This window comes from Mobula hypostoma, chromosome 1, assembly GCF_963921235.1.
Source record: "Mobula hypostoma chromosome 1, sMobHyp1.1, whole genome shotgun sequence".
In the NCBI taxonomy this organism is placed as follows: Eukaryota; Metazoa; Chordata; class Chondrichthyes; order Myliobatiformes; family Myliobatidae; genus Mobula; species Mobula hypostoma.
In genome coordinates, this window is record NC_086097.1 from 228,345,787 (window position 1) to 228,489,965 (window position 144,179).

The 144,179-nt window shown below is 42.0% G+C and overlaps 1 protein-coding gene across 8 annotated transcripts; it reads right to left on the minus strand.

Moving 5' to 3' along the window:
* Window positions 1–13,763: 13,763 nt before the first annotated feature.
* Window positions 13,764–79,701, minus strand: LOC134355504 (uncharacterized). 8 transcript variants are annotated; one of them, XR_010020113.1, is made up of 6 exons: window positions 79,487–79,701; window positions 79,012–79,115; window positions 35,981–36,126; window positions 35,812–35,895; window positions 27,598–27,735; window positions 13,764–18,482 (listed from the first exon to the last, which is right to left on the minus strand). XR_010020113.1 is itself a non-coding variant. In XM_063065498.1 (6 exons), exons 2-6 carry the CDS (start codon window positions 79,041–79,043, stop codon window positions 18,330–18,332), a joined length of 543 nt encoding a protein of 180 aa, XP_062921568.1. In that variant the 5' UTR covers window positions 79,044–79,115; window positions 79,487–79,701; the 3' UTR covers window positions 13,764–18,329. The 8 variants fall into 8 exon arrangements, 5 of the variants coding, with proteins under 5 accessions (XP_062921568.1, XP_062921551.1, XP_062921572.1 ...); XM_063065498.1 differs by having other exon boundaries at window positions 35,981–36,116; XM_063065481.1 differs by having other exon boundaries at window positions 78,990–79,115.
* Between the last annotated feature and the right edge of the window lie 64,478 nt (window positions 79,702–144,179).

Below are 144,179 nucleotides of genomic sequence, written 5' to 3' on the forward strand. Positions count from 1 at the left end.
AAGGTATAGAAAGAGTGTAGCCAATAAGACAAATTAAGAAAAATTCTGTTGCAGCCATTGGGTGGTATTTTTTATTTATTTAATCACCAGGTATCTATATCTTTATTTTTAAGGTTACACATACAATATTTCTGATACTGGAGACTTTTCAATAGTAATACAAGTCACAAATCAGGCATTATGTAATAAAATGCAATAGTTCCAATTACCATAGCTCCAGAAAAACATTTAATATTGCACTGAGGTGACATTTATGCTGAGCAAGATTTTAAGAAAAATCATTAAACTGGTTTTTGTATTGAACGGCGAGAGTGAATATGATTGGGGTTAGACAAGAATGTCACGCTGCAGCTATGGATAATTATTTTTCCCGGACAATTACAACCCTACTTTTGAAGAGCCTAAAGACATTACTATTGAATTTGAACAATTCTTTGAGATCAATGGTACTGATTTAAGATTATTTTACACTGAAGAAAAATGATAGGCTATCAAAATAAATGTCACCACACTGTAATTGTTTAAGTATAGGATGTTGAATTGTTTTGTCTTGGAAGCGCAGCTCAAACAGAGCTGGGAGTGATACCAAGGTGTCAGCTAGTTGAAGATTAACTGAACTACTGAAGAAATCTCTGGAGTGAAATTTTATGTTTAAGTACAGTGAACAGGTATGTACAAGTGAAAAATGTTATTTATGTGCAGCCAAAAGGAATCACTGCCCATGGATCCAAAGCATAATTTTTTTTAAAATTAAATCATGCAGGTGTATAGACAGTGAGCTTAAATAGTGTCTGAGCTGAACAGGGGTGGATAGAGGAAAGTACAGTGATTAAAGAAATCTAGGTTTTTAAAGAAGGAAAAAGAATACTGGTTTTAATAAACCAGAGACCCAATATATCAGCAGCTTTTAATTGTTCAAAATTTAGTGACTGATAGAAAATACAAGTTTAATCAGCAGAAAACAGATGTACAAATTGTGCTTGGATTTAAAATTCATGCCCCATTATGGCCTTAAAACTAAACTTGGTCCTCCTGCCACCTACTGGAACATAAAACAATCTGCGAGTAGACCTCAGTGGGTCAGGCAGCATCTGTTGAGGGGAATATTCAATCACTGTTTCAGGTTGAGATCATTACATCTGCAGGGATCGTTCGGTTAAACAAATGCAGTTTGCGGACGACACATAGACTAATCATCAGAGGCAACGAAGCTAAGAACCACCAGAATATAAACAAGCCAGTGTCCTAGTGCAATCCCAACAACAGTAAACATTTAGACTTCAGGAGAAATCTGTCTCTTCTCCCACGCATTCATCATAAATGCTTTACAGTTAGCACCACTTCAACATTCAGGTTCCCGGGCATCATTATTTCATAGGACCTCGTGAGAACTCTATCTCCTTCATAATAAAAAGGCTCAGCAGGGGATATACTTCTTGCAACAGCTGGTAAAATTCCATCTTCCCCAGAACATCCTGGTGCAATTCTGCACTGCTATCATAGACAGCGTCTTCACATCAGCCATTACTAGTCACATTTGGTGCAGCATCCTCTTGCAATATACAAAAACTACAGTGAACTGTCAGGTCAGCAGAAAAGTCACTGGCTGTAGTCTGTATTAACTGCAGGGCTTGCATGTGCCCAGGACAAAATAGCAGGTAGAAAAAATCATTGTGGATATTCCCAACCTGCAAACTGTATTATCCAAAAGCTCCCTTCTAAAAAGGGAAACTTAAACAAAAACGTCTTGACATCTTAAAAGTTTCTTTCCCAAGGCAGTTTGACTCTTCATGTTAGCTACCTTGCCCACCCCTCCACACTCCTCTCTATAATCTCAGTTATGCAATACATAGTAAATATTTTAAATCACTTGTTATAATGCTGTTTACATTGTAAATACATGCTAATATTTATGTACATTTTATTCCATATCCATCCTTTAACTTATTTTTATATAAATCTCTATATTTGTTGAATTTTTTTGTTGCACCAACACACCACAATAAATTCCTAATATATGTAACTGTATATGGCACCTGTCATGCTTGTTGGATGAGAATTGTCCCAGGTCATTTCTGGAGAGGGCAGTGCATACCTGGAGTTTGGCTTTATTTTGCTTGTTCTGCATTTCTGTTCCACTCAACCTATCACTCCCAATTTCACAAGATATACTTTATAATGTAGAGAAATATATTGGATTTCATAACAATATTTAGTTTTAGGAAGAGGCTGATTCCTGCATTTTTGCACCTCTGGTACCTTATATTGAGGTGTCACCTATTACATTCATTGTTCAATATTAGCCTGCATTTTGGCATTTGCCACTTTTGCTCAAAAGGAGATTTTTCAAACACGTGTTTGGGGAATTGTGTGCACACGTCATCTATTGATTAATAATGATTTACATTTGGTGTCAAACATCACTACAACTATCAACGGGTTAACCTTCTGAATAATTGTCCCATGTATCACTAGTGGTAATGTATGTGTCTGTGTTTCAGGTGATCACTTTTATTCTAATATTACATATTTTTGTTGAAAAGTAGAACTATTGTAATATGGTTTAATCTAAACTGGGAGTTTCATGACCTAGGATAATGTGCAAAATATAGTGAGAATTAGAAGACAGGAATCAGAAGCATTGTGAGTACTGCTTTAACAGCAAGCCTTATGTTAGTGGAAAAAAATATGCTGGAAATCTGTTTTTGTCTTTAAATGCATTTTTACTCTTCAACTGGTGTTATGACTTTACTTTTTTTATAGATAAAAGTCTTGATCATTGCTTCATTCTTGCAAGAATTCTGCTGAACTGTTATTTTTAATTAATAAACCTTAAATTTTGTTCAATTAACATAAAACTTTTTTTAAACAGCTGTACATTTTTCATTGAAATTTCATTTTAAAATGTGGTATTCCCAAATTAATTGTATAATATGCATTTTAATTTTTGTAAATGTTTCTATCCATTGAAATTTTATTCTGGTATCATGTGCATTTTTATATTTTAAGCAGTCAATAAATTGCATGCTTAACCGAATTTTGTGTTCTTTTGTATCTGTGGTAAACCATATATATGTTGTAACTGGGTTAACTGTCTGGACACGCCCCTCTGCTGACTGCCCCTGTGGCTCCTCCCACAGACCTGTATAAAGGTTTTTCACCTTGCCCCTCCCCCTCAGTCCGGGGGGCAGACACTCACCATGGAGGTCGTATTGTACAATGAATAAAAGCCTTTCAGTATTTTACCCAACCTCAGTCTTTTGGAGTTATTGAAGGTGCTTCAGTATCTGATTGTTTTATTAAGAAAGAAAACAGGATGTTCTTGGATAAGAATGTAATTGGCATCATTAGTTTGCAGGTGACACCAAAATAGGTGGTATATTGGACAGTGACAAAGGTTACGCAAGATTACAGTTAGATCTAGGTCAACTCGGGAAATTCACCAAAGAATGGCAAATAGAATTTAACTCAGATAAGTGCAAGGTGTTGCACTGTGTCTCTTCTGGTCATTAAACTGGAAAGATATGGAAAAGGATCATAAAGATGTTATCAGAACTGGAGAGCTTGAGTCTGGATAGATTGGGATATTTTTCTCTGGACGCTGAGGGATGACCTTACAGAGATGTAAAATCATGAGGGGCGTGGATAAGATGAGAGGACACAGTCTTTTTCCAGGGTAGGGGAGTCTAACACTATAGGCTATTGGCTTATGATGAGAGGAGAAAGATTTAAAAGGGACCTGTGGGGCAATCTTTTGACACAGAGGCAGATGGGTATATGGAGTGAGCTACTAGAGGAACATATTGAGGCAGGTACATGTAAAAGACATTTAGATTGGTACATAGATAGGAAAGGCTTAGAGCAGGGGTTCCCAACCTGAAGTCTATGAACCCCTTCCTTAATGGTATTGGTCCATGGCATAAAAAAGGTTGGGAACCTCTAGTTTGGAGGGATTTGTGGCGAGCACAAATAGGACCAGCTCGGGTAGACAACTGTTGGCACAGACAAATTGGACCAGATTAATGAGAACATTCTCTGAATGGGAGTGTTAAGCATTTCCTACCAATCTGCACTGACTTAAGTTTTCCCACAACAGTTGGATATTGATTTGAGATTGATGCAAAGGCAGAAGTAAGAAATTCAATGTATCGACATTAAGTCAATAGGCAAAATTGGATAATAAGTTTCAGTATGATTTAGGAGTTCTGCAGATGCTGGAAATCTTCAGCAACACACACGTGCTAAAGGAACACAGCAAGTCAGGCAGCATCTACAAAGGGAAACAAACAATATGGTTCAAAGCAAGACTTTTCAGCACTGGAAAGAAAGGGTCTTGGCCTGAACATTAGCTGTCCATTTCCCTCCATAAATGCTGAGTTGCTCCAGCATTTTGTGTGTTGCCCAAGTTTCATCATTTAAGTAAATTACATCAAACATCTGTAGAAGGGCTAAAGTGCGTGTACTTCAATGCAAGAAGCATCAGGAACAAAGGTGATGAACTGAGAGCTTGGATACATACATGGAATTATGGCCATTACAGAGACTTGGCTTGCACCAGGGCAGGAATGGATTCTCAATATTCCTGGATTTCAGTGCTTTAAAAGAGATGGTGGGGGGGGGGGAGGGAAGGAGGGGTGGTATTACTGGTCAGGGATACTATTACAGCTACAGAAAGGGTGGATAATGTAGCAGGATCCTCTTTTGAGTCAGTATGAGTGGAAGTCAGGAACAGGAAGGGAGCAGTTACTCTATTGGGAGTATTCTATAGGCCCCCTGGTAGCAGCAGACATACCAAGGAGCAGATTGGGAGGCAGATTTTGGAAAGGTGCAAAAATAACAGGGTTTTTATCATGGGTGACTTTAACTTCCCTAATATTGATTGGCACCTGATTAGTTCCAAGGGTTTCGACGGGGCAGAGTTTGTTAAGTGTGTCCAGGACGGACTCCTGTCATAGTATGTTGACAGGTCAACTGGGGGAATGCCATACTAGATCTAGTATTAGGTAATGAACCGGGTCAGGTCACAGATCTCTCAGTGGGTGAGCATCTGGGGGACAGTGACCGCCACTCCCTGGCCTTAAGCATTATCATGGAAAAGGACAGAACCAGAGAGGACAGGAAATTTTTTAATTAGGGAAGGGCAAATTATGAGGCTATAAGGCTAGAACTTGTGGGTGTGAATTGGGATGATGTTTTTGCAGGGAAATATACTATGGACATGTGGTCAATGTTCTGCGATCTCTTGCAGGATGTCAGGGATAAATTTGTCCTGGTGAGGAAGATAAAAAATGGTAGGGTGAAGGAACCATGGGTGACAAGTGAGGTGGAAAATCTAGTCAGGTGGAAGAAGGCAGCATACATGAGGTTAAGGAAGCAAGGATCGTATGGGTCTATTGAGGAATATAGGGTAGAAAGAAAGGAGCTTAAGAAGGGGCTGAGAAGAGCAAGAAGGGGGCATGAGAAGGCCTTGGCGAGTAGGGTAAAGGTAAACCCTAAGGCATTCTTCAATTATGTGAAGAACAAAAGGATGACAGGAGTGAAGGTAGGACCGATTAGAGATAAAGGTGGAAAGACGTGCCTGGAGGCTGTGGAAGTGAGCGAGGTATATTTGGATTTTCAAAAGGCTTTTGACAAGGTCCCACACAGGAGATCAGTGTGCAAACTTAAAGCACATGGTATTGGGGGTAAGGTATTGATGTGGATAGAGAATTGGTTAGCAGACAGGAAGCAAAGAGTGGGAATAAATGGGACCTTTTCAGAATGGCAGGCAGTGACTAGTGGGGTACCACAAGGCTCAGTGCTGGGACCCCAGTTGTTTACAATATATATTAATGACTTGGATGAGGGAATTAAATGCAGCATCTCCAAGTTTGCGGGTGACACGAAGCTGGGCGGCAGTGTTAGCTGTGAGGAGGATGCTAAGAGGATGCAGGGTGACTTGGATAGGTTGGGTGAATGGGCAAATTCATGGCAGATGCAATTTAATGTGGATAAATGTGAAGTTATCCACTTTGGTGGCAAAAATAGGAAAACAGATTATTATCTGAATGGTGGCCGATTAGGAAAAGGGGATGTGCAACGAGACCTGGGTGTCATTATACACCAGTCATTGAAAGTGGGCATGTAGGTACAGCAGGCGGTGAAAAAGGCGAATGGTATGCTGGCATTTATAGCGAGAGGATTCGAGTACAGGAGCAGGGAGGTACTACTGCAGTTGTACAAGGCCTTGGTGAGACCACACCTGGAGTATTGTGTGCAGTTTTGGTCCCTTAATCTGAGGAAAGACATCCTTGCCATAGAGGGAGTACAAAGAAGGTTCACCAGATTGATTCCTGGGATGGCAGGACTTTCATGTGAAGAAAGACTGGATGAACTGGGCTTGTACTCGTTGGAATTTAGAAGATTGAGGGGGGATCTGATTGAAACGTATAAGATTCTAAAGGGATTGGACAGGCTAGATGCAGGAAGGTTGTTCCCGATGTTGGAGAAGTCCAGAACGAGGGGCCACAGTTTGAGGATAGAGGGGAAGCCTTTTAGGACCGAGATTAGGAAAAACTTCTTCACACAGAGAGTGGTGAATCTGTGGAATTCTCTGCCACAGGAAACAGTTGAGGCCAGTTCATTGGCTATATTTAAGAGGGAGTTAGATATGGCCCTTGTGGCTACGGGGGTCAGGGGGTATGGAGGGAAGGCTGGGGCGGGGTTCTGAGTTGGATGATCAGCCATGATCATAATAAATGGCGGTGCAGGCTCAAAGGGCCGAATGGCCTACTCCTGCACCTATTTTCTATGTTTCTATGTTTCTATGAGTAGGAAGGTGCTGACGATGCCATTAAAGTGGCCCTCTGCAGTAACGCATTTGCTGCTGCTTGGCTGGTGTTCTGACATGTTTGCAGCCTTCATCTAAATCCAGAAAAAAAGGCTGAATTCTGCAGATCTGTCCTTGATGTGCAGATGGCATTTGACCAAATGTGGCAACAAGGAGCCCTGTAAAAATCAAGAATGAAAAGGGAAAACTCTCCATCTCGTAATCACTGTAAAGGACAATAATGATAATTGCACAACGTAATAAGTTCAGCTTCCAGAGAACCTTGGTCTGAAGCCAAAATATCCTTAAATGCTTCGTCACTTCAATCGCAAAGTCCAGAAGGGAGGCTGAATATAATCAGTGCTAGCTCCAAATTTACAATCTAGTAGTATATCATCAGTCTGAACATGTTGCTATTTTCTTCATTCATAAAGGGAGAGAATCTGACAATTCCTTTATAGCGCACATGAGTACTTTCACTATGCCAGCTGTATTTCAAAAAGGTGACTGACACATTCAAAATACAGCAAAAGATGACCAAGAAAGCTGGTCCTGCCCCTGAGGTGTCCACCATCTATGAATGAACAAAGAAAACTATGTTGGTTAAAATGAAAAAGTAATGGAGAGAATTTAAATACATAAGGTCCCTTACAGCAGACTTCTTCTTCTTCATGTGCCTTGCGCGTTACACGCTTGGGCGATCATGGCACTCCACATCAAACGATCCCTCGCAGTGTCGATGATATCTCGCACACTTAGATCTGTTAGTTCTTTCACAATGTCCACATACTTTCTTCTTTGCCTTCCCAGGCATACGGCCTTGTAATGTAAGGCATTCTATTTCTCCCTTTCTGATGACATGGCCCAGGAATTTAAGTTTCCTCTTTTAATGTTTTCATTAAAGATCTTTTCGTATGGGCATGTTGGAGTACCGTCTCATTAGGTACCCTATCTCTATATGATATTTTCAGCATTCTTCTAAGAAACCACATTTCTGTTGCTTCTAAGTTTCTTTGGAGTTCTGGTGTTGTCGTCCATGTTTTGGAAGCATACAACAAGATTGACCAGATGTAACATTTTAGTAGCCTAAGCCTCATTGTCATAGAAATGTGTCTGTTGGTAAAAATGGGTTTCATTTTTTGGAAGTTGGTTTTGGCAATGGCAATTCTTCTTTTTATTTCTACTTTACTTCTAGCATCTTGTGATATAAAGCTACCAAGGTAATTAAAGCTGGTCTTTTGTTCAATCTCTTGGTTACCGATGTACATTTGGCAGTTGGAGGTATCCTGCTGTTTTGATATTACTGTACATTTGTGTTTTTTTTACAGTTGATGGTTAGACCAAAATCTGCACTTGTCTGTACTACTTTGTCTAGGAGGATTTGTAGGCCTTCTCCAGCACTTGCTGTTAGGGTGGTATCGTATGTATATCTTATATTGTTCATGTTAACACATCCAATTTTTATCCCATCTAGGTCTTCTATTTCTCTGAGAATCATTTCACTATAGATATTAAATAATTCCAGTGAGGCAACGCATCCCTGTCTAACTCCTCTTTGAATTTGAGTCCAACTGCTTATACTATCATCAATTTCATCTCGACAGTAGAGGAGGCCATGGATTGACATATCAGAATAGGAATGGGACATGGATGAAGCCACACTCAGGTTGGAGGGGGCAACACCTTATATTCCGTGCCGTTAGCCTCCAAACTGATGGCATGAACATTGATTTCTCTAACTTCCATTAATGCCCCTCCTCCCCTTCTTACCCCATCCCTCCTATTTATTTATTTATTTATTTATTTATTCTTCTCTCTTTCCTTCTCATAATAACTCCTTGCCTGTTCTCCATCTTCCTCTGGTGCTCCCCTCCCCCTTTCTTTCTTCCAAGGCCTTTCATTCTATGATACTCCCCCTACTCCAGCCTTGTATCCCTTTTGCCAGTCAACTTCCTTGCTCTTAGCTTCATCCTTCCTCCTCCTGTCTTCTCCTATCATTTTGGGTCTCCCCCTCCCACTTTCAAATCTCTTACTATCTCTTTTTCCCGTTAGTCCTGACGAAGGGTCTCGACCCGAAACATCAACTGCACTTCTTCCTATAGATGCTGCCTGGCCTGCTGCGTTCCACCAGCATTTTGTGTGTGTTGCTTGAATTTCCAGCATCTGCAGATTTCCTTGTGTTTACGTCTATATACTGAATCCATCTCTCACATATTTTATCTGGATCTGTTAGTATGGATCTGTCTGCTGATCTTATGCATTCTGTAGAGGAGGTTTTCTCAATTCCAGTAATTTCCTTAATTTTCTTGTGCATTTCTTTGCTGTTGTTAATATGGCCTTCTACTTCATTGCATTTTTGATTCAGCCATTCTTCCTTTGCAATATTGCACAATTGTCTCATCTGTCTGTCTAGCTCTCTGTATTGCATTTCATTATTCTTCACTAACCTTCTTTGTTCCATCAGATCTAGAATTTCTTTGGTTATCCACCCCTTGTTGGTGTGTTGGATTTCTTGCACTGGGATTATCTCCTCTGCTGATGGCTGTATAGCATATTTAAATCTGTCCCAAATAGGTCTTGTTTCATTTTTGTTGAGGTGTTCTTCTACAGCTGTCTTGAATTGTTGCTTAAGTATGCTATCATTTTAAGCACTCCCAACATATACTTTTTTTTTCCACATTTCAGTTTCTTTAATTAAGTTTTGATGGTAGCTATTACTGAATGGTGATCTGAACCACAGCCTGCTCCTGGGTAGGCTTTAGAAGTTGTGATATTATTTCTAAAGCATTCACTGATGGTAATGAAATCTGTTTGATTCCTTGTTCCATCTCCAGGACTAATCCAAGTACACAATCTACATGGATGGTTTTTTACCATATTGGTGATCACTTGGTTGTCTCTGACACACCAATCAGTAAACCTTTCTCCATTTTCATTTTTCTCCCCCAATCCAAAAGGTCCTATGATGTATCAACCCTTTCCTGTCCAACGTTGGAGTTAAAATCTCCCATGACTAGTTTTATATCCTGAGACTTACATATAAGCACTGTCGAGATCTTCATAAAACTTGTTGATATCCTCTTCATTTGTTGGCGCATAGGCTTGGATTATGCTAATGTTAAAAGGGTTACCCCTTACTTTAACTAAAAGCAGCCGGTTGGATTTCGCCCAAAATCCCATAAGACATTTTGCTACTTGTTTGTTTAAAATAATTGCAACTCCATACATATGCTGATGACGTCCAGAATACATTATCAGAGAACTATTCTTAGTGAATTTACCACTGTCGGTACATCTAATTTCTGACAGGCCTAAGATATCAATTTCCAACCTTTTCATTTAATGTGTTGTCCAACTTTCCTTCCTGATAAAGTGTATAGATGTTCCATGTTGCTGTCCTTAGCCTTTCCCTATTGCTTACAGTCTCTGGATGACGGTCTGGTGTCACCTGCAGCCCATGACTACCCTTACCGAGCGAGGTGTTGTTCTGTTCATTAGAATCAACCCCATTCATGCTGTTGTCTGGCTTCCTTCTTTTGTTTCTTTCCATGATTGACTGGGCAGAAATTTCAACAGTGGTTTGCCGTTGCCTTCTGTTGCCGCAGTGCGCATCTAACTAGAGCATTTGACCCCTACGGGTGTTCCCAATTGGGAATCATACACTAGGCGTCGCCCAACCTTTGCCATTGTTGTACAAAGACAATCCTCCACCAAAGCTTGGAATCCATCTCCTTGCTGCTGAAGACCTCAGTGATTTTAGGTGACACCACCACCATTGGCCTGGTTATTTTTCTGGCGCCAAACACTCGCCGTAGACAGAGCTCCTTCAGCGAGACAGGGTGCACCCGGACCTAAGTATTACGTGAAGGCAGAGTTGTCTTGGGTGGGAGAAGCTATATAATCGCTATTGGCATTTCCTGATATTTATTTAGGACCAACCACCCCATACACCCATACATTAGTGTAGCAAACTAATGAGTTAATAAACAACACACAAAATGCTAGACAAACTCTGTGGTCCAGGGAGCATCCATGGTTGATGTTTGAGTGAACCACTTCTTCCGAAGCCACCGAGTTCCTTTAAGCACATTTGGTGTGTTGCTCCAGATTTTCAGCATCTGCAGTTTCTCACATCTCTCTAATCAGATAGTAAAGATTGTTGACTAAACTGACGCACATTAGATCAAGAGGTAACACTACATAATGGGTAACTGGGGATTGGTATAGTGATGAAATCAGTGTTTGGGTCAAAGGATTTGGAGGAGTGGTGGCAAGGGGAATGTACAAATAGGCTTCCCACCACCTTAGATTCAAATAAAATAGTCTAGAGAATATAGAGGAAATGCATGTGGCTTAACTTGTCAAAAAGTATTTACTCCTTCAACATGGAATTTACTCCTCCTTAGCTCACTGCCTTATAGCATGGATCCTTGCCATACACCAGATGAAGTGAATGGCAGCGATGCTGAGGATGTTCTATGAGTCTGTGGTGGCCAGTGCGATCATGTTTGCTGTTGTGTGCTGGGGCAGCAGGCTGAGGGTAGCAGACACCAACAGAATCAACAAACTCATTCGTAAGGCCAGTGATGTTCTGGGGATGGAACTGGACTCTCTCACGGTGGTGTCTGAAAAGAGGATGCCGACAAAGTTGCATGCCATCTTGGTCAATGTCTCCCATCCACTACATAATGTACTGGTTGGGCACAGGAGTACATTCAGCCAGAGACTCATTCCACCGAGATGCAACACTATGCGTCATAGGAAGTCATTCCAGCCTGTGGCCATCAAACTTTACAACTCCTCCCTTGGACGGTCAGACACCCTGAGCCAATAGGCTGGTCCTGGACTTATTTCATAATTTACTGGCATAATTTACACATTACTATTTAATTATTTATGGTTTATTACTATTTAATTATTTATGATGCAACTGTAATGAAAACCAGTTTCCCTCGGGATCAATAAAGTATGACTATGACTATGGTTGGAATAGAGGTGGATTAGCAGATCAGAGCCCAGCAGTTAGGGCATGACAGAGCGTGGATGACTAAAAATGATTGGAGGGAGAGGATGGTGCAGGTGACAGGACCTGCAAATAGTTGGTATTGAAGGGGATAATCAAAGGGTGATCAGCCATTGTGATGGTGGAGAAAGAAGAGACAGGGTTGCTCAACTCAGTATTGGAACACATGTGAGAAAGGGGCTCATAACAGTACAGGACTAAAATTGGGAGGGGGCAATGCATTTGAAAGGAAAAACCAAGAACGTTGTTAAGTAAACTTAGCTACTTTGCAGACTTCAAGGTACCCATACAATTTTCACACTTGTCTAGTGTTGCATTATTGAAAATAACTAAGCACACTAGCATTTCTGGGAAAATCTGAATACGGATTTTTTTTACTTCATTGTTTAATTGATTATACCTAAACTTTTCAAGTAACTTTTACCTTTTGTAGCTTTTCTTTGCTTATTGTTATTGTTCCTTTCTTGATTTTGTGGCACCGCAGGTAACAACCTTGCTCTTTCTTTAGCATTTGTCTGTTGTTGGTTTTTTGACGAGGCCGAGTTACTAGTTTGGCACTCAACACAGCACGGATGGAAAGCATGCAAGTATCCAGCCGGATTCCCACCCAGGGTCACTCGCCTCAAAGTCCAGTGCGGTTGCCACTACACCACCAGCCGTCTGTCCCTTTGCTTATAACAAGATACAAGATGCAAACCTGTACTTAAGACTATGACAGGAGCAGAATTAGGTCATTCAGCCCGATGAATCTGCTCCGCTATTCCATCATGGCCGATCCAAGATCCCATTCAACCTCATAGACCTGCTTTCTCACCATATCCTCTGATGCCCTCACTGATTAGGAAACAATCAGCTTCTACTTTAAATATAGTCATAGTCTGAGGCAGAGCATTCCACAGATTCACTACTTACTAAAAAAAATCACTCCTTACCTCTTTTAAAAGGTCGTCCTTCTATTTTGAGATGGTGCCCTCTAGTTCTGGATACCCCCACCATAAGAACCTCTCCACATCCACCCTTTCTAGTCAGTTCAACTTCAGTAGGTTTCAACATGATCCGCCCACATTCTTCTAAATTCCTGTGAGTTCAAGCCAAATGCCAAATGCTCATGTGTTAACCCCTTCATTCCTGGAATCACCCTCATGAATGTCCTCTGGACTCTCTCCATCCTTACTGAGATAAGGAGCCCAAACCTGTTGACAATACTCCATGTGGCCTGACTAGTGTCATCACAGCATTATAAGGAGATAACAACATTATCTCCTTGTTTTTATGATTTTATTCCCCTTGAAATAAATGTCGATATTGCATTTGCCTTCTTTACCACAGACTCAGCCTGTGAATTAACCTTCTGGGAGATTTGCATGAGGACTCCTAAGTCCCTCTGCACCTCTGATGTGTGAACCTTCTTCCCATTTAGATAATAGACTGCACTGTTGTTCCTTTTACCAAAATGTATTATCATATATTTCCCAGCACTGTATTCCATCTGTCACTTTTTTGTCCATTCTTCCAATTTGTCCAAGACCTGCTACAATTGCATTGCCTTCTCAGCACTACCCACCCCTCCACCTATCTTCGTATCATCCACAAACTTTGCCACAAAGCCATCAATTCCACTATCTGAATCAATGACAACGTGAAAAGCGGTGCTTCCAATACTGACCCCTGAGGAACAGTAGAACAATTAGTCACCAGAAAAGGCCCCTATTATTCCCACTTGCTTCCTCCTGCCTGACAGCCATTCTGCTATCCATGCCAGTATCTTTCCTGTAATGCCATAGGATTTTATCTTGTTAAGCAGATTTTATCTCTTTATTTTGTAACTTATCCATCGGGGTGTGTTGCCTATGCAAAATGATCAATCTAACAAAAGTCCAAACCTGTTGCTTTGTGAACTGTAGCTTCCACGTAATTAAATGAATCTTTGTTGTCAAAGGATTGTTTTATTCTCCAAAAAAAATCCATCAATTTCGTAATCTTACAAGAGACAGAAGATATATAAAATATTCATTTTAAATATAAAGCCATATTAAATGTAAAAATGTGGATTATTTATGTACAATTAAAAATCTCTTATTGCAAGCATATAAAATGAATCGTAGGGTATTCATGTTGCAAATAAAAATGGAATATTCTGATCAGTAAATAGATGTTTAAAGCATTGCTTAAAAAGTGCTAACACTTAAAAAGAATAAATGGCAATATTATACTTGCCCAACAATAATTTACACAAAAGGCAAAATATATTCCACATACGCAAAATATATACTTTATAATACTGTTCCTGTAATTGATACAGAAAACTCTCAGTAATCCACAACATGAATTAAATATAATTCTAAATTAACCAAATTACTTCAGACCTGTGTAAAAGCATTCTTGCTAATTTGAATACCATCACTGAATGAGCACTTTTATTAATTAATGTGATTCTGCACACAAAGAAACAAAATGTGTCCAGAGATTCACCACATATTGAGAAGAATTGTACAATAAGGCAGACCATTGCTCAAGGACTAGAAGTGAGATATTATTCTCTTTAGTGTAACTGGCAGTCCATGAAACCACTAAAGTTGTATGCTTAGATTACTGTAGGACAGCTAATAAGAAAACCAATGAGGAAATCAGGCTGCCAATACATAGCCTGTTTAGAGCATATTATATTACTTTATGTCTAAAGAATAAAGGATCAAATTCAATCATATCCTAAGCAATATAAATCAATAGAATTAAATTTCTGGAAATTGCACCTTCATAATGTGTAATGTATATACTCTTAATAATTTGTGAAATATCCAGTACTTTCAAAGAAAACTAAAGTGCCTGCAGGTTCTAATTTTATTGCAACAGTGGTACAATAGCAATGTCGCACTGCAAGACAGACCAAAGACAATCTTATAAAGGACCTTGCTTTAGATGTAGCCCCTTTAAACTGATGGCAATCTGGAAAATGGGTGTGTTTCCACTTTTTTCTGCTGTAGCTGTCCAGCATTAGTAATGTTATTAAGAATTCAGCTGATGGCCTGTACTCAACTACCTTACAAACCCAGAATATTAAATCTTTTGATCTAATCCAGCAATCTTGTGTCAATCTTCTGAGCTGCACTTCTTCTATATCAAAAGAATATCACTTTAAGGCAAAGTTAATCTAACACACAAAAATTTGTATTAAATTTCAAAGGAGATAATCAGAACATTGTATTCCTGCCTGCAGATTAGTACCCATTGGCATTATCCTATTGGCAAGTTGGTCTATTTGTGTCACTTGTACAAAGGTACAGTGAAAAACTTTGTTTTGATGTTCCGAAATGGTGTGCTTATAGTTCAATATTGTTCTCATGCCAATGCAGCAACTGAGCAGGAAGTGTAAGTGGAGAGATTAGCACAGGAAAAAAAAACTGAATTTCAGTTACAGATAAAGACTGAGATTAATATTTTTCAGATCTTTGATCTCAACACGCATGTCTGGAAGCCGTTGGTTCATTGAAAGCAAAACACAGAGGAACGAGAATAGCCTGCTATGCCAGTCCTGTCACTCAGCAAGACTGACTGGTCCTGAACTTGATTCCACTCACATGCCTCATCTCCAAATCAGTTTGTAGGAACAGAAAATAGCAGGAATGGGCCATTTACCCTTCAGATCTTCACAAACATTCAATACAATCTCTTCAGTGTTTTGTTCCCACCTTCTCCCCCTACCCATTTAACTAATATATATTAAATATATTATATATTCTTCTTGAATATACTGAATACCTTGACCTCCACTGGCTTCTTGAGAGAGAATTGCACAGGTTCACCACACTCTTGGTGAATAAATGACTCATGATGGTAATTAGAAATTGTCTAGCCAATTTCCCAAGGCAGTGAGAACTCAAGCTACCCAGAACATCCTCCTTGTATCAGGTCTGTTTATGCTGAATTTACATATATTTTTAAATGTGATCTCTTCTTATTCAGCTATTCTCAAACTTACACAATCTCTGGTTAAACATCAGTCCTGCCATCCATTAAACCTTTATTGCACTTTTTCTAAGGCAAGGACTTCAGATAAGGAGAACAGAACTACAAAACAAAGCTCCAGATGTTACCTTATCAAGACCCTCTGCAGCCGCAGCAAGACATCCTTAACCCATTCTTGCAGTAGTCTTATCGCCTCGTTTGAAAATTATTAACCATAGGAAAACAGATTATTATCTGAATGGTGGCCGATTAGGAAAAGGGGAGGTGCAACGAGACCTGGGTGTCATTATACACCAGTCATTGAAAGTGGGCATGCAGGTACAGCAGGCGGTGAAAAAGGCGAATGGTATGCTGGCATTTATAGCGAGAGGATTCGAGTACAGGAGCAGGGAGGTACTACTGCAGTTGTACAAGGCCTTGGTGAGACCACACCTGGAGTATTTTGTGCAGTTTTAGTCCCCTAATCTGAGGAAAGACATCCTTGCCATAGAGGGAGTACAAAGAAGGTTCACCAGATTGATTCCTGGGATGGCAGGACTTCCATATGAAGAAAGACTGGATGAACTGGGCTTGTACTCATTGGAATTTAGAAGATTGAGGGGGGATCTGATTGAAACGTATAAAATCCTAAAGGGATTGGATAGGCTAGATGCAGGAAGATTGTTCCCGATGTTGGGGAAGTCCAGAACAAGGGGTCACAGCTTGAGGATAAAGGGGAAGCCTTTTAGGACCGAGATTAGGAAAAACTTCTTCACACAGAGAGTGGTGAATCTGTAGTATTCTCTGCCACAGGAAACAGTTGAGGCCAGTTCATTGGTTATATTTAAGAGGGAGTTAGATATGGCCCTTGTGGCTACGGGGATCAGGGAGTATGGAGGGAAGGCTGGGGCGGGGTTCTGAGTTGGATGATCAGCCATGATCATAATAAATGGCGGTGCAGGCTCGAAGGGCCGAATGGCCTACTCCTGCACCTATTTTCTATGTTTCTAAAATGCTGGAGGAACTCAGCTGGCCAGGCAGCACCTATGGAAAGAGTAAATAGTTGACATTCAGGGCCTTGACCGTTCATCAGTCTGGATCAGTCCAGCCCAAAATAAGTCAACTGTTTACTCTTTGTCATCAAATCACATTTAAACTAGGTGTGGTAACAGAAATATGGAAAGTAATGGAACCTTTCCTCATTGGTAACAATTTGAGACCTGACAACATCTTTGCATTCTAAGACTAATACACCAGTTTTTAAAATGTGGTGCCCAGACCATATTGAACACCAGAGCTTTTCAAAACTGTGCAACGCTTTCACTTCTTTATATTTGAGCCCTTTAAACTCCCTCAGACTTGGCCTCAGCCGCATCAGACTGAATCACCTTCTGAACGTGAACATCTTCCCACCAAGAACATTCTCCTGCTTGCCCTGATCTGAAGCTGAATTCAGACTTAATCTTCTTAGCAAAGGTTATTACAGCAAAATCCTTGTTGTGGTTTCCTAAGGCAGTCAGAAATTCCCAGGAATTACATAGAATGATAAAGGTTGAAGCTGCACCAGGAAACTGTTCAAATACAAAATTTCCCCTCTGGACAAAGGAAATCAGGGACTGACAGGAAGATGAAGTGGTCTTTAAGAATGTAGTTTGACCTTGTTTTATTTCTGCATTCTGCAGAGCAGAAATCTCTCCCCAAGATGATCAGCTTTTTTAAAAAACAGACCTCTTCTTCAGTGCTAGTTTCAAAGATATAACTGGTTTGAAGTACTTGAGAATTGTCAAATGGACCCAATGTAATCTACCTGCACTGTGCAAAAATAAAAGGGGTTATAAGTGCAGTTCTTTTGTAACACAAAACAATCACAGTGAGAAATAGCCTAGAAAATTTTAACAAGTTGCTTCCCCCTTAAAATGTAAAAAAAAATGCACATTATGCATCATCATCCACTTCTATTGTTAAAGAATCTCACATTAATTCAGGTCAAAGGTGCAAGTTTTAAGATTCATTTTAAAAGAAAACAGAGGTTGTGAAAGTGTACTTTCAATAAGTAAATAAAAAAATATATTCTTTCTCCTCATAACACATACCTTATGCAAACTACCAAAATTAGCATTGCAAGGTAGGGAAGAACACATTCATATGGAATCTTTAATAACACAAAGATGTCCTAATGTGCTTCATCAATGAGTTAAATCATTGTCGGAATTTAGAGTAAATTGGCAGCCAATTTGTGACTGCTAATCTCCCCAAAGCTGCAACAAGGCAATAAAAGAACTTCCCCAATTGTCTTTGGATAAGAACCAGGAGATTTACACGCCCAGCTTTAAGAACAGATGAGGCCTTGATTTAATTCTTCCTCAGAAAGTCTGATGTGGTTGCAATTACCACAATGAATGACACAACATAGATTACACAAATGCATTCAATTCAAACCTGCAATGCTATCGTGCATCATGAACCCAAATTCAACAAAGCCATCAGAACAGATGCTTTAGTTGCAAAGGTATTTCCTCAATTAATACAAATATTAAAATTATAATGGATTAATCATCTTGTGAATTTATACATTTTCTTCCAGCATAAATATAAATCTGAAATTTTATTTTTAATTCTTAGGAACTTCTTTTGTGCTGATTTTGTCTTTCTCCGAGGGATGACGTTGGTTGGAGTCTTTGATTTTCTGATATTAGTTTTCTGATGCTGCCAAAGTGTAAGCAGAGAGATGAAACAGAGATAATCAAAATAACATTTTGTTTAAGACTAAACAAAACATACAAATGTAACCATATACGAGGAAATCTGCAGATGCTGGAATATCAAGCAACACACATAAAAGTTGCTGGTGAACGCAGCAGGTCAGGCAGCATCTCCAGAAAGAGGTACAGTCGACATTTCGGGCCGAGACCCTTCATCAGGATTAACTAAAAGAAGAGCTAGTAAGAAATTTGATAGTGGGAGGGGGAGGGGGAGATCCAAAATGGTAGGAGAAGACAGGAGGGAGAGGGATGGAGCCAAGAGCTGGACAGTTGATTGGCAAAAGGAATATGAGAGGATCATGGAACAGGAGACCCTATCTGTTATTTATTTATTTATATACACACATTCTTTTTCTCTCTCTCTCCTATTTCTCCCTCTGTCCCTCTCACTATACCCCTTGCCCATCCTCTGGGCTTCCCCCTTTCCCCTTTCTTTCTCCCTAGGCCTCCTGTCCCATGATCCTCTCATATCCCTTTTGCCAATCACCTGTCCAGCTCTTGGCTCCATCCCTCCCCCTCCTGTCTTCTCCTGTCATTTTGGATCTCCCCCTCCCCCTCCCACTTTCAAATCTCTTACTAGCCTTTCTTTCAGTTAGTCCTGACAAAGGGTCTCGGCCCAAAACGTTGACTGTACCTCTTCCTAGAGATGCTGCCTGACCCGCTGCGTTCACTAGCAACTTTTATGTGCATTAAGTGTAACCATATCCTCTGTTAATACTTAAATATGCTTATCTTCAAAATAAATTATAAAGAGCGAGTGGCATGATGTACAGTACCGAAAAGGAACATAGAATATTCCAGCACAGTAATAATGTGCTACGCACCTTTGGCCCACAATTTTGTGCCGACCTTTTAACCTACACTAAGATCAATCTAGCCTTTCCTTCCTACATCGCCCTCCATTTTCCTATCATTCATGTGCCTATGAGTTTCTTAATCGCCCCTAATCCATTTGGCTCTACCACCAATAAATCAAATCAAATCAAATCATTACTATCAATAAAATTAGATGCAATACAAGTATGTACCATGGGTTTAAGGACAGCTTCTATCCCATCATTTTGAGACTATTGAACAGTTCCCTTATACGATAAGATGGGTTCTTGGCCCTTGCAATCTTCCTTGTTGTGTCTTCGTCTTCGTCTTCTTGCCCTGTACTTTCTTTGTGATTGTAACATTTATTAAGCACTCAATTATGATTTTACCTTGTACTCCCCTCAATGTTGTATTGTAATGAATTGACCTGTATAAACATAGAACAGTGACACAGTACCCACGATGCTGCCGATCTATACAAACTTACTTCACAATCAACCTAACCCTTCCCTCCTACACAGCCGATAACCCTCCATATCTCTTATATCCATGTGCCTATCTAAGAGTCTTTCAAACGTCCATATCATATCAGCCTCTACAATAGCTCAAGCAGTACATTCCAGGCACTCATACTGAAGAATGACAATAAACAATCTTGAATCTTGGAACAGTAGCTGAGAGCTCTTGAAGTCAAAGCCACGGGGGGACTTCCAGTAGAGCTCATGGAGTGAAGTCGTGTTCTTGACTCGCTCCATTACCTCTGAGTTTTTCTTCTTATGATCAGCTATATTTTAATTAACCATTAAGGCATCGACTTTTACAATATTTTGAAATAAATTGGGCTCTTTGATAATCGGATGCTTTTAATGTCTGCTATGTCTAAGAATGGAAAAAACGGGAAGGACAGCAAACCTCCGGTTAGACCAAAAGGTATCGATTTTCCTCCGACTGACCCACTGGTGACTTTGAAAGCTATATCAGATCTAATTCAAAGGGAAATTTCAACCTCTATTACGGAGCTGATTCGTGCGGAAATTTCAATTATTTTCCAGAAAATTGCCGATTCAATCGATAAGATACAAACATCTATTACGGAACATCAGTCGGCTATATCTGATCTTCAAAAATCCACGCAACAAAATGAACTCAAGATGGAGAAAATCGAAGAAACAATTAATGTAATGAAGAAGAAACTTGACTTTCTGACCTTTAAAAACTCTGACTTAGAATCCAGAATGCGACGGCAGAATCTTCGAATGATCGGGGTGCGTGAAGCTGTTGAATCTGATAACCCTATGAAGTATTTTTCTCAACTTTTAAAAGATGCATTTCCTACTGTATTTCCTGACCAACCACCGTTACTGGATCGTGTTCACAGAGTTCCATCATACTCGTCTAAGTCAGATAAACCTCGACATGTCATCTTACGTTTTCATTACTTTCAAGACAAGGAGAAACTGTTTCGTTTCGTTCGATCTAAAGGTTACATTGATTTTTTGGATCTTAAGTTCCGATTCGTGGAGGATTTCAGCAAACCAATTCGGGATCAGCGGGTTCGTTACAGATCTGTGATGTCGGAACTCTACAAGATGGATTTAAAACCAGCGCTGCTTTACCCAGCACATCTAAGGATCCTTACGTTGGATGGAGCCCTCCGTTTTTTTGAATCTCCATCGGATGCCCAGAGTTATCTGGATCAATTTTCACCTTCAACATCTTAATCGTAATTTTTAACTATCTCCGTTTGATCAGAGGTTGTGAATTTGTCGGCCTTAATTTTTTTTTGCCTTATATGGGCAGAGAAGTTTATTCTTGATTAATTAATATGGTTGCTAAACTTTCTTTCTATCTGCCTCATTCCTTTCTGTTTCCCAGGGGATTCTGGGTGGTTATTCCCTCAGCGTCATTCTACGTATTTCCTTTGAGGCCTTAAATTTTGTAGTTTTTAAATCTACTTTTTTTTGTAGGTTTTCATAACTAGTTTATGTTAATAATTTCATTTCTTTTTTTGTTTATTCATAGGGTCTGGGGTTTGTTGCGTTTTTTTAAATATTTTCTGGCTTTTTCTCTGTTATATTAAGTGTTTGTTTTAATTGATTTACTTTTTTTATTCTTTTACTGTTTTATAACTAGCTGATCTTTTTTATATTTACACTTTTTTTTAGGGAGCGGCTATCGGAAGTCATGGGGGTAGTTTTAGTGCTTGCTTCTTTCTGGCTGGTCTGTGTTAGCTTTAGCCTTGGGGTCATGGGGTGGGGGGGTGGTGGGAGGGGCTTCACGTTTTAGTTTTTTTCTTCTTGGGCTATGTACACTATTGAAGTATTGGTTGCGTTCTCCTTCCCAGTATCTCTTATTTGTTCTGTTCCCTTTCCGGGTTCGTGGGTCAAGCCTATCGTCAATCCTCCTTGTTGCGGGTTGCCTTTAGGGTTTATGGAGTCTATTATTAATTTTGTCTCCTGGAATACTAATGGTCTTAACCATCCTATTAAAAGGAAAAAAGTTTTTAAAGTGTTCCGGAGACTTAAAGCACAAATTTTATTTTTACAAGAGACCCATGTGCGGAGGGGGGACAGACTACGCTTTTTTTAAATTCTGGAAGGAACAACAGTTTCATTCGAACTCCAACGCTAAGATTCAAGGCGTCTCTATTTTTATAGATTCCTCAGTTACTTTTATACAACATGATATTATCTCTGATCCGAATGGTAGATTTCTACTGGTTAGTGGTCTACTATTTAATAAAAAGGTAGTTTTGGTTAATGTTTATGCTCCCAATATGGACTGTCCGGAATTTTATAAATCATTATTCAATCAGTTCCCGAATTTGAATGAGTTTTCATTGATCTGGGGCGGAGATCTTAATACCTGTTTATCTCCAGCTTTGGACCGTTCGGCTCCTCTACAGACCTTACCTAATAAATCTGCAACTTTGATTAATTCGTTCCTCTCTGATTCTGGGTCGACGGACATTTGGCGTTTTTTGCATCCTCAGGAAAAAGATTTTTCTTCTTTTTCACATGTTCACCATTCCTATTCAAGAATTGATTATTTTTTTTATTGACTCTCGTCTTATTTCTTCAGTGATTAAATGTGATTATGACTCTATAACCATTTCGGATTATGCTCCACTTATGCTTTCTATTAAAATTCAGGCCAATACACAAAATAATAGACAAAGGCGTTTTAATTCGCTGTTGCTTCAGGATTCGGACTTTGTTAAATTTATGAATGAACAGATTGATCTTTTTTTTACAATCAACTATACAGAGGATATTTCTGTGAACATTCTTTGGGATACTTTTAAAGCTTATATTCGTGGTCAGATTATTTCGTATTCTGCTGCTTTGAGGAAGAAGCTGAAGCAGGAGGAGTTGGTAATTGTGGACAAGATTAAGGAAATTGATAAGAAATATGTTACAGCTCCCTCTGAGGAATTATATAAACAAAGAACTGAACTTCAAATGGAACACAGTTTATTACTTTCGTCCTCGATTGTAAATCGATTAAAGAAAACAAGAAGTGAATTTTATGTACACAGTGACAAAATTGGCAAACTGTTGGCTAACTAATTGAAGTCTAATTATGCTAAATCTCAAATTAATCAGATTTATAATCAAAATGACCAACTGATACTTGATCATGCGGGGATTAATCAAACCTCCTTTGATTTTTATTCTTCCTTATATCAATCAGAGTCTCCTTGAGACTCTAAATATATGAATGATTTTTTAGATAACCTAGACTTCCCTGAGATTTCACAGGATATGTCTTCTATGCTAGATACTCCCATTACCACTGATGAGATTAAGAATGTTATTTCCTCTATGAACTTGGGGAAAGCTCCTGGCCCTGATGGGTTTACCGTAGAATTTTATAAATGTTTTGCACCTTCATTAATTCCTTGGTTCTGTAGGATTTTCGAGGCTTCATTAAAACTTGGTAAACTTCCCGAATCTTTCAATGGAGCGTCAATCTCTCTAATATTAAGGAAGGATAAAGATCCTGCTCAATGTGTATCTTAGAGACCAATATCTTTATTAAATGTTGATTCTAAAATTTTTTCTAAGTTATTAGCAAACAGATTAGAAAAAGTACTTCCTTTTATTATTTTGGAAGACCAAACGGGTTTTATTAAAGGTCGTTACTCTTTTTATAACTTTCGCACACTGTTAAATATTGTTTATGCCCCCTCACAAAATGTTCCTGAGTGTGTTATCTCTTTAGATGCTGAGAAAGCTTTTGATAGAGTAGAATGGCCTTACTTCTTCAAGGTGCTTGAAATGTTTAATTTCAGCTCGAAATTTATATCTTGGATCAAACTGTTATATCATTCTCCTGTGGCCTCAGTCCGTACTAACTCTCTAAGCTCACCTTTTTCCCCTCTTTTTCGAGGTACTCGACAAGGTTGTCCTCTTAGTCCTTTATTATTTGATATTGCATTAGAACCTCTTGCAATTGCCATTCGAGAATCTCCAAATATTACTGGGATAACTCGGGGCTTAAAGTCCCATAAAATATCACTCTATGCTGATGACTTACTTTTATATATTTCTAATCCTCAAAAATCCATCCCTGCTGTTTTAGAGTTATTAGCACAATTTAGTCTCTTTTCAGGTTATAAATTAAATCTTAGTAAGAGTGAACTTTTCCCGATTAATAAACAACTTCCCTTATATCATATCTTTCCGTTTAAATTGATTAATAATTATTTTTTATATCTTGGGATTAAAATTACTTGTAAATACAAAGATTTATTTAAGATTAACTTTTTACCATATTATTCAACTTTCATCTAAATGGTTTCCTTTATATTTAACTTTGATTGGTCGTATTAATGCAGTTAAGATGTTTTTCTGCCAAAATTTCTATATATATTTCGAGCATTACCGATTTTTGTTCCAAAATCTTTTTTTGATAAAGTTGACTCAAAAATTTCTTCATTTATTTGGCAAAATAAAAACCCGAGACTGGGTAAAATACATTTACAGAAAGCTAAGAGAGATGGAGGTTTAGCATTACCTAACTTTAGATTCTATTATTGGGCAATTAATATTTGACATATGAAATTTTGGTTACTTGACCAGGATATACTATCCATTCCTAAATGTGTAGCATTGAAATTACAATCTGTTCAGGGCTATACACTTGGTTCTATTTTAGGTTCCTCTCTTCCTTTTGATTTGAAATGCCTCAAACAGGTATCTAACCCGATAGTTGAATATACCTTACGTATTTGGTTTCAATTCAGAAAATTTTTTTGATCTTAACCAATTTGGGCTAGCGATTCCTATTTTAGGTAACATATTTTTTCCTCCCTCTTTTACGGATCGTGCTTTTCAAATTTGGAAGACTAAGGGTATTTCATGGTTTTTGGATTTATTTTTAGATGGTTCCCTTATGTCTTTTGAACAATTATCTAATAAATATAATTTATCAAGAATACATTTTTTTAGATATCTACAAGTTAGAAATTTCCTAAGTACTATACTTTCTTCTTTTCCAATGCTTCCTCCTACATACATTTTAGATACTATAATCAACCTTAATCCATGTCAGAAAGGTGCAACGGCTATGATTTATAATATTATTATGAAACTTAGGAAAGCTCCATTTGATAAGATTGGGGTAGATTGGGAACAGGAATTGGGGTCTATCATTTCTGTGGATGATTGGGGGCGGATTTTACAATTAGTCAATACTTCCTCTATCTGTGCTAAACATTCCCTAATTCAATTTAAAGTTGTTCATAGAGCACATATGTCCAAAGATAAATTAGCTCGCTTTTATTCTCATATTAATCCTTTTTGTGATAGATGTCCGGGGCAGATAGCCTCTTTAACTCATATGTTTTGGTCTTGTCCTACTCTGGAAACTTCTTGGAGAGACATTTTTAATATTATCTCAAAGGTATTGAATATAGATATCTCTCCTCATCCTATTACTGCTATCTTTGGACTACCTAAAATTTCCAGTAATCTTTCTCCTTCAGCCCGTAGAATGATTGCATTTCTTACTTTAATGGTGAAAAGATGCATCTTACAACATTGGAAAGAGCTCAATGCTCCAACCACCTTTTTTTGGTTTTCTCAGACGATATTATGCTTGAATTTGGAGAAAATTAGAAGCAATCTTTATGATTCCTCACTTAAATTTGAACAGACCTGGAGATCTTTTATTCAATATTTTCATTTAATGTATTTTTTTTTCTTCTCTTTTTTGCTCCACATTTATATACCCTTCTTGTTTTCTTTTTACTGTTTTTAATGGAGGTCGGGTTTGAGGATGTGATTTTAAGTTCTTTAACTCTATTTGGTTCCAAGTTAGCCCATTGCTTTGCTTTGCTTTTAGTTAGTTGCACGGTGGGTTTTTTTGGGGTTTTTTTTTCCTTTTCTCTATTGATATATATATATATATATATATATATATACATATATATATAAAAATTAGTATACTATTATGTTACCTTAGTATGTTATGTTTAAATTACATTGTATCACTTTTTTTTTCTGTATTAATATCTCCTGTAATTATTATATTCTAACAGTGTATTAGTGCCTATATGGCTTACCTTTTTGTATACTTATTCAATAAAAAGATTTAAAAAGAAAAGAAGTCAAAGCCGCAACTAATGAAAGCCAACATACTATATGCCTACTACTTAACCACCCTAATAACTTGTGTGGCAATCTTGCAACATCAGTGGAGTTGTATCACAACATTCCTCTAAGATTCCTGCCTTTAATTCTGCATCTGTAATGACCACAACATCGTAATTCCATGTACTAATCCATGTTTAAGTTCACCAACCTTATTCTTAATACTTGTAACCCATACAGCTGATTGCATTTATGCCCTACCCTTCATCAGTCTCTGCAGATTATACCAACATACGACCTAACATTCTGATTCCCATCCCCGTCCCCAGCAGCTCTAGCAAACCTGCCCATATGGACACTGGACCCTCTCAAGTTCAGATATAATCCATCCTTTTTGTACAGGTCATACCTTCTCCAGAAGAGATCCCAAAAATCCACAAAATTAAAACACTGCCCCACCAACCCGACCCCTCCCACCCTGCACGAACTCTTCAGTCTCACCTTCATCTGCAAGACAAGCTTTGCACTGCACCTTACAAGAATAAACCAATTTACCTTTTTATCTTCAGTAACAAGTAGAAATAAAGAGTTCCATTAATGAAGTCCACTATATAAAGTTTGTATGATAATAGTGAAGTGAGCAGAGTGCATTTGTTGTCATGTAATGAAAGGAAGGATTTAACTTGTCAACAGAATACAGAAGTGAGAAACAGGTTGTGACTACTTGGAATTAGAAATTATAGAAAAAAATTTAAAGGGTAATGTGCTGATCTCCTCTCTTTTTTCCAAAGAAAACAAAGGCAATCTAGTTCATGGCTTCAAATTATGAAGCGAATCCACCAAACCAATGGGAAGGGAATTACTGTGAAAGATTTGCAAACTGAATGGGAAGAAACCAAAATTAAAGAAAACCTTCTTCATCATTAAAGGCTAAGATTAAAGGGAAGCTATAAAATAAAGAGAAATAAACTTTTACATTTTTCCTGAAATGTTTAACACTTCATGTATCAAAATTTTGAAGTAAGCACGATATTACACATAGGAGCCTTGGGATAAATCAAATCCATGTTCAATATACTTTCTCATTCAAAAATCAACCCTATGAACAGGAAAACTTTTTACTTTTCTCCAACTAATGTAAAAGAATTTGATTTATCATCATTTGCAATAATTGTATTACTTCAGTTTTGCATTAGACTGCCAACAAAGAGTACCCAGTTGCTCACTGTCAGACTCGGTCATCCCAAGGAATGATGATGAATGATCACAAGCGATTTTCAGAAATCTGGGCAGGTGGGACATAATGTTTTCCAGCGGCCAATTGTAAGGTCATGAAATTAACCTTTAATATCATTCAGTTCTTCATTGGCATTCGACCTCACAGCTTTCCAGTTCAGATATTATCACAACAGTGACTGAATTAAGCTGCCACTCTGAAAGGCTTGGTTCATGAGACAACTGGACGTATTTTGGTAGAGAGTTGGCTGGTACATTTTATACAAGGAGGATGGACTACTACCATCAAATATTGAATCACAGGAAATGTGGACCAAAGAACCCAGACGATAAAGTATTTAACTACGTTCTGTGAAATCTCTAGAGTAAACAAAATAAAACATTTACATATAAAAAATTTTGCAAACATACCTTTTGTCTTTTGCAATGGCATTTTAGCACTCCTTCAGTTTTCCTGGATAAGGCCATTATTTCCGGAGTAAAATCAAAATTAAATTTGTTGGTAATAGAAACAGTAGAGCATGTCATGTGATGGATTGAGTCAATTTCCTAGAATTTAAAAAAAACAATCTTAGAATAGTGTTTGCTGCATATTAACACTGTTTGCACAGTTTAAAATCAGTGGCTAATATTGAGTGTTGTAAACTTAGTGCTTGTTGGAAAGTATTATGCAGCAGAGAGTTATACGAAGACGGTCCCTTGGTCCATTCAAATCGCATTCTCCCAGAAATTAATTTAATGCATCTCCATGAAAGCATCTAACCATTTCTTAAATGAACTCAAATGGCTTTCTCATTTTCTATAAACTGTAATAATGATTTGCAGAAATTGCATCCTGGCATCTACTTTAAACTTGGCTTCAAACATATTACCATGTTAGTGTGTTTTACTCTATAATATTTCTGGTACAATATCTACCCTAGCCAAAGCCCAGTGCCAATCAAAACTACATCATTTCTCAGAGCACTATACAATTTCTGCTTCACTTATGGATGGGATGCAAAATGTTTAGACCAACCAACCATCCAAATCATTTAATTCATTATCAGCTTCCATTGTTTGAAAATATTAATATCAAACTTGGGTCTTTACATTCTCCCATATATGGAGTACCACAATTTAGAGTAGGAGAGAGTTGTTCTTTCAGCCTCCTTCATCGTTCATCAAAATCAGTGCATCATTTGCATTTTTTTGAAATCCCACAATTCACCTTTTAGAAATCTATCAAATCTGTTTCAAATTAACTCAATGGCTGAGTCTCTGCAGCCTACCGGCAGGGAAAATTCCCAAGATTAATTACCATCTGAATGAATGAATTTCAGCTCATCTCAATTCTAAATAATCTAATCTCTGGTTCTAGCCTCCTCAGGCAGGGAACCACTTTCCCTGCATTTGTGATTAGTACAAGCAAAACACTAACAATCCCTGAAAAAAAAACGTATGCCACTTATTTTAAATTCAGATATGCAATACTATACGTGTATCATCGGTTTTAAATGTAATCATGATCTGCCAGTCCTGTAAACAATTCTTCTGCAAGAGACTGGTTGTTCCTTCTTTATACCTGGACGAAGGCAGAAGAAGTGGTGTGGCTTTGCTGGTAAAGAATGGCATCAAATCAGTAGAAAGATGTGTTGTAGGGGCAGATGTTGAATCCTTGTGGGTTGAGTTATAAAACTGCAAGGGTGAAAGGATCCTGTTGGCAGCAAACAGTAGCTGGGCTGTGGACTACAGATTACAACAGGAAATAGAAAAAGCGTGTCAAAAGGGCAATGTAATGATAGTCATGGGAGATTTCAACATGCAGGTCGATTGGGAAAATCAGGTTGGTAATATATCTCAAAAGAGTGAATTTGGTGAAGGCCTAAGAGATGGCTTTTTAAGAGCAGTTTGTCATTGAGCCTACTAGGAGATCAGCTATTCAGGATTGGGTGTAATGTAATGAACTGGAGGCCATTAGGGAGCTTAAGGTAAAGGAACCGTTAGGAAACAATATGATTGAGTTCAACTTGAATTTTGATAGGGAGAAAGTAAAGTCTCACATAGCAATATTTCAGTGGAGTAAAGGAAATTACAGTGGTATTAGAGAGGAGTTGGCCAAAGTACATTGGAGATGCTGGTAGGGATGACAACAGAATAGCAATGGCGTGAATTTCTGGGGAAAATGAGGATGGTGCAGGATAGATGTATTCCAAGAACTAAAAATACTCAAATGGCAAAATAGTACAACAGTGGCTGACAGAGGAATTCAAGGCAAAGGTAAAATCAAAAGAGAGGGCATACAACAAGGCAAAAATTAGCAGGAAGATAGAGATTCGGGAAGCTTTTAAAAACTTACAGAAAGCAACAAAAAGAATCATTAGGAAGGAAAAGATGAAACATGAAAGCAAGCTAGCAAACAATATCAAGGTGGATTGAAAAAGCTTTTTCAAGTATATAAAAAAATAAAAGAGACAAGAGTAGATACAGGACTGCTAGAAAATGTGGCTGGAAGAACAATAACAGGAGACAAGGAGATGGCAGATGATAGAAATGAGTAAAATCAGTACTTTGCATCAGTCTTCACTATGGAAGACACTGGTAGTGTGCCAGGTGTTGAAGGGTATGAGGAAAGAGAAGTGAGTGCAGTTACTAATAGAAGGAAAAACATGCTCATAAAGCAAAGACCCAAGGGTACACAAGTCAGCTGGACCAGATGAACTGCAACCTAGGTTCTGAATGAGGTAGTGGTAGAGTTTGTAGAGGCATTAGAAATGGTCTTTCAAGAATCTGGCATGGTTCTGGAGGACTGGGAAATTGTAAATGTCACTCCACTCTTTAAGAAAGGGCAGAGGCAGCAAAAAAAGAAATTATAGACCAATTAGCCTGACCTCAATGGTTGGGAAGATGTTGTAGTTAATTGTTAAGGAGGAGGTTATGGAGTACTTGGTGACACAGGACAAGATGGGACAAAGTCAGTCAGTTCATTAAAGGAAAATCTTGCTTGACTAACCTGTTGGAATTCTTTGAGGAGATTACAAGTAGGACAGATAAAGGGAATGCAGTGAATGTTGTATATTTGGATTTTCAGAAGGCCTTTGACAAGGTGCCACACATGAGGCTGCTTACCAAGTTAGGAGCCCATGGTATTACAGGAAAATTACCAGCATGGTTAGAGCATTGGCTGATTGGTAGGAGGCAGCAAGTGAGAATAAAAGGATCCTTTTCTGGTTGGCTGCCCATGACTAGTGGTGTTCCACAGGGGTCAATGTAGGGACCGCGTCTTTTATGCTGTACATCAATGATTTAGATGATGGAATAAATGGCCTTGTTGCCAAGTTTGCAGATGATATGAAGACTGGTGGAGGGGCAGGTAGTGTTGAGGAAACAGGAAGGCTGCAGAAGGACTTAGACAGATTAGAAGGATGGGCAAGAAAGTGGCAAATGAAATACAATGTTAAAAAATGCATGGTCATGCACTTTGGTAGTAGAAATAAACATGCAGACTATTTTCTAAGTGGGGAGAAAATCCTAAAATCTGAGATGCAAATGGGCTTGGGAGTCCTTGTGCAGAACAGCCTAATGGTTAATTTGCAGGTTGAGTCAGAGGTGAGGAAGACAAATGCAATATTAGCATTCATTTCAAGAGGTCTAGAATACAAGAGCAGGGATGGGATGCTGAGGCTTTATAAGGCACTGGTGAGGGCTACCTTGAGTATTGTGAATAGTTTTGGATTCCTTATCTAAGAAAAGATGTGCTGGCATTGGAGAGTGTTGTACTCACTGGCATTTAGAAGGATGAGGTGGGGGAGAGGGGTTCTCATTGAATCTTTTGAATGTTGAAAGGCCTGGACAGAGCAGATGTGGAAAGGATGTTTCCCATGGTGGGGGAGTCTAAGACTGGAGGGCACAGCCTCTGGATAGAGGGGCATCCGTTTAAAATAGAGATGCGGAGAAATTTCTTTAGCCAAAGGGTAGTGAATTTGTGGAATCTGTTACCACAGGCATCTGTGGAGACCAGGTCACTGGGTGTATTTAAGGCAGAGATTGATAGGTTCTTGATTGGACAGGGCATCAAAGGTTACGGGGAGAAGGCCGGGGATTGGGGCTGAAGAGAAGAAAAAAGGATCAGCTATGATTGAATGGCAGAGCAGACTCGATGGGCCAAATGGCCTAAATCTACTCCCATGTCTTATGGTCTTTGATAATCACCTAACTTGCTACATCAATGGGCATGATAAGGATCACATTGGTACAACATTGGAAAATGTGGGGTAAAGGAGTAAAAGGATCCCAGAGCAGATTAGTCACGATCATGTTGGATGTCAAGCAAACTTGAAGATATCTGGCTTATGAAAGGAGTTCTTATATTGAAATGAGCTGCAATTACAGAAAGAAATGCAGAGCGTCATATAGTTCAGTTGCAAGCAATCAGGAAGAGGTAGTAAATTAGATTAAACATTGGCTTTGTGAGAAAAACTAGAGAGTGGTAGTATATGATTGCTTCTTGAATGGAGGCCTGTGGCTACTGGAGTGCTACAGGAATCAGTGCTGGGTCTGACTTTTGTCACCTTTATCGATGATCTAGATGATAATGTGATTAACTGGATCAGCAAGTTAGCCGATTACACCAAGATTGGGGATGCAGTGGACAGAGAGGAAGGCTATCACTGCTTACACCTGGATCTGAACCAGCTGGAAAAATGGACTGAAAAAATGGCAGATGAAATTTAATGCAGATAAGTGTGAGGTGTTGCAGTATGGTGAAAGGTAGGGCACTGACCAAAGGGATCTGGAAATACAGGTAAATCCAGCCTCGTATCCCTTTTGCCAAACAACTTTCCAGCTCTTAGGTCCATCCCTCCCCCTCCTGTCTTCTCCTATCATTTCGGATCTCCCCCCCCCACCCCACTTTCAAATCTTTGACTATCTCTTCTTTCAGTTAGTCCTGACGAAAAGGTCTCAGCCCGAAACGTCAACTGTACCTCTTCCTATAAATGCTGCCTGGCCTGCTGCGTTCACCAGCGTTTTTCGTGTGTGTTGCTGGAAATACAGGTCCATAGTTCATTGAAAGTGGCGTCACAGGTAGATAAGGTCGTAAAAGTAGATTTTGGCACATTGGCCGTCATGAATCAAAGTGCGGAATACAGCAGATGGGACGCTATGTTGATGTTGTATAAGACATAGGTGAGGCCCAATTGTGTGCAGTTTTGGTCATTTACCGACAGGAGAGATATAAACAAGCCTGAAAGAGTACAGAGAAAATTTACAAGGATATTGCCGGGTCTGGAGGACCTGAGTTATAAGGAAAGATAAAATAGGTTAGGATTTTATTCCTTGGAACACAGAAGACTGAGAGGAGATTTGACAGAGGTATACAAAATTATGAGGGGTATAGATATGGCAAATGCAAGGAGGCTTTTTCCACTGAAGTTGGGTGGGACTTCAACTACAGGTAATGGGTTAAGGGTGAAGGGTGAAAGGTGAAAAATTTAAGGGGAACATGAGAAAAAAATTTCTTCACTGAGACTACGTCCACACTACGCTGGATAATTTTGAAAAAGCCGGTTTCAAGTAAAAACGACAGGCATCAACACTAAGCGTTTTTCAAAATATCTCCGTCCACATTAGATGGATATTTGGGCAAATCTCCTCCTACTGGGCACGCGCAGGACACACAGAAAACAAGTGAAGAGGAAACGGTATACTTGGTGCGTGTTTGTCCAATTACAGAGTAGAAAAACTTAAAAGGACTTGCTCTTGGCTCTCGCGCAGGAGGACTTAAAACTTAAAAAAAAACAAATACTGGAGGGTATGGAGGCAACCAACAGGGAGTTCATGGGCAGTATGACCCAGCTGACGACGAACATTGAAAAACTGACTAACTCTGTTGCATTAATAAAGCACCTTGTTGAATGTATAAAACGTCTGCATCAGTGTTATCTTGTATTTCCATACAATGTTACATTAGGCTGTTACACATCTATTGTCAGAGAAGTACTTGCATAAGCAGGTGAACCACCTTCATAAAAGCAAGGACAGAAAACGGCAGAGTGAGTTTACCTATTTATTCAGTAAGCTATGGGTCAAAGTATTTGGTGAGTACATTTCTAACCCTTCTGGCTTCAGTCTCGTTGCCGTCTGTTCTGAAATTGTTAGGTGGTTGCGTTCAAGAAGACAACGAAATGCCGCACTGCGGCCATCTGTTCCGGCACGTCATGACAGCGTTTTTAAATAGTCAAAAAAGCTCGCTTTACAATTTAACTCTCACGCCGTTCACACCGACTGCACGTTATAACAGCTGCACGGCAGTGCTTGCGCAGTACCAAGCAGAAGCAGAAAAAGCATTGTTGTTGTGGTGTTGGCATGACAGTGTTTTCAAATCTCTCCAGTTACCCCATACACACTACAATGGATATTAGGCATTTTCAGATTTATTCACTCTGGAGATCGTTTCTGAAAACCTCCTTTTTCGGGGGATGAAAATGCCGTTTCAGTGTGGACAGAAGGTCAAAACGAAGAGAAAAAGCTTTGTTTTCAAAATTATCCGGCGTAGTGTGGACGTACCCTCAGAGGGTTGTGAGAACGTGGAACGAGCTACCAGCACAAGTGATGCATGCAAGCTCAATTTCAACATTTAAGAGAAGCTTTTATAGGTACGTGATGGTATGGGAATGGGTTATGGTCCTGGTGCAGGTCTACGGGAGTAGGCAGTTTAGATGGTTCAGCACGGACCAGATGGGCCGAGGGACCTGTTTCTGTGCCGTACTTTTCTATGACTCTTTGACTTTAATAACAAAACTGTACTCTAGAATAAAATGTGGGTATAGTCCTGTTCTCACCAAGTGTCTGTCAGTATCCTTTCGCTAGTGGAGGCAGGATAACAATAACAATAACAAAACCCTTAAGAAATATTAGTCACTTTGCCTACTTCTAAGGCATACAAACTGCAGCACTGACAGCTGCATATTAATAGACATTAGCTAAATCAACAAGCCAGGAAATTGAAACTTGAGCTCTTATACTATACAATACAAAATCTATCCACATAAACTTATCTTATATATTAATATTTATTGCAAACAACAGAAAATCAGGGACTTTTGTGGGTATTAATATTTATTGCACTTTATTTTATGCAAATAGCAATCATTTTGCTCTCCTTTGCACTTGTGTACTGTAGAATGACAACAGCAATCTTGAACCTTTCTGTCCGTATGACTGCACAATTTACTTTTACATATATCCAAGGTAAGATAACAGCATCAAAGATTGTGACACTTGCAAATAGGAAGAATTTAACTATAAAGACATCAACTGTCCAAGATGGCGCCAGCGAACAACGTGACCCAACAGCAACATCCTGCAGAGTGTTCACGAAGCTTACTTCTTTCATTCCTTCCTTCAAATATGATTCTACTACTAAACTTTGTGCAATTAGAACCTGCGATTTACATTTTGATGGTGTGTTTTTTGGGCTGATTGAGCGATCTAGTGCTTTACTGTCTCCGAGGGAGCTTGGTGAGGTTAGAAGCAGAGTATGGGGCCTGTAGGCCTGGAAGCCAGGACACAGGGTGCAGGCCTGTGATCGACTCCAATGCTTTTCTCCAACTGAAGCGTCAAGAGCAGAGGACAGGTGGGTGTTTGGTGCCAACTGCCCACATATGACCAGTCTTCTTCTCTTTCTCGCTAGCGCAGGAGTCTTGGGATTCACGTTGCAAGGATTGACAAGCAAGGTCTGTGGCTGTGGACTCATTTTGGGGACTTTGAGGTTTATGTTGCATGTGTTTCTGTATCCTGGTTGCTCTTTTTTTTTGCTGTTTTTGAGCACTTTGCTCGGGGCAATCGATGTGGACTGGGGCGCTTCGGTGAAGGCTAGCTCTGCGGCCGGCAGTCAGCTACCGGCATGGCGCTGAACCGAACTGAAGGTGAATGCTTCTGGACAGCTGGTTTGATGTTAATAATTTATGCGCTGTTCATTCACTTTTTGCCGTTTGAGCAATTTGTTCTTTTTGTGTGCATTGGGAGTTTGATAGTTTTCTCTGAATGGTGTTCCTTTGTTTCGTGACTGCCTGAGGGAGGATGAACTTCACAGTTGTATTTTGTATACGTACTTTGATAATAAATGTACTTTGGTAAACGATTCAAAGAGTCATTGTACTAATCTGATTGGCACATGATGATGTCTACAACACTGGAATAAAATTTGAAATAAAACTACAGATGATTGTTGTTGAATGGCTGTAAGTGTATTTTAATAATAATATTATTAAGAATTCTGCAAATAATTAGACCATTCTTTACTACACAAACCAGTTAGATTATTTTTCTTATTTTCCCAGAGTGCAAGAACGCAGGGCACTGTAAAAAGGCAATGGTTGTTTACAAGACCGTAACATAACATAACATAAGACATTCAGCCCATCATCTCTGCTCCACCATTCACCACGGCTGATTTATCAACCCTCTCAACCCCATTCTCCTGCCTTCTCCCTGTAACCTTTGACACCCTGACTAATCAAGAACCTGTCAACCTCCACTTAACAGATACTCAATGTCTTGGCCCCCATTCCAAAGACCTAAAGACCATTTATAAAAATTAAATTTAATGGCATTCAGCGAGAACAGGAATTAAAATCATCTTACCCTTCCATCAGAGCAAAGAGAATGTTTTGATCTTTGTGGCTCGATGTAACTGATATTATAAACCTTAGAATCCAAAAGTGCTTTCTAAAGACAAGACAAACATTCAGTACATAATGTTCTAACATTTTCAACATCATTAACAAGTTGATATAATTTCTTCATTCCTTACCAAATCCTCAAAATCTTGAGATATGATGTACTGGAAATCATTCATTACTTCTGTCATATTTAAGTTTCTGTTCTTACAAGAGAGTGCAATATTTGGAATCAGAAGAATCACCAGGAAAGTTATATCAAGGAGATACCTAAAGAAAACTGAATTATAGTAAACAGGACTCAAAATATGACTGTGACCTTACTGAACTGAAAATATTTTATAGTGCTGATGCTTTTTATTCCACAGAAGATTATGGTATAAGCACATTGAAACTACGAGCTGAACAGATATTAAAATCAAATCAACTACCTATGAATTCAATATTAAATCAAGCCAGATTGCTTTTCAGTTCAGAAGTATGTGAATAGAATTATTACCTCAATAAAAGATAAAGACACAGTGATAACTTTAGGATTACTCAACACGTTTACTCACATTAGAAGTTAATGGCATGTCACAAATATCCAAAGAGCCAGGTGAAATTTATACATATATTAGTTATTGCTGTTTTGCTTCTAGATAAAAATATAACTAACAAATCATTTAATATGCATTATTAACAATTGTACCATAAAAATTAAAGAAATAAATCCTCCCAATCTATCATGTCTAGCTTGCAATAACTCTTGGGGAGCAGAACAGATAAAACTGCAAATGTACTTCCATACTTGTGATGCTGATACCTCAACCTTATGCAACACCGTGGGAAAGGATTTCACTGCTAACCTAATGGATTTTCAGTAGAAGTAGTGTTTGGGTTATGGTTTGAGATAATGGGTGCTTTGGAATGTGTACCATCCAATCAGGGGAGCGGGGTTTTTTGTGTGTGTACCTGACACCAATGTGAGCTGGGGCTTTGTTCTGCAAAAGGTGAAGAGAGAAGACACCAGAGAGAACCGGTCGTAGGATTCAACCCGGTGGGGGACCATGATTCAATGGGGCAAGGCGCTGAGGTCTACTGACCTCAGAGAACATGAGTTTTCGGAGAACATGTACGAGTTTTGGAAGACTTGAGCTCCAACTTGTGCACATTTGACTGTTGTATTATAATGGACACTTTTTGGTGTTTCTTCACTAACTCTTTAGTTAAAATTCATAAGTATAAATTCCTTTAATCATATGCACAGTACTATCTGTTATTTCTTGGCACTGAGTTGTAACGGGGTTTGGGGTGGAAGAGCTGTCTCAATCTCATGGGTTTGGTGGGACTGGACAGTGTATTCCCTAGACATAGGCAGCCAAGGAAACCAGGTGGGATTCACTTGTGTTTCACCTGATTATGACCCAAGAATATGCAATTATGGTGACATTTGCCTTACAAGTTGAAACCATCATTGAAGTCTTTCTGTGACCGCCAGAGAAAAATGTTGTTAATGCAATGATCAGCTACCGCAATGGATTTGTTCTACTAACTACAGAGATTACTGGTGACCTGGACTGCTGATATTTGTCAGTGATTTTCAATGGAACCAAGAGCATGTACTCACTTTACTTATTTATACTTATTTTGCACTTTCATTTATTTGTTGATACAGCATGGTAACAGACCCTTCTTGTTAAACGTGGATAAGATGATGGGGCAGCACATTAGCACAGCCGTTAGCACATCACGGATTGGGCTTCAATTCCCACTGCTGTCTATAAGGAGTTCGTACATTCTCCCTGTGACCATATGCATTTCCTCCAGGTGCTCTGGTTTCCTCCCACATTCCAAAGGCATGTGGGTTAGATTAGTAAATTGTGGGCAGACTATGTTGGCGCCTGAAATGTGATGACCCTTGCAGGCTGCCCAGAACAATCCTCACTTATTTGATCACACATTTCACTGTGTGTTTTGATGTACATGTGACAAATAAAGCAAATCTTTATCTTTCAAATGCACAGTGGAAATAATGAACTGTACAAAAAGAAGAGCAAATACAATGAATTACTGAAACCTCAGTGAATGCAGATCATCAAACTGTGACCAAAGAGACCCTCTACCTCAAAAACAATAAAATTTAGCCTCTTGGCATCTTTGCAGCACTTCTTCCTGATGGATTATTTACTCTTGTTTTGCATGTTGCTCGTGAATCCCATCTGTGCGCTAACATGATACACCCACCCATGTTAAAATAGCAATGTTTCTGTTTAACAGCTTAAATTAACTCAATTGCCCATTAAATATGTTGAAACACGCTGAGTGGATAGAAACTGCAACATAACCATTTCTCCCAAGAGATCCTGAGCCACAATGGAGAACAAAGCAGAATTGCAGTGAATAGCATGGCCTGTTGAAGATAGTGTTATTCAGTTCTAAGTCATTCGCAAATATGCCACTGATTATGCTAGTAACAAATATCACTCAAAACCATCAACTGAATCAATGCACTGTCCATCATCATTACAAAAAGATTAGCAGTCCTCTTTGCTGGAATATTTAGGAACTGATAAGCATACTTGTTTCTATGGATCACAACTCTACAAATTTGGTGTTTTTGAAATGGGGTCAGATAGATACAGTCATTCAACTGCAATGACACAAAATTTGCAAAATTAGTGCAATTGATCCTAGAATATTATTGGAAATTCTGCACTTGCAAGTAACATTATACCTACCTCTAGACACAGGGATTCCCAATTTGGGGTTTACGGACCCCTCGGTTAATAGTAAGGCTCCATGGCATAAAATGTTTGGAAATGCCTGCTCTAGAGTTAGTACAGCGGCATAGTTAGCAAAGCTGCTGCCTCACACCACCTGAGACCCAGATTCAATCCTGGCCTGAGTAGAATTTGTACATGTCCTGCCTGACTACAGCTTCCTCCCATACTCAAAGATAAATGGAACATAGAACAGGACTGGTCCTTTGGCCCATGATGTTGTGTTGACCTTTAACCTACCCTAAGATCAAAGCAAGCTTCCTTCCTACAAAGCCCTCTATTTTGCTATTAACCATGAACCTAAGAGTTTATTAAATGTCCCTGATGTACCTACCACCCTTGACATTGTGTTTCATGAGACCAAACAGTCTGTAAAAAAAACTTGCCTCTGACATCCCCCCCCCCCCCACCATACTTTCCTCCAATCACCTTAAAACTATGTCCCCTTGTATTACCCATTTCCAGCCTGGGAAAAAGCCTCTGACTGCCCACTCGATCCGTGCCTCTTTGTCATCTTGTATACCTCTGTTGTGGACATTGCAGCAAGGAAAGGGTTAAATGGTATGCTAACAGAATAGAGTGCAGACATTCTGTACAGCCTAGGAGTGGAATTTCAGAAAGGCAATCGTCAAGGTGATAAGCTGACAAGACATAGTGTGCCGAGATAGTAGTCACCCATGCTGAACATAACCCTTGAAATCATAAAGATTCCTTTGAGTCAAACCTGGGACTCAAGGTCACCAGGCATACCAAGACAAGATAAAATGCAAATGAAGGATCGCTGGGCAACACTTGCTACCGGACAGCTATTTTACTAATGCTTAAGTATTATTGACACTCTTCCAAAATAACTAAGTTCTAACTCAAAAAAAAGTACATTTGATCCTTTATTATGGCACCAGCAAAGATGAACAACCTTATAGTGATAAAAAAAATAATTTAATTAAATTAACAATATATCAAAATAAGAATAACACGTAATTAAACATAATTAGCAAAACTCAGCAAAGTCGGTAGGCAACAAAAAGTCACCTTGGCCCACTCCCTGTCAAGTAGGCTAAACTGAACTGAGACAAGCTGTGCATATGCAACTATTCTCATTTATTCTACCACACCCCAAACCACATGTCAAGTTACCCATAATTAATGCCCAACACAAAGTACAATGCAGATCGATAGAAAATAGATACACGACTCCTACAACCCAGTCCCTAATTATTACACAATAATAATTACAATTACATACTACAAAAATTCTATCTCCTATGATCCCAATTCTATCACCTTTGCCATAGCATTGGAGAGGGATAGGAACAGACAAGTTAGGAAAGTGTTTAATCGGAGTCAGGCAGGACCTTGGAAGCATACAGTAAATTGGGAACAGATGTACTCAGGGAAATGCATGGAAGAAATGTGGCAAAAGTTCAGGGGATATTTGTGTGGAGTTCTGCACAGGTACATTCCAATGAGACAGGGAAAGGATGGTAGGGTACAGGAACTGTGGTATACAAAGGCTGTTGTAAATCTAGTCAAGAAGAAGAGCTTATGAAAGGTTCAAAAAACTAGGTAATGATAGAGATCTTGAAGATTATGAGGCTAGCAGGAAAGAGCTAAAGAAAGAAATTAGGAGAGCCAGAAGGGGCCATGAGAAAACCTTGGCGGACAGGATTAAGGGAAATCCCAAGGTATTCTACAAGTATGTGAAGAGCAAGAGGATAAGATGTGAAAGAACAGGACCAATCAAGTGTGGCAGTGGAAAAGTGTGTATGGAACTGGAGGAGGTAGCAGAGGTTCTTAATGAGTACTTTGCTTTAGTATTCACTATAGAAAAGGATCTTGGCGATTGTAGGGATGACTTACAGTGGACTGTAAAGCTTGAGCATGTAGGTATTAAGAAAGAGGATGTGCTGGAGCTTTTGGGAAGCATCAAGTTGGATAAGTCACAGGGACCGGACGAGATGTACCCCAGGCTACTGTGGGAGATGGGTGAGGAGATTACTGAGCCTCTGGCGATGATATCTGCATCATCAATGGGGATGGGAGAGGTTCCAGAGGATTGGAGGGTTGCAGATGTTGTTCCGTTATTCAAGAAAGGGAGTAAAGATAGCCCAGGAAATTATAGACCAGTGAGTCTTACTTCAGTGGTTGGTAAGTTGGTGGAGAAGATCCTGACAGGCAGAATTTATGAACATTTGGAGAGGCATAATATGATTAGGAATAGTCAGCATGGTCTTGTCAAAGTCAGGTTGTGCCTTACTAGCCTGATAGAATTTTTTGAGGATGTGACTAAACACATTGATGAAGATAGAGCAGTAGATGTAGTGTATATGGATTTCAGCAAGGCATTTTACAAGGTACCTCATGCAAGGCTTATTGAGAAAGTAAAGAAACCATAAGACCATATGACAAAGGAGCAGAAGTCAGCCATTCAGCCCATCAAGTCTGCTCTGCCATTTTATCATGAGCTGATCCATTCTCCCATTTAGTCTCACTCCCCCGCCTTCTCACCATAACCTTTGATGCCCTGGCTACTCAGATACCTATCAATCTCTGCCTTAAATACATCCAATGACTTGGCCTCCACTGCCGCCCGTGGCAACAAATTCCATAGATTCACCACCCTCTGGCTAAAAGAATTTCTTCACATCTCTGTTCTGAATGGGATAGCCTGAGGCATGGGATCCAAGGGGAAGCTGCTTTGTGGATCCAGAAATGGCTTTCCCACAGAAGGCAAAGAGTGGTTGTAGACAGGTCATATTCTGCATGGAGGTCGGTGACCAGTGGTGTGCCTCAGGGATCTGTTCTGGGACCCCTGCTCTTTGTGATTTTTATAAATGATCTGGATGAAGAAGTGGAGGGATGGGTTAGTAAATTTGCTGATGGCACAAAGGCTGGAGGTGTTGTGGATAGTGTGGAGGCTGTCAGAGGTGTCAAGTCAGTCATTAAACTTCTAAAGCTGTAGCTCCTCAAACCTCTGCCTCCTGCAGAGACAGATCTTGGTTATAGACCTGTCCAAACAGCTGGTCTTGGTCTTAACGTGCAGATGCTGCAGAAATTCTCTTCTGCCTGGAAAGTGTCAAGTGATTCTTCCCATGATACATGACTCTCCACGTGTTGAATCATTAACTACAAGCACAATATCTCCTGGGAGGAAATTCTATTTTATACCTGACCATTTCTGATGTTTCTGTGCTGAACTAAGTACTCCTGACCCATTGTTTCCAAAACCAGTTTGACATGTGTTGGACTTGCTTCCATCTTGTCTGCGTTGTGGAACTCTCCTGGTGGTGAGGATGGTGAGGGCTTCAGATGCAACAGATGGTTCAGTGTGGGTGTTTCTAAGTCATTGGAATTTGAGGATGCCTTTGTAATCAGAAGACCATTGATAATAGCCTCTACTTCACAAACGACTGTGTGGAAACCCTCATCATCAAGATTCTGTGCCTTCATGGTGGAATTGAGGACGTTATGCACAGACCTGATCAATCTCTCCCATGTTCCTCCATGATGTGAACCAGCAAGAGGGTTAACAAACCAAAACCATTGAGAGATTGAATATGGGAGTTGACCATGTATATCATGCTTCCAAAATAACTAAGCTCCTAGTCTAAAAGACGACATTCGATCTTTTATTATGACACCAAAGATGAACCATCTTATGGCAATAAAAAAACTAACAAAACTATATTAGTGATATAGCAAAATAAGAATAATTAAACATAATTAGTAAAACTGAGCAAAGTTAGCGGCCAACAAAAAATGGTACACATGGCCCACATGACCCACTCCCTCTCAACTAGACTAAACTGAACTAAGACAAAGAGTGAATACATAACTACACTCATTTACGTCCACCATACCCCAACCCAGGTGACAAATTACCCATAATAAACACCCAAAATAAAATAAAATACAGACAGACATAAAATAGATACCAGCCTCCTGCACCAATGATGGGATTCAGAAATACACAAATTTTCCATTGGATCATATTTGTATACAAATGGTCTACTTCAGTATGAAAATGGCATTTCTTTGCTCAAACTTCAGAACAGTTTGGTGACAGGGGCCACACTGTTATCCTTGCCCATAAGTAAATAAAGTGAGATAAAGGAATAAGAGCAAGTTGTCAGAGACCAATTAACTGGCAATGGCACAAACAAGTCACCTCTCTTTTTCCTTTGCTCCAAAGAGAAAAGACCCACCTCATCAACCTATCCTCATAACTTACACTTCTACCCCTGGTATCTCTCTTCTAAACCCTCTCTAAAACTTGCACATCCTTCCTACAATGAGGCAGCAAGAACTAAACAAAATATTCCAAGTGTAGTCTAACCAGGATTTTTAATAGAGCTGCAACATTACCTCACAATGCTTGAACTCAGTCCTTTGACTCATGAAGATCAACACATCATATGCCTTCTTAACAACCCTATCAACTTGTGCAGCAACTTTGAGGGATGTATGGACGTGGATGCCAAGGTACCCCTGTTCCTCCACAGTCCTAAGGATCCTGCCATTAACCATGTACTCTACCCTCAAATTTGACCTTCCAAAGACGATCACTTCATACTTTTCATGTCTACTTTCCACCCTCTCATCATCAACAACTCTAAAGTTAACACTGTTTCAACACTCAAGATTCTGGGCACCATTATCTCACAGGACTTCATGTTGTAGAACCACATCTCCCTCATTAAGAAAAAGATTTGGCAGATAATGTACTTCTTGCAGCAGTTGGGAAAATTCCACCTTCCCCATAACATACTGTTGCAATTCTAGTGTACACTACCATCATCAACCATTACTGTCTGGTTTGGTGCAGTATTACAACACGCAAAGACTAGAGCACCCTGTCAGGGCAGCAGAAATGGTCATTGGCTGCAGTCTGCCATCACTGCAAGACTTGTATGTGTCCGGGACAAAGAAACGGGCAGGCAAAATGATTGCGGACACTAACTGCCCAGTAAAATACCTTTTCCAAACGCTCCCTTCATGGAATGTGGTACAGGGCTATTAAAACAAAAACTTACTATCTTAAAAACTTCTTCGCACAGGCAGTCCACCTGATCAACAATTCTATTTAATTCCCACCGCTCTCTATTAACCACATCACTGCACTCCACAGTAAACAGTTGAAACCATTTTTATAAAGCTATTTACATTGTAAATACATGCTGGTATTTATGTATTTATGTACATTCCATTCCATATCTGTACTTCAACCTCTAACTTTATATTTTATATAATTCTTTATTCCTTATACAGGGCCTTGACAAAGTATTCAGCCCCCAACCCTTTGTTCACATAAATGAGTATTACAACCAAGGATTGATCAATTTAACTGAGAATTTTTAGCTCCCTTTCCCTCCCACAGTCGAGCCGAAGAAAACAGAGGAAATTGTAAAGCATGAAAAACTACAAATGCAAAAACTGAAGTGTCAGCATTTCAAAAGTATTGATCCGCCTTTGCTTCGTACTTAGTTGAGCCATCTCTTGTAGCTACTACAGCTTGTAGTTTTTTTGGATAAGTCTCTATTAGCTCTGAACAATGTGACAGAGCAAGATTTGCACATTCTTCCTTGCAAAATTGCTCTAGCTGTGCTCGGCTTCTTGGAGAGTGGTGGCGGACAGCAATCTCAAGGTCTTGCCAGAGATGTTTGATCAAGTTAAGGTCTGGACTCTGGCTGTACCTCTCAAAGACAAAAATTTTCCATGTGGGCTTTGGGTCATTGTTCTGCTGAGAGACAAATTTCCTCTCCAGTTTAAGTTTTCTGGCAGAGGCTAGCAAGTTTTTATCCAGGATCTCTCTGTGCTTAACAGCATTCTTCTTCCATCAGTACTGACTGGTGTTTAGTCTCTGGGGCTGAAGAGCACTCCCATAGCATAATGTTACCTCCACCATACTTTACAGTAGGGATAGTGTTACCTCCTTGATGTGCAGTATTATATTTACGCCACATGTACCATTAGTGTTGAGACCAAAAAGTTCCACTTTAGCCTCATCCATCCACAAGACCTTCATCCATATCTTCACAGTATCTTCTAAGTGACATTTTGTAAAGGGAAGAATAGGCTTTTATTAAAGCAATACTTGTGGTGAAAATCTAATACTATGCATCAGCTAAGTAACACTATCCCTCCTGTAAAGTACTGTGAAAGGACCATAACGTTATGGGGATGCTTTTCAGCAGCAGGGATTGGAAATCTGTTCTGGGTTGATGAGAAAAGAGGAAGGCAGCAGAAGGGAAATTATGGACCAGTTAGCCTGACCTCAGTGGTTGGGAAAATGTTAGAGTCAATTGTTAAGGATGAGGTTATGGAGTACTTGGTGACACAGAGCATGATAGGACAAAGTCAGCAAGGCTTCCTTAAGGGAAAATCTTGCCTGATAAATCTGAATTCCTTGAGGAGATTACAAGTAGGATAGATAAAGTAGATGCAGTGGATATTGTATATTTGGACTTTCAGAAGGCCTTTGACCAAGGTGCCACACATGAGGCTACTTACCAAGTTAAGACCCCATGGTATTAGAGGAAAGTTACTGGCATGGTTAGAGTATTAGTTAATTGGTAGGAGGCAGCAAGTGGGAATACACCCAGGCATGCAATACATTAAGTACTCAGATGACACAGTATTCATTGACACTACCAACTCTGATGACTGCATCAATGAGGAAATCAATGCATTTACTGGATGGTGCACAGACAACTATCTGGACCTGAACCCCAGTAAAACTAAGGAAACAGTAGTGGACTTTAGAAAACAACCCCGGAAATAAGTGGTCAGTTGACAGATCACGTTGGAGAGCTCAAGTACCTCGGCACAACTATAACATAGTCACGTTTTGGTAGGTTGATACACTCCAAGTACCAACAACAGCTATTTTTCCTTCGGAAGACGTGGAAACTCCAGATCCAGCTATCGATTCAACAGACATTTTATAAATGTTTCATTGAATCAATATTAACCCACAACTTCACGGTTCAGAGCAAATGAGCACTCTCAACTGCAGCCCACTCAACAGACTTGTCGGAGTAAGCAGTAAAATCAATGGCCAGAGACAAGAATCTCTCAGCAGCATCCATAAGGGATGGACAATACAGTCATCTCATGGTCTTATGGAAAGTGAACGCTGCTGAGTATAGTGAGATCCTGGATAAAAAAGTGATAGCCTTTGCAAAGAGCTTAAACTGGGGAGCAAATTCATCTTTCAACAGGAGACCAACCCAAAACACACAACTTCAAATGAAGGAAACTGATGTCTTTGCGTAGCTTAGTCAGAGTTCTGACCTTAACCCGATGGAACATCTCTGGCATTAGCCCAAGATCGCTGTCCACCACCGCTCCCCAACTGATCCGGCACAGGAGCAGTTTTGCAATGAGAAATGGGCAAACTCCATCACATTATGCAAAGCTAATAGAGACTTATCCAAATTGACTACTGGGCTGTAATAGCTGTGGCTCAACAAAGCGCTGAGCAGATATTTTTGAACTGCTGACATTCCAGGTTTTGAATTTCAGATTTTTCATGCTTTACAATTTTCGCTGTTTCGGCACTCTACTGTGAAAAAGGGGGCAGGCAATTCACAAATACAAGTTTGCAGTTAAACTGATCAATATACCTGGTTGTAATACTCATTTATGTGAACGAAGGGTTGGGGGCTGAATACTTTTTCAAAGCACTGTAATTGTCGAATGTTGCTATTTTTATTGCACATTGCACCAACACACCAAGGCAAATTCCTAATACATGTAAATGTATATGGTGAATACAGTTGTTCCTTGACTTTTCCAGCTTGAACTCCACTTACCACTTCTCAGCCCAGCTCTACATACCGTCAATGTCCCATTGTAACCCATGACAACCTTCTACACTATCTACAATACTTTCAAACTTGGTGTCATCTGCAAACTTACTAACCCAACCAATCAACACACACAAAATGCTGGAGGAACTCAGGCGATCAAACAACACCTACGGAAAAGTGTAAACAGTCGACATTTCTGGCCGTGATCCTCTTTTCCAGAGATGCTGCCTGACCTGCTGAGCTCCTCCAGCGTTTTATGTGTGTTGCATTTGCAGACTTTCTCCTGTTTGCTATTTACCAACCCACCCTTCTCTGTTCTCATCCACATCATTTATATTTTAAAAAATCACAACGAACAAGAACACGAGGAAATCTGCAGATGCTGGAAATTCAAGCAACACACACAAAAAATGCTAGTGAATGCAGCAGGCCAGGCAGCATCTATAGGAAGAGGTATAGTCGACGTTTCCGGCCGAGATCCTTCGTCAGGACTAACTGAAGGAAGAGATAGTAAGAGATTTGAAAGTGGGAGGGGGAGGGGGAAATCCAAAATGATAGGAGAAGACAGGAGGGGGAGGGATGGAGCTAAGAGCTGGAAAGTTGATTGGCAAAAGGGGTACAAGGCTGGAGAAGGGAGAGGATCATGGGACGGGAGGCCTAGGGAGAAAGAAAGGGGGAGGGGGGAAAAACCCAGAGGATGGGCAAGGAGTTATAGTGAGAAAGACAGAGGGAGAAAAAAAAGAGAGAAAATAAAAGGAGGGGGGGAATAAATAATAAATAAATAAGGGATGGGGTACAAAGGGGAGGTGGGGCATTAACAGAAGTTAGAGAAGTCAATGTTCATGCCATCAGGTTGGAGGCTACCCAGACGGAATACAAGCTGTTGTTCCGCCAACCTGAGTGTGGCTTTATCTTGACAGTAGAGGAAGCCGCGGATAGACATATGGGACGTGGAATTAAAACGTGTGGCCACTGGGAGATCTTGCTTTCTCTGGTGGACAAAGCGTAGGTGTTCAGTGAAATGGTCTCTCAGCCTGTGTCAGGTCTCGCCAATATATAGAAGGCCGCACCGGACGCAGTATATCACCCCAGCCAACTCACAGGTGAAGTGTCGCCTGTCTGGGGCCCTGAACGGTGGTGAGGGAGGAAGTGTAAGGGCATGTGTAGCACTTGTTCCGCTTACAAGGATAAGTGCCGGGAGGGAGATTGGTGGAAAGGGATGGGGGGAACGAATGAACAAGGGAGTCGCGTAAGGAGCGATCCCTGCGGAAAGCAGAAAGGGGGGGGAGGGAAAGATGTGCTTAGTGGTGAGATCCCGTTGGAGGTGGCGGAAGTTACGGAGAATTATATGTTGGACCTGGAGGCTGGTGGGGTGGTAGGTGAGGACATGGGGAACCCTATTCCTAGTGGGGTGGCGGGAGGATGGGGTGAGAGCAGATGTGCGTGAAATGGGAGAGATGCGTTTGCGAGCAGAATTGACGGTAGAGGCAGGGAAGCCCCTTTCTTTAAAAAAGGAGGACTTCTCCTTCGTCCTGGAATGAAAAGCCTCATCCTGAGAGCAGATGCAGTGGAGATGGAGGAATTGCTTGAAGGGGATGGTACTTTTGCAAGAGACAGGCCCTTACACTTCCTTCCTCACTACCATTCAGGGCCCCAGACAGTCCTTCCAGGTGAGGCGCCACTTCACCTGTGAGTCGGCTGGGGTGATATACTGCGTCCGGTGCTCCCGGTGCAGCCTTCTATATATTGGTGCGACCCGACGCAGGCTGGGAGACCGTTTCGCTGAACACCTACGCTCTGTCCGCCAGAGAAAGCAGGATCTCCCAGTGGCCACACATTTTAATTCCACGTCCCATTCCCATTCTGAAATGTATATCCACAGCCTCCTCTACTGTTAAGATGAAGCTACACTCAGGTTGGAGGAACAACACCTTATATTCCATCTGGGTAGCCTCCAACCTGATGGCATGAACATCCGTTAATGCCCCGCCTCCCCTTCGTACCCCATCCCTTATTTATTCCCCCCCCCCCGGCTTTTTTCCCTCTCTTTTTTCTCCCTTTGTCCCTCTCACTGTTACTCCTTGCTCATCCTCTGGGTTCCCCCCACCCTTTCTTTATCCCTAGGCCTCCCGTCCTATGATCCTCTCCCTTCACCAGCCTCGTATCCCTTTTGCCAATCAACTTTCCAGCTCTTGGCTCCATCCCTCCCCCTCCTGTCTTCTCCTATCATTTCGGATCTTCCCCTCCCCCTCTCAAATCTCTTACTATCTCTTCTTTCAGTTCATCCTGACGAAGGGTCTTGGACCGAAACGTCGACTGTACCTCTTCCTAGAGATGCTGCCTGGCCTGTTGCGTTCACCGGCATTTTTGTGTGTGTTACAAATGTTACACACCCCGTAACTGGGTTGCCAAACCAGCAGAAATGGATCACTCAGTTGGAGTCTGGATTACTAGAACTAAGAAAGTTTTATTATAGGAACAAGCAACACAGCAATCGAAAGGATAATAAATGCAACAGTTCAGCAATGATAAACACACATGTGCACAGAATTAAGATAACAGGATCAACCAAGCTCTATCATTGTCTAGGGGTAAATGACCAATTTCAAAGTGACACAAAGTCCAGTCCAATTTAGTTCAGTTCGTAGTAATCATTGCCATGGCGGTGGACAATGTGGTGGGGGGGAGGGAGAGAGAGAACGAGAACGAATGATCATTCAGAAACGGCTTCCACTCACAGACCGGCGATATTGCTCACAAGCAGCTTTTGGGCGAGTCCTTTGTGATGTCACCTGGGGTCACCGACTGTGACCCCTCCTCCAGATACGGTCGATCCTCTGCAGTGAACCCGGCACCCAAGCAAGGGCGGACACACACCGGGTTCCCGCTGATCGTACCTTTCCACTCTGTGCGTCTAAGGCTGATCCCACGATCAGCCGTCCAAGAGCTTCCCACCGACTTGTAAGAGGTGAACCGCTTCCAAGGTCTCGTTACCTCGGGGTGTCGTGTGTGTCCTGCCTTAGCGAACCTGTCCCTTTTTATCCCCCTGCTGGGGTATCGCCTGTCCATCACTTCAAACAGTTCAGGGTTCAAAGGGGGAGCCGCTCTAGACAGCTCTCTCTCCCGTCCCTTCATTACACATCTCCAGATCGCCTGTCCATCACTTCAAACAGTTCAGGGTTCAAAGGGGGAGCCGATCTTGACAATACCCAGACTGATGGCTCCTTCATTAACATCTCCAAATGCTGCTTCATTGTGTTCCTTATCTCTCCCTCCCCTGAGGACAGGTGGCAGACCAACTGCTGATGCCACTGGTGCCAGCCCAGGCCAGCAAACATCTTAATTTATGTGTATTCTCGTCACACAAAGAACAAGAGTTTGTGAAGACATCCATGTGGAACACCACTGGTCAATAATCTCCAGGTAGAATACGCTTCTTCTACAACCATGCACTGCCTTCCGTGGGCAAGTCAATTCTGAATCTACAAAGCCAACTTTGGCTGAATCCCATGGCTCAAGACTTTCTGAAAGAGCCTACCTTGGGGAGGGGGCCTTATCAAAAGGCTTTCTAAAATCCATATACATCACATCCACTGCTCTACTTTTATCAATGTTTCTCCAAATGCTCGTAAATCCTGTCTCCGTGAATCTTCTCCAAAGAATTGCTCACCACTGTAGTAAAATCCACTGGTCCATAATTACCAGCATTGTCCCTACTCCCGTCTTCAAAGTAAATTTATTATTAAAGTACATACATAGGTCACCAGATACAATCCTGAGATTCAATTTCCTGTAGGCATACTCAATAAATCCATAACAGAACAACCACTACAGAATCAAAGAAAGACCAGACCAACTTGAACGTTCAGCCAGTCTGTAAAAGACAACAAACTGCAAATACTAAAAGAAAAAACATAATAATAATAAATAAGTAAGCAACAAATAGATAATATGAGATGAAGAGTCCTTGAAAGTGAGTCCATAGGTCATGGGAACATTTCAGAGATGGGGCAAGGGAAGTTGAGTGAAATTATCCTCTTTGGTACAACAGCTTGATGGTTGAGGGATAATATCTGTTCTTGAACTTGGTGGTGTGAATCCTGAGGCTCCTGTACCTTCTTCCTGATGGCAAGCAGAGAGCATGGTCTAGGTGGTGGGGTCGCTGATGATGGATGCTTTCCTGTGACAACATGCCGTTTTTTATATGCTCAATGGTGGGCAGGGCTTTACCTGTGATGAATTATGTTGTATCCACTACGTTTTTGTAGGCTTTTCTAGTCAAGGGCATTGGCGCTTCCATACCAGGCTGTGATACAGCCAGTCAATGTACTCTCCATCACATATCTATAGAAGTTTTTTCAAAGTTTTAGATGTTATGCAAATCTTCGCAAACTACTAAGGAAGTAGAGGCACTCCCATGCTTTCTTAGTAATTACACTTAAATGCTGGGCCCAGGACAGAACCTTCAAAATGACAATGCCAAGGAATTTAAAGTTGCTGACCCTCTCCACCTCTGATCCTTCGATGAGAACTGGCTCATGGATCTCTGGCTTCTTCCTCCTGAAGAAGTCAATAGTCAGTTCCTTGGTCTTGTTGACATCGAGTAAGAGGTTGCCATGGTGGCACCACGCAACCAGATTTTCAATCCCCCTCCTGTACATTGATTCAGCACCACCGTTGATTGGGCCTGGAACTGTGATGTCATCAGCAAACCTGAATACTGCATCGGAGCTGCGCTTGCCACACAGTCATAAGCGTAAAGTGAGTAGAGCAGGGGGTAAGCACAGCCTGGTGCTGAACCTATTGCTGATGGTGACCCACTAGATGTAGGCTGCTATTTGGAGGGAGTTGCTGTGAATATGGGCTGAATAAAGGAAAAGGGATTAATGCAGGATTGGATTAAATATGTAGTTGATAGTATGGACTCAGAGGGCCCAAGAACCCATTTCTCTGCTGCATGACTTCTCTCATCCAGACTAGCACACACAAAATGCTGGAGGAACTCAGCAGGTCAGGCAGCATCTATGGAGAGGAAGAAAGATGTCACATTTCAGGCCAACACACTTCGTCAGGGTCCTTCAATCGCATCCAGTTTGAAAACTGTAATGAAAAATGCTTACTGTCTTTTTAAACCTCTGAAATCAATCACGTCACCAGTGATAGTCATGACTTCATCTACAGAATACACCACTGTGAAATTCCCACTCTGAACCTCCGCACCTGTACGTTTCCTTCCTCCTTTAGAACCCACTTTAAAAGCATATTAATTTGACTAAACTTCAGTCATCTACTCAAACATGTGATTGTGTTTGTTAATACGTCAGGTACTTTGGAAGGTTGTAGCCTGCATCACAGCCTGGCATGGAAGCACCACTACTCTCAAATAGAAAATCCTACACAAATTAGCGGATACCTCCCAGCCCTTCACAGGTTAAGACCTCCCCACCATTGAGCACATGTTTCTGCAGGAAAGCAGCATCACCAGGGACCCTAACCACCTGGGTCATGGTCTTTTCTCATTGATACCATCAGGAAGGTGGCACTGGAGATGCAGGGAGACTCATTTACACTACTAGGTTCAGGGACAGTTATTACCCCTCAATCATCAGGCTCCTGAACCAGAAGGGATAACTTCACTTGCCCCATTAGTGTAACTGGTCCCACAATCTAGGGACTCACTTTCAAGAACTCTTCATTTCATATGTTCAATATTTATTACTTATTTATTTATGATTATTATTTTCTTTCTTTGCACAGCTGTTGCACACTGGTTGTCCGCCCTGTCGGTGTGGTCTTTCATTGATCCTATTATAATTATTGGATTTATTGAGTATGGCTACAAGAAAATGAATCTCAGAGTTATATATGGTGACATATATGTATTTTGACAAAAAATTTACTTTGAACTGTATTGATACCAACATTCTTAAGTCTTAAAGCCCAAATATAAATGGTTAGTACCAGTAAATTCAACCCCCCAAAACAATGAAACACAATTTAATCAGAACAAAATGTATTCTAGTATGTAACTAAGGTCTGTAACCCCCAAGATCTGCTCACATTATAGGGTGGTCTTGTGATAACTACCGGACAAAGTGTAAATCAAAAAAGTAAAGCAAGTTTTTAAGTATTGTAATAATCGTGCTTTCATATTGATTTGATTAACCAAATTAGTACCAACCACAATGTGATAGAAGAAACAACCACATTTTCAAAAGCAGAAAGGGAAACACTGGCTGAGGGATACTCAAATATCATGATGCAGTCTGTTCACTATTTATTGTGCACAGGCAAGTCCAGGACCTGAAAGCTCAAGTTCACTTGGGTGCTCCTAAAAACCTAATACATTCATCTACCTGTGAATTTTACCCAATTCCTCCTATGCGCACTTTCCAATTCACTTACTTTGGCCGTGATTCTGTATTAACATTTTCATGACTAAATTTATGCTAATTACAACATTCTCTGAGCCTTTAGCAAGTCTCCTTGATGAAACAGATAAAAATAAAAACCATATTTGCAGAACTGCTATCACACTTGTTGTCTCTGGAAATCTAATACCAGTTATATACAAGGGATAAGTTTGGCAAATACTTTATCAATTTCAGATGTATTGTGTATTGATCCTCAACCCAGTTGAATAAGCATTGTGCACCTTCAGACTGCCACGAAAAACGAGAATCAATACAATTCATTTTTGAAGGTGGAGGAACCACCATTTGGGTAAAGAGACACAATACCTTGGGTAGCCTCCAATCTGATGGCATGAACATCAATTTCTCAAACTTCCAGTATTGCCTCCCCCCCCCCACTTCTCCATTTTCATCCCCTTGTCCCCCTCTCATGTCATCCCCTTGTTCGCCTATCGCCTCCCTCTGATGCTCCTCATCCCCCCCTTTCTTCTTTCTTCCACGTCCTTCTGTCTCTTTCACCAATCTACACAGCATTTTTCTCTTCAGTCCTGCTGAAGTACTTCAGCTGAAATGTCGACTGTAGTTTGTTTTCCACAGATGCTGCCTGGCCTGCTGAGTTCCTCCAGCACTTTGTGTGTTGCTCGGATTTCCAGCATCTGCAGACTTTCTCGTTTGTGAATTCATGTTTGAAGATGACATCATCATGGTAACATTATCATGGCTCAAGAAATAGCAAACACAGGGAAATCTGCAGATGCTGGAATTTCAAGCAACACACATAAAAGTTGCTGGTGAACGCAGCAGGCCAGGCAGCATCTATAGGAAGAGGTACAGTCGACATTTCGGGCCGAGACCCTTCGTCAGGACTAACTGAAAGAATAGCTAGCTAGCTGCCTGGCCTGCTGTGTTCACCAGCAAATTTTATGTGTATTTCAAGAAATAGCAAGTGTTTGGAGTTAGTCATTACTGAATGAAACAATGAGTCTCTTTTGATGCAACCTCCCAAAATATTCAAACAGCATTCAATTTATAAATAAACTTCATTATGCATCATAAACAAAACTGGATATGGCATAGTTTAATTTTGGGTTATTTCTTAATTCTCTATTGAAGTGTTTTCCATTTACCAAGGAATGGGTGCTAACCATTATACTTTGCATACATTGTAAGGTTGCTGAATTTACAGTCTTTCGGCATTCCAGCGGCCCAGTCAGCAGCGGGAGCAGCACACACCGAAGAGGTTTCTCGCAGGTTGGCAGCACTCATTTAAAAGCAGAGCTTCAAGGGTATACAGGCTCATTCCAGTAGCCCAATCAGTGGCAGGAGCAATGCATAAAGGAGTAAATAAAAGTACAGAAGGGACCAGCAGTGCGGCTATTGTTGGGAGTGGGCCAGTGTGAGAGTGTGGGCTCAAAGCAGGCATTGGCTCTGGGCAAGTTGTCCAGGTAAGTGTCTGTTAAGTTTCCCTTTTCCCTTACTATGTCAGGGTACTTAGTGTAGCTTAAATGACCATCGTGTGTTTTTCATGCCAGATGCTGAAGTCCTGGAGAGACCCCAGAGTCTCCTAGGGAACTATATCTGTGTGAAGTGCATCCAGCTGCAGCTTCCTAAAGACCATGTTAGGGATCTGGAGCAGCAGCTGGATGATCTTCAGCTTGTACGGGAGAGTGAGGAGATAATCAAAGTTACAGGGAAGTAATCACCCTCAAGTTGCAAGAGGCAGATAGCTGGGTGACTGTCAGGAGAAGGAAGAGGGAGGTGAATAGGCAGTTAGCGCAGAGCACCCCGTGACCTTTCCCCTCAATAATAAGTATACCATTTTGGATACTGTTGAGGGGGATGACCTCCCAGGGGAATGCCATGGAGACTGGGTTACTGTCACTGAGCATAGATCCATGGTGCAGAAGGGAAAGAGGAAGAAGAGGGGAGCAGTAGTGATAGGGGGCTAAATAGTCAGAAGAACAATCATGCTGTGAATGGGCCACCTCCCAGGTGCCAGGGTCAGGGACATCTCGGATCGGATCCACAACATTTTGGAAGGGGAGGAGAGCAGTCAGATGTCTTGGTACATATTGGTACCAATGACATAGCGAGAAAAAGCAAAGAGGACCTGAAGAGAGAATTTAGAGAGCTTGGCAGAAAGCTGAGAAGCAGGACCTCCAGGGCAGTAATTTCTGAATTGCTACCTGTGCCATGTGCCACTGAGGGTAAATGTGTGGCTGAGAAGCTGGTTCAGGGGGCAGGGCTTCAGGTTCTTGGATCATTGGGATCTTTTCTGGGGGAGGTATGACCTGTTCAAAAGGGACGGGTCGCACCTGAACCCGAGGGGGATCAATATTCTCACCGGCGGGTTTGTTAGAGCTGCTGAGGAGGGTTTAAACTAATTTGGCAAGGGGATGGGAACCGGAGTGACAGGACTCAGGATAGGATGGATGATGAAAAAGCAAAGATAGTGTGCAGTCAAACTGTCAGGAAGGGCAGGCAGATGATAGGGCAAAATTGCAGCCAGCAGGGTGAGCATCAGTGCATTAGGGATGCAGAATCACAAAGGGCATCAAATACATTACCCTAGGGCCTACAGTGGTATTAGGAAGTTTGTGAACCCCGTAGAATTTTCTCTATTTCTGCATAAATAAGACCTAAAATGTGATCAAATCTTCACACAAGTCCTAAAGCTGGATAAAGACAACCCATCATGCGCAACTGTCTCCAGGGTTTACAGAGAATGGTGTGAGTGGCATTTCTGTGGGCAAAGTCATCTCGTCAATGAGAGAGGTTAAAGGAGAATGGCCAGACTGGTTCAAGTTGACTGGAAGCCAACATTAACTCAAATAACTAGGCATTACAGCAGTGGTGTGCAGAAGAGCACCCTGAATGTACAACAGGTGGGTGACCTACAGCAGCAGAGGACCATAAACATACACTGAGAACCTACTTTATTTGGTATAGGAGGTACCTAATAAAGTGGCCACTGAGCATAGGCAGTGAATGCCAGGGCCCCAGGGAGTGACATTGAAAAGAAAGACCAAGGGATATCATTACATAACTCCCTTAAAGTGAAGATATAGGTAAATGAAAATCAGATTAAAAGAATTAGCTTCATTTGTCACACCTACATTGAAACATACAGTGAAATGCATCATTTGCGTCAATGACTAACAAAGTCAGTGGGTGTTCTGGGGGCAGCCTGTAGCGTCGCCACACTTCTGGTGCCAACACAGCATGCTCATAACTGACTAACTCGAACTCGCACATCAGTGTTTCCTACCCATTTTTAGCCCACACCCCCTAAAACACTTTCATTCTCGCCACCACCCCCCGAAGCACTTTCATACTTGCCAACGCCCCTCTTAGGCACAATATACTTTCTGACACCCCCATACTGTAAAAATGTACCTACCATATGCTAACATGACAAAAATGGTTCCGCTTTAAAGTTTCATTTGTCTTTAAGCCTAGCTTACACAGTACCCGTGTACTGCACAACAGCTTTGATATCAATGTGATCCCCGAGCTTGATGGTTTTTAGCAAGTATTGAAATATCTGGTTAAAGTTGTGATAGCAAAAACTGTAAGTCCCCACCGGTGCCAACGTCCAAGTGGTTTCTATTTTTCATGAGTATGTGGTTCACTGCACTGAAGCCTCTTTCAACAAGGTAGGAGGATGGAAACGGAATGTAGAGCAGATTGGCACTTTTCCAAAGACCAGGAAACTTTGTAGGGCAGTATAGCGATGTATCACAAAAACCGACATTTTTGAAAAGCATTTTTGCTTCTTCATCATTCTGAATTTCGATAATTTCTTCTTGCAAGCTCTCTCTTCCTGTTCTTCTAATTTGCAAAAAAATGGGATAATTACCCAGTCCAGCACTTCCGGACTGCTCAAATTCTTTAGTCAATTTTGAAAATACATCTTCAGTGACTGCAGGTGTAAGCAGTACGCTTGCAAATCGCCGTCTGTGAAAGAGAGTGCCATACTTTCCATGAAGGGAAACCATGACAATGTTCTTCTCTCAATGTTGTACTTTTACATTTCCAATTTTCTGATAAAAGTGGAAACTGCACTTCCAGCCTAGATTAAATTGAAATTCTCACCCTGCAGTTATGTATTTAGAATGTTCATTTTGTCATACAGATTGGCTAGGTATGCCACATCTCCTTGAAAAAGTTCAATCTTGTTTCCCAGGCTCTTGTTGACTTTGAGCAAAAATTCAACCACAATGTCAGGATCAAAGGCACATTTTAAGCAGCAGCCTGTTGACAACCAACACACTTCAGTGTAAAGCAGCAAACGTTCAAACTCTTCATTGTTATCTTGGCATAACTGGTGAAATATTCTTCAAAGTTGCTGGTGAACGCAGCAGGCCAAGCAGCATCTGTAGGAAGAGGTGCAGTCGATGTTTCAGGCCGAGACCCTTCGTCAGGACTAACTGAAGGAAGAGTGAGTAAGGGATTTGAAAGTTGGAGGGGGAGGGGGAGATCCAAAATGATAGGAGAGGACAGGAAGGGGGAGGGATAGAGCCGAGAGCTGGACAGGTGATAGGCAAAAGGGGATACGAGAGGATCATGGGACAGGAGGCCTAGGGAGAAAGACGGGGGGGGGGGTGACCCAGAGGATGGGCAAGAGGTATATTCAGAGGGACAGAGGGAGAAAAAGGAGAGTGAGAGAAAGAATGTGTGCATAAAAATGAGTAACAGATGGGGTACGAGGGGGAGGTGGGGCCTTAGCGGAAGTTAGAGAAGTCGATGCCTACACCGAAGAAGTTTAGAAAAGTATTTGAACATCGACTTCTCTAACTTCCGCTAAGGCCCCACCTCCCCCTCGTACCCCATCTGTTACTCATTTTTATGCACACATTCTTTCTCTCACTCTCCTTTTTCTCCCTCTGTCCCTCTGAATATACCTCTTGCCCATCCTCTGGGTCAACCCCCCCCCCCCGTCTTTCTTCCCAGACCTCCTGTCCCATGATCCTCTCGTATCCCCTTTTGCCTATCACCTGTCCAGCTCGCGGCTCTATCCCTCCCCCTTCCTGTCCTCTCCTATCATTTTGGATCTCCCCCTCCCCCTCCAACTTTCAAATCCCTTACTCACTCTTCCTTCAGTTAGTCCTGACGAAGGGTCTCGGCCTGAAACGACGACTGCACCTCTTCCTACAGATGCTGCTTGGCCTGCTGCGTTCACCAGCAACTTTGATGTATGTTGCTTGAATTTCCAGCATCTGCAGAATTCCTGTTGTTTGGTGAAATATTCTGCTATTTAGTGGATGACCATTAATTTTGTCGATAGCAGATATTACAAGAGGCATGCTTGGGAAAAAAAAGTCACTGGCTGGGGTTTTTGGTTGTCAGTTATTGACAATGAATTACACAATGAATTGCCAACGGACTTGGAATTTCCTTTTTCATAAACCAGCATGGTGACCTGTCATATATAGTTCTCCATCTGTTCCACAAGAAATCATGTTCCTAATCAGAATACTTTTATCTTCAATATACATTTTGAGCTCATCATAGATCGATTCTCCATGGACATTTGTTTTTAACTTTTGTAAAAAGAGAGTCACTTCATAAAGTTCTGCAGTTTTTGATAAACCATACATGTGTCATTATCAATGCTTCATTGTCTCACTCATTTTGTCAACATGATGAGCTACAAAGTTATTATTCAGAGGAATTGATTTTATAATACTTGTGTCAATTTTGAGAACAATAGACAACAGGTGCAGGAGTAGGCCATTCGGCCCTTCGAGCCAGCACCGCCATTCACTGTGATCATGGCTGATCATCCACAATCAGTACCCCAGTGGCGTCACCCAGTAACAGTGGTGAGCACTTCTGATACAGCAGGCATTATTATTCTTTCACCAATTGTATGAGATTTTCCACACTTTGCTATCATTTTGAAAATGTTATAGGAAGCAATGAGACTACTATCAGGGTCTTTTTTTTTTAAGCTTTCTTGGCAAATGATTCAAGTGTGGAATGCTTTTAAAATGCTTCCTTCATCTTCTGGAACTGACAAAGTTCTGCAGTTCTGCAAGACCACAAGTAGCCTTTTCAGTGTGTTTTTTAACAGAAATGTTCCTGCAATCTTGACGGCTTCATTAGGCAGTACAGCACTGGCTTACAAATAAAACATATGGGGCATTGCTGATCTGACGGGAATGGAATAACGCCATATTCCTGATATGTAACATCCTATTGACACACTCTCTGTAATTTCTGTTTCTTAGCAGGATAAGAATTCAAGCCTTCACTGCCTTCAGACTCAGATCGTGCAGTACATATTTATCCATCATTAACAGGACTAAATTAAAATGAAAAATTAACACAAACTGAGAATGCCTATCGGATGTTAATGACGGATGGAATAATGGTAGCGGCATGCAAAGGAACAGCAAGGCAAGGATGAAGATGACAATGGCAAAAATTACATTGACAAGGATTCAGATTGGAATCTGAAAGTTAGTCGGGATAGAGCTAGTGTTCAGCAAGCTACCTTTATATTATTCGAGTTAGTGTATTTGAACAATCATGTAAGGTCTCATAATCCCAAAGATGGGTCTTGACCACACATATGAAGCTGAGGATGTTTTGAACATCTCAAGAGGAATCCTCGGGGTTGGCAGGTTCACTGATTGGCTCTATTTCACCATTTGGTTCTGGCCAGCGCTGTATCATTGTGCGACCTGTTTTCTGTAGATCTGCAGAGAAAGTTGAGAGGGTGTACTTAACTTACCAACTGTTAAATTGCATGAACTCGTTCCGTGCCGCGAGTCATGGGGAACTGTTTGGCACCTTGGTTGCTAATTTATGCATCCCCAATAATGTCTGTTTGTTTGGTAAAGTCCGATGAGATTGCTGAGTTTCAGACCCGTAGTGACGACGAGTGCTCACCGCCTGCAGAGCTGTGGTTCTTCCTGTGTTCCAGTGCCTCATCCTTTTCTTACTCTACTCTACTAATGGTCGGTCGGGTCTCGTGCCTCAAGTTAGGGTGCCGCTTACCGCCCATCCCAAGAGTCTTGAATGCTCCCTGATGACCTCTATTTCCCCTAACATCCCCTTAAGGCACATAACTGCCCCCTTGAGGGGGGGAGGTGGTACTGCCCCCGTTGAGAATCACTGTCATTCATCTTTGAAATGTGAGGAAACTAGAGCATCTGGAGGAAATCCACACAGTCACAGGGAAAATATACAGATTCCTTACAGACAGCAGCAGGAATTGAAGCTCGATTGCTGGTACAGTACTGTAAAGCAGTTTACCAAGAGCTACATTACTGTGCTGTCATTGACAAGGTGGTGAGGATGACACAAGGCATACTTGTTTTCATTGAATGCAGCACTAAGTAAAAGAATCAGGACAACATGTTTCAACTGTACAAGACACTGATGAGACTGGAGCCGGAATTTCAAGTGCAGCTCTCGTCACCATACTGTAGGAATCACGTGATTAAGCCAGAGAAGGTACAGAACAGATTCACAATGATGTAGCTAGGATTAAAGGTTTTGAGTCTATGATAGATATTCGCTTGTATCTCATAGTTGCTAAGCTTCCTTTCTAAAGAGCAGCTGCCATTTGAAAGGCCACAAACAGTTGTAAGTAAACTTTCATCGATATTGCTTGTTTAGCTTCTAGTATTAAATGGAAATCAGACCCAGTTCTTAAATGTAAGTAATACCAATTAGCTTGAAATTAAAAAAGCACTTTTACTTTTCAGTTACTGCACCTACATTATTGCTCAAGAGTAGAGTACAAGATAATGGGCTGTTAATATGAATTGTTTTAAAAAGAAAAGCTGACTCTTAAGTTGATTAGTTCAAGATAGCTTGCAGAACCAGATGGATAATATCATTTAGCATATCAATAACTGAATGTGTTTATAATTGGAAGAGTTTAACGACTCAAAAGTTAGCTTTACAGTATTAATGATAGCTAGCTTAAATCCATGTCTCTGAAAATGCTTTTAAGCCATTTGTGTTAGAAGAATATCTGAGGAAATATCACATGCTTGTGAAGTCAAACAAGCCAATGGAAAGGGTATAACTGTAGAGAGCAGTTCAGGCATATTAGGAGTGTGGTAAGGAACATAAAGAAGCATGGAAGAACTAGAATCCATTCCTCCAACTTCAGTTTATGCAATGAACAACTTGCTTGTCTGCATCTTTGATGTGCATTTTTAGTTTAAAAGAATTGTACCCAAGTTTTGGAAATCCTTAATCCTTTATGTTTGAGAAATGCTTTGTGTTTTAGAAATGGTTTGTAATTGGAAAAATGTTTAAGATAAAAAATCTCCTGAGTTTTAAATGTGTTTTAAGAGTTTTGTGTGCTGCTTAATGTGTCTCACTGTAAACAAATGAACTGTGTTTTCAACTACTTTATTTGCATCTTCTCCTTGGTAGAGAGAGAGGACTCACCACTTAAATAGTGAAAGACTGGGTAGTTATATTATAATCTCTCTTTAGTGAGTACTCGTGGGTATTCAATATCCAAAAGGTCTTAAAGTCTTTGTTTGAGTTTAGAACTTTGCAGTCAGCAATCCCAATACCATCACATTTGGCACCCAAAATGGTCACATTATACAAAAAATATTATTTTAGAAACAATTTTTAGCAGTAGTCCAACTCTGAGCACATTCGATAAGTGCTGTAGCACTCCTCCTAGTACTATAAAATGGTCAAGATCTGGTTTCCTGTAGTTGTGCAGGCAAATGCTGGTCAATATTATGAACGTACTAATGCAATTGCAGGCACATGAGAAAGTACCCCGACAACTCCTCAAATTCATTAAATACTCCTCAAATTATCAAACTACGTATACATTATACAACCTTGAGATTCATCTCCTTACGTACAGCCACAAAACAGAGAAACCTCAAAAGAACCCATTTTTAAAAACTGTCAAACACCTAATGTGCAGGGAGAGAAAGAAAAAAAACAAATTGTGCAAATAATAAAAGTAAGCAAATAGCTATGAAAGACATGAAGCTAGACAATGACATCAGTGCCACTGAAGCAGCCTCGGTTCACTGCAGAGCTGAGTAATCATCGCGGAGCAGAGAGCAGAACAGGACCTCACCTCACTTCCAGTCCTGACAACCTGACCTTTTCAATCTAGCCCAGTGCTTAAATCGTCCAAGCATAGGATTGATCCTCGCTCTTTGGCCACTTTCGGACTTCAACCCCACCACCACAACTTGGCCCTTAAGGATGCCACCGTTCTGCCTTGACTCCGCTTCCACCCTGCCTCCACTTGCCTCGACCACGCCTTCCCTGCGCCTCAGCCTCCCTCGATCATTTCTCGCCTCTCCTTTGCTAGCCTTGATCGTTATTAACAAAGTGTGATTAATGTTATTTAGTAGTTTTCTTTGTTTTGTTTTTTGCCGCTGATAAGTTAGTTGCTGGACATCACTAGCACCATCGTAAACCAGAAAGGGAGTAGGGGTAACTCCCTTTCCGGAGTAGGGATTAAACACAATGAGTATTTTATTCTTCAAGTCAGAAACTGGAATTATGAAGGGATAGAACACAAGGTAGGATGCAGATTAGAGAGACCAGACCCCGCTGTATGACCTGCTGGACTCAGCCCATCACTAGATCCCAACAAGGTAGCAATAATTCATGCCTGAAGACAATGAATTGGCCCCTTTTTTTGATGGAAATCAAGAACACGGGTGGAGACCACATGCTCACATGTTAGAACCTGGTGCTGCAAACATCTTAATTCTGATGCATGGGGATATCATGCATTCCTTAAAGGTGCATGAAGTAGAGCTCATTCCAGTAAAACCCTAGAGGTACCAATGAAAACTGGAGAACAGATGCTTGGGAACATGCACTAGAATTACTAAAAAGTTTGACCATAGCCTGTAAAAGAAGAATACAGGGACAGGCTTCCGTACAGGGATTAGCTGCAGCTTCCCCAGTACAAACGTCCCATCAACTTGTTAAACCTTTGACTAATCATAGTCTGCAGGCAGTATGCACCACACCTCCAAATAATGCTGAAGGAATTCTGAATTAGCTATTTCGAATGCCAGGAGGTTACAGGCCTTCTAAGAACCTGACAAGGCAGTTTGGGGACCACAAAAAGGGGACTGAGAAAGAAATGCCATTAAAATAATTTCAACCCAGGTTTCCATCCAGATGCTGAGCACTGACCACAACCAATCTGGACATCAGAGGTATGAGAGGAGGGGGTTCCATCATGGGAGTGGACAGAGTCAGAGTGGTGAGGTTTTGTCTCTTTGAGGCTTCACTTAGAGAAGGCAAAAAAGAAAAGCTCTAGGTAGTGTTTTTTTTCTTTCCTTCTATACATCTGCTCAGTTAGGACAGTAGGCATGCCAGGAAGGATAGCTGAATGCTTCTCTCGCAGGCTGTGGGAAGACAAGGAGACCTCCAGTGTCCATGAAGACTACACCTGCAAGAAGTGCATCCAGCTACAGCTACTAACAATCCGTATTAAGGAGCAGGAGCTGGAATTGGCTGAACTCCAGATCATTCGGGAGGCTAAAAGGGTGATAGATAGCGCATAAGAGAGATAGTTACACCCAAGATGCAGGACATGGGAAACTAGGTGACAGTCCTGATGAAGGGTCTCGGCCTGAAACGTTGACTGTACCTCTTCCTAGAGATGCTGCCTGGCCTGCTGTGTTCACCAGCAACTTTGATGTGTGTTCCCAGATGGTATGTTGCCTCCCCGATGCCAGGGACCAGGTGTGTGTGTATATGTATGTGTGTGTGTGTGTGTGTGTGTGTGTGTGTGTGTGTGTGTGTATGTATACATACACACACACACACACACAGAGAATGCATTGTTTTCAGTGTAAGACAGACTCAGACTCCAGGAAGAAATGTTACTTTTGCTGTATTATTATACTGTAAGCACAAATATTAAAAGTAAAATATTGTTCAGTGCTGCCTTACTTACCATTTGTTTTTTCGCAGATGAAGTCACATTTACCACGGATATTGTCTCATCTGGCTTGGATATGCCTAAAACTTAATGACTCAGAATATTATTTACAGGGGTTCTGAGAGCAATGGTGATTCTAATTTAAATATCACTAAATGGCCCTTACCTTTTGGTCATATGTGAACTTATACACTAGAACCCTTAATACTTGGCTCTGCCAAAGTGATTGTTCCCATCCACGTAAACATTCACAACGACTGCATTGCAGATGAAATGAACGTAGTTAGATGGGAAGGTAAAGAATCACTTACATAAATTATTAATAACACCTCAACAAAACTGAAAGATTGCAGCCCAGATATTGATGGTAAACTAATAGAAAAATCCCTTGACATGGATCCCTCTACACTTGAAGAAAAATATAGACACCGTTATGTCATTCAATGGTCCCACTCATGGGAACATGGCATTGAAACTGTTAGACTAGAACATTGTGCAAAACCAAAATTGTTTTAAAGAAGACTTCCACCATCCGAGAGGTATCTTATTGCACTTTCCCCTTAAGGCCAACAGGTATATCAGCATACTTCCTACAAAGATTTTAGTCATTTCTATATCTCCAATTATGGCTACTAATCCATCCCATCGTTAAATGTCAAGCTAACATGACAATTTTCTGCATCTCTGGATTATGTTCCAAAAGGGTTTAGCTAAACCCTCAATCCAGGTCTTTGCATGTTAATATGCACTGAAGCAGAAGCGAAGATGAAGCAAAAATGTTTTAGACTACATTATAACACCATGAGCTAATGGAGCAGAATTAGGCCATCGAGTCTGCTCCACTATTTCATCATGGCTGATCCAATTTTCCTCTCATCCCCAATCTCCTGTCTTCTCCCTGTAACCCCTTCATGTCATGGCTAAAAAAAAATCTTCATCTACGTTCTATTCTGAGGCCATCCCCTACGGTCATAGATTCCCCCACCAGAGGAAACATCCTCCCCTCATCCACTCTATCAAGGTCTTTCACCATTCGATAGGTTTAATTGAAGTCACCTCTCATTCTTCTGAATTCCAGTGAATACAGGCCCAGAGCCATCAAGCGCTCTTCATATGACAAGCTATTCAATCTTGGAATCATTTTCGTGAACTTCCTTTGAATCCTTTCCAGTTTCAGCAAATCCTTCCTAACGGACCCAAAACTGCTCACAATTCTCCAAGTGAGGCCTCACCAGTGCTTTATAAAATCCCAATAGTACATCCTTGCTGTTATATTCTCGTCCGCTTGAAATGAATGCAACCATTGCATTTGCATTCCTCACCACAGACTCGACCTGCAAATTAACCTTTAGAGAATCCTGCACAAGTCATTCTGTATTTTCTCTCCAGTTAGAAAATAGTTAACCTTTTCATTTCTTCTACCAAATTGCATGACCATACACTTTCCAACACTGTATTTCATCTGCCACTTCTTTGCTCATTCAGCTAGTCCTTCTGGTGCCTCTCTACTTTCTCAAAACTACCTACCACTGCCCCTCCCCACCTATCATCTACAAACTTTGCAACAAAGTCGTCAATTCTAATCACTGACACATAACCTAAAAAGAATCAGTCCCAACAGAGTTTTCCTCCCTGGTCAATGGAAATCGATAAGTCCAATAAGCATTGTAGAGATTTTAGTCCCAGAGGTCATTGTAGCTACCCAGATTTCATATTTGCCCAAGTCAAACAGTCATAAATAGTTCACTCTGTGGTGCAAACTTTATAATGAAAATTAGTTCTAAATTATTAGTGTCCTTATGAATTCAATTATATCTCAGAGAGACTTCGGCTACAATTTGTAAAACAAGGAAATAAGCCTATAACAAAATTTTACTGTTGAAGACTAATTGAAAATGCTAAAATTTTGGGGTTTCACAGATAACATTACTTCCTAAATAGACAATGTTACATACACAGGCAAGCCTTCAATTACTGCTGCGTATTCAGTCGCATTGTGGTACCATCACAAACAGAAAGAGAAAAAAACTAACCCTAACCCAAAACAATTTTCATGATTTCTAACAATAAAATATGACAGTGAAGCTGCCTCGACAGCCACTGCTCACTCTCACAATCACACTGATGTGATCCCTTGGTTCACTCAGAGGGTGGACTGTGCTGATGACCACAGTTGTTCAGACATACTGCTACCAGAGGATCACTTACTCTTTAAAGTTCATAAAGGAAATAAATCTTGGAATAGTTTGATGATTTAACCCATGTTGCGTATCTCAAGATAGAAACGCAAGTCCAGTTTGAAGGAATGATTTATGATGGATACAGAACAAAGAATGTTTTTAAAGGACTTGATATTTGTTAACAATGGCTAGAAGAAACTCAGTCAAATTAAAAGAATATTTCTTTATTCATCGCAAGAATAGCAGAACTGACCATCACATGAACAGGCACTTTTTTTTACTTTCACAAGTTTCATCTGCAGACTCATACTAAACCCCTGACTGGATTAATGCTGTAGCTGAAACAATAGCTAAGATCTTTCTAACTGTTGTACATTTAGATTCCATAGCTGTGGATAGTTTCTGGGTGGGTTGGCACTACATTAAATTAGGTTACAGATTTTTTTTTTGCAGTTTTATGGAGAATTCCCTTAGCTGTTAGAATTACTACTCTTCTTGTTCAGATGTTGAAGTCTGCAAGGATGGAAGTTTGGTGGCTTCTGCTTTTTGTATAACGGCTCCACTCCTAACACTTTGTTAACTCACACACCCAATCAGCAGTACCATGTGTTATCTATCATATACTGTAACTGCTTTACTGTCCCCACCCCAGACTCACCTCTTTACCTAGTCCTCTGGTTCATCCTCACCCCTGGAAGAATGAAGAGCAGGGACTGCCCTGATCATGTTATTCTTGCTCCTTTCCCTTTCCTATTCTTGATCACTAACATTGCGTCCAGGTATGTATGTTTCTCACCTCATCTTGAGGGTGGTTGGGATTTATTTGTTGAGAGTAATGGGTTTAATAACACAATCTCACAAACAGAAAAGTGAGTCGACAAACATTATTTTTACTTAGCTGCTTGGAAGTCACATTTACTTTTTAACATGGGTAACTTTTGATAGACATGGTTAATATTTTACATAGTGTACATTGTAAATGTGTTGTTCATTGCTAATGATGGCATTATACTACCATGATTTACACCTTTGAATTTAAGACCATCTCTTGCTCTATATTGTATGTTAAGTTATACAATGGTGGAACACTTACCAGGAGGAGAATGATAGCTACCCCTGAGGAATGCCATGCCCCTGATAACCTTTTTACCTATTCTGTTACGATTTCTTCAGAAACAGAGACATAATCCTAGAGCCTTCGGGGTGTACAAAGTGTTATATTGTCACAAGGTAGAACTGCTTGCACGTGTTTTACTTATTATTTGGGTATAGGCATATTTTACATATGTGGTACTCCTGTAACACAACAAGTAGGACCTATTAGTACTGCTAATCGTGTTATATTTGTTACCAGAACAAATTGTACATCTGGTTGATAAAATCCCAAGGTTTGACAGAACAGCCTGGATAGCCCTTGTTCAGTTAAAGCTTTCTGAGAAAACACAGCAGTTAGGGGGGAAATAATTGGGGGGGGGGGGTTAAGACTGAAAATTATATACAGAGTTCAGAATTACCAATATAGTGAAATCAGCAGGGTTAGAAATCTTCAACTAAGCAAGCGGGGAATGTGATAGATATTTGCTTCTATCTCACGTTTGCTACGCTTGCTTTCCAAATAGCAGCTGCCGTTTGAAAGGTCACAAACAGTAGTCAGTAAACTTTCAACTATAGTGCTGTTTAACTTCTGCTTATAAATGGAAGTCAGTCTTCTGTTCTTAAAATGTAAATCGAAAGCAGCTTGAAGTTAAACAGGTACTCTTTATAGAACAGCTCTGTATTTTGAAGACACTGTCTGTAAAGAATCACTGCACCTGCTTTATTATTGCTCAAGAGTAGAGTAGGTCTCAGCCCGAAATGTCGACTGTACCTCTTCCTATAGATGCTGCCTGGCCTGCTGCTTTCACCAGCAGTTTTTGTGTGTGTTACAAGACAATGGGTTGTTTAACTTGGATTGTTTCAAATAGACAAGCTGACTCTTAAGTAGCTTGCAGAACTAGAAGGAAAACACCATTTATTATATCAATAACTAATCTGTTTATAGTTGGAATAGTTTATGCACTTCATAAGCCTTATTTGCTGCCGCTGGGCACCCAGTCTCCCTTTCCCCCAGCACCATGTCTGTCAGGTCCCACTATCACTTCTTGTGTTCTTGAAGTCTTCATCTTCCTCCCAGCCTACCTTCTCGGAGCACCCCAACCCTCCTTCACACCCCCATCTCTGATTCCACCTCTAATCCTCTCCTCATCCTCACCATTCCCCCTGACTTTCTCTTCTCTGAAGCATAATGTTCTGTCCCTAGAAAGAGCCTCACCTTTGTCCCCTTTCAGTGCCATGACATCAAGTTCTTCATCCTTCGCCTCTGTCTCTGATCCCACCTCTTTGGCAAGAATTCCACACCCTGCTTGGATGAGGAATCTTCAACTATCTTCAACCCTCCTCCACTTTTGAATGCCCCACTCCGGTTCTCTGTCTGCTCTGGATCTTTTCATCTCAAATTGCCAATGAAATACCAAGCATCCTGACTTCAACACTCCTCCTTCCTCCTCGAACCTTACCCTCTCTGAACGCCCTGCCCTCCACTCTCTCTGCACCAATCCCAACCTTACTTTCAGAACTGCAGACTCAGGGGGTGCTGTTGCAATATGGCGCACTGATTTGCTGAGGCCAGGTGGCGACTCTCAGGCACCTCCTCGTACCTTCCTCTTGAAGACGATCACACTCTGGACTATCAAAAAAATTGTCCCCCACTCAGGACCATCAGAAAGTTCACAATCCATAGTTCCCTTACCCCACACTGCTTGTTTACTTTCTACCCATGATCTACAAACCAGAATGTCCGGGTAGGCCCACAGTCTCTGCCTGCTCCTGACCGACTGAACTTGCGTTCTCACACTTCAATTCCATTCTATACCTCTGGTTCAATCCCTTCCCATCTACGTCTGCAACACTTCTCATGTCCTTGATCACCTCAGTAACTTTCAACTCCCTAGCCCTGACTACCAGATCTTGACCATGGATGTTCAGTCCCTGTACATATCTATTCTCCCATCAAGGCCTCAAAGGTCTCTACTTCTTTCTTGATAAAAGAACCAATGAATTCCCCTCTACTACCACCCCATCCTTCTGAAAGAACTGTTCCTCACCTTCAACAGTTTTTCCTTTGATTGCTCCCACTTTCTCCAAACTCAAGGGGTAGCCATGGGCACTTTCATGGGCCCCAGCTTTGCCTGCCTCTTCGTTGGCTACCTGGAACAGTCCATTTTCGAAGCCTCCTTTAATACTCCCCCAATCTTTCCTCTGCTACATCAATGATTGCATTGATGCTGCTTCAAGCACCCATGCTGAGCTCATCAATTCTATTGCCTTTGCCTCCAACTTCCACCCTGCCCTAAATTCACCTGGTCCATCTTCGACACATCCCTCCCCTTTCTCGATCTCTGTCTTCATCTCTGGAGACAAACTGTTAACCGACGTCTTTTATAAAGCTACCAATTCCCAGAGCTACCTTGACTACACCTCTTCCCACACTATCTTCCGTAAAAATGCTATTCCTTTTTCTCTGTTGCTTTCTCTCTGTCACATCTGTTCCCAGGATGAGGCTTTCCTTTTCAGCGCATCTGAGATGTCCTCCTTCTTCAAAGAACGGGGTTTCCCATTCTCCACCACTGATGCTGCCCTCACCGGCATCTCCTCTATTTCCTAAGCATCTGTGCTCACCTATTTTTCCCGCTGCCTTAGAGTTCTTGTCCTTACCTACCACCCCATCAGCCTCCGCTTCCAACAAATCATCCTCCCAACTTCCACCATCTTCAAAGGGATCCCACCACAAAACATATCTACACCTTTCCCAACCCCCCCATCGCTCTCTGCTTTCAGCAGGAATCATGTCCTCTTGTGCCATGATAAGGCCACAGTCGGGGTGAGGGAGCAATATCTTACATTCATCTGGGTAGCCTCCAATCTGATGGCATTAATATTGATTTCTCCTTCCGGTAAAACAAAATCCACCCCCACTTCCTCCATTTCCCTCTCGGACCTTTTGCCTCTTCTCACCTGCTTATTACTTTCGCCTGTGTCCTCTCCTCTTTCCCTTTCTCCTGTGATCCACTCTCTCTCCTATCAGATTCCTTCTTCTCCAGCCCTTGACCTTTCCCATCCACCTGGCTTCACCCATCACCCTCCAGCTAGCCTCCTTCCCCTTCCTCCACCTTTTCACTTGGGCGTCTTCCTCCTTCTTTCTCAATCCCGAAGAAGGGTCTCAGCCCCAATCATCAACTCTTGAATCATTTCCGTGGATGCTGCCTGACCTGCTGAGTTCTTCCAGCATTTTGTGCGCATTGCTTTGGAATTCGAGCATTTGCAGATTTTCGCGTGTTTTGGTACTCAGAAGTTAACTTTACAGCAGTAACGGTAGCTAGGGGGAGATCCTGGTCTACGAAAATGCTTTTAAACCTTTTGCGTTAAAAGGGTAGCTGAATAAATATCACATGCTTGTGAAGTCACCCATATGGCTGGAAAGGGTATGAATATAGAGAACAGTTCAATCTTATTAGGAATGGTGTAAAGAACATCAACAAGCAAGAGGTCAAACCCATTCCTCCAGCTTTGGTTTCTGCGACAGACAGCTTGTTTATCTGCATCTTTAGTACATCATTTAGTTTGTAGCAATTGTAGCTGTGTTCTGGAAATCCTTAATTCCTTATGTTTGAAAACTGCTTTCTGCTTTAGAACTGGTTTGTAACTGGGAAATTTTTAAGATAGAAATCCTTCGAGTTTTAAATGTGATTTAAGAGTGTTTCGTGGTATTAAATATGCCCTGTAAATAAATGAACTGTGTGTTATCTGGAAGTACCTTCTCCTTGGTAGGAAGAGTTGACCCACTGCTCGAATAGTGAGTATTTGCTAAACTCGCCATGGAGAATAAACAGGGAAGTGAACTAGTCTTTCAAGATTGAGCTGTTACAGTATAATTTCCCTTTAGTGAGAGTACTTGTGGTTATTTATAATTAGATAGGCCTTAAAATCTTTGAACATAGAACTCTGTGGTCAGCAACCCCAAAACCATTACAAGTTTTAAGGAGGGACTGGACGGGCTCTGAGTGTTGTCCCTGAAGCAGTGGAGGCTGAGAAGTGACCTTATAAAATCATGAGGGGCAGGGATAAGGTAGGAAAAGGGATGAGGTCCTGAAAGGAGAATATAGGGAGCTAGGAAGGGAGTTGAGAAAAAGGACCGCAAAGGTAGTAATCTCGGGATTATTGCCTGTGCCACGCGACAGTGAGAGTAGGAATGCGATGAGGTGGAGGATAAATGCGTGGCTGAGGGATTGGAGCAGGGGGCAGGGATTCAAGTTTTTGGATCATTGGGACCTCTTTTGGCGCAGGCGTGACCTGTACAAAAAGGACGGGTTACACTTGAATCCCAGGGGGACCAATATCCTGGCAGGGAGATTAGCGGGGGCTACTGAGGCGACTAGAATGGTTGGGGGGTGGGAATCAAATTAAAGAGGCTAGGCGTGAGGAGGTTAGTTCACAACAGAGGGATGGGAACCAGTGCAGAGAGACAGAGGGGTGTAAAGTGAGGGTAGAAGCAAAAAGTACAAAGGAGAAAAGTAAAAGTGGCAGGCCGACAAATCCAGGGCAAGCATTAAAAAGGACCACTTTTCAACATAATTGTATAAGGGCTAAGAGAGTTGTAAAAGAGCGCCTGAAGGCTTTATGTGTCAATGCAAGGAGCATTCGTAATAAGGTGGATGAATTGAAAGTGCAGATTGTTATTAATGATTATGATATAGTTGGGATCACAGAGACATGGCTCCAGGGTGACCAGGGATGGGAGCTCAACTTTCAGGGATATTCAATATTCAGGAGGGATAGACATGAAGGAAGGGGAAGTGGGGTGGCGTTGCTGGTTAAAGAAGAGATTGACGCAATAGAAAGGAAGGACATAAGCCGGGAAGATGTGGAATTGATATGGGTAGAGCTGCGTAACACCAAGGGGCAGAAGACGCTGGTGGGAGTTGTGTACAGGCCACCTAACAGTAGTAGTGAGGTCGGAGATGGTATTAAACAGGAAATTAGAAATGTGTGCAATAAAGGAACAGCAGTTATAATGGGTGACTTCAATCTACATGTAGACTGGGTGAACCAAATTGGTAAAGGTGCTGAGGAAGAGGATTTCTTGGAATGTATGCGGGATGGTTTTTTGAACCAACATGTCGAGGAACCAACTAGAGAGCAGGCTATTCTGGACTGGGTTTTGAGCAATGAGGAAGGGTTAATTAGCGATCTTGTCGTGAGAGGCCCCTTGGGTAAGAGTGACCATAATATGGTGGAATTCTTCATTAAGATGGAGAGTGACATAGTTAGTTCAGAAACAAAGGTTCTGAACTTAAAGAGGGGTAACTTTGAAGGTATGAGATGTGAATTAGCTAAGATAGACTGGCAAATGACACTTAAAGGATTGACGGTGGATATGCAATGGCAAGCATTTAAAGGTTGCATGGATGAACTACAACAATTGTTCATCCCAGTTTGGCAAAAGAATAAATCAAGGAAGGTAGTGCACCCGTGGCTGACAAGAGAAATTAGGGATAGTATCAATTCCAAAGAAGTAGCATACAAATTAGCCAGAGAAAGTGGCTCACCTGAGGACTGGGAGAAATTCAGAGTTCAGCAGAGGAGGACAAAGGGCTTAATTAGGAAGGGGAAAAAAGATTATGAGAGAAAACTGGCGGGGAACATAAAAACGGACTTTAAAAGCTTTTATAGATATGTAAAAAGGAAAAGACTGGTAAAGACAAATGTAGGTCCCCTGCAGACAGAAACAGGTGAATTGATTATGGGGAGCAAGGACATGGCAGACCAATTGAATAATTACTTTGGTTCTGTCTTCACTAAGGAGGACATAAATAATCTTCCAGAAATAGTAAGGGACAGAGGGTCCAGTGAGATGGAGGAACTGAATGAAATACATGTTAGTAGGGAAGTGGTGTTAGGTAAATTGAAGGGATTGAAGGCAGATAAATCCCCAGGGCCAGATGGTCTGCATCCTAGAGTGCTTAAGGAAGTAGCCCAAGAAATAGTGGATGCATTAGTGATAATTTTTCAAAACTCGTTAGATTCTGGACTAGTTCCTGAGGATTGGAGGGTGGCTAATGTAACCCCACTTTTTAAAAAAGGAGGGAGAGAGAAACCAGGGAATTATAGACCGGTTAGCCTAACGTCGGTGGTGGGGAAACTGCTGGAGTCAGTTATCAAGGATGTGATAACAGCACATTTGGAAAGCGGTGAAATGATCGGACAAAGTCAGCATGGATTTGTGAAAGGAAAATCATGTCTGACGAATCTCATAGAATTTTTTGAGGATGTAACTAGTAGAGTGGATAGGGGAGAACCAGTGGATGTGGTATATTTGGATTTTCAAAAGGCTTTTGACAAGGTCCCACACAGGAGATTAGTGTGCAAACTTAAAGCACACGGTATTGGGGGTAAGGTATTGGTGTGGGTGGAGAATTGGTTAGCAGACGGGAAGCAAAGAGTGGGAATAAACGGGACCTTTTCAGAATGGCAGGCGGTGACTAATGGGGTACCGCAAGGCTCAGTGCTGGGACCCCAGTTGTTTACAATATATATTAATGACTTGGATGAGGGAATTAAATGCAGCATCTCCAAGTTTGCGGATGACACGAAGCTGGGTGGCAGTGTTAGCAGTGAGGAGGATGCTAAGAGGATGCAGGGTGACTTGGATAGGTTGGGTGAGTGGGCAAACTCATGGCAGATGCAATTTAATGTGGATAAATGTGAAGTTATCCACTTTGGTGGCAAAAATAGGAAAACAGATTATTATCTGAATGGTGGCCGATTAGGAAAAGGGGAGGTGCAACGAGACCTGGGTGTCATTATACACCAGTCATTGAAAGTGGGCATGCAGGTACAGCAGGCGGTGAAATAGGCGAATGGTATACTGGCATTTATAGCAAGAGGATTCGAGTACAGGAGCAGGGAGGTACTACTGCAGCTGTACAAGGCCTTGGTGAGACCACACCTGGAGTATTGTGTGCAGTTTTGGTCCCCTAATCTGAGGAAAGACATCTTTGCCATAGAGGGAGTACAAAGAAGGTTCACCAGATTGATTCCTGGGATGGCAGGACTTTCATATGAAGAAAGACTGGATGAACTGGGCTTGTACTCGTTGGAATTTAGAAGATTGAGGGGGGATCTGATTGAAACGTATAAGATCCTAAAGGGATTGGACAGGCTGGATGCAGGAAGATTGTTCCCGATGTTGGGGAAGTCCAGAACGAGGGGTCACAGTTTGAGGATAGAGGGGAAGCCTTTTAGGACCGAGATTAGGAAAAACTTCTTCACACAGAGAGTGGTGAATCTGTGGAATTCTCTGCCACAGCAAACTGTTGAGGCCAGTTCATTGGCTATGTTTAAGAGGGAGTTAGATATGGCCCTTGTGGCTACGGGGGTCAGGGGGTATGGAGGGAAGGCTGGGGCGGGGTTCTGAGTTGGATGATCAGCCATGATCATAATAAATGGCGGTGCAGGCTCGAAGGGCCGAATGGCCTACTGCTGCACCTATTTTCTATGTTTCTATGTTTCTATGATAAGATGGATTAACGTCTTATCTAAGATGGACTCCTTCACAAGTAGAAGTCTTAACTGGAGGGCACAGCTTTACATTGAGGGGAGAGATTTAAAGGGGACATGAGAGGCAAGCCGCCCCCCCCCCCAACAGAGAAAATGATAGAACGATATATGGAACAAGCTGCTATGCTGGAGACAAGAATAATTACATCAACATTTCTATTGTTTAAAAGACATTTTGACAGGAACATGGATAACAGATGTTCCAAGAGATATGTGCCAAAATCAGAGTATTATGAGACCAGCTAGGAAAATATTTTAGTCCATATGAATGACATAGGTCAAAGGTCCTGTTTCCATGCTCTATGACTATCAGTAAAAGTCATCATGCAGTATTAACAAATGTTTGAGGATGTATAACACTATCTATGTAATTCAAACCATAAGCAAAAGATCACAGGCCCACATTGCCTATAAGACCACAGAACACAGGAGCAGAATTAGGCCATTTGGCCCATCGAGATGGCCCATTCAATCATGGCTGATTCTGTTTTTTCTCCCCACGACCCGGCCTTCTCCCTGTAACATTTGACGCCATGGCCAATCAAGTACCTATCTCTGCCTTAAATACACCCATCAACCTGACCTCCATAGCTGCCTGTGGTAACAAATTCCACAAATTCACTAACCTCTGGCTATAGAAATTTCTCCAGGTCTGTTTTAAATGGACACCCCTCCAACCTGAGGCTGTGACCTCTTATCCTACACTCCCCCACCATGGCAAGCATCCTTTCCACATCTACTCTGTCTACACCTTTCAACATTCAGAAGATTCAATGAGATCCCCTCTCATTTTTCTAAATTCCAGTGAGTAAGGACCCAAAGCCATCAAACATTTCTCATGTGATAACACTTTTATTCCCACAATCATCCTTGAGAACCTCCTCTGAAACCTCTCCAATTCCAGCACAACTTTTCTTAGATCAGGAACCCAAAACTGTTCACAATACTCAAGATGAGGCCCCACCAGTGCCCCATAAAACATCAGCATCAAATCCCTGTTCATGTATTGTAGACCTCTTGAAATGAATGCTAACATTGCATTTGTCTTCCTCGCCACTGACTCAACCTACAAGTAAGTCTTTAGGATATTCTGCACAAGGACTCCCAAGTCCCTTTGCATCTCAGATTTTTGGATTTTCTACCCATTTAGAAAATAATTGGCACATTTATTTCTACTACCAAGTACATGACCATGCATTGTCCAGCATTGCATGGACAAATTTGCCACTTTCTTTCCCATTCTCCCAATCTGCCCATGTCCTTCTGCAGCCTTCCTATTTCCACACACTACATGCCCTTCCACCAATATTTGCATCATCTGCAAACTTAGCAACAAAGCCATCTATTCTATTATCTAAATCACAGATATACAACATAAAACAATCAGTCCCAACACCGACCCTTGAAGAGCACCAGCCACAGGAAAAGGATCATTTCATTCCCACGTGCTGCCTCCTACCAATCAGCCAATGCTCGAGCCATGCTAGTAACTTTCCTGTAATACCATGGGCTCTTAACTTGGTAAGCAGCCTCATGTGTAGAACCTTGTCAAAGGCTTTCTGAAAATCCAAACATGCAACATTCGCTGCATCCGCTTTATCTATCCACTTGTAACCTTCTCAAAGATTTCCAACAGGTTTGTCAGGCAGGATTTTCCCTCAAGGAGACCATGTTGACTTTGTCCTATCTTGTCCTGTGTCACCAAGTACTCCATTACCTCATCCTTACCAATTGACTCCAACAACTTCCCAACCACTGAGGTCAGACTAACTGATCTATAATTTCCTTTCTGCTGCCTCCCTCCATTCTTAAAGAGTGGAGTGACATTTTCAATCTTCCAGTCTTTTGGAACCATGCCAGAGTCCAACAATTCTTCAAAGATCATTACTAATGCCTCCCCAATCTCTACTGCTACCTCTTTCAGAACCCTAGGGTGCAGTTCACATGGTCCAGCAGTTATATACAGGTCTCCAGCTACTGTTTGGAGACCTGTATATAACTGGCATCAGTGTCCTTTACCTCTGCAGTTTCTTAACTCAACCCACTAAGGATTCAACGTTTTCCGATCCTATGTCACATCTTCCTAATGATTTGATGCCATTCTTTACCAGAAGAACCATGTCATCCCCTCTGCCTATCTATCTGCTACAATTCGTCCTATCCTGAGTCCCTTCACTCTGGTTGCCATCCCCCTCCAAATTAGTTTAAACCCTCCCAGACAGCTTTCACTCTTCCAAATTCCAGAGAATACAGGCCCAGACCCATCAAACACTCACGTGAGAAGCCTTTCATTCCAGGAATTATTTTTGTGAACCTTCTCTAATGCCATCATATCCTTCTGTAGATAAGGGGCCCAAAGCTGCTCAAGTGAGGCCTCACCAGTGCCTCATAAAGCCTCAGCATTATTCTATTCTAGTTTTCCCAAAATGAATGCTAACATTGCATTTGCCTTTCTCACCATTGACTCACCCTGCAGATCAACCTTTAGAGAATCCTGCACCAGGTCTCCCAAATGCCTTTGCAGTTCAGATATTTGAACTTTCTCTCCATTATAAACCAGACTCGGTTTTTATTCCTTCTACCAAAGTGCACAACCATGCACTTCCTGACACTGCATTCCATCTTCCCCTTCTCTGTCCATTCTCCTAATCTGTCAAAGTCATTCTGCAGCCTCCCTGTTTACCCAAATCATCTTGTCCCTACACCTATCTTCGTATAATCTGCAAACACGGCCACAAAATCAGCAATTGTCATTCAAATAATTGGCATATCACACAAAAAGAATCGGTCCCAACACAGATCCGTGTGGAAAATCACTAGTCACCCGCAGCCAATCAGAAAAGGCCCTCTTTATTACCACTCTATGCCCATCCACTCTAGTACCTTTCCTGTAAGATCATGGGTTCTTATCTTGTTAACCAGCCTTGTGTGTGCCACTTTGTCAAAGACCTTCGGAAAATCCAAGTTAACAACATGTACCGTTGTCTATCCTGCCTGTTATTTCCTCAAAGAATTTCAACAGATTTGTCAAGCAAGATTTTCCCTATTGGAAACCATGCTGATTTTGGCTTATCTTACCATGTGCCTCCAAATACCCTGAAACCTCATCCTTAACAATCAACTACACCATTCTCTCAACTACCGAGGTGAAGCTAACTGGTCTATAATTTCCTTTCTTCTGTCTCCCTCTTGAAGAGTGGAGTGACACTGGCATTTTTAAAGATCAAGTGCTACTGGAACCATAGCAGTGGACTCCACTCTGTACAAATTCAATTCATTTCTGAAAATTTAGAATAAGAATCAGATTTAATATCACCAGTGTATCTCATGAAACGTGTTTACTTCAAGACAGCAATATAATGAGATACATGCTAAATAAATAGAGAAAAAAACTGAGTTACAGTGGGTACATACATGTGTCTATTAAATAGCTAAGTTAAAACAAGTGGTGCAAAATAACAGAAATAAAAAAAAGTAGTGAGGTAGTGTTCATGGGTTCAATGTCCATTTAGAAATTCGATGGCAGGCGGGAAGTTATTCCTGAATTGCCGAATTTGTGCCTTCAAGCATCCGTACCTTCTTCCCGACGGTATCAGTGTGTCCTGGGGTGGTGGCGATCCTTAATGATGGATGCCGCCTTCCTAGGGCACTGCTCATTGAAGATGTCTTGGATACTACGGAGGCTGGTGCCCATTATGGGGTTGACTAATTTTCTGCAACCTATTTCGATCTGGTGCAGCAGCCACCCCGCCCCCCCCCCCCCAATACTAGACAGCGATGCAGCCAGTCAGAATACTCTCCACTATACATTTGCAGAATTCAGATTCGCAGAATTCAGCAGGAAACTCCTGCCGAAATCTGCTTTTACCATCATTTAATAGAGTGCATCCAAGATCGTATAAACTGTCCGCCCTAAAAAAATACACTTCCAGCAAATAGGGTCCACAATAAAATACTGGCAATACCATTACAACCACAAAATTCCGCAGCCCCATATTACACTGTACCGAAAAAAAATTTCCCTAAGCAGGGCGGGAGGTAGCGAAACACAGGCCTATTGTTTATTCTGCTAATTTATTTGCAAATGACTTGAAATAATCTATCAATAAAGTTTTGCCCGCATTTAAATGTTTACATTTTTTAAACAAAGGGATCTCTTCTTTTTCACGCTTACCCAATACAACGGGAATCTTCACTATGTTTACGTTAACGTGATTTATTCTACTCACACATCTGTGCGATCACACATCTTTTACTGTCAAGTTGGAAAGGAGCTCACCGTTTTATTTCTAGTTCGTTGACTTCAGATCCAGGAACGTTAATATTATTAAATATAGTCTTTCTTGTAATCATTACCAATCAGTAAATCATTAATTATAGACTAGAACCAGTGTGTCGTTCTCACTTAACTGCTCAGGTTTCCACTAATCACCTGTTCAGGCTTCTTCCTGCTCTTCTCTCCATACTTCAGCTGGAGAATGGGCTTCATTTCTGCCGCTTCTCTTGCGTGGCGCTCGGCAAATTGGTGTCCTTTCCCTGGGGAAATTCAGAGAAGGACGCAGCTTCCTATTTGAGTTTCCACTTTCGTTAAATCCCGGTGCAAACCGAAAATGTGATCGGTGATAACTCACTCTCTGAACTGAAGTCAGTCACCCACACATTAGCCACCACCGCCACAGGCACAGCCAGGTGCCTTTAAAGATCCGGATAAGACCTGGGTCCGGATTTTCCACCGGGGCTGCAAATTCCTAACTGATATCAGTGCGAGATCCGGATCTGAAGCCGCGTGTTAGCCACAGCTTATCCCCTTCTCCCTGGGTTCCAGCAATGCAGGACCCCTGAGGAAAGCAGCTTTGTAACTCTAAATCAAGTTACCTGTCGCACTCGTCTGCCTCCCCGGCACTTACCATTTGTCATTTTCGCCGGAGCCGCCTGTGAACCAAGGAACTGCGCTCGGGGCGAAACCAGGCGCGCAACTTGAGGCGTTCCCTCGTGAAGCCAAGCGCTCGCCGAAACCGCCCACCTTCGGGGCTTTCACTTTTCAGCGCTCGGGCGGACAGGCGGCGTGGTTGCGTGTTCCCGCGGCCTCACTACCCGTGTGCACACAACATCTACCGGCGCGTTTTCTTCTCTAACTATATTTCAGAAGTGAGGTCGCATCTCTGAAGCCTCAGGGAACGATCCGTGCAGTTTTGCTCGCATTGGGGTTGTGTTTGCGAACACCTGGTGCTTTACAATTGTAGAGAACGGTGGAGAATTTGCGAACTTTTCCACTTGCTAATGATTCCCATGTTGGCCTATCTCGTTTCTGCCAGCGTCAGTACACGGAAACTCTTTTGATTGGTACCTTGTAATATGGTTGTTCCTTGGTGTTCTTCAGCGGCAACTACATTTAAAATAACAGGTTTTACACCATTTAACACACGCAAAATGCTGGAGGGACTCAGCAGGCCTGGCAGCAGGATTGAAGGGTTTTGGCCCGAAACGTCGACTGTACTCTTTTCCATAGATGCTGCCTGGCCTGCTGAGTTCCTCCAGCATTTTGTGTGTGTCACTTGGATTTCCAGCTTCTGCAGATTTTCTATTGTTAACAAACTCGATACACATAATTTCCTTCAACTCCAGTAAAACCTTTGTTTCGTAGGGCTGTGACTTCTGGTACTTGGCATATTTTATTGGTTTCTTCGGGCTTTGCATTATGTTCTAAACGTGCGATGGATAAAAACATCCATTAGTACTTACGAAGGGGGCACCCCGTCCGGGACATGCCATCCTCTCGTTACTACCTTCAGGAAGAAAGTACAGGAGCCTGAAGGCCCACACTTACCGATTTAGAAACAGCCTCTTCCCTTCTGCCATCAGATTTCCAAAAGGTCCATCTCATTTTGCGCTATTTGTTGACTTTTATGTGTTTGCGTTGTAATGCTGCCGCACAACAAATTCCACATCATGCAAGTCAGTGACAATTTCACGTCATATAAGGCAGAAAATAAACCTGATTCGGATATTGTGGACGAGTGGTCAAATTTAGGCTGATGTAGATTAATGGCGTAGAAGTCTCTCTATCAAACTTCTACTGATGTAGCGTTTTAAATATCCTGTCTGGTTATGGCACTTCAGAGACACAGGAATGTAAGAAGCTGCAGAGGGCAGTGGACTCTGCCTAGTGCATCACGGACACATCACTCCCCACCATGGATAGTATCTACAGAATCCATCATCCCTTACCGTCTCGATTCACTGTTAGCCAGAGAGGACTTCGTCTACTTGATGGCTTCAGTGATTTTTGAATATCGTCTGCAGCCACACTGTCCGTTAAGAATTCTCTTTAAAGTTTTGTGATCAAGTTGAGAGGTAGTTTACATTGCAGTGGGTGGTTGGTGTAGATGACTGATTGCACATGGGTTGCGGGGAATGGGTGAGATCAGCGATAAGACCTGGCGAGCATTTGGTCCATAATGACAGACGAGGAAACTGGTTGAACTGAACAACCGTTTTATTGTGGTAAATGCAAAACAGACCCGGCACCATGACCGGGAGAGTGAACCCAAAGAGTCTCACCAGACGGGGGAGGTGACCAACGCACACCCCGGTTACAGTTAGGGTGACCCATAAATACACAAGTGAATAACTGTACACTATAACCCAAGCTAAAATGTAATAAATGAACTGGAACTTCCCACCATAATCCCACAAAAGCACTTCAACACAAGAACAATAAACAGTACAGTGCTGGTCATTAGAAATAAAGGGGCGGGCTGTCGACCACGTCCCCCCAGAGCGTCACGATACAATCAAAATCTTCAAAGCATCCAGCCCCATTTTATTGAACGTTTTCAGTACAACAGGTTTTTTTTGTAAGGTGCTTTTCAATTGATATGTTGTTTTTAATTATTAAAAGTTCAAAGTAAATTTTATTATCAGAGTACATAAATGTCACCATATACAACCCTGAGATTAATTTTCCTGTGGGCATACTCAGCAAATCTATAGAATAGTAACTCTAACAGGATCAATGAAAGATCAACCAGAGTGTAGAAGACAACAAACTCTACAAATTCAAATATAAATAAATATAAATAAATTACAAAAAACATGAGATAAGGTCCTTAAAGTGAGATCATTGAATGTTGGAACATTTTAAAGATGGGGCAGATGAGTAGCCTTTATTCAAGAACCTGCTGGTTAAGGGGTAGCAACTCTTCTTGAATGTGGTGGTGAGAGTACCTTCTACCTAATGGCAGCAGTGAGAAAAGAACGTGACCTGGGCGGTGGGGATCGCTAATGATGGATGCTGCTTTCCTACGACAGCGTTTCATGTAGATGTGCTCAATGGTTGGGAGAGCTTTAGCCATGATGTACAGGGCTGAATCCTTTCTTTCTTTTTAAATCTTTTCATTATTTTTCCAGAATTATAAACAGAATAACAATATTGATATAGAGAGATTGGAATAATCTTATTGTTGATAAACATGTACAAAAAAGACTTCAAATAATACAGGTGTAATAGACTTCCAAACTCTTAATATAGTTAATCATAGAGAAAAAAGAAATAAAAAGAAAAAAATGCAAAGAAACCCCCCCCCAAAAAAAACTAAATACTAAACCCCAAAAAAAAGCAAATGGAACAAAACAAGGCTGGACCAATATCTTAAATTGAATATATTCAATAATGTCGTCAACTCTGCTCCTCTATTCATATATTTTAAGTTAGTAAGAAGGATTTGGAAAGGTCAAATTACATCATATGAAAATGTTGAATAAATGGTTTCCAAGTCTCTTCAAATTTAACCGAAGGATCAAAAATGTCATTTCTGATTTTTTCTAAATTTAAACATGATATAGTTTGGGAAAACCATTGAAATGTGGTAGGAGGGTTGGTCTCCTTCCAGTTCAATAAAATAGATCTTCTGGCCATTAAAGTAACAAATGTGATCATCCGACAGGCTGAAGAGGATAAAAATCTATGTTTTGTCATTGGCAAACCAAAAATTACCATAATTGGATGGGGTTGTAAGTCAACACACAAAACTGTTGAAATAATATCAAAAATATCTTTCCGGAATTTTTCCAAAAAAGGGTAGGACCAAAACATATGAGTTAAGGAAGCCACCTCAGAGTGACATCTAACACAAATAGGGTTTATATGGGAATAAAAACGGGCTAGTTTATCTTTAGACATATGGGCCGTATGCACTACTTTAAATTGTATTAGCGTATGTTTGGCACATATAGAGGAAGAACTAACTAATTGAAAATGTTTATCCCATTTCTCTATAGGTAGGCAAAGTCGAAGTTCCCTTTCCTATTCGTTTTTAACTTTATCAGATATACCTGGCTGTAATTTTGTGATTATATCATAAATAGTTGCTATTAATCCCTTCTGAAAGGGATTTAAACCTAAAATTTTATTGATGATATCAGTAGGGTGTGAAATCGGGAAGGTAGGAGGCGTGGTATTTAAAAAGTTTCTTATTTGTAAATACCTAAAAAAGTGGGATCTGGGCAAATTAAATTTATTAGATAACTGTTCAAAAAACATGAAACAGTTATTCAGAAATAAGTCACGGAAACATGTTATACATTTCATTTTCCATATCATAAGGGCTTGATCCATAACCGAGGGTTGAAAAAAAATTAGATATAATAGGGTTTGATAATATAACTTTGTTCAAACCAAAAAAATTTATGTACAGGGCTAAGTCCACTACCTTTTGTAGGATTTTCCATTCAAAGACATTAGTGTTTCCATACCAGGCCATGATGCAGCCTGTCTACATACTCTCCACTACACATCCATACAGTTATTACTGTTGTCTGCAGTGTCATTTACCTCTCATATTTGGATGGCAGCTCCTTCAGTTCCTGGGCATACAATTAACCACTTTTCCTAAATGATGGCATATTTCCAATTTTAACATTGCCCTTGAAGTTGTCGGTCATGTTTTAGATATTGTAATTGAAAAGCTGTACATTTCACTGAGATACAAATGATCAATCTACCAGAATTACTATTTTAACAGACATGAAGCTACTTATTTTAAATTAACTGCACTTTTTGTTATGGTGATATTTCATCTGAGCCAGTTGCATAGTTCACAGATTGGGCTTCAATGCTCCCACAAGGACAAACCGTGATAATGAGTTCTTCAAGCCAGCTGAGAACCAATTGATTTTTTTTTGTGTCTTTGGATCTGCAGTTTTCTTGATAACAAGAAGTTTTGGGTGCTAATTGATCAAACTCGAAAGCAATGAATTATTGATCTGAATAATCACAAATTCAATCTGCATTGTGGCTGATCTCAGCCAGCAGCTTGACAGAATCCTAAGCAGTAGGAAAACAGCTTACATTGATACTTTTGATCACTGCAAAGTAAAATCCACCATGCTACCTTTAAGTGTCATTACAATAATTATCATATAAATCCACATATGCTGATTGCCCTCGTGGTTATTTCGCCAAGACGTGCCAAACCCACGGATTTAGCAATGCCCTATTCAAACTTCGATCTGAAATGAAAGACGTGGTTTAAATTCCTCAGTGTGCACTGGAATAAAGTCTACTCCGTAGGAATTAGGCCATTTAACCCACTGAGTCTGCTCTGCCATTCCATCAAGGCTGATCTATTATCTCTCTTCACCCCATTCTCCTGCCGCTCCCTGTAACATTTGATACTCTTACCAATCAAGAAAATATCAACCTCCACTTTAAATATACCCAATGACTTGGCCTCCACAGCTGTCTGTGGCAATTACTTCTGTAGGTTCACCACCTTCAAGCTAAAGAAATTCTTCTTCTTCTCTGGTCTAAAGGGACGTCCTTCTATGTTTCTATGTATTCTGAGACTATGCCCTCTAGTCGTAGACTCCCCTCTATAGGAAAAGTCCTCTCCACATCTGTTCTATCTAGAGTTGCAGACCTTCCAATATTCAATAGGTTTCAGTGAGATCCCCTTCACTCTTCTAAACTCCAGCAAGTACAGGTCCAGAGCCTTTAAGCACTCCTCATATGTTAACTCTTTCATTCCCTTTCATTCCTCACATCATGGAAGAAATACTGAAACATTTAGAAAGTTTCCAAAATCACGATCACACAATATGTTGGGATATATATTTATAAGAATAATCTGCAAAATTGCTTTCAGTAGCACAACAGCAGTCTCCTCAATTTAACGTTTAGAAGATGGCTAAGTATCTCAGTGTGAGGCATGGCGGAAGAAATTAAAGAATATTAGAAACACTGAAAATATGTCAAAAGCTGAGGGAGGTGCCGGGTGATGGGGTGGTTGGGATGGAATGCTGTTAATTGATACAGAAATAGAAGCAGAATGGATTCAACACTGGTGTAAGAATTTGAGAAATGGTTAAAACAGATTAGAAAATGGACCTCAGTGCACTAAAATGGAGCTGTGTGAGCAGTAGTACAAACATGAAAACATAAATAAAGCTAAAAGTTGGCATGTTCGTGCTTGCTTGTTAAGAGTATTGAAATCCAATCTTTATCTTTCAGTGTTGCAGCAGGAAATGGGTCAGAACTTTTAAAGAGATCACTCTAACCAATGCGGGATTGGGATGGGAAAATGGCATGGGAAAGGTTGTAATGATAAGATCCCTTTTGACAAGGGAACACTCCCTTCTGCATTTTTTGATATCAGCTCACTGCAAATCTTTCAGAGTGGCAGCATCAAGTCTAATGATGAAGAGGTCTGACTGCTGTTACAGTTCACAAAGGGCTTAGTCATTACCAGACTCCACCATGACAGATTTTTAAAAAATATTTAAATAGCCAGAGTTGATTTTTTAAATATGATAATGATTCCAGAGGGCACTTCAATTCACTACTCATTTTATTGGGAGTTACTTTTGCATTTTGTATAGTACTGTGCAAAAGTTTCAGGCACATATGTATGTATATATAGCTAGGGTAACTAAGACCTTTGCACAGTACCGTGTTGGTCAACGTGAAGTGGAGAGCGAGTTTGTAAATCTGGGGGACCAAGGGATGTTTGGTTTACTGGTCATTACGGAATGTCTCTCTCTCTCTTTCTGCTTCCTCCCTGCTCCCTTCCCCTTTTCCCAACCACAATTCCCCTCTCCCTGCCCCCTTCCCTTCAGGAACAAAGGTGATGAACTGAGAGCTTGGATACATACATGCAATTATGATGTAGTGGCCATTACAGAGACTCGGCTGGCACCAGGGCAGGAATGGATACTCAATATTCCTGGATTTCAGTGCTTTAAAAGGGATAGAGAGGGCAGAAAAAGGGGAGGAGGGGTGGCATTACTGGTCAGGGATACTATTACAGCTACAGAAAGGGTGGGTAATGTAGCAGGATCCTCTTCTGAGTCAATATGGGTGGAAGTCAGGAACAGGAAGGGAGCAGTTACTCTACTGGGGGTATTCTATAGGCCCCCTGGTAGCAGCAGAGATACAGAGGAGCAGATTGGGAGGCAGATTTTGGAAAGGTGCAAAAATAACAGGGTTGTTATCATGGGTGACTTTAACTTCCCTAATATTGATTGGCACCTGATTAGTTCCAAGGGTTTAGATGGGGCAGAGTTTGTTAAGTGTGTCCAGGATGGATTCCTGTCACAGTATGTGGACAGGCCGACCGGGGGAATGCCATACTAGATCTAGTACTAGGTAATGAACCGGGTCAGGTCACAGATCTCTCAGTAGGTGACATCTGGGGGACAGTGACCACCGCTCCCTGGCCTTTAGCATTATCATGGAAAAGGATAGAATCAGAGAGGACAGGAAAATGTTTAATTGGGGAAAGGCAAATTATGAGGCTATAAGGCTAGAACTTGCGGGTGTGAATTGGGATGATGTTTTTGCAGGGAAATGTACTATGGACATGTGGTCGATGTTTAGAGATCTCTTGCGGGATGTAAGGGATAAATTTGTCCTGGTGAGGAAGATAAAGAATGGTAGGGTGAAGGAACCATGGGTGACAAGTGAGGTGGAAAATCTAGTCAGGTGGAAGAAGGCAGCATACATGAGGTTTAGGAAGCAAGGATGAGATGGGTCTATTGAGGAATATAGGGAAGCAAGAAAGGAGCTTAAGAAGGGGCTGAGAAGAGCAAGAAGGGGGCATGAGAAGGCCTTGGTGAGTAGGGTAAAGGAAAACCCCAAGGCATTCTTCAATTATGTGAAGAAAAAAAGGATGCAGGAGTGAAGGTAGGACCAATTAGAGATAAAGGTGGGAAGATGTGCCTGGAGGCTGTGGAAGTGAGCGAGGTCCTCAATGAATACTTATCTTCGGTATTCACCAATGAGAGGGAACTTGATGCCGATGAGGACAATATAAGTGAGGCTGATGTTCTGGAGCATGTTGATATTAAGGGAGAGGAGGTGTTGGAGTTGTTAAAATACATTAAGACAGATAAGTCCCCGGGACCTGACGGAATATTCCCCAGGCTGCTCCACGAGGCGAGAGAAGAGTTTGCTGAGCCTCTGGCTAGGATCTTTATGTCCTTGTTGTCCATGGGAATGGTACCAGAGGATTGGAGGGAGGCGAATGTTGTCCCCTTGTTCAAAAAAGGTAGTAGGGATAGTCTGGGCAATTATAGACCAGTGAGCCTTACGTCTGTGGTGGGAAAGCTGTTGGAAAAGATTCTTAGAGATAGGACCTATAGACATTTAGAGAATCATGGTCTGATCAGGGACAGTCAGCATGGCTTTGTGAAGGGCAGATCGTGTCTAACAAGCCTGATAGAGTTCTTTGAGGAGGTGACCAGGCGTATAGATGAGGGTAGTGCAGTGGATGTGATCTATATGGGTTTTAGGAAGGCATTTGACAAGGTTCCACATGGTAGGCTTATTCAGAAAGTTAGAAGGCATGGGATCCAGGGAAGTTTGGCCAGGTGGATTCAGAATTGGCTTGCCTGCAGAAGGCAGAGGGTGGTGGTGGAGGGAGTACATTCAGATTGGAGGATTGTGACTAGTGGTGTCCCACAAGGATCTGTTCTGGGACCTCTACTTTTCGTGATTTTTATTAACGACCTGGATGTCGGGGTAGAAGGGTGGGTTGGCAAGTTTGCAGATGACACAAAGGTTGGTGGTGTTGTAGGTAGTGTAGAGGATTGTCAAAGATTGCAGAGAGACATTGATAGGATGCAGAAGTGGGCTGAGAAGTGGCAGATGGAGTTCAACCCGGAGAAGTGTGAGGTGGTACACTTTGGAAGGACAAACTCCAAGGCAGAGTACAAAGTAAATGGCAGAATATTTGGTAGTGTGGAGGAGCAAAGGGATCTCGGGGTATATGTCCACAGATCCCTGAAAGTTGCCTCACAGGTGGACAGGGTAGTTAAAAAAGTTTATGGGGTGTTAGCTTTCGTAAGTCGAGGGATAGAGTTTAAGAGTCGCGATGTAATGATGCAACTCTATAAAACTCTGGTTAGGCCACACTTAGAATACTGTGTCCAGTTCTGGTCACCTCACTATAGGAAGGATGTGGAAGCATTGGAAAGGGTACAGAGGAGATTTACCAGGATGCTGCCTGGTTTAGAAAGTATGGATTATGATCAGAGATTAAGGGAGCTAGGGCTTTACTCTTTGGAGAGAAGGAGGATGAGAGGAGACATGATAGAGGCGTACAAGATAATAAGAGGAATAGATAGAGTGGATAGCCAGCGCCTCTTCCCCAGGGCACCACTGCTCAATACAAGAGGACATGGCTTTAAGGTAATGGGTGGGAAGTTTAAGGGGGATATTAGAGGAAGGTTTTTTACTCAGAGAGTGGTTCGTGCGTGGAATGAACTGCCTGAGTCAGTGGTGGAGGCAGATGCACTAGTGAAGTTTAAGAGACTACTGGACAGGTATATGGAGGAATTTAAGGTGGGGGCTTATTTGGGAGGCAGGGTTTGAGGGTCGGCACAACATTGTGGGCCGAAGGGCCTGTACTGTGCTGTACCGTTCTGTGTTCTATGTTCCCACTCCCAGTCCACACAAGAGACCCATATCAGAATCAGGTTTATCGTCACTCACATGTGTCATGAAATTTGTTTTTTTTTGCAGCAGTAGTACAGTGCAATACATAAAATTACTAAAGTACTCTGTGATTTCTGTGCCCAAGACTTTTGCACAGTACTGTAAGTCACACTGTTTTGCTCCATTTTCAGTCATTATGTAATTAAAATTAGCTACTCACATCATTGAGTACAAATGCCATATCCAAATTTAACTTGTCTGTGGGTGAACCACAGCAGAAAATTCTCATTTCCTGATGGGGACGTAGCTCCACTTAGTTCAGAACACCATTTGCTGTCCTCACTTACTGATCCCTCATGCACTAAAGCAAGGGAGAAACTGTAGACCTATACCCTGTGGCCACTTCATTAGGTACACGTGTACCTTGTACGCTTGTTAATGCAATTATCTACTCGACCAATCAAGTGGCAACAACTTAATGCATAAAAGCACCCACACATGGTCAAGAGGTTCAGTTGTTGTTGAGATCAAACATCAGAATGTGGAAGAAATGTGATCTAAGTGGCTTTGACCATGGAATGATTGTTGGTGCCAGATGGAGTGGTTTGAAACAGCTGATCGCCTGGGATTTAAACGTATACCTGTTTTTAGAGTTTACAGAGAATGGTGCGAAAATCAAAAAAAAATCCAGTGAGCAGCAATTCTGTTCAGCGTACATTTATTATCAAAATAAGTATACTATATACAATGTTGATATTCATCTTCTTGCAGGCAGTCACAAAACAAAGAAACACAAAAGATATCACTAAAAACCCCACAGCACAAAGGCAGTCAAACATCCAATGTGTGAAAAAGGAAGATCAAATTGTGCAAACAATTAAAGAGAGAACAAACAGTCCACAGACCATGAACTGCAAAGTCCCCAAAAAAAGTTCAGCGCTGTAGCCGGTGCAGGAGGTCGATGGCTGCAGGCCGCAGCTGCAGAGTCAATTCAGTGTTGAGGAGAGTAATGGCTCATGAAGTAGTGAGTTGGACACCAGTTCGTCCTCCACTCTCGGCCTTGACGCCTTAATCTTTTTAATCTGGTTCAGCACCTAAATTAGCTAAACATCAGTTCATTTTCCGTTCTCGGGCCCAGGCCCCACTGCTTCATTCCGGCCCCAAGTCCACTCCAGCAAAGGCCACTGCAGCCATACCTGCATACTCGAGAGTCCATTTTGTCAAGTACTTCAGCTTACCATGTCATATAGACAGTTCAAAATCACACCTCCCAGTGGGAAATTTCAGGCTGGAAATTTAGTTCCGAGAAAGTATATTTAGTAGAATTGTTAGTAGCTTTGTTAGCTGCCTGAAAGGTGTCGTTACATCTCATTAGCACCATCTTCACTGCAATGTTAGGGGAAAGACAGAACAGAAGGACTAACTCTGTAGATCAAGCTGCAAAGGAGACAGCTATAGAACCATCATTAATTATTGGTGGCTGAAAAGTAGTAAGAGCCTGAGAAGATCGGAAGATTAAGCTCTCCTCTACAATTATTCTGAGCACCGGTGCCCCACAAGGCTGTGTACTCAGACCCCTGCTGTACTCACTGTACACCCATGATTGTGTAGCCAAGTTTCCATCGTACTTAATATATAAGTTTGCTGATGACACCACAATTGTAGGCATACAGGTAATGATGAGTTTGAGTACAGAGAGGAAATTAAGAACCTGGTGGCATGGTGCGAAGACAATAACCTATCTCTCAATGTCAATAAGACGAAGGAATTGGTTGTTGACTTCAGAAGGAGTAGCGGGCTGCACAACCCCATTTTCATCGGTGGTGCGCAAGTGGAACAGATCAAAAGCCTCAAGTTCCTTGTGGTCAATATCACAAATGACCCGACTTGGTCCAACCAAGCAGAGTCCACTGCCAAGAAGGCCTACCAGTGCCTTTACTTCCTGAGAAAGCCAAAGAAATTTGGCCTGTCCCCTAAAACCCTCACTATTTTTTATAGATGCACAGTAGAAAGCATTCTTCTAGGGTGCATCACAACCTGATATGGAAGTTGTCCTGTTCAAGACCGGAAGAAGCTGCAAAAGATCGTGAACACAGCCCAGCACGTCACACAAATCAATTTTCCGTCCTTGGACTCACTTTACACCGCACACTGTTGGAGCAGTGCTGCCAGGATAATCAAGGACACGACCCACCCAGCCAACACACTTTTCATCCCTCTTCCCTCAGGAGAAGGCTCAGGAGCTTGAAGACTCGTATGGCCAGATTTGGGAACAGCTTCTTTCCAACTGTGATAAGGCTGCTGAATGGATCCTGACCCGGACCTGGACCATACCCTCCAAATATCCGGGCCTGCCAAAGCCATCAATTCCATTATCCGAATCATCAACGTATAAAGAATCGGTCCCAACACAGGTCCCTGTGGAACACCACTAGTCACCGGCAACCAACTAGAAAAGGCTCCCTTTATTCTCGCTCTTTGCCACCTACCAATGAGCCACTGCTTTATGCATGCTGGAATTTTTCCTCTAATACCATGAGCTTGTAGCTTGTTAAGCAGCCTCATGTCTGGCAACTTGTCAAAGGCCTTCTGAAAATCCAAGTACCCAACATCAACCAGTCCTCCCTTGTCTATCCTGCTTTCATGTCTTCAAAGAATTCCAACAGTAAAAGGAGAATAATTTGATAGGAACCTGAGGGGCAACTTTTGCACCCAGAGAATGGTCAGTATATGGAATAAGGTACATGACAAAGTGGTTGGGGTAGGTGTATTAACCACATTTAAAAGGTACTTGGGCAGGTGGATGGAGAGGAAAGGTTCAGAGCAGGGGTTTCCAACCTTGGTACCATGGACCCCTTGCTTAACAGTGTTGGTCCATGGCATAAAAAAGATTGAAAATCCATGGTTTAGAGAGATATGAGTCCCACTGACAAATGGGATCAAATCAGATGGGAATCTTGGTTGGCATGGACCATTTCGGCCAAGTGGCCTGTTTCTGTGCTGTATGACTCTAAGGCATCAATGGATTGTATGATCCTAAAAAAGTAAGTGTAACCAGGTCTAATTTCTCAGCAAATGTATACCTTCTACATAGATACTACAGTGATGTTGTACAGTAAGTATAAATACAAGAGAGCCACACTCACGTCTCCACCTACATCAACGGAACTGTAGTGGAGCGTGTACCAAGCTTCAGATTCTTTGGTGTCAACCTATCCGAGGATCTCACCTGGTCCCTGAACTCCTCCATCCTGGTCAAAAGGGCGCAACAGTGCTTTTATTTCCTGCGGAGCATCAAGAAAGCTGACCTCTGTCCAAGGATACAGACGGACTTTTACCACTGTACCATTGAAGCATACTCACCAACTGCATCTCAGTGTGGTATGGCAATTGTCCCATATCGGACCGCAAAGCACTCCAGCGTGTGGTGAAAACTGCCCAGCGGATTATTGGCACCCAATTGCCCACCATTGAGAACATCTTTAGGTATGTAAAGAGGAAAAAATTAGTTAAGACCAAAGTTCATAGTCATAGTCATAGTCATACTTTATTAATCCCGGAAGAAATTGGTTTTCATTACAGTTGCTCCATAAATAATAAATAGTAATAGAAACATAAATAGTTAAATAGTTATATGTAAATTATGCCAGTAAATTATGAAATAAGTCCAGGACCAGCCTATTGGCTCAGGGTGTCTGACCCTCCAAGGGAGGAGTTGTAAAGTTTGATGGCCACAGGCAGGAATGACTTCCTATGACGCTCAGTGCTGCATCTCGGTGGAATGAGTCCCAGCACACAACAGCAAACATGATGGCACTGGCCACCACAGACTTGTAGAACATCCTCAGCATCGTCCGGCAGATGTTAAAGGACCTCAGTCTCCTCAGGAAATAGAGACGGCTCTGACCCTTCTTGTAGACAGCCTCAGTGTTCTTTGACCAGTCCAGTTGATTGTCAATTCGTATCCCCAGGTATTTGTAATCCTCCACCATGTCCACACTGACCCCCTGGATGGAAACAGGGGTCACCGGTACCTTAGCTCTCCTCAGGTCTACCACCAGCTCCTTAGTCTTTTTCACATTAAGCTGCAGATAATTCTGCTCACAACATGTGACAAAGTTTCCTACCGTAGCCCTGTACTCAGCCTCATCTCCCTTGCTGATGCATCCAACTATGGCAGAGTCATCCGAAAACTTCTGAAGATGACAAGACTCTGTGCAGTAGTTGAAGTCCGAGGTGTAAATGGTGAAGAGAAAGGGAGACAAGACAGTCCCCCATGGAGCCCCAGTGCTGCTGATCACTCTGTCGGACACACAGTGTTGCAAGCACACGTATTGTGGTCTGCCAGTCAGGTAATCAAGAATCCATGATACCAGGGAAGCATCCACTTGCATCGCTGTCAGCTTCTCCCCCAGCAGAGCAGGGCGGATGGTGTTGAACGCACTGGAGAAGTCAAAAAACATCACCCTCACAGTGCTCGCTGGCTTGTCCAGGTGGGCGTAGACACAGTTCAGCAGGAAGGCGATGGCGTCCTCAACTCCTAGTCGGGGCTGAGTTGGGCCCTTGAAGACAGAAACGGGTGAACAAGGAAATGGCAGACAAGTTGAACAGGTACTTTGGATCTGTCTTCACTAGGGAAGGCACAAACAATCTCCTAGATGTAATAGTGGCCGGAGGACCTAGGGTAACAGAAGAGATTCACATTAGGCAGAAAATGGTGTTGGATAGACTAATGGGTCTGAAGGCTGATAAATCCCCAGGGCCTGATGGTCTGCACCCCAGGGTACTTAAGGAGGTGGCTCTAGAAATTGTGGACGCATTGGTAATTATTTTCCAATGTTCTATAGATTCAGGATCGGTTCCTGAGGACTGGAGGGTAGCTAATGTTATCCCACTTTTTAAGAAAGCAGGGAGAGAGAAAACAGGGAATTATAGACCAGTTAGCCTGATATCAGTGGTGGGGAAGATGCTGGAGTCAATTATAAAGGATGAAATAGTGGCATATTTGGATAGCAGTAACAGGATCGGTCCAAGTCAGCATGGATTTACAAAGGGGAAATCATGCTTGACTAATCTTCTGGAATTTTTTGAGGATGTAACTATGAAAGTGGACAAGGGAGAGCCAGTGGATGTAGTGTACTTGGACTTTCAGAAAGCCTTTGATAAGGTCCCACATAGGAGATTAGTGGGCAAAATTAGAGCACATGGTATTGTGGGTAGGGCACTGAAATGGATCGTAAATTAGTTGGAAGACAGGAAACAAAGAGTAGGGATTAACGGGTCCCTTTCAGAATGGCCGGCGGTGAGTAGTGGGGTACCGCAAGGCTCGGTGCTGGGACCGCAGCTATTTACAATATATGTTAATGATTTAGATGAAGGGATTAAAAGTAACATTAGCAAATTTGCAGATGACACAAAGCTGGGTGGCAGTGTGAAATGTGCAGAGGATGTTAAGATAATGTAGGATGACTTGGACAGGTTGGGTGAGTGAGCAGATGCATGGCAGATGCAGTTTAATGTGGATAAATGTGAGGTTATCCACTTTGGTGGCAAGAACAGGAAGGCATATTACTGTTTGAATGGTATAAAGTTAAGAAAAGGGGAAGTACAACAAGATCTAGGTGTCCTTGTTCATCAGTCACTGAAAGTAAGCATGCAGGTACAGCAGGCAGTGAAGAAAGCTAATGGCATGTTGGCCTTCATAACAAGGGGAGTTGAGTATAGGAGCAAAGAGGTCCTTCTGCAGTTGTACAGGGCCCTGGTGAGACCACACCTGGAGTATTGTGTACAGTTTTGGTCTCCAAATTTGAGGAAGGACATTCTTGCTATTGAGGGAGTGCAGCAGAGTTTCACGAGGTTAATTCCCAGGATGGGGGGGCTGTCATATGTTGAAAGATTGGAGTGACTGGGATTGTATACACTGGAATTTAGAAGGATGAGAGGGGATCTGATTGAAACATATAAGATTATTTAGGGATTGGACACGCTAGAGGCAGGAAACATGTTCCCGATGTTGGGGGAGTCCAGAACCAGAGGCCACAATTTGAGAATAAGGGGTAGGCCACTTAAAATGGAGTTGAGGAAAAACTTTTTCACCCAGAGAGTTGTGGATCTGTGGAATGCTCTGCCTCGGAAGACAGTGGAGGCCAATTCTCTGGATGCTTTCAAGAAAGCGTTAGACAGAGCGCTTAATGATAGCGGAGTCAAGAGATATGGGGAGAAGGCAGGAAAAGGGTACTGATTGTGGATGATCAGCCATGATAAAAGTGAATGGTGGTGCTGGCTCGAAGGGGCAGAATGGCCTACTCCTGCACCTATTGTCTATTGTCTATCGTCTATCTACCATAAACGCTGCCTGGGTAGGGCGAAAATCATTATCAAGAATGCATCTCACTCTAACCATGGACTTTTTACTCTCCTCCCATCTGGTAGGCGCTACAGGAGCCTCCGCTCCCACACCAGCAGGCACAGGAAGAGCTTCTTCCCTGAGGCTGTGAGCCTGCTGAACCTCACATCACAGCACTAAGCAGTATTGCACCCGTATTGTTCTGTCTCAGTACTTTTATATTTGTGTGCTGTAGCACTTACTTTTTATTCGCAGTTATTTTGTAAATAACACTATCCTTTGCATTTCTGGTCAGATGCTAACTGCATTTCATTGGCTTTGTATCTGTACTCAGCACAATGACAATAAAGTTGAATCTAATCTAATCTTCTGCAGATGCCAAAACCTTGAGCAACATATGCACAGTAAAATGTTGAAGAAACCCAGTAGGTCAGCACCATCTACTGAGGAAAATAACAGTCAGTCTCGGCCCAGAATATTGACTGATTATTCCCCTCCATAGATGCGACCTGCTTTGCTGAATTCCTCTAGCATTTTGTGTGTGTTGATCAAATACAGATATTAAATTTCTATTAAAAAATGCTAGAAAAACCAGCATATGGGGAAAGAAAAATGTGATTTCATCCCAATTTGCTGCTAACCCAAACTACTTACTTCTCTCTGTCAGGTCTGATGAAGGGTTCCTTGTCCAAGATATTAACAATTTCTCAATCCACAAATTAAGCCTGACCTGCTTAGTTCTTCAAGCACTTTCCATTTTCTGTGATTTTCTTTTTAATCCTACACACGAGTCTAGCCTGCCAGGCAAATCCCAACAGTAACAGTTAACAACCCCAACCAAGGCCTATTTGTTTAAAGTACTGATAATTGCCCCTATTAAGCTAATTTGACTCATCATTTCACAGACTCTCCCTTTGTTTTGCACAACACTCCCCCACCCACCCTCCTTCTAAAAACATAATCTTTCTTTCCTGGTTCTGACAGTAGGGGAACGACTTGAAACATCGCAAACACGAGGAACTCTGCAGGTGCTGGAAATTCAAGCAACACACATCAAAGTTGCTGGTGAACGCAGCAGGTCAGGCAGCATCTCTAGGAAGAGGTACAGTTGACGTTTCGGGCCGAGACCCTTCGTCAGGACTAACTGAAGGAAGAGTTAGTAAGAGATTTGAAAGTGGGAGGGGGAGGGGGAGATCCGAAATGATAGGAGAAGACAGGAGGGGGAGGGATGGAACCAAGATCTGGACAGGTGATTGGCAAAAGGGATATGAGAGGATCATGGGACAGGAGGCCCAGGGAGAAGGAAAAGGGGGAAGGGGGAAAAACCCAGAGGATGGGCAAGGGTATAGTCAGAGGGACAGAGGGAGGAAAAAGGAGAGAGAGAGAAAGAATGTGTGTGTATAAATAACGGATGGGGTACGAGGGAGAGGTGGGGCATTAGCGGAAGTTAGAGAAGTCAATGTTCATGCCATCAGGTTGGAGGCTACCCAGACGGAATATAAGGTGTTGTTCCTCCAACCTGAGTGTGGCTTCATCTTTACAGTAGAGGAGGCCATGGATAGACATGTCAGAATGGGAATGGGATGTGGAATTAAAATGTGTGGCCACTGGGAGATCCTGCTTTCTCTGGCAGACAGAGCATAGGTGTTCAGCAAAACGATCTCCCAGTCTGCGTCAGGTCTCGCCAATATATAGAAGGCCACATCGGGAGCACCGGACGCAGTATATCACCCCAGCCGACTCACAGGTGAAGTATCGTCTCACCTGGAAGGACTGTCTGGGGCCCTGAATGGTGGTAAAGGAGGAAGTGTAAGGGCATGTGTAGCACTTGCTCCACTTACAAGGGTAAGTACCAGGAGGGAGACCAGTGGGGAGGGATGGGGAGGACGAATGGACAAGGGAGTCGCGTAGGGAGCGATCCCTGTGGCAAGCGGGGGGGGGGGCGGGGGAGGGAAAGATGTGCTTAGTGGTGGGATCCCGTTGGAGGTGGCGGAAGTTACGGAGACTAATATTTTGGACCCGGAGGCTGGTGGGGTGGTAGGTGAGGACCAGGGGAACCCTATTCCTAGTGGGGTGGCGGGAGGATGGAGTGTGAGCAGATGTGCGTGAAATGGGGGAGATGCGTTTGAGAGCAGAGTTGATGGTGGAGGAAGGGAAGCCCCTTTCTTTAAAAAAGGAGGAAACCTCCCTTGTCCTGGAATGAAAAGCCTCATCCTGAGAGCAGATGCGGCGGGGACGGAGGAATTGCGAGAAGGGGATGGCATTTTTGCAAGAGACAGGGTGAGAAGAAGAATAGTCCAGATAGCTGTGAGAGTCAGTAGGCTTATAGTAGACACCAGTAGATAAGCTGTCTCCAGAGACAGAGACAGAAAGATCTAGAAAGGGGAGGGAGGTGTTGGAAATGGACTAGGTAAACTTGAGGGCAGGGTGAAAGTTGGGGGCAAAGTTAATAAAGTCAACGAGCTCAGCATGCGTGCAGGAAGCAGTGCCAATGCAGTCGTTGATGTAGCGAAAGAAAAGTGGGGGACAGATACCAGAATAGGTTTGAGACATTGAATATTTTCTTCCTACAGATGCTGCCTGACCTGCTGAGTTTTTACAGCATTTCTGTTTTTGTTTCAAATTTCTAGTGACTCCATTTTTTAAAATTTCAAGTATTACCAGTATAGTTTTACCTATAACAACATAGATCATTTTTCATTATTGCAATTATATCACAGAAGCCATACATAAAGAGTCTATCACATATACATGCATGTGCATGCAAACATGCATACACACAGTCACTCTCAACAGGACCCCGATGAAATGTGGATTAGTACAACTGGAGAAAAGCTTCAAACAATGAAAGAATGTAATGAAAGGGAGGATTTAAAGGAATTTTATAATAAACTTAATTAAAAGTCACGATTACAGAGGACTGTCAGCTTATCAGTGTGATATTACAGCATATGTTCTCCATAATAGGAGAATATGATAGAAGATTCTATAAAACATGGTTTCAGGTCATGGGTCTGGGAGTAGTATATTGGTGGATCCTGATCAAAGGTCTCAGCCTGAAACATCAGCTATTTATTCCACTCTATAGATGTGGTTTATGTCTTTTCTCCCATGGTTTTTCTGTATTTCTTGGCTATCTGGAGAAGATGAATCTCAGAGTTGTATCCTCCTGAGAAAGGATTGAGAGATGTATAGAAGGCTATGGTCTGGGTGTAGGTAAATGGGACTGAGCAGATCAGGCTGGCATGAATTTGATGGACCAAAGGGACTGTTTCTATGCTGTAATGCTCTCTGAAAGGCAGATCCACTAGTATCTCCATGAAACAATGCGGTACTGTCTCCATACAGTTCCTGATTAAGTAACAATATCTACAGTTCTGGGACTGGAATCTACAAGCTTTTGAGACAGAGGCAGGAATGCTATCACTGAGCGAGGGCTGAACTGAGGTTCTTGAGTGTAGCCATGGTGTCTACTGCATATTGATATCCAGCATAAGACATTTTTCTGATCTCTTGCCATGTAGGCATTTCCAAGTTTGCTGCTGCCAGATGCACAAAATTCTTCACACGCCAATCGTGTTCTCAAATTATTCTCAACCACATAGTTTGCATTTCACTCAGCCTGCGAAGGGTTTCCCGAATCTGGAAGGACAGAGAGTTCAGGCAAAGGCAAGATCAGACTCTTTTCTTGCACCTTCAGGGATCCTGATGCACACCCAAACTTGGCCAGAGAATGCACGATCAGGATTGTGCAAGTCGAAAACCAGGATCGGGGCATTCACAGGTTCTTGATATGCCGTCCATCTGTTGGTTATATGCGGGCTTGTAAAATTATACCCATTGTCTGATTCTTCCCCATATTTGATTAACGTATTCTGTGGAAGAAATTCCATCATAATGAAGTGTCACCAAACCATTGATCAGTCACTGTTTAGAGCTGATTTACTTCCTAGGCATGAAAAATATGTCGCAACTTGTTTTGCGCATTTGTTGAGTATTATACTTTTGTTTTCAAGGGGTAGCCATAGAAACATATGTTTTTGCCAAAGTTTACAGTACTTCAGTTCTGCTTGCAGTTCAATAGCAAACTTAATATGAAATTCCTGCTATGTTGGCCAAACGTGTCGCTGAAGGTTTGGATACAAAGCAGAAGCACAAGTTCCCTTCCTTGTTCCTTTCCTTTTTTTTATGTTCTTTACTCCAAGTCATTGTCTGTGGGCACATGGCCAAGGCATTGGAGGTTGCTACCTGAAGTTCGTGAGTTCAAGGAACGCGTTGTGTCCTTGAGCAAGGCACTTAATCACACATTGCTCTGCGATGACACTGGTGCCAAGCTGTATGGGTCCTAATGCCCTTCCCTTGGACAACATCGGTGTCGTGGAGAGGGGAGACTTGCAGCATGGGCAACTGCTGGTCTTCCATACAACCTTACCCAGGCCTGCGCCCTGGAGAGTGAAGACTTTCCAGGTGCAGGTCCATGGTCTCGCAAGACTAACGGAAGCCTTAAAATTAAACTCCAAGTCATTATGAAGTGGCTTTATTGTGTTTTTTAATAAATTATTGTTGCTTATAAAGGAAAAAGAATATTGATCCACAATCTTTCTCTCCAATCTGTAAATTTCCTACATTGCTGATAATTGTAAGACTACAGTAACCTGTTGAACCATTTGCTATGTTGGATCTGGATGGTGAAAGGTAAATCAGTACCTGCCATCTATTTCCTTCAATGCTGCTTGCTTCTGCAAATACTTTTCTCCTAGCCATTCATGAAAATCTCCAGGGTTGCATTAGGGAAATAGAGGGGAACCCTTCAGCAACAGATGCCACGGAGTGGGGATAATGAACAGCAGAAAATTGTCCCACTCCAGACAATTAGAGAATTGTCTCCGACACTATCACTAGCCTCATCAACTCTGGAGAACTCACATCCACTGTCACCAAACAGACAGTTCCCTTACCCTCATTTCCTCTTTCTACCCAAGATCCACAAAACTGACTGTCCATGTAGGTCCACAGTCTGCGCCTGCTCCTGCCCTACTGAACTCATGTCAGCATACCTCAATTCTATTCTATCCCCCTAGGTTCAATCCCTTCCCACCTACATACATGACACTTCACATCTCTTGATCTCCTCAACAACTTTCCTCCCGGGAGGGGGGAGAAGATGGCGGCGCGACGACAGCGCGCGCGGTCACTTCAGTGATGAATATCTGTTATCTGTCAAGTAGGGGACCGTGCACAACTCTGATTTGATGGAGACAGACGTGAGAGCACAGCGGAACATCTGGAAAACTTCTGAAATGCCTGCTTCACTGCCGCTGCTACTGTGTGGTAACCGGAATCTCCGGAGCTGAAGGCCCCGAAATCCTCAACTTTGCGTGTTTCAGCGGCCGGGGAGAGGTTGAAGGCGCTCGGCAGAGGATGGCGCTCGGGAGGCTGTATCAGAGAGGCTGGTCGGAAGCTCGGAGTTTTCGGACGGATGGACTCAGTGTCAGCTGGGGTCGGCTACTTCCAAGGTATCGGCAAGTTGACGGTGCCTGGAGGTTTATGGCAGGGAGTTTCTCCCTTTTGCCGCCTGCTATCAGGGACTCGGGAGTCGATCGACTTGGGACTTTGAGACTTTTTTTACTGTGCCTATGGTCTGTTCTTTATCAAATTATGGTATTGTTTTGCACTGCTGTAACTATATGTTATAATTATGTGGTTCTGTCAGTTTTAGTCTTTGGTCTGTCTTGTTTTCTGTGATATCACTCTGGAGAAACATTGTATCATTTCTTAATGCATGTAAGCATTTCTAAATGACGATAAAAGAGGACTGAGTGTTCTCATTATCTGAAAAAAATTTTCAATCCCCTGGCCCTGACCACCTCACTTTCACTATGGATGTCCAGTCTCTACACAATTCTATCCACAATCAAGAAGCCTTAAAGCTCAAACAAGAGAAAATCTGCAGATGTTGGAAATCTGAGCAACACACACAAAATGTTGGAAGAACTCAGCAGGCCAGGCAGCATCTATGGAAAAGAATACAGTTGACGTTTTGAGCAGAAACCCTTTGGCAGGACACTTAAAGCTCTCCGCTTCTTTCTCAACAAAAGAACCAACCAGTTCCCCTTCACCACCACCCTCCTCCGACTGGCAGAACTGGTCCTCACTCTCAACAATTTCTCCTTGGGCTCCTCCCGTTTCCTCCAAACTCAAGGGGTAACCATGGGCACCCACATGGGCCCCAGCTATGCCTGCTTTTTCATTGGCTATGTAGAAAAGTCCATGTTCCAAATCTTCTCTGGTAATGCTTCTTAACTCTTCCCACACTACACTGGTGACTGCATTGGTACTTTTTCATGCACACATGCCAAACTTATCAATTTCATCAACTTTGCCTCCAGCTTCCACCCGGCCCTTATATTCACTGGTCCATTTCCGAAACCTTTCTCCCTTTTCTCAATCTCTGTTTATAGAACATAGAACATAGAATAGTACAGCACAGTACAGGCCCTTCGGCCCACAATGTGCCGTCCCTCAAACCCTGCCTCCCATATAATCCCCCACCTTAAATTCCTCCATATACCTGACTAGTAGTCTCTTAAACTTCACTAGTGTATCTGCCTCCACCACTAACTCAGGCAGTGCATTCCACGCGCCAACCACTCTCTGAGTAAAAAACCTTCCTCTAATATCCCCCTTGAACTTCCCACCCCTTACCTTAAAGCCATGTCCTCTTGTATTGAGCAGTGGTACCCTGGGGAAGAGGCGCTGGCTATCCACTCTATATATTCCTCTTATTATCTTGTACACCTCTATCATGTCTCCTCTCATCCTCCTTCTCTCCAAAGAGTAAAGCCCTAGCTCCCTTAATGTCTGATCATAATGCATACCTTCTAAAACAGGCAGCATCCTGGTAATTCTCCTCTGTACCCTTTCCAATGCTTCCACATCCTTCCTATAGTGAGGTGACCAGAACTGGACACAATACTCCAAGTGTGGCCTAACCAGAGTTTTATAGAGCTGCATCATTACATCGCGACTCTTAAACTCTATCCCTCGACTTATGAAAGCTAACATCCCATAAGCTTTCTTAACTACCCTATCCACCTGTGAGGCAGCTCCATCCCTGGAGACAAGCTGTCTAGCAATATCTTTAATAAAACTGCCAATTCCCAGGACTATCTTGACCTCTTCCCACCCAGTCTCCTGAAAAAATGCTTTTCATTTTCTCAGTTCCTTCGCCTCTACAGCATCTGTTCCCAAGTTGTGGCCTTCCTTTCTAGGATATCAGAGAATGGCATTTCCATTCCCCCACCATTGATACTGTCCTTACTCGCATCTCCTCCGTTTCCTGGGTGTCTGCGCTCACCCCATCTTCCTGCCGCCTTTAACAGGGAAAGAGTTCCCACCGCACAATGAGCTTCCTCATCCAACACATCGTTCTCCATAACCTCCTCTGTCCTCAAAAGGATCCTACCACCAAACACATCTTCATCTCTTCCCCACTCACTGCAAAGATCACTCCCTTCATGGTTCCCTTGTCCATTCGTCCCTCCCCACTAATCTACTACCTGACACTTATCCCTACAAGTGACAGCTACACCTGCCCATTCACCTCCTCCCTTACCTCCATTTAGGGCCCAAAACAGTCCTTCCAGGTGAGGCAAGACTTGACCTCTGAATTGTATCTGGTGCTTCCGATGTGGTTTCTTCTACATTGGTGAGACGCAACATAAATTGGGGAGTGTTTTGTCAAGCATTTCCATTCCATCTGCCAGAAGCAGTAGTTTTTGGTGGCCAACCATTTTAATTCTTATCCTCATTCCCGTTCCAAAATGTCGGTCAGTGGCCTTCTCTTTTGTCACAATGAGGCCACTCTCAGGATGGGGGAGCAATACCTCATATTCCATCCAGGTAGCCTTCAACCTGTGCAGAAATTGTGGCAGCCCTAGCAGAGATATTTAAGACCATAAGACAATAAGACACAGGAGCAGAATTAGGCCATTCAGCCCATCAAGTCTGCTCCTCCATTCCATCATGGCTGATCCCGGATCCCACTCAACCCCATACGCCTGCCTTCTCGCCATATCCTTAGATGCCCTGTCCAGTCAGGAAACTATCAACTTCTGTCTTAAATATACGCATGGACTTGGCCTCCCACGCAGTCTGTGGCAGAACATTCCACAGATATACTACTCTCTTGCTAAAAGAAATTCCTCCTTACCTCTGTTCTAAAAGGTCGCTCCTCAATTTTGAGGCTATGCCCCCTAGTTCGGGATACCCCCATCACAGGAAACATCCACCCTATCTAGTCCTTCACAATTCGGTAGGTTTCAGTGAGATCTCCCCGCATTCTTCTAAATTCCAGTAAGTGCAGACCCAAAGCTGCCAAATGCTCCTCATATGTTAACCCCTTCATTCTCAGAATCATCTACGTGACTCTCTTCAATGCTTCAATGACAACACATCCTTTTTGAAACATGGCACCCAAAGTTGTTGACCAAACTCCAAGTGAGGTCTGACTAGTGTCTTATAAAGCCTCAGCATTATCTACTTGCTTTTATATTTTATTCCCCTTGAAATAAAATTCAACATTGCATTTGTCTTCTTTACCACAGACTCAACCTGTAAATTAACCTTCTGGGAGTCTTCCACGAGGACTCCTAAGTTCCTTTGCACCTTTGATGTTTGAACTTTCTCCCCATTTAGCTAATAGTCCACACTATTGTTCCTTTTACCAAAATGCATTATCATACATTTCCCAACACTGTATTTCATTCTTTCAACTTGTCTAAGTCCTGCAATCGCATTGCTTCCTCAGTATTACCTACCCCTCCACCTATCTTCATATCATCCGCAAACTTTGCCACGAAGTTATCTAAATCTATTATCTAAATCATTGACAAACAATGTGAAAAGTTGCAGTCCCAATACTGACCCCTGAGGAACACCACTAATCACTGGCAGCCAACCCGAAAAAGGCCCTTTTTCACAAACTCGCTGCCTCCTGCCTATCAGCCATTCCTCTATGCATGCCAGTAATTTTCTAGTAAAGCAGCCTCATGTGTGGCATCTTATCAAACACTTTCTGAAAATCCAAGTAAATGACATCCACTGCCTGTCCTGTATCTAACCTGTTTGTTACTTCCTCGCAGAACACTAACAGATTTGTCAGGCAAGATTTCTCTTTACAGAAACCATGCTGACTTTGACTCATTTTATCATTAGTCTCCAAGTACCTCGAAAGCTCATCCTTAATAATAGACTCCAACACTTTCCCAACCACTGAGATTAGGCTAACTGGCCTATAATTTTCTTTCTTTTGCCTTCTTCCTGTCTTAAAGAGTGGAGTAACAATTGCAATCTTCCAATACTCCGGGACCATGCCAGAATCAAGTGATTCTTGAAAGATCATGACCAAAGCATCTTCTTCAAACTTTCTCAGGACTCTGGCATGTAGTCTATCTGGTCCAGGTGACTTATCCACTTTAAGACCTTTGAGTTTGCCTCGCACTTTTACCTTTGTAATAACAATGGCACTCACTCCGACTCCCTGACACTCACGGACCTCTGGCAAACGGTGAGTGTCTTCCATATTGAAAACTGATGCAAAGTACCCATTACGTTCATCTGCCATTTCTTTGTTGAACATTACTACTTCACCAGCATCATTTTCCAGTGATCCCTTATCAACTCTCACTTCCCTTTTACGCTTTGTGTAACTGAAAAAAAGCGTTTGGTATCCTGCTTCATATTATTGGCTAGTCTGCCCTCATATTTCATCTTTTCCCTTCTTATAGCTTTTCTCATTGCCTTTTGTTGGATTTTAAAAGCTTCCCAATCATCCAACTTCCCACTCACTTTTGCTACCTTAAATGCCCTTTCCTTGGCTTTTTTGCAGTCCTTAACTTCTTTTGTCAGCCGCAGTTGCCTACCCCTGCCATTTGAGAACTTCTTCCTCTGTGGGACATATCTATCCTGCACCTTGTGAACTATTCCCAGAAACTTAAGCCACCTCTTCTCTGCCGTCTTCCCCACCACTATCTTCGTCCAATCCACCCAGGAAAGCTCCTCTCTCATGCCTCTGTAATTCCCTTTATTCCATTGTGATACAGATACGTGTGACTTATGCTTCTCCCTCTCAAGTTGCAGTATGAATTCGATCATATGACGATCTCTGTCTCCAAAGGGTTTCTTTATGTTAAGCTCCCTAATAAGATCTGGATTATTATGCAACATCCAATCTAAGATAACCTTTCCCCGAGTAGGCTCAAGCACAAGCTGCTCTAAAAAGCCATCTCATAGGCATTCAACAAATTCCCTCTCTTACGATCTGACACCAACCTGATTTTTCCAGTCCCCTTGCATATTGAAGTCCCCCATTACAATGGTGTTATTACCCTTATTAAATGCCTTTTCAGAATCAGAATCAGCTTTATTATCACCGGCATGTGACTTGAAATTTGTTAATTTAGCATCAGCAGTTCAATGCAATACATAATCTAGCAGAGAAAAAAAAATAATAAATAAACAAGTAAATCAATTACGTAGCATTGAATAGATAAAAAAAAAACATGCAAAAACAGAAATACTGTATTTTAAAAAAAAGTGAGGTAGTGTCCAAAGATTCAATGTCCATTTAGGAATCGGATGGCGGAGGGGAAGAAGCTGTTCCTGAATCACTGAGTGTGTGTCTTCAGGCTTCTGTACCTCCTACCTGATGGTAACAGTGAGAAAAGGGCATGCCCTGGGTGCTGGAGGTCCTTAATAATGGATGTTGTCTTTCTGAGACACCGCTCCCTAAAGATGTCCTGGGTACTTTATAGGCTAGTACCTAAGATGGAGCTGACTAGATTTACAACCTTCTGCAGCTTCTTTCAGTCTCGTGCAGTAGCCCCTCCATACCAGACAGTGATGCAGCCTGTCAGAATGCTCTCCACAGTACAACTATAGAAGTTTTTGAGTGTATTTGTTGACATGCCAAATCTCTTTGCAATCTCAACCCCACATCTGGCTACTATTTGGAGGCCTACATATGATTCCCAAATGTTTTTTTTTTTACCCTTGCGATTTCTTAACTCCAGCTACAAAGATTCAACATTCTCTGACCCTATGTCACCTCTTTCTAACGATGTAATTCCATCTTTTACCAACAGAGCCACACCGCTGCCTATGCCTTCCTGCCTTTCCTTTTGATACAAATTATATCCTTAGATGTTAAGCTCCCAACTGAAGCCTTCTTTCAGCCACGACTCAGTGATGCGCCAGGAGTTCATCCACTTTACTACGAGTGCTACACATATTTAATTACAATGCCTTCAGTCCTGCATCCTTCGCCCTTTTGAATTCTGCCTCTGTGGTACAACTTAACACTTTGCTATGTCTGCATTTGTACCCAAACATTGGCTTGTCCTTCCTTACATTCATGTTACACCCATCATCTACTTGTAAACCTGTTGGCTCATCCTCCGCTCTATCATACTAGTTCCATCCCCCACCATATTAGTTTAAACCACTCCCAACAGCTCTAGTAGATCTAATGGCATGAACATCGATTTATCCTTCCACTGATTTTTCCCTTCTCCCTTTTCATCTTCTTCTATTCCCCACTCTGGCCTCTTACCTTTTCTCCCCACCTGCCGATCACCTCCCCCTGATGTCCCTCCTTCTTCCCTTTCTTCCACGGTCCACTCTCCTCTCCTATCAGTTTCCTTCTCCAGCCCTTTACCTTTCCCACCCACCTGCCTTCACCTATCACCTACCTCATCTGCTTTCTCCTCCCCCACATCTTTATTCTGTTGTTTCCTTCCTTTCTTTCCAGTCTTGAAGAAGGGTCTCAGCCTAAGATGTTGACTGTTCGTTCATTTCTATAGATGCTGCCTGACCTGTTGAGTTCCACCAGTGTGTTGCTTTGGATTTTCAGTGTCTCCAGATGTTCTTGTGTTCATGAAATGCTTGTCACACTTATTTAGTGCTAGATATACTGCTTGTTTCTCAGACTAGACAGAATTTCTCTGTAAAATTAATAAATTAATTGGAATTTCTGTTTGATCAATGTATTTGATCATTGGATCATTAAACATTTTGGTCAGATTACTTCTATTATGACATTCTTTGGTATTGCCATTTGTTCTTTACAGTCAGAATAATTCAGTGGAGGTTCCTACACTCCACTTCTACAAAAAGTGCTGGATATAGTCCAGTCAATCACAGTAAACCACTCCCCAGCGTGGAGCGCACGTACAAGGAGCACTGCCAAAAGAAAGCAGCATCTATCATCAAAGGCCCCCACCAGCCAGGCCATGCTCTCTTCTTGCAATTGGGAAGGAGGTACAGGAGCCTTAGGTCCCACACCACCAGGTTCAGGAATAGTAATTACTCTTTAACCATCAGGCTAATGAGTTGGCATGGATTACTTCACTCACGTCAACACCGAACTGATTCCGCAACCTATGGACTCACTTTCAAGGATTTTACAACTGGTGTTCTCAATATCATTTATTTATTTATTATTAATAATAGTTTTTTAGTATTTGGTTGTTTGTCAGTCTTTGTAGTTTTTCATTGATTCTATTGCAGTTCTTTGTTCTAATGCTCTGCCCCTGCCAACACCTGATGATCAGAAGGGGCTGCAGGAACTGAAGCATAGAATATAGAACATAGAAATCTACAGCACGTTACAGGCCCTTCAGCCCACAATGTTGTGCTGACCATGTAACCTACTCTAGAAACTGCCTAGAATTTCCCTACCACATTAGCAAAGGTAAAAAAAAAACAAACTTGCACAATCATGCACCCAGCTTTGGATTCTTTTGACTTCAAAAAATATACGAACTTCATTGTTAAAGAATATCATAATTGCACTAAATCTTAACCACATTTCCTAATCAAATGGTCATAGCCCTTAATGTAATAGCATGGTTGTAAAATATTTTTTAAATCTCGCAATAATAGAATTATGCAGAAACATGCCTTTCAAAAGCATAAGCAAAGTTTTAATATTAGGCTCATTTAGGAAATCCAGCATATAATGCTGCAGAAGATGGTCACATGCAGCAAAAGCAAGATTTTAGAAGTGCTTGGTCTAGCAATCTTTTCTGGATAGGAAATGCACAGTTGAGAGTTTCATTTATTTCATATTCTCACCTTTTAGAGTTAAATGAACATTAGATTCTCCTTTTCAAGTCATTCTCTTTAATCGCAGCTATACACCCAATTTTGCCCTTAAGCTATGGGGAATCCACCTGGTGTTACTTACGTAACAATCAGAGATGAAGTACAAAAATATATTTAGGTTGATGGAAGTTTCCTTCTCATTGTTAATATCAATTAATTCACAACAAGTGCCAGACTTTCACTTTTGTCCCAAGAGCATAAGTACTTGTTATGGAAGAAGTACTTCGAGTGCAAGAAGGGTGAGACTGCGCAGGCGCGTGACGTCAGCAGGACCACGCGGAGAGTTTAAAAAGGAGACCACCCTATACAGCGGGCAGCTGTCGGAGCGGGCAGCAGAGTGAGCGGTAGCAGAGTGTAGGGCTTTGGCTTCAACGGGCTTTGGCGATAAACGGGAAGAGGCGAGAGCGAAGCACCAACTCTTTTTTTCTCCCCCCCCACCCCTTTCGCGAATCGGCCCGGACAGACAGGAACAGCAGGGCTCTCACAGCTAACGGTTTAAAAAGTTTGTCTGTTTGGCGAGGTAAGTGAGTGAGTAGACTTATTTTTCCTGTTTCATTCGTGTAGAATTAGATAGCATGCCTGCAGGGTTAGTGCTTTGTTCAGGGTGTCAGATGTGGGAATCCTGGGAGACTTCCAGCCTCCCTGATGGCCACATCTGTGCCAGGTGCACCGAGATGCAGCTCCTCAGAGACCGTGTTAGGGATCTGGAGCTGCAGCTTGATGACCTACTGCTTATCAGGGAAAGTGAAGAGGTGGTAGACAGGAGCTACAGGGAGGTAGTCATCCCTAGGCTACAGGAGTCAGAACACTGGGTCACTGTCAAGAGAGGGAAGAGAAATGCCCGGATAGTGGAGAGCACCCTTGTGGCTGTCCCCCTCAGCAACAAATATCTTGTTCTGGATGCTGTTGAGGGGGATGACCTGACGGGGAACGCCCACGGTGACCGGGTCTCTGGCACTGAGCCTGGCGCTGTTGTGCAGGAGAGAAGGAGGGTGAAGAGAGATGCGGTAGTCATGGGGGATTCCATAGTTAGGGGAACAGACAGGAGATTCTGTGAGCCTGACAGAGATACCCGCATGGTGTGTTGCCTCCCAGGTGCCAGGGTACGGGATGTCTCGGATCGGGTCCTGAATATTCTAAAGGGGGAGGGTGAGCAGCCAGTTGTCTTGGTACATGTTGGTACCAATGACATAGATAGGACAAAGGAGGAGGTCCTGAAGAGAGATTTCCAGGAGTTAGGAAGGAAGCTGAGAAGCAGGACCTCCAGGGTAGTAATCTCGGGATTGCTACCTGTGCCACATGCTAGCGAGGGCAAGAGTAGTCGGATCAGGCAGATGAATGCCTGGCTGAGAGACTGGTGTAGGGGGCAGGGCTTCAGATTCTTGGATAATTGGGATCTCTTCTGGGGGAAGTATGACCTGTTCAAAAAGGACAGGTTACACCTGAACCCGAAGGGGACCAATATCCTGGTGGGAAAGTTTAATAGAGCTGTTAGGGAGGGTTTAAACTAATCTGGCAGGGGAATGGGAACCGGAATGATAGAGCGGAGGAAGGGGAAAACAGAAATAAATCTAAGATAGCGAGCAGTAAAGATGTCAGGAAAGACAGGCAGGTGATGGGGCAAATGTGTAGCCATTGGGATGAGTTGCAGTGCAATAAAGTTGCAGTGAAATCAAAGCAAAAAGTATCAAATACTGGCTTAAGGTGTTGTACTTAAACGCACGCAGCGTAAGAAATAAGGTGGATGATCTTGTTGTACAGCTACAGATTGGCAGGTATGATATTGTAGCCATCACTGAAACCTGGCTAAAGGATGCATGTCTCTGGGAGCTGAACGTCCAAGGATACACGGTGTATCGGAAGGATAGGAAGGTAGGCAGAGGGGGAGGCATGGCTTTATTGGTAAGAAATGATATTAAATCATTAGAAAGAGGTGATATAGGATCGGAAGGTGCAGAATCTTTATGGGTTGAGCTAAGGAATAGCAGGGGTAAAAGGACCCTGATGGCAGTTATTTATAGGCCTCCAAACAGCCGCAGGGATGTGGACTACAAATTACAACTGGAAATAGAAAAGGCTTGTCAGAAGGGCAGTGTTATGATAATTGTGGCGGATTTTAACATGCGAGTAGATTGGAAAAATCAGGTCGGCACTGGATCTCAAGAGAGAGAATTTGTAGAATGTCTGCGAGATGGCTTTTTAGAACAGCTTATTGTTGAGCCCACTAGGGGATCGGCTGTACTGGATTGGGTATTGTGTAATGAACCGGAGGTGATTGGAGAGATTGAGGTGAAGGAACCCTTAGGAGGCAGTGATCATAACATGATTGAGTTCACTGTGAAATTAGAAAAAGAGAAGCCGAAATCTGATGTGTCGGTGTTTCAGTGGAGTAAAGGAAACTACAGTGGCATGAGTGAGGAACTGGCCAAAGTTGACTGGAAAGAGACACTGGTGGGAAAGATGGCAGAGCAGCAGTGGCTGGAGTTTATGCGAAAAATGAGGAATGTGCAAGACAGGTATATTCCAAAAAAGAAGAAATTTTCGAGTGGAAAAAGGATGCAACCGTGGTTGACAAGAGAAGTCAAAGCCAAAGTTAAAGCTAAGGAGAGGGCATACAAGGAAGCAAAAATTAGTGGGAAGACAGAGGATTGGGAAGTCTTTAAAACCTTACAAAAGGAAACCAAGAAGGTCATTAAGAGAGAAAAGATTAACTATGAAAGGAAACTAGCAAATAATATCAAAGAGGATACTAAAAGCTTTTTCAAGTATATAAAGAGTAAAAGACAGGTGAGAGTAGATATAGGACCGATAGAAAATGATACTGGAGAAATTGTAATGGGAGATGAGGAGATGGCAGAGGAACTGAACAAGTATTTTGCATCAGTCTTTACTGAGGAAGACAGCAGGATACCGGACACTCAAGGGTGGCAGGGAAGAGAAGTGTGCGCAGTCACAATTACGACAGAGAAAGTACTCAGGAAGCTGAATAGGCTAAAGGTCGATAAATCTCCTGGACCAGATGGAATGCACCCTCGTGTTCTGAAGGAAGTAGCTATGGAGATTGCGGAGGTGTTAGCGATGATCTTTCAAAAGTCGATAGATTCTGGCATGGTTCCGGAAGACTGGAAGATTGCAAATGTCACTCCATTATTCAAGAAGGGGGCAAGGAAGCAAAAAGGAAATTATAGACCTGTTAGTTTGACGTCGGTGGTTGGGAAGTTATTGGAGTTGATTGTCAAGGATGAGGTTACAGAGTACCTGGAGGCATATGACAAGATAGGCAGAACTCAGCATGGATTCCTTAAAGGAAAATCCTGCCTGACAAACCTATTACAATTTTTTGAGGAAATTACCAGTAGGCTAGACAAGGGAAATGCAGTGGATGTTGTATATTTGGATTTTCAGAAGGCCTTTGACAAGGTGCCACACATGAGGCTGCTTAACAAGATAAGAGCCCATGGAATTATGGGAAAGTTACATACATGGATAGAGCATTGGTTGATTGGCAGGAAACAGAGAGTGGGAATAAAGGGATCCTATTCTGGTTGGCTGCCGGTTACCAGTGGTGTTCCGCAGGGATCAGTGTTGGGGCTGCTTCTTTTTACATTGTACATCAACGATTTGGATTATGGAATAGATGGCTTTGTGGCTAAGTTTGCTGACGATACGAAGATAGGTGGAGGGGCCGGTAGTGCTGAGGAAACGGAGAGTCTGCAGAGAGACTTGGATAGATTGGAAGAATGGGCAGAGAAGTGGCAAATGAAGTACAATGTTGGAAAGTGTATGGTTATGCACTTTGGCAGAAAAAATAAACAGGCAGACTATTATTTAAATGGAGAAAGAATTCAAAGTTCTGAGATGCAACGGGAGATGTACGAGTTCTGAGATCCTCGTACAGGATTCCCTTAAAGTTAACCTCCAGGTTGAGTCGGTAGTGAAGAAGGCGAATGCAATGTTGGCATTCATTTCTAGAGGAATAGAGTATAGGAGCAGGGATGTGATGTTGAGGTTCTATAAGGCACTGGTGAGACCTCACTTGGAGTACTGTGGGCAGTTTTGGTCTCCTTATTTAAGAAAGGATGTGCTGATGTTGGAGAGGGTACAGAGAAGATTCACTAGAATGATTCCGGGAATGAGAGGGTTAGCATATGAGGAACGTTTGTCCTCTCTTGGACTATATTCCTTGGAGTTTAGAAGAATGAGGGGAGACCTCATAGAAACATTTTGAATGTTAAAAGGCATGGACAGAGTGGATGTGGCAAAGTTGTTTCCCATGATGGGGAAGTCTAGTACGAGAGGGCATGACTTCAGGATTGAAGGGCGCCCTTTCAGAACAGAAATGCGAAAAAATTTTTTTAGTCAGAGGGTGGTGAATCTATGGAATTTGTTGCCACGGGCAGCAGTGGAGGCCAAGTCATTGGGTGTATTTAAGGCAGAGATTGATAAGTATCTGAGTAGCCAGGGCATCAAAGGTTATGGTGAGAAGGCTGGGCAGTGGGACTAAATAGGATAAAATGGATCAGCTCATGATAAAATGGCGGAGCAGACTCGATGGGCCAAATGGCCTACTTCTGCTCCTTTGTCTTATGGTCTTATGGTCTTATGGTCTAAGTGTGGTTTAAAAGGTGAGCACATTTCAAGTCATCTATGTATCTACAGTGGTGCTGGAAAGTTAGTGAACCCTTTAGAGTTTGCTCTATTTCTGCATAAATATGACCTAAAATATGATCAGATCTTCACGCAAGTCTGAAAACTGGATAGAGATAACCCAATTAAATAAATAACACAAAACGTTCTGCTTGTTCGTTATTTATTGAGGAAAAATAATCCAACATTACATGTTTTTGTTGGAAAAAGTATGTAATACCTTCTACAGAAGCTATTTGGAGCCAGGTGTTCCAATCAATGAGATGAGATTGGAGGTGTGAGTTGTAGAGGGGCCCTGCCCTATAAAAAAGACACAAAAATTCAGGTTACTGACAGAGCCTGCTCTTCTCAAGAAAGATCTGTTTATGTGCACCATGCCTCGATCAAAACAACTTTCAGAGGACCTTAGAAGAAGCATTGTAGAAATGCATGAAGCTGGAAGAGGCCACAAAAGCATTTCTAAAGACCAGAGTGTTCATCAGTCCACAGTAAGAGAAATTGTCTACAAATGGAGGAATCTCAGTACCATTGCTACTCTCCCTAAGAGAGGGCATCCTGCAGAGATCACACAAAGAGCACAACGAAGGAAGTGAAAAAAGAACCCAAAGGTAACAACAAAAGACCTGCAGAAATCACTAGAACTTGCTAAAGTTTCTGTTCATGTGTCCACTATAAGAAAAACACTGAGCAATAATGATGTTCATGGAAGGACATCATAGAGGAAATCATTGCTCTAACACTGCTGGATGTTCTACAACACTTCTGAGACAATGTTCTGTGCACAGATAAGACAAAAGTTGAACTTTTTGGCAGAAATGCTCACTGCTATGTTTGGAGGGAAAAGGACACTGCACACCAATACCAAAACTTCATCACAATTGTGAGCATGGTGGAAGGAGTATCATGGTTTGGGGCTGCTTTGCTGCCTCAGGGCCTGGAGGGCTTGCAAATGTTGAGGGAACAATGAATTCAAAATTGTATCAAGACATTTTACAGGAGAATGTCAGGGTAGCATTCCATCACCTGAAGCTTAATAGAAGTTGGATAATGCAACAAGACAGTGACCTGAAAGACAAGAGTAAATCAACAACAAAGTAGTTTAAAAATAGGAAAATTTGTGTTTTAGAATGGCTGAGCCAAAGCCTTGACCTTAATCCTATAGCATTGTTCTGGAAAGACCCGAAGCAAGCAGTTCATGCAAGGAAGCCCACCAACGTCCCAGAGCTGAAGCAGTTTTGTGAGGAGGAATGACATAAAATTCCTCCAAGCTGATGTGCAGGACTAATCAACAGTTACCGGAAACATTTGGTTGAAATTATTGCTGTACAAGGGAGTCACACCAGTTACTGAAAGCAGAGGCTCATATACTTTTTCCAACAAATACATATAATATTGGATCATTTTTCTCAATAAATAAATGAATGTCTATCATATTTTTGTGTTATTTATTTAATTGGATTCTCTTTAACTAGTTTCAGGATGCGTGAAGATCCCATTACATTTCAGGTCATATTTATGCAGAAATAGTGAAAATTCTAGCACCACTGTATATATCTGGCATCTACGGAATCTCCTTGCATTGCTCTGGATTTCCAGCGCCTGTGGAATCACTGCATGGTGCCCTGGATTTCCAGCAGAATCTCTTATATCTATCTATCTATCTGTCCCAACATAACTCCTATCCCAGTACTTTTCCATCCCTTAGTGGTTCCAGCTGCCCCCGCTAAGTTCTGATGACCTTCAGCCCAGGCACATAACTTAGAAAACAGAGACAACAGGTCTGCAAGGAGGAAAACATATCTCACAAGTTTCTAATCTCAATGATGTGTGTTCATGCACATCTCCAGACTATCACCACATTCCATGCTGCCGTTTTGTCTTTTGAACTCCCATTTTATGTAATTTTTTTATACCAAGGAGGAATCACATTTAACTCTTTCCTTACATATCCAAGTAACAGCTTGATCTCAATCAAGAATCTTCTTAACCAACATCTTTTGATCTACCCAGTTCTTCATATACGCACCTCATCCCCCATCACTCTGTTTCCTTCCCTTTCTCCACTCACTCCATTTGCCCATCAACCCATCAAATGCTCCTCATACATTAACCGCTTCATTCCTGGAATCATTCTTGTGAGCCTCCTCTCTCATACCAGTACATTTTTTCTGAAATCAGGGGCCCAAAGCTGCTCACAATACCCTAAGTGCAGTCTGCCCAATGCCTTATAAATCCTCAGTATGACATTCTTGCTCTTGTATTCCAGTCCTCTTAAAATGGATGCTAACAATGCATATGCCTTCCTTACCACCAACTCATCCTGCAAGTTAATCTTTAAGGCAGGGGTTCCCAACCTGGGGTCTATGGATGCTTGCTTAATTTGTATTTGTTCATGACATAAAAGAAGGTTGGGATCCCCTGCTTTAGGTAATCATGCACAAGGATTCCTAAGACCCTTTGCACCCCTGATTTTTGAATTATCTCTCCATTTAGCAAATAGTCTGCAGTTTTATTCCTTCTGCCAAAGTGCAGGAACATAAATGTCCTTACACTATATTACATCTGCCACTTTTTGCCCATTCTCCTAATCTGTCTGAGTCCATTGGCAGACTCCATGCTTCCTCAACACAATCTGCCCCTTCACCTATCTTCATATCATCAGCAAATTTGGCTAACAATCAATCAATTCCGTCATCCAAGTCATTGACATATAGTGTGAAAAGAAGTTGTCCTAACCCGAACCCTGCGGAACTCAATTAGTCACCGGCAGCCAACCCTTCGTTCCCATTCTTTGCATCCTGCCAGTCACCCAATCTTCTATCCATGCTGGTAGCTTTCCTACAATGCCATGGACTCTTAGCATACCTTGTTAAGCTGTCTCATGCGCGACATAGTTACTACCCTCAACCATCAGGCTCTTGAACTAATGGGAATAACTTCATTCAGTTTCACTTGCCCCATCATTGAACTGTTTCCACAACCAATGGACTCTCTTTCAAGGACTCTTCATCTCATGTTCTTAATATTTATTGCTTATTTACTTATTGTTACTATTAATTTCTTTTTGTATTTGCATAGTTTGTTTTCTTCTGCGCTCTGGTTGAGCCCAAGTAGGGTGGTATTTCACTGATCTTGTTGTGGTTATTATTGTATAGATTTATTGAGTATGCCCACAAGAGAATGAACCTCGGGATTGTATATGGTGACATACATGTACTTTTATAATGAATTTACTTTGAATCTTGAACTCCAAACTTCTGTCAAAGGCCTTTGAAAAATCCAAGTAAATAGTATCCTCTAATTCTCCTTTACCTATTCCGTGTTTTTTATTCAAAGAATTCCAATAGATTTGTCAGGCAAGATTTCCCCAATGCTGACTTTGGCCTGTTTTATCATGTGCCTCCAAGTACCCCAAAACCTTATAATATCTTCGCAATCACTGAGGTCAGGCTAACTGGCCTATAATTTTGTTTCTGCTGCCTACGTCCCTTTTTAAAGAGTGGAGTGACATTTGCAATTTTCCAGTCCCGTGATAACTATTCCAGAATTGAATCTTGATAGATCAGTACTGATGCTTCCACAATCTCTTCAGCAATTTCATTCAGAATTCTGGGATGTAGTCCATCTGGTCCAGGTGACTTATCTACCTTCAGACCTTTCAGCTTCCCAAGCACCTTCTCCTTAGTAATAGCAACTACACTCATTTCTGCCCCCTGACACACTTGAATTTCTGGCATACTGCTAGTGTATTCCACAGTGAAGACTTGATGCAAAATACTTAGTAAGTTTGTCCGGCATTTCTTTTTATCACAGGGTGCCATAGTAGCAGAGCAGTTAGCAAAACACTATGACAGCTTGGGACATCAGTGTTAGGAGTCCAATTCTGACACCTCCTATAAGGAATCTGTACATCTTCCCCATGGAATGCATGAGTTTTCTCTGGATGTTCTGGTTTACTCCCCAAGTCTAAAGACTTGTAAATTGTCAGTGTAAGCTTCACTTCAGGTTAAAAGCTTTAAGTTCCTCGGGGTCAATATCACAAATGACCTGACTTGGTCCAACCAAGCAGAGTCCACTGCCAAGAAGGCCCACCAGCGCCTTTACTTCCTGAGAAACCTAAAGAAATTTGGCCTGTCCCCTAAAACCCTCACTAATTTTTATAGATGCACCGTAGAAAGCATTCTTCTAGGGTGCATCACAACCTGGTATGGAAGTTGTCCTGTCCAAGACCAGAAGAAGCTGCAGAAGATCGTGAACACGGCGCAGCACATCACACAAACCAATCTTCAGTCCTTGGACTCACTTTACACCGCACGCTGTCGGAGCAGTGCTGCCAGGATAATCAAGGACATGACCCATCCAGCCAACACACTTTTTGTCCCTCTTCCCTCCGGGAGAAGGCTCAGGAGCTTGAAGACTCGTACAGTCAGATTTGGGAACAGCTTCTTTCCAACTGTGATAAGACTGCTGAACGGATCCTGACCCGGATCTGGGCCGTAACCTACTATCCGGACCTGCCTCTCGGTTTTTTTGCACTACCTTACTTTCCCTTTTCTATTTTCTATTTATGATCTATAATTTAAATTTTTAATATTTACTATCGATTTGTAATCCAGGGAGCAAGAAGTGCAGAATCAAATATCGCTGTGATGATTGTACGTTCTAGTATCAATTGTTTGGCGACCATAAAGTATAAAGTATAAGCTGTCCCGTGATTACCCCGGGGTTAATTCAGGGTGTTACTGTGCAGCACGCATTGAAGGCTAGAAAAGCCTATTCTATGCTGTGCCTCGATAAATAAATAAATAAATGCCTCTTCAGCATTATTTCCACTGGTCCAATATTCACTCTCGCCCCTCTTTCACTTTTTATATATCTGAAAAAGAATTTTGTATCCTCTTTGATATCTTAACATTTTTCATCTTTTCTCTCCTTCCAGCCATTTTGGTTGCCTTCTGTTGGTTTTTGAAAGCTTCCCAATCCTCTAGCATCCCAATAATTTTTGCTGCATTATATGCCTTCTCTTTTCCTTTTATGCTGTCTTTGACTTCCCTAGTCAGCCACAGTTGTCTCATCCTTCCTTCAGAATACTTTATCATCTTTGGAATGTATCTATCCCACGCCTTTCAAGTTGCCCCCAGAAACTTCAGCCGTTGCTGTTTGGCCATCATCCCTGCTAATGTCTCCTTCCAATCAACTTTGACCAGCTTCTCTCTCATGCTTTGTTTTATTTATTGAGATACAGCATGGAATACACCCTTCTGGCCCTTTGAGCAACACGGCCCAGCAATCTCCTGATTTCATCCCCACTAATCATAGGATAATTTACAATGACAAATTAACCTACTAACCAGTACATCTTTGGACTGTGGGAGGAAACCAGAGAACCCAGAAGAAACCCACATGTGATGGGGAAAATGTACAAATTACTTCCAGGCAGCTGTGGGAATTGAACCCGGATCACCTGTACTGTAAAGTGTTGTGCTAACCACTATGCTGCCGTGCCTTTGTAATTCCCTTTACTCCACTGTAATACTGATGCATCTGAATTTAGCTTCACCCTCTCAAATTGTAGGATGAATTCTATTATATTGTGATCACTATCTCCTAAGGGTTCCTTTATCTTAAGCTCCCTAATCAAATCTGGTTCATTACATAACACCCTATCCAGAGCTGTCTTTCCCTTAGTGGGCTCAATCACAAGCTGCCCTAAAATCCATTTCATAGAAATTTTATAAAACCTCTTTTTACTGGGTACCTCTGGAAATGCAGTTCATTAGCCCCTTGCTAACAGCCGCCAGACTCCTCGGCGAGGAAACTATCTTCTACAGGTTCCATATGTCTGGGCTGTATACGACTTTGGTCTCGTCAAACCTGTGAGGTTGCGTTGTCTTGCCCACCCAATCCCCAGTTTGTGTGAATGCTGTGAGATTTACTGCCCCTTGCAATCTCCCATTGGCAAGAAATAACAGTTTGTACACTCCATACAATTATAAAGGAAGTATATTTAAGAATATTAACTTAAGCAAAGAGTTATTAAAGAGAAGAAAGGAAAAAATAAAAAGAGCCCATTAATTAAACAGTCACATGGACATGGCAGAGCTCAGATCTTCCAGAAGCCGTAGTTTTCAATGTACTCACTGCAGCATCTCCTACTCACCGATTCCCGGTAAAGTTCCCCTCTTAGGCTCCATTGGATCACATATTCCTGCCAGATCAAATCCTGCTGGTAGTTCTCTCGAGCTCCTTCTCTCCCCGTCTCCTGCTGAAAAAGACCTTGACCTACTCCATTGTCTTTCACAAAACTGCTCCTCCAGCATTCTCTAGAACCTTCTCCCAGTTCCAACCTCCTGAATGGATGACAGACACATTCCTAAGCATCCCTTATCTTTAACAGTAACCCAAACACTTCCACAAAATACACTGCTTCTACAGAAAAACCGTTACATGAAATGCCCTGCGACATAGCAGTAAAATCTTTACCAGGATGTAATATCTACAAATTCTATCTCTTGGAATCCTGCAACAGCCTGATTTTCCTAACCTCCCTGCATATTGAAATCCCCCATGACTATTGTAACATTGCCTTTTCTATCTCCCATTGTAATTTATATCCCATCTCCTAGCTACCATTTGGAGGCCTTTATATAACTTCCATCAGGGTCTTTTTATCTTTGCAATTTCTTCAATCTTCCCACAAAGATTCTACGAGGGGTTGGGATATGCTTCATGGTCAGTAATGCCTGGTGCAACCCCCAGAATGTGCATGCCCTCAAATCAGTTTGTTCCCCAGATCGGGAGTACCTTGTGCTGCTGGGTAGACCTTTCTGGCTGCCTAGGGAGTTCACGGTTGTTATTATCACAGCTGTGTATATTGGGCATGTGGCCAAGCGGTTAAGGCATTGGACTAGCTACCTGAAGGTCACGAGTTCGAGCCTCAGATGAGGGAATGTGTTGTGTCCTTGAGCAAGGCACTTAATCACACATTGCTCTGCGATGACACTGGTGCCAAGCTGTATGGGTCCTAATGCCCTTCCCTTGGATAACGTTGGTGTCGTGGAGAGGGGAGATTTACAGCATTGGCAACTGCTGGTCTTCCATACAACCTTGCCCAGGCCTGTGCCCTGGAGAGTGAAGACTTTCCAGGCGCAGATCCATAGTCTCGCAAGACTAACAGATGCCTTTACCGTGTATATTCTGCTGCAGGCTGATACTGACCTGGCTCTCAAGTAATTGTACGAGACTATCAGCACCCTGGAGACTGTACACGCAGAGGCTACTTTCATCGTTGCTGGAGACTTTAATAGAGTGTCACTGTCTAAAGTCTCTGCGAAATTTTGTCAACACATCCAGGTGTGCACACGGGGAGGTAGCATACTTGACCACTGCTCCTCTCCCTTCCTCAACGCTTACGAAGTGCTCCTCTGCCTGCCATTTGGAAAGTCGGATCACTCCTCCAGCTTGCTGCTGCCAATGTACAGGCAAAAGCTGAAACAAGAGGTGGCCATAATTAAAGCTGTCCACTGCTGGTCTGACCAATTGGTCTCCATGCTACAGGACTGCTATCATGAAGTCAACTGGAATGTCTTTCATGATGAGGATGTCTCCGAGTTCACGGAAGGGGTCATGAGTTTCATCCAGAAGTGCATCGAGGATGTTCTGCCCCCAGAAATTGGTCAGGGTCTATCTAAGCCAGAAACCCTGGATCATCAGTTCCATGTGAGCAGCACTTACTGCGTGACACAGAGCTTACATTGCTGGTAACCAACAGGAACTCAAGAAGTGCAGCTATGATCTACACAAGGTCATCAAGGCAGCAAAATGACAATACAGGGACAAGTTCCAGACCAACAACACACACAGCTTATGGCAAGGTCTACACACCATCGCAGACTTCAAAGCTAAACACAGTGGTGTTTCCAACATCGCAGCCTCTCTCCCAGAAAAGGGAAACCTTCTTTACTCTCGATTTGATATCTCCAAAAATGAGCCCCTGAAGAGAGCCATCGAAGAGACCTGCTCCTTGGCTGTCTCTGAAACTGAAGTATGCAGGTGTTTCCAATGAGTGGACAATCGCAAGGCCGCGGGACCGGATGGCATCCCAGGGCGAGTGCTCAGGATGTGCACAGCACAGCTGGCAGTTGTGTTTACAGACGTTTTTAATCTCTCCCGCTCCCACTGTAGAGTGCCCCCTTGCTTCAAAACATCCATCATTGTTCCTGTACCTAAAAAGAGCAAGGTATCATATCTGAATGACTGGCGTCCAATAATAAGCAAATGCTTTGAGAGGCTTGTCAAGGACTACATCTGCAGCATGTTGTCACCCACAGTGGACCCCCGACAGTTCACCTTCTGACACAACTGGCCAACAGATGACTCAATAGCCACAGCTCTACACACCATCCTTACACATCTGGAGAAGCAGGATGCTTATGGGAAAATACTGTTCTTGGACTACAGTTCATTCAATACCATAATTCCTTCCAGGCTTGACAAGAACCCCAGAGACTTCAGCCTTCACCCTGCCTTGTGCAGCTGGATCCCGGACTTCCTGTCAGATTGCTGGCAGGTGGTAAGAGTGGGCTCCCTCACCTCTACCCTTCTGATCCTCAATGCAGATGCCCCTCAGGGCTGTGTCCTAAGCCCCCTCCTTTACTCTCTGTATACTCATAACTGTGTCGCCACCCCCAGCTCCAATCTGCTGATTAAATTTGCTAACGATACTATATTGATTGGCCTAATCTCAAATAATAATGAGGCAGCCCACAGAGTAGAAGTAATCCTGACACAGTGGTGTCAAGAAAACAACCTCTCCCTTAATGTCACAAAAACAAAGGAGCTGGTTGTGGACTACAGGAGGAATGGAGACAGGTTAACCCCTATTGACATCAATGGATTGAGGGTTGAGAGGGTGAACAGCTTTAAGTTCCTCATCAAGCACATCACTGAGGACCTCACGTGGTCTGTACACACCGGCTGTGTGGTGAAAAAGGCACAACAGCACCTCTTTCACCTCAGACAGTTGAAGAAGTTTGGTATGGGCCCCCAAATCCTAAGAACTTTCTACAGGGACACAATTGAGAGCATCCTGACTGGCTGCATCACTGCCTGGTATGGGAACTGTAATTCCCTCAATCGCAAAACTCTACAGGGAGTGATACGGACAGCCCAGCACATCTGTAGATGTGAACTTTCTACTATTCAGGACATTTACAAAGACAAGTGTATAAAAAAGGCCCAAGGATCATTGGGGACCCGAGTCACCCCAACCACAAATTGTTCCAGCTGCTACCATCCGGGAAATGGTACCACAGCATAAAAGTCAGGACCAACAGTCTCCGGGACAGTTTCTTCCACCAGGCCATCAGAATGATTAATTCATGCTGATACAATTGTATTTTTATGTTATATTGACAGTCCTGTTGTGTATACTATTTATTACAAATTACCATAAATTGCACATTGCATATTTAGACAGAGACGTAACATAAAGATTTTTACTCCTCATGTATATGAAGGATGTAAGTAAGAGAAACATAGAAACATAGAAAACTTACAGCACAATACAAGCCCTTCGGCCCACAAAGCTGTGCTGAACATGTCCTTACCTTAGAAATTACCTCGTAATAAAGTCAATTCAATTCATAGTCCAATCCTATGTCACCTCTTTCTCAGGATTTGATTTTATTTTTTCCAAGAGTGCCACCTCACCCCTTCTGCCTACCTGTCTGTCCTTTCGGTACAATTTTTATCCTTGGATGTCAAGCTCCCAGCTATGATCTTCTTTCAGCAACGTCTCAGAGATGCCCAAAACTTACCTATCAATCTCTAACTGCGCTACAAGATCATCTACCTTATTCCCTATACTGTGTGCATTAAAATACAGCACCTTCAGTCCTATATTCATCACCCCTTTCAATATTCCCCCATGTTACACTTCAATTTATCCTACTGAATGCAATTTTGCCCTATCATCTGCCTGTCCTCCCTCACAGTCTCTCTGCACACCTGCATCTGCTTGTATACCAACTGCCCCATCCTCAGCAACATCACTCTGGTTCCCTCCTCCTGCAAGATCAGTTTAAACCCTCCCCAACAACTCTAGAAAACCAGTCCACAAGGATATTGAACCCCCTCAACTTCAGGTGTAACCCATCCTCTTTGAACATGTCATATGTTTCCCAGAAGAGATCCCAATGATCCGGAAATCTGTAACACCACCCTCCGCAACAGTCCCTCAGCCACTCATTCATCTGCAGTATCATCTTATTCCTGCCCTGATTAGCATGTGGCACTGGGTGTAATCCAGAGATGACTACCTTGGAGGTCCTGCCCTTCAGCCTCTGTCCTAACTCATTATATTCACTGCAGGGGACACCTTCCCCATTTCTTCCTATGCCATGCAGCCACTGCATACCACAGCCTTTGGCTGTCCACCCTCTCTCTTCAGAATATTCTGCAGCTGCTCTGATTCACTCTTCACTCTACACCTTGGAGGCAACACATAATCCCTGGTGTCAGTTTCATGGCCACAGAATCCTCTGTCTGTCCCCCTTAATTATTGAATTTCCTATCACTATCACTCTGCCTGACTTTACCCTTGCCTGCTGAGCCTCAGAACTGTGCTACTGACCTGGGTACTCCTGCTGTGCCACGATAGGTCATTCTCCCCAGCCATATCCAAAGGGGTATCAAGCAACACACATGAAGAATGCTGGTGAACGCGGCAGGCCAGGCAGCATCTCTAGGAAGAGGCACAATCGATGTTTCGGGCCGAGACCCTTCGTCAGGACTAACTGAAAGAAGCGATAGTAAGAGATTAGAAAGTGGGAGGGGGAGGGGGAGATCCGAAATGATAGGAGAAGACAGGAGGGGGAAGGGAAGGAGCCAAGAGCTGGACAGGTGATTGGCAAAAGGGATATGAGAGGATCATGGGACAGGAGGCCCAGGGAGAAGGAAAGGGGGAGGGGGAAGCCCAGAGGATGGGCAGGGAGTATAGTGAGAGGGACAGGGGGAGAAAAAGGAGAGAGAGAAAAAAAATTAATAATAATAAAAAATAAATAAATAAGGGATGGGGTACGAGGGGGAGGTGGGGCATTAATGGGAAGTTAGAGAAGTCAATGTTCATGCCATCAGGCTGGAGGCTACCAAAGGGGTATGTTTGTTGCTGTTGGGAAGGCCACAGAGGAACCTTACACTGACCTCTTACTCCCCTTGCTTCTCCTGGTGGTCACCTATCCACTATCTAAAGCCTGTACGCTGGATGACTGTCTCAGTAAAAGCCTTGTCTATGAGGTTTTCAGCCTCCTGGATGGGCCTGAGTTCAATTTCTCGACCTTGTCAGACAGGAGCTTAATCTGGGTGCACTGTTAGGTAGCCTGCAATCCCACATTTTACCTGAAGAGCATTCCACTGCCTTAATTACCATTCTACCCACATCTTTTAGACTGTTGGATCTAACTTCTTCACCTTAAGTTCTACAATCAACTAAATGATTCCAAATGACTCAGCACCCTTAGGCTCTGCCTGCTGTGCCAACGCCTGAACACTTCAGCAATGGCCGCTTTTTTTTATTGGCCCTTGCTAAGCTACCAGTAACTCAATACCTCCTGTACCCAATGAAGTAGCCACTGAGTGTATATGAGAAGTAGAAATGTTCTGGAACACTCAGAACAGTTGGTAGAAACATCTAACATGGTTCTGAGTGCTAATGCTAATGAGCTCATCATTTTCCTTCTGACTGGAAGTATTCTGCTTTCTACACTGGCTGAGGAACAACACAAAACATTCGTGATCCAAAACACAAAATTCTCTGCAGATGCTGGGGTCAAAGCAACACGTCCTGATGAAGGGTCTCGGGCCGAAACATTGACTGTTCGTTTCCATGGATGCTGCCCAACCTGTTGAGTTCCTCCATTTGTGATCCATATCTGAATGGGCATTAGTTTTTTTGCATTTGAGAAATAGGGCCAAGGACCAGCTCCAAATGTGGAGCATGTAGGCCTCAAGCACAAGCAACCCTAGACTTCACCATCGCAATTCTTGACCTCCCTGTCTTCAACCTCTAAATCTACTGAAACACCCAATGAATCCCAGATCTGCCCCTCTCTCCTGTCTCTAAAGATCTTTCCTGACAACAGGCTCTAGGCTTGCCAATCCCCTATCTTCCATTATCCATTCCCAACATACTGGCACTTCATGACTGTCCAGTTCACTAAATGCACCCTAATCACTCCCTTCATAAATCCAGTACCCCAAATTTAACTATCAATGCTCCTCCTCCGCACTCAATATGCTCAGAATTATTGAGCATATCGTCAAGGAGCACTGTTGCAGGAAAGCAGCATCCATCATCAAGGACCCCTACCATCCAAGCCATGCTCTCATCTTGCTACTGCCATCAGGAAGAAGGTACAGGAACCTCAGAACCCACATCACCAGGTTCAGGAACAGTTATTACCCCTCAACCATCGGGCTCTAGAACCAGAGGGGATTACATCACTCAATTTCACTCTCCTCACCACTGAACTGTTCCCACAATCTATGGTCTCAATTTCAAGGATCTTCATCTCATAACTTGTAATATTTATTGTTATTTCTTTTTTGTATTTTCACAGTTTGTTGTTTCTGCGCGTTGGTTGTTTGTCCATCTTATCATGTGTGGGCCTTCATTGATTCTATCATGTTTCTTTGTATTTACTGTGAATGCCGGCAAGAAAATTAATCTGAGGGTGACATATATGCAGATTGATAATCAATTTACTTTGAACTTCGTCGCTGACATGAGTTGTGAAATTTGTAGTTTTGTGGCAGCCATCTAGTGCAGGCATAACAAATTACTGTAAGTTACAATATAAACAATAAATAAGAAGTGAACGTGAGGTAGTGTTCACAAGTTCATGGACCATTCAGAAATTGGACACCAGAGGGGAAGAAATTTTTTTCTCAAATGTTAACAGTGCATCTTCAGGCTCTTGTACCTCCTCGTTGATGGTAACAATGAGGTAGCATTAACAGTATGCTGAGGGTCCTTCATTATGGATGACGTCTTCTCAAAGCACAGCCACTTGAAGATATTCTCAATAGTAGGAAGGGAAGTGCTCATGTTGGAGCTGGCTGATCCTGTGCATCGGAACCTCCATGCCAGGTAGTGATTCAACTAGTCTGAAAGCTCTCCACAGTACACTTGTGGAAATTTGCTATTATCTTCTCTGGACATAACGCAATGCCAGATGAAATATTTTGATGATGTTACTCAGTTTCCAAGAACCCACTGTTATGCATTCAATGTAGTCAACAATCTCAGGCAGAACAGCATTAGCAATGATTTATTACATTTCTGTTTCCACTTTAAGTAATTGGTACTAAATGGTGGACATTTTTTACATAATTAGTTTGATCTCTGAAAGATCACCTGATTAATTCACTAAATGAAAAAAAAACACATATTGCACAAATTTCTATCCAATACCTTATATATTTTCCGATCTTTAGTCCATCACTGAGGTAGGAAAGACAGATCTTTCTAATTAGAAATGACTGACAGGAATATTACCTGGTATTCAGTTCCCCTGAGATGGTGCAGATTTAATAAAAATAATAGAAACGTAAAACGAACAGGAAATATTAGCATCGGCACGGGGGATTTCCATGACATTAGAATTTCCCAAAGCTATTTATTATTTTGCAGTTTAGGTACCGTCTTTCTGTAGGCAAAACTGACAGTCAACTCAAACATAATAAGGTTCATTATCATTTTTATTTATGTGTTCCAGCAGTTGTACGTTTTCTTCTTGAATCTGAGCATTCTGTTTGAAAATATTGTACCCGCTCTTCATGAGAACCTATTATAAAGCCCTCTTATCCCGAAATGCCAACCATTCAGTTTTGGAATATTTTGAATATGTTTATGAATTTCATTTAACTAAAAGACAAAGGCAATATTATATGAAGTAGTTCTATTATCAAAATACTGCACTGCCCATAGACAATCAATCTGTACATAGTGCAGTCACAGTAATCTGTTTTCATAATTAGAAATAACACTTTTAACTCCTTATTTGAAATTATTGCTCAAATATGGTCACATAAATTACAGGAAGTTTCATTTATTTCACATGAGAGACAGCACCATGCAGCTTTCCCAAGTCTCAAGATTCAGATTGCGTGCTCTTCAATGTCAAAGGGCTAGAATTATTTTTTATTTTTGACAGCAGTATTTTAAACTTTAATGGGAACTTTATTTATACTGCTCAAATTCTTTGCAAAAGAGAGAGTATTTGACATAGGTCTTTCTGCAGGTGGAAAGGCGGACAGACATAATGGTGATCGTTCCAGAGCGTGAGGGCAACGCATCTGAAGAAATCCTAGGCTGTCTTTGGGTTATGGACGCCTGACCAATGGGCACCCCCCCCCACTCGAACAAGCGCCCATATTGTTACATTTCAAAGTCTGACGTATTTTGTTCCGATGAACGACACTCTTAGTCATTGTAATTTCTTATAAGTTTTAAAAACAAGGGGAAGTGTGCAGATGCTGGAATCTATGCAACATACACAAAGCGCTGGAGAAACTCAGCAGGCCAGGCTGTAGAAAAAAGCACAATCAACATTCCGGGTCGAGACCTGTCGGCAGGACCGAGGCCACCAGCATTTTGTGTCTTATCAGTTTTAAGTGCTTTTGATGCCATTCATTATAATACTGTGGAGGTTTGGTTACCATATGGAGAGATTTTTGTATATTCTCCAACCTGCAGACAAAATAGACGTAAAGATATCTGTAAAAATGGAACCTGTTCGTTACACAAGGAAATTCTGTGTCTTTAGGCACAAAACATGGGTTCATATTGAAAATCTATTCACAGCAGAGCTGGGTGGAGGGCATGCTTTTGAATAATGTAACAGTTTCACCAGTGTTTAGCCTACAGATAGAGTTTATAATCTTAGTGCATAAGTAAGGTTTAAGGATGCTGTCTATAACCTCTCTGCCTTGTGGACATACATTCAGAGGCTGCTTTATTAGGTACCTCCTTGGCCACTGAGTGTATGTTCATGGTCTGCTGCTGAAGTCCATCCACTTCAAGTCCCAACCTGTTGTGCATTCAGAGATGCTCTTCTGCACACCACACGGTAACGCGTAGTTATTTGAGTTACTGACCCCTTCCTGTCAGCTTCAGACAGTCTGCTCATTCTCCTCCGACCTCTCCAATTAACAAGGCGTTTTCACCTGCAGCACTGCCGCTCACTGGAGTTTTTGTTTTAGCACCATTCTCTGTAAACTTTAAAGACTGCTGTGTGTGGAAATCCCAAGAGATCAGCAGTTTCTGAGATACTCAAACCACCCCCTCTGGCACCACATTTATTCAACAGTCAAAGTCTTTTATATCACATTTCTTTCCCATTCTGATGTTTGAGCTGAACCAGAACTGAAGCTTTTGATTATATCTGCATGCTTTTATGCACTATGTTGTTGCTAAATAAATGGATGATTAGATATTTGCATTAATGAACAGGTGTACAGATGTACCTAATAAAGTGGCCATTGAATGTATGTATCTTTTGCATTCCTGTATATTTTTCTCTTAGACCATTCTGTCTATAGTTTCTGGTATACTAATTTTATCTACAATTGTGTACTTATAGTTTTATATGTATACGTATGCATATAAATAATGTGTCATTTTAAATCTCCATGAGTTTTTATGTTGTCACTAATAGATGGGGTTAGATCTATTTCCTTTCTGATCCTTTTATAAATGAGCTGATATCTTTTGTCTGTTGCTAACCTGCCACAATATTATCCTTTCATTGAGTACAGCAATCAAATCAGAACCCACGTCACGAGAAAATTTCAAGAGAACAAATAGCACAGCAGAAAAAAAAGAGCAGACAAATAATTCAAGAGCCAGACATTAAGAGATCAGGTATTGAATGTGAATAAGGCTGCTGAATGATTCCCCAGCATTCATGCATTTTAATACATAATGCTGACTTATTATCAGGCCATTTAGATATTATAATCAGAATCAGCTACTTTCAGTTTTTTAATTACCTATATACCATAACAAAAAATTAAAATTAATGCACAGTGATTGCATTTAGGTTCCCAAATTTTAGGCTTTATGTTCTGTAATAAGTAGAACAGTTAAGACCAGTGCGGCATTTTTGCTACCTTGTTGTCTCTGTTATATTTTATTGATTTATTACTTGTATGCATTTAATTCAGGAGTTCCCAACCTGGGGTCTACGAACCCTTCGGTTAATGGTAAGGGTGCATGGCATAAAAAGGGTTTGAAACCTTGGAGTGGATGAGCCAAATTATTTTAGTCTCCTGAGGAAGTAGAGGCAGTGGGGAGGCTTCTTGACCGTGGTACCAACTTGGTTGGACCAGGACGTTGGTGATGTTCACTCCTGGAAATTGGAACTCTCAATCCTCTTGACTTCCGCACTGTTGCTGTAAACAGGAGCATATGCAATAGTCCCTTCTTGAAGTTACTAACATGCTTTTGTTTTGCGTAGAAGCAAAAAGTACAAAGGGGAAAAGTAAAAGTGGCAGGCCGACAAATCCAGGGCAAGCATTAAAAAGGGCTAAGAGAGTTGTAAAAGAGCGCCTGAAGGCTTTATGTGTCAATGCAAGGAGCATTCGTAATAAGGTGGATGAATTGAAAGTGCAGATTGTTATTAATGATTATGATATAGTTGGGATCACAGAGACATGGCTCCAGGGTGACCAGGGATGGGAGCTCAACGTTCAGGGATATTCAATATTCAGGAGGGATAGACACGAAGGAAGGGGAGGTGGGGTGGCGTTGCTGGTTAAAAAAGAGATTAACACAATAGAAAGGAAGGACATAAGCCTGGAAGATGTGGAATCGATATGGGTAGAGCTGCATAACACTAAGGGGCAGAAGACGCTGGTGGGAGTTGTGTACAGGCCACCTAACAGTAGTAGTGAGGTCGGAGATGGTATTAAACAGGAAATTAGAAATGTGTGCAATAAAGGAACAGCAGTTATAATGGGTGACTTCAATCTACATGTAGACTGGGTGAACCAAATTGGTAAAGGTGCTGAGGAAGAGGATTTCTTGGAATGTATGCGGGATGGTTTTTTGAACCAACATGTCGAGGAACCGACTAGAGAGCAGGCTATTCTGGACTGGGTTTTAAGCAATGAGGAAGGGTTAATTAGCGATCTTGTCGTGAGAGGCCCCTTGGGTAAGAGTGACCATAATATGGTGGAATTCTTCATTAACATGGAGAGTGACGTAGTTAATTCAGAAACAAAGGTTCTGAACTTAAAGAGGGGTAACTTTGAAGGTATGAGACATGAATTAGCTAAGATAGACTGGCAAATGACACTTCAAGGATTGACGGTGGATATGCAATGGCAGGCATTTAAAGGTTGCATGGATGAACTACAACAATTGTTCATCCCAGTTTGGCAAAAGAATAAATCAAGGAAGGTAGTGCACCCGTGGCTGACAAGAGAAATTAGGGATAGTATCAATTCCAAAGAAGTAGCATACAAATTAGCCAGAGAAAGTGGCTCACCTGAGGACTGGGAGAAATTCAGAGTTCAGCAGAGGAGGACAAAGGGCTTAATTAGGAAGGGGAAAAAAGATTATGAGAGAAAACTGGCAGAGAACATAAAAACGGACTGTAAAAGCTTTTATAGATATGTAAAAAGGAAAAGACTGATAAAGACAAATGTAGGTCCCCTGCAAACAGAAACAGGTGAATTGATTATGGGGAGCAAGGACATGGCAGACCAATTGAATAATTACTTTGGTTCTGTCTTCACTAAGGAGGACATAAATAATCTTCCAGAAATAGTAAGGGATAGAGGGTCCAGTGAGATGGAGGAACTGAGCGAAATACATGTTAGTAGGGAAGTGGTGTTAGGTAAATTGAAGGGATTGAAGGCAGATAAATCCCCAGGGCCAGATGGTCTGCATCCCAGAGTGCTTAAGGAAGTGGCCCAAGAAATAGTGGATGCATTAGTGATGATTTTTCAAAACTCGTTAGATTCTGGACTAGTTCCTGAGGATTGGAGGGTGGCTAATGTAACCCCACTTTTTAAAAAAGGAGGGAGAGAGAAACCGGGGAATTATAGGCCGGTTAGCCTAACGTCGGTGGTGGGGAAACTGCTGGAGTCAGTTATCAAGGATGTGATAACAGCACATTTGGAAAGCGGTGAAATGATCGGACAAAGTCAGCATGGATTTGTGAAAGGAAAATCATGTCTGACGAATCTCATAGAATTTTTTGAGGATGTAACTAGTAGAGTGGATAGGGGAGAACCAGTGGATGTGGTATATTTGGATTTTCAAAAGGCTTTTGACAAGGTCCCACATAGGAGATTAGTGTGCAAACTTAAAGCACACGGTATTGGGGGTAAGGTATTGGTGTGGGTGGAGAATTGGTTAGCAGACAGGAAGCAAAGAGTGGGAATAAACGGGACCTTTTCAGAATGGCAGGCGGTGACTAGTGGGGTACCGCAAGGCTCAGTGCTGGGACCCCAGTTGTTTACAATATATATTAATGATTTGGATGAGGGAATTAAATGCAGCATCTCCAAGTTTGCGGATGACACAAAGCTGGGTGGCAGTGTTAGCAGTGAGGAGGATGCTAAGAGGATGCAGGGTGACTTGGATAGGTTGGGTGAGTGGGCAAACTCATGGCAGATGCAATTTAATGTGGATAAATGTGAAGTTATCCACTTTGGTGGCAAAAATAGGAAAACAGATTATTATCTGAATGGTGGCCGATTAGGAAAAGGGGAGGTGCAACGAGACCTGGGTGTCATTATACACCAGTCATTGAAAGTGGGCATGCAGGTACAGCAGGCGGTGAAAAAGGCGAACGGTATGCTGGCATTTATAGCGAGAGGATTCGAGTACAGGAGCAGGGAGGTACTACTGCAGTTGTACAAGGCCTTGGTGAGACCACACCTGGAGTATTGTGTGCAGTTTTGGTCCCCTAATCTGAGGAAAGACATCTTTGCCATAGAGGGAGTACAAAGAAGGTTCACCAGATTGATTCCTGGGATGGCAGGTCTTTCATATGAAGAAAGACTGGATGAACTGGGCTTGTACTCGTTGGAATTTAGAAGATTGAGGGGGGATCTGATTGAAACGTATAAGATCCTAAAGGGATTGGACAGGCTAGATGCGGGAAGATTGTTCCCGATGTTGGGGAGGTCTAGAACGAGGGGTCACAGTTTGAGGATAGAGGGGAAGCCTTTTAGGACCGAGGTTAGGAAAAACTTCTTCACACAGAGAGTGGTGAATCTGTGGAATTCTCTGCCACAGCAAACTGTTGAGGCCAGTTCATTAGCTATGTTTAAAAGGGAGTTAGATATGGCCCTTGTGGCTACAGGGGTCAGGGGGTATGGAGGGAAGGCTGGGTTCTGAGTTGGATGATCAGCCATGATCATAATAAATGGCGGTGCAGGCTCGAAGGGCCAAATGGCCTACTCCTGCACCTATTTTCTATGTTTCTATGTTTCTATGTTTCTATGTTTTGCTGACATTGAACTAAAGCTGTTGGCATGATACCATGTTGATAGGCTCTCCTTCTTGCACTCCTGACTCATCACTATTTGAGATACGCCCCATAATGGTGCTATAATCTGCATGCAACTTCAACAGCATCCTCTTTTCAGACACCACCGTCAGAGAGTCCAGTTCCATCCCTACAACATCACTGGCCTTACAAATGAGTTTGTTGATTCTGCTGGTGTCTGATACCCTCAGCCTGCTGCCCCAGCACACAACAGCAAACATGATAGCACTGGCCACCACAGACTCATAGAACATCCTCAGCATCGTCCGGCAGATGTTAAAGGACCTCAGTCTCCTCAGGAAATAGAGACGGCTCTGACCCTTCTTGCAGACAGCCTCAGTGTTCTTTGACCAGTCCAGTTTATTGTCAATTCGTATCCCCAGGTATTTGTAATCCTCCACCATGTCCACACTGACCTCCTGGATGGAAACAGGGGTCACCGGTACCTTAGCTCTCCTCATGTCTACCACCAGCTCCTTAGTCTTTTTCACATTAAGCTGCAGATAATTCTGCTCACATCATGTGACAAAGTTTCCTACCGTAGCCCTGTACTCAACCTCATCTCCCTTGCTGATGCATCCAACTATGGCAGAGTCATCCAAAAACTTCTGAAGATGACAAGACTCTGTGCAGTAGTTGAAGTCCAAGGTGTAAATGGTGAAGAGAAAGGGAGACAAGACAGTCCCCTGTGGAGCCCCAGTGCTGCTGATCACTCTGTCAGACACACAGTATTGCAAGCACACGTACTGTGGTCTGCCAGTCAGGTAATCAAGAGTCCATGACACCAGGGAAGCATCCACCTGCATCGCTGTCAGCTTCTCCCCCAGCAGAGCAGGGCGGATGGTGTTGAACGCACTGGAGAAGTCAAAAAACATGACCCTCACAGTGCTCGCTGGCTTGTCCAGGTGGGCGTAGACACAGTTCAGCAGGTAGACGATGGCATCCTCAACTCCTAGTCGGGGCTTGTAGGCAAACTGGAATGGATCTAAGTGTGGCCTGACCATAGGCCGGAGCAGCTCCAGAACAAGTCTCTCCAGGGTCTTCATGATGTGGGGAGGTCAATGCCACCGGTCTGTAGTCATTGAGGCCGCTGGGGCACAGTGTCTTCGACAAGCAATAAGACATTTGGTAAAGGAACTTGATTAAATTAGAGACTTAAAGTATGTGCAGAAATTATTTGGCATGCATTTAGTGGTTCATTCACAGAAAGCCAAAAATTGTCTTTTTGAACAACCCCCTTCAGTCACACGTCGAGCTAGAGGTTCCATCTGCTGGTCCACTGATGCTGGCCTCTATTTTTCCAATTTCAGAGGTGAGAAGAGAGGGTTGGGTGGCAGGTCAAGGATCAAAGGCAGAATATGCACTGAACTATGATTGGGAAGGTGGACAAGAGTCAGGAAAGTGGTGAGGGATGCTTCAGACTGTGGATGTTGTAGTGGCATAGGACGTGTTGGGATCGAAAGGAGAACAGAGTAGATGTCTACCTTGATTTGAAACCAAGTGCTAGGATGCAATCTAAACAGAGCTTCCTACAGAAGCAGACGTCAAAAGGGCCCTGGTGGTTTGCTTCAGCATGAGTGGCAAAGGGACAACACAAGTAAAATGTCTCCTCGTACGAAAAGAAGATGTTGCAGGTAACTTGTATATCATCTGGAATATAAGTAACCATATAACCATATAACAATTACAGCACGGAAACAGGCCATCTCGGCCCTTCTAGTCCGTGCCGAATGCTTACTCTTACCTAGTCCCATCTACCTGCACTCAGCCCATAACCTTCCATTCCTTTCCTGTCCATATACCTATCCAATTTTTTTTTAAATGACAAAATCGAACCTGCCTCTACCACTTCTACTGGAAGCTCGTTCCACACAGCTACCACTGTCTGAGTAAAGAAGTTCCCCCTCGTGTTACCCCTAAACTTTTGCCCCTTAACTCTCAACTCATGTCCTCTTGTTTGAATCTCCCCCACTCTCAATGGAAAAAGCCTATCCACGTCAACTCTATCTATCCCCCTCATAATTTTAAATACCTCTTTCAAATCCCTCCTTAACCTTCTATGCGCCAAAGAATAAAGACCTAATTTGTTCAACCTTTCTCTGTAACTCAGGTGCTGAACCCCAGGTAACATTCTAGTAAATCTCCTCTGTACTCTCTCTATTTTGTTGACATCTTTCCTATAATTCGGTGACCAGAACTGTACACAATACTCCAAATTTGGCCTCACCAATGCCTTGTACAATTTTAACATTACATCAGTTGGTTAATTTAAATCATTGGAAAACTTCAATTTGAGGACAATATTTACAAGTGAAAAACTCTGGAGTGAGGTCGAGGTGTAAAGTACATGCCTTTTGATACCTCTGAGCAATCTAAGGTCCCTCCAACCCCACCCCCACATGACAAGATTTTAATATTCAAAATAAGTTTGCACCATGTTCTACTTGCAACAGAATATGGTGCAAACTTATTCTGAATTATTTAGATTGTTATTAGCTTGATCAAATAGGCAGAACATATGAGAGTAATACACAAAATGCTTGAGGAACTCAGCAGGTCAGGCAGCATCCATGGAAATGAACAAGCAAATAATATTTCAGGATGAGACTCTCTTTCAGGACTCCCCAGGGACACCTTTATAAGGGGTAGAGTTAGAATTAGAATATAGAGGTAGATTCATATCTGTCATCATACTGTTGCTGAACTTTTGTTCCTGTTCTCTGTCTCCCACTTTCCCAGTCAAAAGAAAATATTTTGTTAGTTGAACTTGTGACTCATCCAGCTGTCTGATACTTCAATTCTGAAAGCGCTGTTCTAAAGAACTTATGGCCATAACTCTCCACCCTCCATTTCTGTTTACTTTTCAATGCTATGCTTAGAAAATCAGCAGTAAAAGTTTTGACTGTATGTTTACATTTTCATGATTCTGACCCCACCCTCGGCAGCTGTAGTAACAACAATTTTCCAATGAAGTCACTGCATTTCAAATGGAAGCCAAAGTAATTCAGCGATCTCAAAGTAGTAAATGTTCACTCACGTCAAGGTGAAGCATTTTTGTGGGTGCTTTGAATTAATCAACAAACCTATCCATTTCTGTGTTTGTACCTTTGCAAGGTCAATAGGCAGAGACGATTCAGATTTATATAACGCTTTAATCAGCAGCTTGTAAATCAATAAAAATATTACTGTAGTTGAGACATTAATGAAATACAGACTGTTTGAAGGTATGTTGACTTGGATTGAATTGAATTGACTTTACTATGACCTGGGGCGTGGCCCTGTTGATCAGAGATAGTGTCACGGCTGCAGAGAAGGAGGAAGACATGGAGGGATTGTCTACGGAGTCTCTCTGGGTGGAAGTTACGAATAGGAAGGGGTCAATAACTCTACTGGGTGTTTTTTATAGAACACCCAATAGTAACAGGGGCATCGAGGAGCAGATAGGGAGACAGATTCTGGAAAGGTGTAATAATAACAGGGTTTTTGTGGTGGGAGATTTTAATTTCCCAAATATCGATTGGCATGTCCCAAGAGCAAGGGGTTTAGATGGGGTGGAGTTTGTTAGGTGTGTTCAGGAAGGATTCCTGACACAATATGTAGATAACCCTACAAGAGGAGAGGCTGTACTTGATCTGGTATTGGGAAATGAACCTGGTCAGGTGTCAGATCTCTCAGTGGGAGAGCATTTTGGAGAAAGTGATCACAATTCCATCTCTTTCACCATAGCATTGGAAAGAGATAGGAACAGACAAGTGAGGAAAGCGTTTAATTGAAGTAAGGGGAAATATGAGGCTATCAGGCAGGAACTCGGAAACATAAATTGGGAACAGATGTTCTCAGGGAAATGTACGGAAGAAATGTGGCAAACGCTCAGAGGATATTTGTGTGGGGTTCTGCGTAGGTACGTTCCAATGAGACAAGGAAAGGATGGTAGGGTACAGGAAGCATGGTGTACAAAGGCTGTTGTAAATCTAGTCAAGAAGAAAATAAGAGCTTACAAAAGGTTCAAAAAACTAGGTAATGATAGATATCCAGAAGATTATAAGGCTAGCAGGAAGGAGCTTAAGAAAGAAATTAGGAGAGTCAGAAGGAGCCATGAGAAGACCTTGGTGGACAGGATTAAGGAAATCCCCAAGGCATTCTACAAGTATGTGAAGAGCATGAGGATAAGACTTAAGGGAATAGGACCATTTAAGTCTGACAGTGGAAAAGTGTGTATGGAACTGGAGGAGACAGCAGAGGTATTTACTGAAAACTTTACTTCAGTATTCACTACGGAAAAGGATCTTGGTGATTGTAGGGATGACTTGCAGTGGACTGAAAAGCTTGAGCATGTAGATATTAAGAAAGAGGATGTACTGGAGCTGTTGGAAAGCATCAAGTGGGATAAGTCACCGGGACCGGATGAGATGTACCCCAGGGTACTGTAGGAGGCGAGGGAGGAGATTGCTGAGCCTCTGGCGATGATCTTTGCATCATCAATGGAGACGGGAGAGGTTTCAGAGGATTGGAAGGTTGCAGATGTTGTTCCATTATTTAAGAAAGGGAGTAGAGATAGCCCGGGAAATTATAGACCAGTGAGTCTTACTTCAGTGGTTGGTAAGTTGATGGAGAAGATCCTGAGAGGCAGGATTTATGAACATTTGGAGAGGAATAATATGATTTGGAATAGTCAGCATGGCTTTGTCAAAGGCCAGCTGTGCCTTACCAGCCTGATTGAATTTTTTGAGGATGTGACTGAACACATTGCTGAAGGTAGAGCAGTAGATGTAGTGTATATGGATTTCAGCAAGGCATTTGACAAGGTACCCCATGCAAGGCTTATTGAGAAAGTAAGGAGGCATGGGATTCAAGGGGACATTGCTTTGTGGATCCAGAACTGGCTTGCCCACAGAAGGCAAAGAGTGGTTGTGGATGGGTCATATTCTGCATGGAGGTCGGTGACCAGTGGTTTGCCTCAGGGATCTGTTCCGGGACCCCTACTCTTAGTGATTTTTATAAATGACCTGGATGAAGAAGTGGAGGGATGGGTTAGTAAATTTGTTGATGACACAAAGGTTGGAGTTGTTGTGGATAGTGTGGAGGGCTGTCAGGGTTTACAGCGGGATATTGATAGAATGTAAAAGCGGGCTGAGAAGTGGCAGATGGAGTGCAACCCAGATAAGTGTGAAGTGGTTCATTTTGGTAGACCAAATATGATTGCAGAATATAGTATTAATGGTAAGACTCCTGGCAGTGTGGAGGATCAGAGGGATCTTGGGGTCCATGTCCATAAGACGTTCAAAGCAGCTGCGCAGGTTGACTCTGTGGTTAAGAAGGCCTACAGTGTATTGGCCTTCATCAATTGTGGAATTGAATTTAGGAGCCGAGGGGTAATGTTGCAGCTATATAGGACCCTGGTCAGACCCACTTGGAGTGCTGTGCTCAGTTCTGGTTGCCTCACTACAGGAAGGATGTGGAAGCCATAGAAAGGGTGCAGAGGAGATTTACAAGGATGTTGCCTGGATTGGGGAGCATGCCTTATGAGAATAGGTTGAGTGAACTTGGCCTTTTTTCCTTAGAGTGACGGAGGATGAGAGGTGAACTGATCAAGGTGTGTAAGATGATGAGAGGCATTGATCCTATGGACAGTCAGGGCCTTTTTCCCAGGTCTGAAATGGCTAGCACGAACGGGCACAGTTTTAAGGTGCTTGGAAGTAGATACAGAGGAGATGTCAGGGGTAGGGTTTTTATGCAGAGAGTGGTGAGTGTGTGGAATGGGCTGCCGGTGACAGTGGTGGAGGTGGATACAATAGGGCCTTTTAAGAGATTCCTGGACAGGTACATGAAGCTCAGAAAAATAGAGGAATATGAGTAACCCTAGGTAATTTCTAAGGTAAGGACATGTTCAGCACAGCTTTGTGGGCCAAAGGGCTTGTATTGTGCTGTATGTTTTCTATGTTTCTATGTTTCTATTACTTACATCCTTCATATACAAGAGGAGTAAAAATCTTTACGTTACATCTCCATCTGAATGTGCAATGTGCAAATTATAGTAATTTGTAATAAATAATATGTACAACAGGACAGTCAATATAACATAAAAATACAGTTGTATCAGTGTCAGTGTGAATTAATCAGTCTGATGGCCTGGTGGAAGAAGCTGTCTTGGAGCTCATTGGTCCTGGCTTTTATGTTACGGTACCATTTCCCAGTTGGTAGAAGTTGGAAAAGTTTGTGGTTGGGGTGACTTGGGTCCCCGATGATCCCTTGGGCCCTTTTTACGCACCTGTCTTTGTAAATGTCCTAAATAGTGGGAAGTTCACATCTACAGATGCGCTGGGCTGTCCGCACCACTCTCTGCAGAGTCCTGTGATTGTGGGAAGTACAGTTCCCATACCAGGCAGTGATGCAGCCAGTCAGGATGCTCTCAATTGTGTCCCTGTAGAAAGTCCTTAGGATTTGGGGACTCATGCCAAACTTCTTCAAACATCTGAGGTGAAAGAGGCGCTGTTGTGCTTTCTTCACCACACAGCCGGTACGTACGGACCAGGTGAGATCCTTGGTGATGTGCTTGCTGAGGAACTTAAAGCTTTTCACCCTCTCAACCCCAGATCCATTGGTGTCAGTAGGGGTTAGTTTGTCGCCATTCCTCCTATATTATTAGAAAGAAATTATGTACAATAATATAAGAAAAGAATATTTAACTGGAAACATCAGTAGCCTTCTGTATCTTTCAATATAACCTTCTTAGAGTATCTGGAAAGCATATTCATAGAAATAAGGCAGGAAGAGGATATTAGTAAGGAACCCTTCAAACACGTCCTAGCTTGGGTATATCCGTGCATTGGAGTCTTATATAGAGCTTTTTATGAAATCAATTCAAATGCATTGCCTTAATGATTTCTTTATCGGACAACAAGTCAAAATGCAAGCTATATAAATTTTACTAGTAATAGTGCATGTTCCATCTGTATATCCTTAATATTTTGTGTGAAGGTAAGGAAATATTTGCCTTGAACTGATTGGCAATGTTGTCAAGCAGCTTGAATGCTTATGATTGGGGTGGATCTTCCATGGCCCTGAGTGCACTCATTCACCCGGATCATAGGGTATGCTTTTTACTTCACCGTGGTTCGGGCTGCAGTCTGCAGCTGAGAGGTTGGTCTCCAGCTCATCAGTACGGCCCAAGCAGCACACGGCCTCTCTGGAGTCTGACCTGACAGAATAGTTCTTGGGGCTGATGAAGTTACATCAAGCCAGGTCCACTGCACGGAGAGTTTCCACTGTTAAGAATGTTTGTGAAAGTCCTTTACATTCATCTACACTCTGTTCAGAGTAAAATTGTTAAAAAGTTGTATTTCAAGTTTATTTTTTGCAATACAGTGATTCAAATCAGATTCATAAACTTAAAAATCATTATAAGCATTTAAACTAACTTGGTTATCACACGGGAAGCTTTTCATCCTTTTTTCCAGGCTGATGATGTGTCCCGTTAAATTCTATGAATCTATTGTATTTATGAAGGATTAACTAAACGTGAATTCAGTGGACAGACTGAGAGCTAGGGAGTTTACCGACATGCACCCTGTCTGAGGAGTCTTTCACTGTGGCTCAGGAATCCCACAGCTGGTTTACTCCGGGTGAATTCAAGGACTCTACATCTCACGTTCTCAGTATCATCTATTTTTTATTTGCACAATTTGTCTTCTTTTGCACCTTGGTTGTTTGTCAGTCTTTGCTTTCACACATATATTTTCATCAATTCTATTGAATTTCTTTATTTTCCTGTAAATGCCTGCAAGAAAATGAAACTCAAGGTCGCACACAGTGACATATTTGTACATTGATGATAAATTTACTTTGAATTTCGAGAGCTGAGAAAGCGTTTAATTCGGGAATAGCCCAGCCAGCAGATCAATGCACTGGAAGACCACCCAAAGTTGCTGTTATTCATACATTCATAAAAGACCAAAATGTCCACATTAGCTTAAATCTAAATAAAATCTTAGAAGTATTTATGTAAAGTGAAGCATGTAAAGCACATAGATCAGGAAACACTTAGATGTATTTAACTCAGTTCATTCATCAAAGAAATGCAGATGATCATACCTCTTTCTCACTCAGACACATAGCACACAGGCATCCATTGCTACATGAATAAAATGAACAGAGTCACTGAAACTGTGCCAGATCTAACCTCCCACTGGTTTAGCAGCCAGATTTCTCAGCATAGCAGTTGGGAAACTACAGGAAGCTGGCATTCTGCCTAGAAAATTGGAGGGCAGTCAGAATGATGGCTGAGGGGACCTCTCAAGAAGTTTGGGATCTTCATCTTCTCGTTTGCTTCAGCTGCACTTCGCAATGGTTATGTGTGAAAATGCAGACAACTGCCTACAGCACGGCCGACCTTTCTTAAGTAAAGCCCACTAGAGGGCAGTGGAAAACAAAATTCTGCAGCTTATTGTTCAAGGTTTTAACCTGCAATGCAATTCTAGTCAGATACAGGTCTAATATCGATTGATTGATTTATTGAGATACAGCTCGGAGTAGGCCCTTCCAGCCCTTTGATCCGCAGCGAAATGAAAGAGTAATGAGGTTCAAGGTTCAATATCCATTTTGAAATCAGATGGCAGAGGGAAAGGAGCTGTTCCTGAATTGTTGGCTGTGTGCCTTCAGGCGTCTGTACCTCCTTCCTGATGGTGGCAATGAGAACAGGGCATGACCTAGGAGATGAGGGTCCTTAATGAAGGATGCCACCTTTTTGAGGCATCCCTTATTGAAGTTGTCCTGGATACTACAGAGCCTAGTGGAGCTGACTAAGTTTATAACTCTCTGCAGCTTACTTTGGTCCTATGCAGTAGCCCCTCAACAACCCTTTCCCCATAACAGATGGTGATGCAGCCAATTAAAATGCTATGCGCAGTATATCTGTAGAAATTTTTGAGTGTTTTTGGAAACATACTGAATCTTCTCAAACTCCTATTGCTGCTGTTGTGTCTTCTTTGTAGCTGTGTCGATATGTTGGGTCCAGATTAGATACTCAGAGATAATGACACCAAGGAATTTGAAATTGCTCACTCATTCCTCTTAATCGCTCTATGAAGACTGGGGTGTGTTCAGTCATCTTACCCTTTTTGACATCCACAATCAGTTCTTTGGTTTACTGGCATTAAGTACAAGGTTGTTGCTACAACATCACTCAACTAGCTGATATATTTCACTCCTGTATGCCCTCTCATCGGCATTTGAAATTCTGCCAAACAATCAGCAAATTTATAGATGGTATTTGAGCTGTTCCTTTCCACACAGTCATGGGTATAGAAAGAGTAGAGCAGTGGGCTAAGCACACAGCCCTAGGTAACTGTCTCCACAGTTCAGGTTTATTCTTTATTTTTATTTTATTGAGCTACATTGTGGAATAAGTCCTTCTGGCCCTTCAAGCCATGGCAGCCAGCAACCCCCGATTTAACCCTAGCCTAATCACGGGACAATTTACAATGACCACTTAGCCTATCGTCCAGTACCCCTTTGGACTGTGGGAGGAAACCGGAGCACTCGGAGGAAACCCACGTGGTCACGAGGAGAAGGTGCAAGCTTCTTACAGGCAGCGAGGGGAATTGAAGCCAGGTTTCTGGTATTGTAAAGCATTGTGCTAACCACTACACTCCCTGTTCAGGAGGAACTGAAGGACATGGTATACTACTGTCCAAATATTGAACATACAGATATGAAATTGCACAAAGAAAACTTGAGCCTTCTGCTGTAGATTTCGTTCGTGAGACGTGTAGTTGCAAATTCCATATATCTATTAATTCTGACTAATTAATTATACCTATTAGTTAATCATTATTGACTTGTTGAATTGATTGTGAGTTTTATATCATGATAAAGATTGTATGACATTAAAGTAGATTCATGAATAAAATGGACAAGGTCAAATAATTTTTGCTCAAAGTTCATTTTGAGCAGTTCACTATCATTCACTTAGAATGAAAGTATTTCTTTATTGATTCTCCCTTCCTCAATCTTTTTCCCCTGAAGTCATTGACCAGACAGACTTGCAAGATCAGCATTCAGAGTTTTAGGAAATTACTGGATATTTTCACATACAGTACAATACCAGGAACACCGGCTGAATTAACTCATCTTAAATGATCCATGACCAAGGAAGATTTTAATTTAATAAGGAGTCCAACAGTAACTATTTTTCTAAAGGAATAGAAACATAGAACATAGAAAACCTGCAGCACAATACAGGCCCTTTGCCCCACAGGCCCTTTGCCCCACAATACTGTGCTTACTTGAGAAATTACCTAAGATTATCCATAGCCCTCTATTTTTCTAAGCTCCATGTACCTATCCAGGAGCCTGTTAAAAGACCCTATCGTATCTGCCTCCACCACAGTCACCGGCAACCCATTCCACACACTCACCACTCTCTGCGTAAAAAACGTACTCCTGATATCCCCTCTGTAGCTAATTCCAAGCACCTTAACATATTCAATAAAAAATAAATTACAAAAAAAAATTGAAAGAATCCTTTCTTCTGAATTTCCAAAATACAGAGTTTAATATATGGCTCGGCAAATTAGAATGGGGACCCAATAGCATTCCCAAGATGCTGTTCTTTGCTCATGGGATATCGCCAACAAAACTTTATATTGTACAATATTAAACACCTGTGGCAGTATTATACTGAATATGGCACATGAGTATATGCAGCAATACCAGAAATGCAGAACAAAAGTAACCAGAAAATTATCATTTGACCAATAACATTCTGACTATTTTCTTCAGCACAGTACATAAGCCAACATGTTGCAATTGCAAGGCATCCTTTGAGCTCAGAAGTGCCATGAGCAACCATGTCACTTAATACACAGAAATAACAGCAGGTGAGATGAATAGTTCAATCACTCTTTCAATTTGTGCTACTTTCTAAGGCAGATTCCTTGAGTGGATGACGGGTCTCAACTACTGATCGACATTGAAATCATTTGATGGAGCTTTTATTTAGAGAAGATATTTATGCTTACAGTCCTGGTTTTGGACGAGTAAAATTGGAGATGCAATTTCAATTTAAAGCTTCTTTGTTTTCCAGCACGTTATTTCCAGTCACAGTATGCAATTAAGTGGCACTTTACCACAGCAAACCCATGGCAAAACTTGGCAGTTTTGAGCATTAAATCAATCAATAAATAGCAAAGTACATTGGGCAAATTGAGCAGCAACTCAGCCTGATATTATGTAGTCGACACCTTAGGAATCCGCACATCTGAAGTGTAAGGATTTCTGGCTTTTTAGTGATTTCATTTAATTTTCATTGATGGGGGGAAAAGTCACTGGCTTTTAAAATGCTTTGGGCAAACTAGTTTTGTTTCACCTGTCTCATTCATCTACCCGGATGAGATGTGAGTTGTGAAATATAACAAACAATATCAGTAACCATCAAGACAAAAACAAAATGCATTATAATCAGAGCAACCAATGCACTTATGTGAAACAAAAACATATATTAGCAAGCATTCTGCTTGACTAACACTGTTGTTGCTCCTTGAAGTTAACATTTTCAATAAGTGTTCTGTTAAAGTTTAAAAATTAGCTCTATTTGTCACGTGCAAATTGAAATATTGAAACATATAGTGAAATGGATAATTTGAGTCAACAACCAATACAGTCCAAGGACACTAATCCTTTGAATGCAGGAGGACACTGGAGCACCTGGAAGAAATCCACGTGGTCTCAATGAGAACATACAAACCTTTTACAGACAGCAGCAGGAATTGAACTATGAATACTGGCGCTATAATGTGGTTTGCTAACGGCTACACTGCCTTGCCACCCTTGGTATACCACACGCACAAAAAAAATGCAGAAATAAGTCAAAGAGATTGTCCTGGAACAAATTTCATATAAAATATGTGGGCTTTGCCTTAATTGCTGCTTGGGATATGTGTCCTCTTGCA

What these genes read in the sequence shown, in the direction of transcription:
- LOC134355504 (XM_063065481.1), bottom strand. An exon ending in GATTAGTGGAAACCTGAGCA is followed by an intron (nt 36,127 to 78,989) that starts GTTAAGTGAGAA and finishes ACTATAATTCAG; the next exon opens with TTTTCTTTAGGTATCTCCTT. An exon ending in CTCTTTGCTCTGATGGAAGG is followed by an intron (nt 27,736 to 35,811) that starts GTAAGATGATTT and finishes TTTAAATTCTAG; the next exon opens with GAAATTGACTCAATCCATCA.